The sequence below is a fragment of the Lygodium microphyllum genome, chromosome 7 (genome assembly GCF_053477565.2).
Source record: "Lygodium microphyllum isolate KBCC chromosome 7, Lygodium_microphyllum_v1.1.10, whole genome shotgun sequence".
NCBI lineage: Eukaryota > Viridiplantae > Streptophyta > Polypodiopsida > Schizaeales > Lygodiaceae > Lygodium > Lygodium microphyllum.
The window spans coordinates 149,378,710-149,522,888 of NC_141141.1; the positions used below are offsets into that span (position 1 = coordinate 149,378,710).

At 40.4% G+C, this 144,179-nt stretch overlaps 2 protein-coding genes and 1 pseudogene across 5 annotated transcripts in view; 2 read left to right on the forward strand and 1 right to left on the reverse strand.

Annotated features, from left to right (window-relative positions):
- Nucleotides 1-12,346: 12,346 nt before the first annotated feature.
- LOC148034077 (pachytene checkpoint-like protein) lies at nt 12,347-101,270 on the forward strand. Of its 4 annotated transcripts, none has more exons than XR_015691424.1 (15): nt 12,349-12,776; nt 12,862-12,925; nt 34,567-34,676; nt 34,767-34,852; nt 42,526-42,629; nt 42,721-42,825; nt 53,412-53,501; nt 53,821-53,896; nt 79,138-79,207; nt 98,801-98,871; nt 99,028-99,118; nt 99,211-99,338; nt 99,447-99,578; nt 99,860-100,776; nt 101,028-101,265. XR_015691424.1 is itself a non-coding variant. In XM_087682073.1 (14 exons), exons 1-14 carry the CDS (start codon nt 12,503-12,505, stop codon nt 101,088-101,090), a joined length of 1,464 nt encoding a protein of 487 aa, XP_087538199.1. In that variant the 5' UTR covers nt 12,347-12,502; the 3' UTR covers nt 101,091-101,270. The 4 variants fall into 4 exon arrangements, 2 of the variants coding, with proteins under 2 accessions (XP_087538199.1, XP_087538198.1); XR_015691423.1 differs by having other exon boundaries at nt 99,860-100,772; XM_087682073.1 differs by lacking the exon at nt 99,860-100,776 and having other exon boundaries at nt 12,347-12,776; nt 101,028-101,270.
- On the forward strand, nt 66,401-71,327 carry LOC148034078 (uncharacterized; annotated as a pseudogene).
- Nucleotides 101,271-142,892: 41,622 nt separating the features above from the next.
- The window catches only part of LOC148034079 (putative glycosyltransferase At3g07620), a 2,835-nt gene continuing 1,548 nt past the window's right edge, over nt 142,893-144,179 (reverse strand). Inside the window, exon 2 of the mRNA XM_087681013.1 lies at nt 142,893-143,857. Coding sequence (XP_087537139.1) covers nt 143,368-143,857 — 490 coding nt within the window. The 3' untranslated portion in view covers nt 142,893-143,367. The remainder of the gene's footprint in view (nt 143,858-144,179) is intronic.

Sequence of the window (144,179 nt, forward strand, 5' to 3'; positions counted from 1 at the left end):
ATTCAACAGACGGACAGGCTTGCAACATGGAGAGTTGATGTAAAGAAAGCTGACAAATGTGGAGAAGGTTGCACCCAGTGTGAAAAAGATCCCTTCAAAGATAACATTAAGGCTTGTCTTATCATGCAGTAGTGCTGATGCAAGAGGATTGTATATATGAGATAGAAGAAGAAGTGCTAGATGTAATCTCTATTGGTTGAACACGTCTAAAGCTTGCACTTGGCAATGGATTTGCGAAGCCTTGGAATCTGGGTCTGTGTATCGATGTTCCACTGCAACTCCATGCAAATCCATGACATATAAAGCTCTCTTGTGACCAAACTTGGAATTTCTCTTGAGAATTGATTCATTGAACTTCTTCTATTCTATCCCTTGTGTGTAGCAATCAAGAAATCTATGTATGAGAACATATCGAGAAGATTGAAATCTTTGTATTCTCACATATAAAATTGTTCGAATGAAAATCCTAACCATTCTTTCACTCCTTGTATTTATTTTGACTTGAGTACCCTTCTTAAGCTTTTTACTCCCATCTTGCTAAGCGTCCCTGCGGCGAGTGACTTTCATGAACCCCCGCGTGAATTTCGTGCGACAACGTGTTCGCATATGGGATCATGTCGCGCCCGTGCCACATTTTTTTTCGTGTCATGCTTGTGTTCATGCACGCCCTCATTCGTGCAGATCATGTTGGCACGTCTCGTGTGTTTTCTTTGGTGGTCATTCGTGCACTCAAGGAAGTTACTATATATATATCCTCTACATCAGTATTCAAGGTCTATTTATAAATATTCTTATTTGTGAATTTGTCCTGTATAAAAGTGGTATTTTAAAAATACCTTATTTTGAACCCACATGATGCACACATATTCATGAGTAACTTACCCGAGTTCATGCACGGCTTTTCTTGGTTCATGTGTGCGTGCTATCTAAGCGACGTTCACATGCAAGGATGCATGTGCGGTCTTCCCTAAGCAGTGGATTTACTGTAGTTCATATGCCATGTCACCGGTATCTGCCTTTTATTGCATCATTGTTTATTATTTAAAATTTTTTAAAAGACCCAAAAAACACATAAAAATTCATACAAAATTCAAATTAAATGAAAAAATTTACAAAAATTTATACAACAAATTAGAAAGATTTTAGAAATTGGTACGATCTATTTCAAGTGAGAATTTACATTAAAATTTTCCAAAAATTTTTGGAAATCGGTATTTGCCTTTTATTGCATCATTGTTTGTTTTAAAAAATTTAAAATACCCAAAAAACACATAAAAATTCATACAAAATTCAAATTAAATGAAAAATTTTGCAAAAATTTATACAACAAATTAGAAAGATTTTAAAAATTGATACGATCTATTTCGAGTGAGAATTTACATTAAAATTTTTCAGAAAATTTTGGAAAACTTTAATTAAAATTGATTAAATTTATGAAAGTCTCTAAAAATTCACGAAAATAACTAAAAATCTTTCAAAATTTCTCAACACACTCCCCTATCTAAATTCCACCCTTTTTTAATTGAATATTTCTTTCTACCCAACATGACATCATCATGGAAAAAATAAAATAAATACCAATAAAAATATAAAATCTAAAATTATAAAAAATATTTAAAAACACAAACCAAAAAATAAAAACCCAATAAAACATAAGCCACCTCGCATACAATTTACATAAATAAATTCTATCAAAAGAAGCAACCATATCCTTTACAAAAAAAACACAAATAAAAATGAAACTTAAAAAAAAACATGAACATAGTTACAAATGAGAAAAAAAACAATAAACGCCATAAAAATGAAAAACATGATGAAAAAACAAAACAAAACCATAACTCACAAACTAAACGAGACCCTGTCATTGTTTTTTTTGTATGATAGGTATTACCCATCAAGTTTTTCTATTTTATCATTGTCCAGAGGGTCGACTCTCTGTTGATCAACTTTTTGCGCTCTTGTTATGGATTTTTTCTAGACATGGGGGTCGTGTTGGTTCTTTCCCATTGTGCCATCCAACTTTGAGAGTGTTATATACACATTACTAGGTTCTATTTTCTTTTTCCTTTTTCAGGTGCACCATAACACACATTTAATTTGTAAATAGAAATTGCTTGATTGTTGCACCCACAAAATTAATAGAATGTACCCCACAAAAATTTTAGATTAAAATCAACCTATCCTTAATTTATGAGAGAAACCCTCGCCATTGCACGAGCACATGGCATAATAATCCACACAATTTTGCAAATTAAAATTCACTCCTAATGTTCATAGTGCACACATGCTGTAGACACATTTAACTTGTAAATAAAATGCACGCCCCATTGCCACTCATGCATGTGCTTTGCACCAAACATCATCTAATTTATAACAAGGAAGTGCATTAGTAGAGACCAAAGTTCAGTCTAAGTTTGAGTGGGGTTGGGTTACGTAATTCATTTCACTATGGATTAATGGGTAATTTAATAATAAACTACAAAGTAAAATTTTCACCCATAAAAGGAATTTGTGTAGTTCACACCCGCCCACATCACCGCACCTTAGGTTGATGACATGTGTTTATGGGATTGGGGTTTATCAGTCCAATGGTAGTTTGGTCAAGTCCTATCTATTGTTAGTAGTTTTGTCACGAGTCTGATATGAATTCTTTGCTTAAGTATGAGTCAGGGATACAGTGTGACTTGATTATATTTTATTTGGATTGCTTGATTATGGGGGATTAGGGTGCATGTTTGTCTGCATAGCATGAAGCTTTTGGTCACACATATGCGTAGGTCATATCGAAATTTTTCCATAGGTTGTGGATTGCCTAGGGTTGTCTAGTTTAGTCTTGTCAATCTTGTTTTTTTCCTTAAGTTTTTCTATCTCAATTACGGTCTATGTATTTTTTTTGTAGGAATTCCCTATTTTGTTTTCTTGGTTCTATGTGTTTTTGCTTGAATAGTTTGAATGGCACCTTTTGAACCTCCTACACTTGTGATTTAGTATCTTCCTCTTTTGATCCATGATAATTCCCTCATGTTGGATGCTAATTGCATTCGTAAAGCTGATCTTCATATTTTTGTGGCACTTGAAGTTCCTTCCAGTAGATGCAAAGCTTTGTTACTCCTTTTCTGAGCTTTTAGGCTTGGTTTATGGCCATCGTTTCTAATTATCCCTTGCCATTGTCAATGAGGCCGATGGATTCTAAGAAGAATATGAAGAATGCGATCAATGTTGTTAAAGATAAAGCCATGGGAGATTCTTTCTATAATGCCGCATGAAGATTTCTTGTGCTTGGTGCTCTTTTTCCTATTGTGGTTATATAAAGGATGAAAACAAGCTTGTTGATGAATACAAGATAGATTTTCTTGCAGTAGGATCCCTATTTCAATAGGGTTGCCATTGTAGCTCTAATGATGGTAACTCAAGGAGATGGATAATGAAATAGAACTATTATTCTCTCCACTAAAATATGGAAATGAATATTAAATTTTATAATTTAAATTTTTTTGAAGAGGATATGCATGACCTTTTCTATTGATGACTATAAAGAACAATTCTTACTACTCCACGAGTATGCTCCTAAAGTGATTGCAGATGAAAGGGATGCAGGAGACGCGGGAGAGAAAAGCACACTCAATGTAGGTGTTGTCAACAACGTTATTACAGCCTTATTGCACTTTCATATATATATATATATATATATATATATATATATATATATATATATATATATATATATATGAATAAAGAATATGGGCAGTCACTGTACACGAGCAGGCCCAAGGGCCTTTTACCCCAATAACCTCTCACTAAAAGGCCAATGGGCCAGTGAGTGAAAAAACAAAACAAAAGAAAAGAGACAAGGTGAGGAATCATGACATCTCACCCAACACCCAATCAGAAAGTGAGCTGTGCAATAAGTGTCGTGAATCTTCGAGTCCAAGACATCTAGGAGGCAAGTGATCCCGTAGCTCCATACAACAAAGTAATCCAGCACAACTCATGAGTGCAAGGCTGTACATCATCATCATCAGAGTAGCGCATAGCATCAATGTGGCGCATATAAGACATCAGAGAGCATCCAAACTCTCCAGATTCAATCACTGAAATAGGGCCAGCATCTCGGACACAAGTCAGACGGGGTCTCAAGACAGTATGTGGCCTCAATGAAGCGGAAGACTGACATACAACTGCAGAATCAGCCATAAAGCGCACTGAACGTGCATCAAGAGGCCTAAGAGGTGTCTGCGTCTTATAAAAGATAGCATGATGATTGCGTAGAACCTGTTGGGCATCTAAATCCCAAAACCTGTAAGCTGTAAAGTCACCATCTCCATAACCAAGGAGTATGCATCTGCATGACATAGGCTCATGTGGCATACTGACAGATGCCTAGTAGCCAAACATTCTCAAGTGATCATAGGAGGGTCTCATACCACTCCATGCCTCATGCAAGTGTAATACCGTCCAAAGTCAAGCACGACGTCCTATTAACCAAGTAGACTACTGTCATAAGGGCCTCAGCCCAAAAGCCATAAGATAACCTAGTTGTGGTAAGCATAGAAGCAACCTTTGCCTGTAAAGTCAAGCACATGCCATGAGCAATCCCATAAGACCATGGGCATAAGAAATCAATGCCATATTGCTGACAAGAGATCTGTAAGCTGGAAGAGATAGCATGACTCTCATAATCCATCTGCAAGCATCTAGGCCTGCTACCAGCAGAATCCATAAACCTGTCAAGCATAGTAACAGCATCCTCAATCCGTACCAAAGGGTAAGCCCAAGCATGGTGGGTAGAATGATTCATGAAGGTCACAAAATACGACACTCCCCCAAGTGACTGGGAAGGCATAGATCCATATACTGCAACATGGACTAGATCTAGAGGAGCATGCCTCACACGATCGCCGTAAGCCAAAGAGGCTCTGCACGGACCATGAGTACAATGAGGGCAAGTAGCATGGGGAAGAGCAGGCAATAAGCCCATATCACATAAAGCATCCATCTCAGTGTGTCGTACATGGCCTAGGCGACAATGCCATAACAATGCATGTGGTATCTACATAACTGCAACCATAGAATCTCCAACATGAGAGACATGCACTACATAATCATTGCCATATCTAGCACCTCTGGCCAATACCAAGCAACCACGACGGATTTTCCATGAAGTATCCCCAAGAGAGACATAATATCTTGCACCATGCAACTGACTGACAGAGATCAGGCTCTTACTGAGCGTAGGTATATGCAAGACATCATGGAGCATAAGAGAAGACCCATTTGGCAAAGCCAAGTGTATATCCCATGTACCAATAACATGACAATCCTGCTCAAGGCCCAAAGAAATACATCCGTCAACCTCCCTGTCAGAAGAGAACCAAGCCTATGCGGAGTAACATGACAAGATGCCATACTATTTAAAAGCCAATCAAAGGCATAGGCCATATCATTGAGCAAGTAATCTACAGGGTAACACGATGCTAGGAGTCTAGGCTCAGTTGCATCATCATGGGTAACTACATGCACCATACCACTATCAACAATGGTCTTACCTACTGTATCACTAACTTTGTTCTCATGTCTAGTGCGGCGCAATCTTTTCTGCTCTCTAATCCACTTGAAGCATTTACTCTTCACATGCCCTATCTTTCCACAATGAAAGCAAACAGAACTTGTAAAACTTGTAGAAGAGGACAACTGCTCTGTAATAGCATAAGTAGGGCTATCCAATACATCCAAGGAGCTCAATGAATCAGGGAAACTCTCATCAGAGAGAATAGGCTCATCAAGAGGACTGTCTGCATGACTAGAAGAGCTGGAAGTCGTCATAGCATACTGCAAAGGGGACTCATCCAAACCAGAAGGGGAAAACACAAAGGCATCAACCACGGATGCAAAAGCTCCCACACACGGACAAGCCTAGCAGACAAAAGCATGACATATCCAACCACTGTAGCTCGTAGCCATAAAAGCATAAGCATCCCCAAAACATAGGAGTATACAAAACTTTGCAATGTCTCATACCATGTACTGACATACATGTCCAACCAAGAATGACAGGTGGCAAATAAACCTACAAGAAACAATGAGTAAGAAGATTGGGACTATGCTCCCATTGTGGGGAGTAAGGCTATCATAACAAATTTTACAAAATTTAGGGAAGGGAGAGAGATTGAAAATCCTTAATTATTTCAACCACAAAACTTCTAAGTGGAATTAGACAAGAGTGTGAGACCTTCTTAGTTTTTGCTAAAGAGTTGAAGCTAGAGGAGTCAAAAAGGAATCCTGAATACATAGAGAAATCGCTAGATGACTATGATGATGTTTTTCTTGATGCTCTACCAGGTATGCCTCCTCCTAGATCAGTTGACCATGCTATAGAGTTGTATCCAAGAATAGAACCCTATTGTAGAGTACCCTACAAGTTCAATATAGAAGAGCTAAAATAGTTAAAATTACAACTTGATGATCTCTTGAAGGAGGAATTTATTAGACCAAGTGTTTCTTCTTGGGGCATTCCTGTATTGTTCCAAAAGAAGAAGGATGGGACATGTAGACTCTATATTGATTGTAGAGGCCTCAATAAGCAAACCATATGGAATAATATATCCCTTTCCACATATCGATGATCTATTGAGCCAAGTGAGTGGTGCAAATGTGTTTTTGAAGATAGAATTATGATCCCATTACCATCAAATCCGTATAAAGTTTGAGGATATTCCAAATACCATTTTGTGGACTAGATATGGTCATTACAAATTTACAATTCTAGCCATTGGATTAATCAATGCACCAGCCACATTCATTTATTTGATAAAAAACATTTTTCATCCACATCAAAATCTTGATAAATTCATTTTTGTATTCTTGGATGATATCTTTGTATATTCTAAAGATCATCAATAACATGAGATACATCTTAAGAAAACCCTTCCAATTTTGGGGGAACATAAACTCTATGAATGGAGTAAACTTTTCTTTACAAAAGATAATATTGTTTATCTAAGAAGAGTTGTCTCTACATAGAGACTCCACATAGAGAGTTCATATAGACCCTAAGAAGGTAAAGGCTGTTGTTGATTAGCCTATACCAAAGTGTATGAAGATGTGAGAAGCTTCTTAGTATTAGCTTAGTATGAAAGAATCCATATTTGAGACTTTTCTAAGATAGTTGTCCTTTGACTATATTGAGTAAGAAAACAAAACGTTTTGTTTGAACACATGTATGTCAGAAAGCCTTTGAAACATTGAAACAAAAAGTACCTGAAATTTTTAATTTACGAATTCCTGAGATGATAAAACCTTTTGTATTGTCTTTTGATGCCACTCAATAGAAATTGAGATGTGTGTTGACATAAAAGGGATGAGTAGTGGCTTAAGAATCCTAAAAATTAAGAAGGAATGATCTAAACTATATATACATAGCGTAGAACTTGTTGTTGTAGTTTATGATCTAAAACATTGGAGACATTTGTTACTCGAGTGAAATGTGAGCTAAGAATTGATCATCAAAATCTAAAATACACTTTTACTCAACCATTGTTAAATAATCAACAAAAGAAATGGCTGTAATTGTTATATAAATATGACATTGATATCAAAAATGTCTTTAAAAATGTAAACAAAGTTGCTAATGCTTTAAGTCGTAGATCTGTGTAATAATTTATTGATTATACAAATTGACTTAATTGATAACGTGCAACTTGAAGTGTAGGATGACCCCATGTATTTTAAAAACTTGGTGATCCTAAATGAAAAATTGAAAAAAAAAATATACAAGGAAAATTTTCATATGCTTAAGGAGAATCTATATTATTTGAATCATTTGTGTATTCTTGCTACCTCAAAATTTAAGAAATAAATTCTTAAGAAATTTCATAGTTTTCCTTTCTCTACTCATCCTAGATTTTCAATGACTTACAACAAATTGAAGAACTCATTCTTTCTCTACTCATCCTAGATTTTCAATTACTTACAACAAATTGAAGAACTCGTTCTTTTGGCCAGGTATGAAGAAGGACATATGAAATATGTGAGGAAATGTTTGGAGTGTCAACAAGTCAAAATTAAACAGAATACCATGGTGCCTAGTTAAATGCAACCATTGGATATACCTAACCAAAAGTGGGAATTCGTATCATAACTTTTCTTATTTGCTAGGGGAGGATATTACACTATTTTTGTGGTGGTGGATAGACTCACAAAAAAGAGTCATTCTTTAAATAATAATAAAAACTCACACCGCTTTAATCATAGCCAAATTATTTGAAAAAGAAATATTTGATTTCCATAATATACCTAAAAGTATTGTTTTGGATAGAGATTCAAAATTTATATCTAACTTTTGGTAAACCATATTTAAGGGCATTAGAATTGAAGTAAGAATGAGTAAAGCATTTCATCCACAAATTGATGGAGAGGTAAAGAGAATAAACCTAATTCTAGAGTGTAGGATGTATGTTAATGAAAAACAAAACATTGGATTGAATATTTGACATTTATCAAAATTGCACACAAGAGTTCATGGCATGCATCAATTAAAATGACTCCATTTGAAGCAATGTATGGTTACAATTTTGTGTTTCGATCATTTTTTTAATGCTTCAAATAGAGTAAATATTTCAAAACAAATGCTTGAAATAATAGATGAGGTAAATTTTTATCTACTTGACATAGGGGAGAGAGAGGTAGTAATTGAGGTGGATTAGTTAACCAAAAATCATACCTTGATTGATTGTGAAGAGAAAGCTTTAATTTTCAAAGGAAAAACAAATTCCACAAAAATCTAGGGAGGGGAGAGAGATTGCAAATCCTTAATCATTTTAGCCACAAACCTTCTAAGGGAAATCAAATAAGGATATGAGACCTGCATAATCTTTGCTAGAGAGTTGAAGTGAGAGGATACAGAAATAAATTTTGAATACATAGAGCAACTACTTGATGACTACAATTATGGTTTTCTTGATGACCTACCATGTATGCTTCCTCCTAGGTCAGTTGCCCATGCTATAGAGCCATGTTAAGCAAATAACCATTAGGGGAGTTTCGAGGTCTCAAAAATACATCGTGAGAGATCTTAGAGAGAGAAAATATTTTAATAAATAAGAATATTTTGGATTTTTTAAATTTATATTTCGATCAATAAACATATCTAAATTTGTTAAAAGGTAATTATCATAATATTCTTGTGGCTTGCATCAAATCTAGAAATGTAGGCCGCCGTAAAGATGATGATGACTAATTTAATAAGGATCCTACCTTGTCTTGATATAACTTCTTCTTCTTCTTCTTCTTCTTCTTCTTCTTCTTAGTTACCTACTCATTCTTCGACTTTTTTGAATTCACACAATATTCTTATTCAGAGTTGCAAATCACACCTTTAGCTATGGATCGATCACCAAAGATCCTTGTAATACTAGTAAAAGAGCTCTATCACATTCATGTTGAGCTAGAACATGAGTATGAACCAATTAGAGAAAGAACAAAACAAAACATTGTTTTAGAGTCCATGAAACATGTGTTTCGATTTGAAGGGAAAAAAATCTTGATCTTTGATTAAATGGAAGATTATACCCCAAAGATCCTATCAAATATAGTACTTTTCCTTTTTATAATAGCTAGTTACTAATGTGGTTTATTAGTGATGGTTATAATGGATTTTTGGGCTATACGTTTAATCTTATTATAGAGAAAGATGTTCTTAAATTAGAGAATCACTTGCTAACAAAACATAGAGATGAGTGGTTACAAAAAATATAATATTGTCAATAGAAGAATCAGTCATTGGAGAGACACATCAAAGCATACCAACGAGAACAATCTAGTTTAGGCCTTTGAAATTGACAAAGATCTGTCAAGAATATTGAGCATCTCAAATAAGAAGGAGGTGGTTGCAATTTAAAAATCCAAGTAGCAAGGTATGTCTTTTTACTTAAGAAATGCTAAATATAGCTTTGCTTCTTATAGAATGTGAGTTATGATGTTGATCTTTTTTAGGTCTCTTTTTCAACCAAATTTAAGTGAGAGAGATGCTTCAAAGGCACCTGAGTCTTACGATCATCTCTTGCCCTCAACAATGCCAATGGATATTCTTGAGAAGAATAAGTTCAAAAAAGTAAGGAGACAATGCTTGGATTCTTTTATTAAGCATAATTCTTTGGATTGTGAGTTGGTGTAGAAGACTTTGGATAGTATTAGTATTAGTCGGGATGCATATATACAAATTTTCTAGCTAATGCAATCAAGCCACTTATTACAGGTCTTGTAGATAATCTTCAACAGTTGGAATTATGACCTTTGGTCCTTCAACTATTTACCAATGTGATAGGTGCTAAAGAGTATATTAAAGAGGTTGGAGCACTCATTGTTATCAAAGTTGATAGTCTAGCTACTATGGGAAAAGGCGTGATTGTTGTAATGGCTACGGAAGATGCATTTAATGCTATAGATACAATGCTTGTGGATAAGGCTTTTGGATCAGTAGGAGGTTTAGTGATTGTAGAAGTTTGCAAAATGGTTGCATAGATGCAGCACCAGAGTGGATGTATTGAGGAGGCTTTAGAAGTGTTGAAAAAACTGATAGATGAGCACCCTACAGAAGCTAATCTTACTATTGTTAATTTGCTAGTAGACTTATATATGAAGAAGAATAACTTTGCTTCTACTATTCCTTCAATTGAGCATGCACAAAGATTCTATTGCTCAATAACTTTGCTTCTGCTATTCCTTCAATTGAGCATGCACAAAGATTCTATTGCTCAGGCCATGGGCTCCCTAATGATCTTAGTAAAACTTGGGATATGCCATGCTCATCTTCGAAATCATGTTGGTGCTAAAGTTTATTTTGAGGCCTTGGGAAACAAGCTAGCATAGGAGTTTCCTGAATTGGCAATGCAAGTTGCTCATATACACATGGAGTACAAACTGCTCTACAATATTATACTATGTTAGATGGAATTTTGTAATGCTAACCATAGCTAAAGATCAAGGATGCTTCACTTTAAATTAATAATATAAAAATACCTATATTATAACACAAGTTAATAACACATACAATAATAAAATAATAATAATATATAATATGTGTGTGTATGTGTGTATATATACATGTACGTATATATGTATGTATATATGTATATGTATATATTCCTTTTTAAAATCTCCCTCATCTTGTTTTATATCTCTCTCTCTCTCTCTCTTTCTCTCTCTCAGCTTTACTATAGAAGGATACATGAATTTTTGAAATCAAAGCTCAATGAGCAATGGATACGGACGAGCTTCATAAGAGAATGCACATTGTATATGAGCACACATCATTAGCAACTTTCACAAAAATCCTAAAGAGCACAAATGAAATGTGGTATTAAGAGGGTGCCATGCCTTCAACACAACAATGGTTATTTGATAATACAATATCATAGTGTGAAGATTTTGGCTACATGCACTAATACTATGAGAATTTCAAGTAGATGGAGGCATTGATAGAAGGGTAGATATCTATGATACGCTGGATGGACGTGACTTACACATGCACTACTACAATGGGAATTTCAAGTACATAGAGGAACTAGTAGAAGGGGAGATGCCTTTGGTCCACTAGATGGATCGAGTCATAGTCATCTTTGTTTACTATTGATTAGTGATATGATCATTCTTAGAGTTTGCTTGCTCTCATAATCTTTTAAAAGGTTGTTCAAATTTATTTTAATTTTGCGGTCTTCATTTTGACCTTATGGGTGACTTTTTTAAATGTCCTTTATTAATGATATGCACGCTTGGTAACATGAAAACATTCATAGTCCATTTGTCTCTTCCATTCATCACATAGGGGCTTTATTTTGATTTTGTATGTAAAGTGCATATACATAGTAGTTTGTACACTATAACTTGACCATTCTATTTGTCAAGCTAAACATGTATTAGCACATAATTGTTGACTGGGTAATTATGTTCAATATCCCACATGCTTGCAAATTCAACAAAATTCTTGCAATCATAAAATTGAGATAAAAATTTCACACACACACACACACACATTTTCTCTCTCTATCTTGCTTGTAAAAGTTCTTTTAGTGCTTTAGACCTTGCAATTTCGCTATGCATATTTTGCTTCTATTTTTTGTACAAATTAGCCCTATCCTTTATCATTATGACTAAAAGATTTTGGGATGGGTGCATTAGCATATCACGCTTCAAAAGAAACCCCTCTTTATTCTTTGAATTCCAAAACTTTCTTTCTATTTGAGAGAGAGAGAGAGAGAGAGAGAGAGAGAGAGAGAGAGAGAGTCACACAAGTTTTCAAAGAGTCACCTCTTTCCTTTTCAGTATTATATCACTCTACTTTAGGACTCATGACAGAGCGCACCGTCCCAATCGATGAAAATTGCTAGACTTGAGTATAGTGACGACTGCCCGAAACGAAGCCGCATGCCACAAAGCATCCTTAAAGCAAGGGGCGACAGCAAGCGAAGAACTTTTATGAAACTTCCCGCCATCTCTATTGTTTGCGATGCAAGAGGAAGGAGGTGGCTTGGAGATCTGCATTCCAATCATGGAGGTAAGCGCGATGGAGTTATGTCCCCCCGCTCAGAACGAAGTACCATCAATTCCCTTCGGAGAGCGTGCGGTGAATGATCACGTTCGCGATGGCGAGGAGGAAGACGGACAACGCAATGGCTATCACTGCCACGACCAGGAGAACAAACCAGAGGACGTTTCCGCACTTGCGACTCCGCAGCCTCAGCCTTTCCTTCTATCCCCTGCCGAAAGAGTAGCCATTTCCGGTATGCATGCATCTCATACGCACAGCCGAGGGCGAGCTGTTTCTGCTTATTGAAATGTGCCCTTACATTCGATGAATACGGATAGTGGAGGTGTGTTTGAAGCGTACGAGTGCTGCACGCCATGATCAAGTCCAAGCTGCGGTGACGAGGTAATTCACAAGAGCCCTGGAAAACCTTTGCTTTGGTCCACTGTTGTCATAGATTTTGAATACCTTGAGCTGTCCAAGTTTGAAGCAGTATAAGAAGCAATAATGTCCATTTCAGCACACATTTAAGTCCGAATATGTCGGAACATAGTGATTATGGCTTGACTTTGCAGTTCAATCTAACTCATCCGTCAAATGGTCATTAAGAAGCTATAAAAGGGTCAAGCTGCTGTTGTCCACGCATTTTCACAAGATACTAGGATGACTTGGTTCTACTTGAAGAGGATATCTGCTCCATTTTGTCAACCACGACTATGATTGTCATGAAATGAGTTTCTTTGGACGTGCCAATGAGGACCATGAGTGTCAACAAGTCATTTTCTATGTGGGAGCATATTAACAAGCTGAGGCAACTTCAAATGCAGGAAAGGTGATCACTTTTGAAGATATGGCGATAACTCTTCTTTCACAGTTACCACCCTGTTTCAATGGCTTTTATCCACCTTGATTGCTTTAGGGCGGTCTGAGACTCTTTGGTGGGATGAGTAGGTTCCTATGTTCTTGGACCGAGAAGAGTAGTTGAAAGGGACCAATGCTTCTAAATCTAAGGCCTTAGTTGGTCAATCCTCTCAGAAGGAGAAGGATCAAAAGAAAAAGGAGGACAAATCAAAGAAGGATAAGGAAAAGGGGTCCGCTTCTCACATCTGTGGCAAGACAGGTCAGTGGAAGAAGGATTGTTGTAACTAGTCTTCCTTCTCGGATAGGGTGGTAAATAACTTGATTAAGTACTATTTACAGCAATTGACAAGTTCATAAAACTGAAATACACACTTTACTATATAATCTTGGATATTGGATATCCTGTTGGTCTTAAAACTGGCGCCTCTTTTCGGTATTTATTTAACTTAATTAAAGAAGAAGTTGATGTAGAATGGGATTCTTTCAATCCCTTTCGGTATTTAAATATCCCTTGCTGTTGAAAATGACTAGCAAGTCTTCAATTTGATTTGCCCCTTGATTTGGGCAGTCAATTGGTCTTCACTCGCTTTGATGGAGATGGAAAATGCTCCAAATTCATTGATTTGCTGATCCCTCCACTTCAATTTGACTAAAAACTTTAGCCCTACTGAATCCAAGTCTTGGAGCTTCCAATTTTTGGCACGCTTTCAGAGGTTGCTACTAAACCCTAACTTTTATTGCGGATTAGGGTTTATAGGAGAGAAATTTGAAACTTCTTAGCCTTTGGTGATCTCAATGCTGTAATCTTCGGAGCAAGGTAGTAGAAAGTCTGGGAGACGAGAGAGACTACTGAGAAGAGTGAAAATTTAGACTTTCTTCACGAAGAATTGAAGAAAATCTGTCATTTATCGCTGCCGCACTATCTTAACAGCTTGTAGATGCAAAGAATTGAAAAAATCAATCATTTATTGCTATTGTCCTATCTCAATAGCTTATAGATACTGTCACCTGCTGCTGTTGATTGGTCTTCTCGTCCCTGGCTATCTCAGAAGCTCCTCCAATGGTTGCAAATCAGACTAGCAGCATATCATTCCTTTTCTTTTGCTGACTGAATGCACTAAAAATGCCTCTCTCCAAACTCTAAAGACGTTTTTCAGTCTTGTATAGACATTTTTGACAAGTGATAACCTTTCCAAATGGTTTTTTCAGCATTATTCATAATTAAATATTAATTTTAATCTTTAAATATTGAAAATTAATCCAATAATTATTTTGGTGTCTTAGAAAATAATTTGACTGGCCAATAATTAAATTGACTATTCAACTTTCATTTCCGAGTATCTGTACGTCATCTTTGATCATCAGATTGGCGTTAGATACCATTAAACGCCACTTCTCTAGTGTCACCAAACTGACACTTATGGCCAAATGAATGACCTAGGTCAACGATTGGCACTTATAGCAACTTTTGCCTTTGACATCCTGTGAATTTCTCGGGCTCCGAGCTCATAGATTTACTCTAACCCCAGTTACACCTCACATGTGCAACATTTACTTAACCATGTGATTAAAAAGTAATCCATATGTTAAGTGAGGTTTCAAAAATATATGTTCTCATGACAGCCCTTCCCCTTAAAATCCTTGCAATCGTCCTTAACTGCATTGTGAGATGTATCAAAAGTCAAATAGTAGATTGAAATTTCCACAAGCCATCACAGTTAATACAACATTGCGCATTGTTGCTCAACCATTCCATACGTCCGACACATGCTGAAAATCACCAACCAATCATAACATAACCTAAGACTCACAAAGAATCTTAAAAACATTACCAGATTATCATGTGACATGTCTATTTCTCATGAGCTTAACTCATTTGGCAAAACCAAACCATAGCATAGCATAACGAAGCATAAACCATGGCTAAAACATCAATGACGTGATAATATATGCTGTTATCCATGGAACCAGATGTAAATCATTGAAAACTAAGCATAATCTAATCATAAATTGATCACTTGCTGATTTGAGAATTGATCACAAACTCATTGCAAAAAATTCACCAGCAATCAACACAAAAATTGATGCAAAACTAATCTTAAAAGTGACCATAAACGGTTCTCAGGCTGATCAAAAACTGAGCTGAAAGTGATCAAATTTTTTGTCTCAAAATTGAGGCGAAATTCATGCCAAATTGATCATAAGTTGATACAAAAGCATAGCTCCAGTGCTCAGGTGAAACTCATACTCATTTGTATACATCTCACAGTGACTAGTACACTAAGTAGTGACCTCATGGCAAACATATTGCGAGCGCAGTACCTTGGATGCATGTTGAATACATCTGAGATTCACTACATATGAGAGCTGTTCATAACTAGAGGAGTGGAAGTGCTACCTTCCCCTTGAGCACTAGGCAATACTACGGACCCTTGCTCTGTTGAACCTGATAGAGCTCGAACTAAAGTCGTCGGCCCTAACTAAAGGGCATCTAGGTAAAGTTGCAACAACTGAGGATAGTTTGCTAAGTCATTCTCTTTCATCCATTTGGCATCCATTGGTGAATAATTTTGAAATTTCACCAAGTATCTCCTGGAAACTTTACCTTTGATCTTTCTTTTCTTATGTGTCAAAATCAGCTCGGATACCAAAATCTCATCCAGCTCCTCAACCTCAAGCTGAATTTCAGCAAACATATCCTCTAATACATCACTATGAAAAGGCCTCAACAAACTGACGTGAAAGACATTGTGTATCTGCCAATATGGAGGTAATTTCAGCCGATATGTCACATCACTGATCTTTTCCAACACCTGGAAGGGCCCATAGTATCTCATACTCAACTTCGGATACAATCTTTCTCTTTTTTTCATCTTTTTCAACCTTGCCTTTTCAAAACGTAGCAATACATAATCATCCTCTGCAAATGGCAAAGCACGTCTGTGGCAATCAGCTGCCCTCTTTTGCTTTTCTTGCGATCTATGAAGTGCACATTTTATCTTTGCATAGGCTACATCCAAGTTTTCCACATAACGATCAACCTCAAATATCTTATCCTTAGTTTGCAGAATAGGTGGTGTCTTCTTGCCACCCTCAACCACCTCAAATGGAGCTTTGTCTATAGAACTATGCACTGTGTTGTTGTAATAAGCAAACTCAACCAAGGGCAAATACTACTCCCATTGTGTCTTGTGGTCTGAAACATAGCATGCCAAAAGATCTAACATAGTGAAATTCGCTTCTTTAGACTAACCATCTGTTGAGGATGCATCTCAAGAGAAGAAACAAAAAGGAAAGAAAAGAGGCAAGCAACCTGGTTATAGGTTACAAGTGATATTATCCAAGCATAATGCAAGTATAATTGAATGAGAATGAATGATCAAATGAGTGTGGGGATGAGTGTCTTTTGTTGCTGTTCTCATCCGATTCTTGAACTGGTCATCAAATTTCTTTTCACTTTGTTGGTCATCAGTCTCCTTATGCCTTGAAGGCTGTGCATCTTACCCAATAGTAACATTTTCAGTTTGGTATCCATGGTTTGAGCCTTGTTCAAGGAAGGTCAAGCATTGTATTTTCTTCATTTCCATGTGAATGTTCATATTGAGAGGTATCATCATTGCTTGAGTCCATCTCACTGTATGAAGACATGTTGCTCTAATTTCTCAGCTGAGAGTAAAAATCAGCACTATCACAAAGCTTTGGCTTGCAATCAGGTGCCTCGGGCCCACCAAATCAAGGGATTGAGTGGTAATTCCGGCGATGGAACCATGTAACTAGCCTTCCTCCTCGGATAGGGTGGTAAATAACCTGATTAAGTACTCTTTAGCAGCAATTAACAAATTCACAAAACTGAAATACACACTTTACTATATAATCTTGGACATTGGACACCCCGTTGGCCCCAAAACTGGTGCCCCTTTCGGTATTTATTTAACTTAATTAAAGAAGAAGTTGATGTACGATGGGATTCTTCCAATCCCTTTCGATATTCCAACTTCCCCTGCTGTCCAAAATGACCAGTAAGTCTTCAATCTGATTTTCCCTTGATTCAGGCAATCAATTGGCCTTCACTTGCTTAGATGGAGATGGAAAATGCCCCAAATTCATTGATTTGCTGATCCCTCCACTTGAATTTGACTTAAAAGAACTTCAACCATGTTGAATCCAAGTCTCGGAGCTTCCAATTTTTGGCAGGCTTCCCGAGGTTGTTGCTAAATCCTAATTTTTGCTGTAGATTAGGGTTTACAGGAGAGAAATCTGAAATTTCTCAGCCTTTGGTGATCTCAATGTTGTAATCTTCGGAGAAAGGTAGTAGAAAGGCTAGGAGACGAGACTGACTACTGAGAAGAGTGAAAATTCAGACTTTCTTCGTGAAGAACTTAAGAAAGTCTGTCATTTATTGCTGTTGCACTATCTCAACAGCTTGTAGATGCAAATAATTGAAGAAATCAATCATTTACTGCTGTTGCCTTGTCTCAATGGCTTATAGATGCTGTCACCTACTATTGATTGGTTTTCTCTTAGCCCTAGCTATCTCAAAAGGTCCTCCAATGGCTGCAAATCAGACCAATAGCATCTCCTTCCTTTCTCTTGCAGGTTGAATGTACTAAAAATGCCTCTCTTTAGTCTTTAAAGACGTTTTTCAGTCTTGTATGGGCATTTTTGACAAGTGGTAGCCTTCTCAAATGGTCTTTCTGGTATTATTCATAATTAAATATTAATTTTCAATCTTTAAATATTAGAAATTAATCTAATGATTATTTTGGTGGCTTGAAAAATAATTCGATTGGCCAATAATTAAATTGGCTAGGCAACTTTCATTCCCAAGTGTCTCTATATTATCTTTGACCATCAAATTGGCATTAGGTACCATTAAACGCCACTTCTCTAGTGCCACCAACTGACACTTATGGCCAAATGAATGACCTAGGCTAACAACTAATACTAGATACCACCAAGTATCTGTGCGGCATAACTTGTAGCAACTCTTGCCTTTGACATCACGTGATTTCCTCGGGTCTCGAGCTTGTAGATTTACTCTAACTCCCTGTTACACTTCATATGTGCAACATTTACTTAACCATGTGATTAAAAATTAATCCACATGCTAAGTGAGGTTTCAAAAATACATGTCCTCATGACAATTGCCCTGATAAGGAGAAGAAGAAAAAGGAGAAGGAGAAAGCTTCAAAGGATTCCAGAGCAGCGGCTACTCTCTCATTGATTGCTTTCCTCACACTTGGAGGTGGTTGAGGACTTGACCTTGAAGGCCTCTGATGTTGCGTTGATGACGGCCCCATACACTCAGGAGTGGATTGTTGACAGTGGTGCCTCACGGTACATGACTCTTCCTTTAGCAAGTGTTGCTCATTTTTGCCCTTTGCATGGCTAGATTCTCATTCGTGATCGTTCTTCTATTCCTATTGAGGGATGTTGAGGGATGGGGCGACATGCATCTTATTCCATACAGACGAGGTGGTCCCCATACATCCGAGGTGCTTTATGTGTCGGTCTTGGGATACCATCTACTTTCGGTGCACAAGATTTGTATCCTTGGCCTCTCGGTCGAATTTGATATGGATTCTTGATCGTGGATCAAGATAGGTTTTTTTTTTAGGTTATGAGGAGAATGGAGTCTATAAGTTGTAGTCTTCTTCTGCCTTGACTTCTCTTTTTCTTACCTCTCAAACTCAGTTCGAGGTTTGGCATGCTCGGTTTGGCCACCTCAACTATGATTACCTTCGGAAGGTGTCTAAGGGACAGCTTATGTTGTGGGCTAGCAGCCTTGTGTATCCTATATCCATGGGAAGCAAACTCGTGATGCTATTCCTAGCAAGGCTTCGAGGTGGTCTTTAGCACCCTTTCTATCGATCTTTGTGGATCGATGAGGACGGAGTTCCTTAGAGGGAGCTTGTATTTCATGCTAATTGTGGATGATTACAGTAGGATAACATGGGCTTATTTCTTGAAGGTGAAGTGGGAGGCTTTCTCTCACTTTACAGATTGGTTGCTCTTTGAGGAGGACCGATTGGGCCGGAAATTGAAGACCTCATGATCGGATAAGAGTAGCGAATTTGTTTCTAATGAGCTTGCTGATTTTTGTGTAGATGGTGGTATCCACCAAGAGTTTGCCAATACAAACACCCCTCAGGAGAATGGTATATTGGAGCGGAAGAATTGCAATGTGATCAAGATGGCCTGTACTACGATGGAGCATCATCAGACACCTCAGTGTCTATGGGCTGAGGTTGTGGCTACTATATTTCACATTTTTAAGCGATCCTCTACTTTTGTTGTTGTTGGTATGACCCCTTATGAGGCGTACTTTGGGTCTAAGCCAGATATTTCTTATTTTTGAGTTTTTGGGTGTGATGCCTATATTTATATCCGGAAAGCACAGTGACAAATTTGAAGCGGCTTCCAGAAGACAGGTGTTTGTGGGGTATAGCTCACAGTCTCAAGGCTATTGATTGTATGATCGTGTCAAGCGGGATGTCTACACGAACCGTGATGTTCGGTTTGTGAAAGTTCCAGCCTCAAAGGGGGGTGAGGAATACCTTGTTCTTGGAGATCCCAGTGATAGCTAGGTGCATGTGGCTATTCCTCTGGAGCTTGTGCCTTTTGAAGACCCTTCTTCGGATTAGGAGCTTAGTTCTCAGCCACCAGACTCACCGCTTGTGCCCTAGTCGTTGGTGGACCTTCCAAAAGCTTTAGTAGACGGAGAGCGATGAGGCGAGATTTGGCTTGCTCCTCGTTGGGCTTGTAACACTCTTCGTGATGCAGGGATTGAGGGGGTTCCTGAGGAGTGGCAGTTGCAAGATGGCCCATGGTGTTCTTGGAGGAACCAAGCACACCACACCAAGCTTGTGTACACTAAATATTGTTTGATGACTCGTGTCATGTAGGATCGGGAGCCCACCTTCTTGAAGGAGGATTTACAACATGATCATTGGCAAAGAGCGATGAAGCAGGAGTTGGAGTCGATTGAGAGGAATGGCACTTGGTACCTTGTGCCGAAGCCTCCTCATAAGAAGACAATTGGATTCAAATGGGACTTCAAGACCAAGTATCGTAGTGATGGCATGCTAGACAAGCACAAGGCCCACCTTGTTGCTAAAGGATTTGCATAGTGCCTAGGCATTGATTTTCATGATACTTTTGCCCCTACAACCCAGATGGCTACTATTCGCGCTATTCTTGCCTTGGCTAGCCATAGGAGATGGCTGGTATATCAGCTGGATATGAAGTTTGTCTTCTTAAATGGGGAGTTGAACGAGGAGATCTATGTTTAGCAAGTTCTTGGCTTTGGTTCTTTTGATGGTAAGGTGTACAAGTTGAGGAAGGCTCTCTATGGCCTTAAGTAGGCTCCCTATTCTTCAGTGCGACAATGAGAGTTGCATTGCCTTGGCTAGGAACCCTTTGTTTCATGTCCGGACAAAGTATATTGAGATATAGTACCATTTCATTCGGGAGAAGATTCTGGATGAGACTATTGCCCTGGTCTACTACAAGACAGAGAACAATCTTGGAGACTTGTTTATGAAGGCACTTCCTCAAGCTTTACTTCGGACAATACTCCAAATCCCTTAGCCTTCTGCCGTGGCCAAGATTTGAGAGGGGGTGCTAGAGATTGGGATTCCTTGGATAGGCAGGTGCAGATTTGAGTAAGGAAGGGGTTACCCGTCTACCTGATCAACCTAAACAAACCCGATCAGGCAAAGACACTAATGAAGAACCATCATGGCTAAAAGAATATGTGGATGTGTTTCCAGAGAAACTGATTGAATTACCACGGCCTAGGGAAGTGGATCATGAGATTAAACTACTCCCAGGAGCTGCTCCAGTTGCAAAAAGGCCCTACAAGATGTTCATTCCTGAGGCCATTGAGTTAAAGGAACAACTCAAACAACTACTGGACCAAGGGTACATACGCCCTAATAGTTCTCCTTGGGGAGCTTCAGTCTTGTTCCAAAAGAAGAAGGATGGTACACTTTGTCTTTGCATTGATTATAGAGGCCTGAACCAAGTAACCATAAAAAATAAATACCCCATTCCAAGGATAGATGAGTTACTCGATCGACTGCAGGGAGCAAAAATCTTCTCCAAGATTGATTTAAGGTCAGGGTATTATCAGATTCGCGTCAAGGATGAGGATATTCCAAAGACTGTATTCAATACCAGATATGGTCATTTCGAATTCACAGTAATGTCTTTTGGATTGACTTGCCCCCGCCACCTTTAGCAGGCTAGACCACATCTCGATGATTTCGTACTTGTCTTCTTTGATGACACCTTGGTATATTCCAAGAAGGAGGCAGATCATGAGTCCCAAGTTCGCATCGTCCTTGAGACCATGAGGACTCACAAGCTCTATGCTAAGAAGAAAAAGTGTGCATTCTTAAAAAGGCAGATTGAGTATCTCGGATTTATTGTGTCAAATGAAGGGATCTCTGTAGACCCTACCAAGGTTAAGGATGTCCAAGAGTGGTCTCCACTAACTACTATCAAAGAAGTGCGTAGCTTTCTTGGATTAACAGGGTGGTACAGGATCTTCATTAAGGACTATGCTTTAATCGCCGCACCCCTTACAAATTTGCTGAAAAAACAAGTTGCCATAATGTGGACGCCCTCTGAACAAACAAGTTTTGATCAACTCAAGCATAGATTGGTGACAGCACTAATTCTGAAGCTCCCTGACTTAAGCAAGGAATTTGAAGTTGTCACGGATGCTAGCACACTTGCGCTGGGCTATGTACTAATGCAAGAAGGTCATCCTGTAGCTTACTCCTCGCGGAAGCTAAAAACCCATGAGAGGAATTATGCCACCCATGACCTGGAACTGCTAGCAGTGATCCACGCCCTCAAACTTTGGCGACATTACTTTCTTGGTAATAAGTTTTCTTTGATCATGGACCATAAGAGCCTTAAATGGATCTTCACCTAGACCGACCTCAACATGAGGCAATGTCGTTGGATAGAAGTTCTACAGGGTATGATTTTGAGATTAGGTATCAACCCGGCAAAGAGAATGTGGTCGCTGACACTCTAAGTCGCAAGGCATTCCTCAACTCTCTTATCATGGAGGAACCCTCGATGGCCGAATCTTTGGCAACTATGGTGTCAATGCTTAGCAACTCTATCCTTGAACTAGCCAAGGAAGAAGCTAGCCATGATCCAGAATATCTGGTGATGATAGAGGAAATTTTGGGGAAGGACCAAAACCCGAAACTTAAGGTTAAATATCAAGAATTCTCCGTCAATGAGGCACTTGTCTATTTTAGGACAAGATTATGCATACCCTCCAGCAGGAAACTCAAACAGAGAATACTTTGGGAAGCACATGACTCCCCCTTTTCAAGCCATCCCGGATATGTCAAAACTCTCAATACGGTCAGAAAAGCTACCATTGGGGAAGGATTAAGGGAGATGTGTTTAAATACATCACGGAATGTTTGTCTTGTTAGCGCATCAAGACGGAATATGTCAAGATGCCTGGGAAGTTGCAACCTCTCGTCTTCCCCCATATGAAGTGGGAATTTATCAGTATGGATTTTGTTGTTGGGTTACCCTCAGTCCAAGGGGGCTACAACTCAATTATGGTTATAGTAGATATACTCACCAAGGTAGCACACCTCATTTCAGTCAAGACAAATTACAAAGCTTTAAATATTGCCAGATTGTTCATCAAGGAGATATTCAGGCTCCATGGGTTGCCTAGAAGGATTGTTAGTGACCGCGACTCCCTCTTCATGTCTCACTTCTGGAGAGGGATATTTGGGGCCGTTGGGACTCAACTCTGTTTCAACACAGCCTATCACCCTCAAACTGATGGCCAAACAGAGAGGGTCAATCAAGTCATTGAAGATATCCTTAGAGCTTATTGTTGTCGCGAACCCAAGAAATGGATTCAATATCTACCATTAGTAGAGTTCGCCTATAATGCTTCCTACCAACAAAACATCCAAATGACACCTTTTCAAACATTGTATAGGCATGATTGCCGTTCCCCGTTGAACTTTTCAGATTCTACTTTAAGAGTAGAAGCTTCTAAGGAAATGCTCAAGGAGATGGATGAGCATGTTAAGACCATCAGACAAGACATTAGAGCCGCCAAGGATAGGCAGAAAGCCTATGCAGATCTAAATAGACAAGAGCGACTCTTCAATGAGGGAGACATGGTTTTTATTTGTGTACGGCCCAAGAGGAGTTCCCTGTAATTGGGAGAACTTAAAAAACTGAGTCCAAGGTATTGCGGACCCTACAGGATCCTCAAATGTCTAGGGCCCAATGCCTACAAACTTCAACTCCTTGAGAACGTAAAAGTTCACAATGTATTTCATGTTAGCCTACTAAAAAAATATGTACCAAATCCTAGCCATATACTCGATGATCAACAAGTTGTAATGCCAAGCCAAGGAGTCCTTGACCTCTGGCCAATTAGAATCCTGGACATTCAAGAAAAGAGATTGAGGAGTAGAATCCTCAAGGAGTACCACATCCAGTGGAAGGACTTTCCAGAAGAAGATGCCACATGGATTGATGAGAGTACTCTCAACCAACAATACTTCCAATTCCTTCCGAGATGAGGACATCTCGATCCCCTTAAGGGGGGAAGAATGTAACAGTCCCGTCGTAATTTTCCCTCCTCCCCTAATAAAATCATTTAAAAAAAAATTAAAAAAGAGGATAAATTCCCTCTCTCCCCCTACTCACACCGCCAATTGGCGGGGGGAGGGGGGGAGGTTGTTGTGATAAGGCAGGGGGGCTGCCACGTGCCGTAGAAAGGCAGGGGGGGCTATCGTGACGTCCACGGGAGGGGGGGTGCTACCACGGCCATGGAGTGGGGGGGGGGGGGGGGCTACTGCCGCGTGCCCTGGAGGTGGCACGGGTGGCTGCCATTACTCATATCCCCCCTCGCGACCCTATAAAAAGACGTAAGCGTGGGGAGATGAGGAGGCTGGACGTTGGGTAAAGAGGTGAAGAAGAAGAAAGTGGAAGGGAGAGAGAGAGAGAGAGAGAGAGAGAGAGAGAGAGAGAGAGAGAGAGAGAGAGAGAGAGAGAGAGAGAGAGAGAGAGAGAGAGAGAGAGAGAGAGAGAGAGAGAGAGATTTACGAAAAAAAAGAGAGAGAGAGAGAGTCTTTTCAAGTGGAATTGTTGGCAGCCTTGCGATTACTTTCTTGGGAAGGCAAACATGAGCTCAGACCAAAATTTAACCGCATGGTACGTTTGGGCTTGACTTCAGTTGCAGATGCCACCCTTGCCAGTCGCAATGTGTTGATATTGTTTCGTACAGCCAGGAGGCTTTTCAGGATCCCTCGTGGATACCGTGATTTATGGGAATAGCTTTTGCTGGTGCTCCAGAGCAGACAACCCTTTCCTGCCCTTGCTTTGATCGTCCCTGGCAGGACCGGGACCTTGCAGGTCGGCTGAATTTGGAAAAGGCCTCAGCTAACCAGGTGTATCATCTTCTGATTAAAGATCATCAATGGCTGGTTACTAAAGCTAATATTGTATGGGGATTGCGTAAATCTCAGTCATGGTTGAAGGAAACTGTGATGGAGGGCTGGTTGAACAAGACACCTTTCAAATGCAAGGTCTTTCTTTGGAGGGTGATGATTGGTGGTCTTCCTCTTGCTTCAGTCCTTTCCAAGCGTGGAATCTCCAATGGCAATTGTTTCTTTTGCACCACCAGTGTGGAATCAGCCTGTCATTGATTTATTTCTTGCCCTCTCGCTAAGAAAATCTGGTCACTCTTGTCAGCGGTTGGGCGAGCGGTGGTTGGCTTCTCGCTAAGCCCTTTTGATTGGGTTTCTGTACGGCCCAAATACCCCACACTGGCACAATCGCATATGAAGATCTTGTTTCACTTTCTTAGATACTGGGGCTGCTGGCACAATTGGACCATTCGGAATGCTTTTCTTTTTGATTCAGCCTCTAATGTTCAGGGACATATTGCGAGGCTTAAAGGCCTCTTGCATTGGCAGATAGATCTCATTCGGCACTCTGACTTACTCCCTCGGGAGGACTTACTTCCCTGGCATATGGCAATTTCCTTTGCGTCTTTGCCATGACTTTTGTAACATGACTTTTGTAACTCTTTTGATGTTTAGTACTTTATAAATATAACATTCATTACGGAGAGAGAGAGAGAGAGAGAGAGAGAGAGAGAGAGAGAGAGAGAGAGAGAGAGAGAGAGAGAGAGAGAGAGAGAGAGAGAGAGAGAGAGAGAGAGAGAGAGAGAGAGAGAGAGAGAGAGAGAGAGAAGGAAACTGTTTTTCTTTCCTCGTTGAAGAACTCGGAGCTCGCCGTCTCTCTTTCTTCCCTCCCCCCTCTTGGAGAAGATCCTCGCAAACTAGTCCTTTCCGCGAGGAGCCATCTCTCTCACAATCTGAGTGTAGCCGCGAAGCAAAAGCCAAATCATACGATGTCTCCCAAACAAAGTAAGGTCCAACTGAGCACGAATCCCGCCTCAACTGATGGGGCCGTGGGGCAAGGAACCACGTCACTTGGTAATCAGGTGCGTTCCATACACCCTACCCTGATGGGGAGTCTTAAGGACATAGGTCCGACTTCCTTGGGAAGGAAAAACTATTCGGCGAAAGTCTATCATAACTAACCACCATTTAGTTTACATCATTTTATCATATTGGAAATTGTGCTTACTTGCAATCTGGTATGTTTTTGAATGAGTAAATCGCACGGGAAATTTTGCATTCATGTACGCAAAAAGAAAAAGCCAGGACCTTATTGATTATGCTCGTAATACTTTAGATTATGCACTAACATTAGCATGCTTAAAAATTGGGTTGCTAAAACATTTATGCATAATATTCATCGATCAACAGAAATCGTACTTTTTTCTGTGCATCACAAAACTTGTGAAATTGGAAAGGTAGAAGTAACGGTTGAATCAAGTACATGAAATTCTTGAATTGCTACGATGACGTTTAAGTATATCTAGGACATTGCAAGGCCCCTATAATCCTTCAGAGGGGAGTGTTCACTTTTGCCTTAGGACTGATAACTTCACGTCCTCCACCAAAAAGAAAGAAAGAAAGAAAGAAAGCAAGAATACACACACACACACACACACACACACACACATACAAGTCTCTATTTGTGTTTTACATAAGTGTGTCGAAATGAATTTCCAAAAGCAAAGGCCTGCATTGCAGCATTGTATTGTCTAGGAAAGATACGCCTTCAAATTGCGTGGCATCATGATCAGTTTTAGTTACGCTGCTAGGGATTCATCTTAAATATAACTATAAACCACACTTAACGAAATACAAAAATTTGTTCAAGAGCCGTTCAATAAAAATAAGCCCTATACACCCAAGGATAGGGCTCAACTCAACTTATTTAGGGTTTTGAAGAAACTAAGCTAATCTATGGTTACTTCATAGGGGGACGGAATGAAGAAATTCTCTACCCTTCGAAGGATATTGGAATTTACCGCTAAGGCAAGAAGGACAAATGCTAAGGTCAAGAGAGGGACCCCATCTTAGCAGATGTCTCGAGCACTCACCTGCACCTTTGTTTGTGCTTGTAAATTTAGGAACGCTGCTTCTAAATTAAAAAAAAAAAAGAGAGATTGTGTAACCCCAAACTCATAAATGAGTTAGTGAATCAGATTGAACTTTTGGAGAGCGCGCCAAACCACCCCCAGCTGGCCGCCAACCGTAGCCAAGGGGGTTTTAAATAGCCGTGACGGGAACATGGACCGAAACCGCCACGAGAGGTCTCTCCACGGATTGGTTTGAACGTAGGAGGATGCTTGGATGCCAAGGGGGCTCTGGCTGTAAATTCCCTGCCTTTGGGCCCTACTCAAACGATTAGCGTGACTCGAAATAGATTTTCGAGAGCCCTTCTTACTAGTGCAAGGCGGAAACTTGGTGGAAATAAAGTGCATCCTTACGGATTGCGAATATTGCCCTTTTTTGAACAAGACTTGTAACTCTAATAATTTGCTAATATTAAGTACTTCCAGGGAAACTGTTCGAATTTGTTTTCGTGTCAATGCCATAAGATTACGTGAACGAACCCTGTTCTCTAAAAAGGTTAATTAAGGAAGCTGTTTTTACATGTCGCACTTAAAAGTGATAGGGCTACTTAGACAACTAAAGTACGCTAAGTGAGGGAAGCAGGAGGGCGGGACCCTTGATGGGTTTGTCCTACAGCAGGGTGGTCCCAGAGAACTGGGAGGCTTCTCACAAGGTTTTACTGACGACCGATGCTTAGAAATCGTTAGGCTAGAATCCCGACTCATGCCGTTTTAGGGGACCGGAATGGGACTATGCCCTATGGACAGAGAGGTGGAGCGTCGCATCCCTCTTGTTTCCCATTCTCTTTGAACCAAGTGCGGCATGGGTCTGCTTCGGCTTGGTTACCTCTGCGCAAAGTAGGATGTCCAAAATCGACGCTAGAAAGCTGTCAGGAGACCTTGACCATTAGGGACTCAAGTTCAGGTCGATCCTAGTGGGTTTGGCCGTAAACATTCCGTTGCGAGGCGGAGTCGAGAAACCCTAGGCGACAAACCCCGTGACCTTCCAAGAGAGTGCCGGGCGGCGTCGCTTAGACTCGTCTCTCGACGGACTGCTAAAAATGTGCTTGGACAGTCGATAGGCAGCACGTTACATACTCACACTTCTGAGGTGTTGCATGTGCTAGGTTGGGGATATCATTTGCTTTCGGTCCATAAGATTTTTTCTCTTGGCCTCTTAGTGGAGTTTGACAGTGATGCTGTTTGAGTTCTTGATCATGGATTGACGAAGGTTCTCTCTTTAGGGAATGAATAGAATGGCATTTACAAATTGAAGTCTTTTACAGCTCTTACCTCTCTTCTTCTTACCTCTCACACATAGTCCGAGCTATGGCATGCCCGGTTTGGCCACCTGAACTATGAGTACCTTCGGAAGGTGTCGCGAGGATCGTTTGTCCAAGGTTTGCCAGACATAGTGGTGAGCCACCAGCCATGTGTCTCCTACATTCGTGGGAAACTGCATCGGGATGCAATTCCCAACAAAGCTTCGCGGCAGTCTACTTTACCTATGGAGCTTGTATCTACGGATCTTTGTGGCCCGATGAGAACCAAGTCCCTGAAGGGAAGCTTGTGTTTCATGTTGATCGTAGATGACTATAGCAGGAAGACATGGGTCTATTTCTTGACATTGAAGTCAGAGGCTTTCTCCCACTTCAAGGATTGGCTTCTCTTTGAGGAGAACCGATCTGGCCGGAGATTGAAGACCTTGCACTTAGACAAGGGTGGTGAATTTGTGTCTAATGAGTTTGCTCGTTTTTGTGCAGATAGGGGCATTCACCAGGAGTTTGCTAACACCAATACTCCTCAAGAGAATTGCATTTTGGAGCGGAAGAACCGAAGTGTGATCGAGATGGTGCGCACCATGATAGAACACCGATAGACACCTCATTTTTTGTGGGCCGAGGCAGTGGCTACCGCAGTTCACTTCCTCAATCGATCTCCCACTTCGGCCGTTGACAGGATGATACCCTTTGAGGCTTACTTTGGGACTAAGCATGATGTCTCTTATTTCAGGATCTTTGGATGTGACGCCTATGTGCACATCCTGAAGCTGCAGTGTGACAAGTTTGAGGTGGCTTTCCGACGACAGGTTTTTGTTGGCTACAACTCCTAGTCCCAAGGTTATCGTTTGTTTGATCCCGTCAAGTGGGATGTTTGCACGAGCCGAGATGTGCGGTTCGTGGAAGTTCTGGCCACGGAGGATGTGAGGAGCACCCCGTCCTTGGAGATCCAGGGGAGAGTTGGGCTCCCGAGATAGTTCCTTTGGAGCCAGAGCCTCTTGATGGAGATTCTTCTTCTGATTTCGAGTCTTCCCTTCCATCAGCCACCCCAGTGGAGCTTCTACCGGTGGATGTATACGAGTCTTCAGCAGATGGAGAGCGATGGGGAGAGATCCGGCCTTCTTGTTGGGCCTGTTACACACTCCGAGATTCAGGGATAGAGGGGGTCCCTGAGGAGTGGGAATTGCAGGATGGACCGCGGAGGTCACAGAGGAATCAAGCACATTCTACGGAGCTTGTTTGCTCTAACTATTGTTTGATGACCCGTGTTATGCAGGATCAAGAGCCCACTTCAGTGAAGGAGGCTTTGCAGTCTGACCATTTGCGGAAAGCTATGGAAGCTGAGTTAGGCTATTGAGAGGAATGGCACTTGGTCTCTTGTGTCTCGTTCCTCTCACAAGAAGGTGATTGGTGTCAAGTGGGTCTTCAAGACCAAGTACCTTAGTGATGGTTCTTTGGACAAGCATAAAGCTCGCCTTGTCGCTAAAGGTTTTGCTCAGCGCCCAGGCATTGACTTCCATGATACTTTTGCTCCCACTGCTCGTATGGCGACTATTTGAGTTGTTCTTGCCTTGGTTGGCCATAGGAGATGGCCTGTCTATCAGTTGGATGTGAAGTCGGCCTTTCTCAATGGTGACTTGCAGGAGGAGATCTATGTAGAGCAGCCTCCTGGCTTTGGATCCTCGGATGGGAAAGTTTACAGGTTGAAGAAGGCCTTGTATGGCCTCAAGCAGGCTCCACATGCATGGAACGAGAAAATTAACTCGTTTCTTGAGTCAAAGTTGGGGTATTGGCGCTCCAAGGTCGATCCGCAGCTTTATGTGCATACTTCCGAGGCTGGTCGTGTGTTGTTTGTGTTGTATGTTGATTATTTGATTCTTACAGGTGACCATGCACAGAAGGTCCAAGAGACCAAGATAGCTTTACATCAAACGTTCGAGATGACGGATTTGGGGCTCCTTCATTTCTTCTTGGGTCACGAGATTGGGACCATTGATATGGAGTACTGCAAGACGGAGGATAATCTTGCAGATTTGTTCACGAAGGTGCTTCCCTAGGCTCTTCTTCGGAGACATGCTAGATCCCTCGGTCTTTTGACCTGTCCAGGATCTGAGAGGGGGTGTTAGAGATGTCATTTCCTGGACAGCAGTGTTGTAGAGCAGTACGGTCAGTGCCATGTCAGCAGTCGGTGGACCAGTTGCCACGTGGCAGGTGCACAGCAGCAGTCGGCTGCATTAAATGCAGCTAACTTGATTCTGGCTATTTTTCGTGGTATTTTTCTGCTATTTATAGCAGTCCTCGAGCACACTTTGTTTACTTGCATTTGGCAGAGACAACTTGCTAGTGATAGACATCACGCAAGCTGAAGGAGATCGAGGTCCTCAAGGCAGAGACATACGCAGATATTCTCTCTGCACCTGTGTATATTTCTGCATTCCTATACAACATTCTACATTGTAGATTTTCTGCATTTCACTGTCTTCTCTCTCTCTCTCTCTCTTCTCTTTGTGTTCACTCTCTCTCAGTCTTGGTCCCATGCTTCCGCACCACTGCACTCTGACACTTTCATGCTTGAAATTGTCTAGAGATGTCTGTAAAGTCTATTAGCTGGGAAAACAGTACTGCACTCCATTCCCTTTGAAGTCTACACATAGAGCTAATTTGCCCCTTAGATTGATCCATGTTGTTTTTTGTGGGCCAACATCCACGGTTGCCTTAAACGGCATGTTGCACTTCTTTTTGATATTGGATGATTTCTCTAGGTATATATGGGTGTATTTATTAAAAGCATAAATCTTATGTGTTCATCTCTCCCATGAGTTAATTGAGTTTCTACAGGAGCATGGCCTTTCTTGCTAGCTCATCTCTACCAACTTTCCTTCTCAGAATGGAGTAGAGCGTAAGAATTGGATAGTCATGAACATGACTTGCTCTATGTTGTTCGTAGTAGAGCTCCTTGAGTGCCTTTGAGTTGAGGCTATTAACACTTCGGTGTACATCCTCAACTAGTACTCTACTGCTACGGTCTCGTAGATGGCAAAAGCCTATCGTTTGTTCGATCCTCGTGCAAACAAGGTGATCGTACAAAGAGATGTTTTTGATGAGAGAAACATTGGGCAGTCCTTTGCACCGAACTTCGAGTTGGTTCCTCTGAATACACCATCGGAGATAGTGTCTTCTGAGCTGGGTCTACTACTCATTGATGACTTTCTCGTAGATTCTTTAGCACCCAAGTCCCCTCTGCGATACCCCTTACCTTGTTGGTACTAGCAAACCATGTGGGATTTAGGGATTCTTCCATCAGATTCAACTTTGGAGGGCCCTATAAGATCTGTCCGGCTTGCCTCTCAAGCTTCATTTGCACCGCTATTTACATTAGACTATATAGTGCATTTCAAGCCAAAAAGTTGGTAGAAGGCTCTTCAACACTCCCAATGGTGAGAAGCCATGGAAAAGAAGCTAGAGAGTATTGACTAAAATGAGACTTGGACCTTGTTGGATTGTTTGAGTCCAATTGCCATTTTGTTTGATACTCTCTGGTTCTTGTTCCATGGCTGCAAGGCTGTCAGGATCTTTGAGAGCCTCCTTCTACATCTTAGGCTCATCGTGTGTGAGATAAATTGGCATCTGCCATAAGACTGATTCTTTCAACTGTATTTGAGCAAGCCTTGTGGAGTGTCTAGGACCATCCTGCCTAAAAATAGGTTGCTTGCACTTGGAGGATGATGTGGCAGCAAGGCGGTGCTTGGGCGGTAGTAGGGCGGCATGTTGATCAGCATATGTAGTTGTTTATAGGTCATGATAGTTGTTGGTGCGGTTCTAATCAGGTGAACAGCAAGGGTGATGGGCAGCAGCTGTAGAATGAGGTTTTGGGGTGTGCAAAGTGGTTGGATAGATCCCTGTTCATAGACACATGAGCCAACCAACAATCTAGGGTGGTGTTTGAACATTTTGGGTGCATTAAATGTGTGTGCTTGGACACTTTAAAGACACTTAATATTTGAGTTTTGGGGATGACTAATGAGCTTGAAAAAAGGGGATCTAATTGAATTAACCCTTTGTTGATTCACATGTCCCTTTGCCACCACAAATATGAAGGTCCTATTCCATTGAATCACACACCTCAAAGCTCTACCAATTTGGGCTATGTGAGGCAAGAGGTACTCATCGAGGTTAGGAAAGTGGACTGGTTGTTGTGCCATCTCTGAGTGTGGAATAATCTTTGCCCTCAATCCATCTATCAAGGAAGGCAATTGCAGTCCAAACATCTGATAGTCTTGTGGCAAGTGTTACTGCAAATTGGTCCGACATGCTAAAGCTAACATTGAAGGATCCGTTTCCTAGTAGGGTTACTTTCGTAATCCTCAATGGAGTGCTTGTACTCGGATCTGTCATATAATATTGGCTGAGGGAGTTATGGGGGTTGCATTGGAGTCCCTTGTGGAAGAGCATGGATTGACTACTACCTCACCAACAAAGTTTTCTCTTTCTAGCTGCTATACAAATTCTTGTGTTGCTGAGTTTCCCGTGCTTTGCGGTCACTTGCCGTTTCTTGCGGGGAAGGGAGAATCAAATGTGATAGTGCTGACATTGCCCAAAAAAGCATTACCGGTGTTGGAGAAGGTGGTTCATGGCAGGTATGCAAGTAGGGCAGAGTGATTGGGGTGGGCAGGAGTGATGCTGGTGGGAGGAGCTGAAGCGAGAAGGGGGCTGGTGGGAAGAATAGGAGGGAGGAGAGGCTAGGAGGTGAAGTAGGAAGAGCAGGCTGCTAAGAGGCTGCTGGTGATGCTGGTGGGAGGAGCTGAAGCCAGAAGGGGGCTGGTGGGAAGAGTAGGAGGGAGGAGAGGCTAGGAGGTGAAGTAGGAAGAGCAGGCTGCTAAGAGGCTGTTGGTTGGATGCAAGCAAAGCCAGGGGAGGGCAGCAGTAGAGCAAGCAGGTGGAGTTGGAGGAGAGATGGTGAAATAGATAGATCGGCTGGCAGAAGCAGCTGATAGTGCAGTATGGGAAAGGGGAAAGGGTGGTGGTTGGAGTGGTGGCAGAGCTTAGTAACCAAAAAACATGTTTTGTCTTGGGGAAGTGCGAAATGTTTTGGTTTTTTTTCTGTGAAATGGGGTTGTGAAAAGAAAAGTTTTTCACAAAACAAATTTTCAAAAAGGGTTTATTTTAATTTAAAAACATGTGGGTTGTTTTTCTTTTACGACTCACGTTTTTTTCCACACCTTTCTTGCACACATAATCATCTTCTCCATGTTTTCCTATTTAGTTTCATTTTGTGAAATGTGGCCGTGAAATGAGAAAGTTATTTAGAGGGTTTATTCTAATTAAAAAACATGGGTTGTTTGTCTTCTACAACCCATCTTTTTCTTCTTGCATGTCCATCTCTTCCTCCTTGTGCATCTCCTCCTCCTCCTCCTCCACACTCTCCTTGTCCTCTTGCACCTCTTCCACATGCTCCTCCACATCCTCTACCTTGGGCCTCCACCTTCTCAAGCAAAAAATGCCTCCTCACAAGGATCTCACTCATGAACATTAGTTTTACTATTAATTTATGTTATGTATTATGATTTGTGATTTGTGAATACCTATTTATAAATGAGTAGTTGAAATGAATGTTTTTGTTTAGGCTGTAGACTTTTGACTCTACGATCTTAGTGGAATGAACATTTTCATTATATGCATCTATTTTCTTCCTCTAATATTACTATATTTGGATCTATTTTTCTTCCTCTAATATTACTATTTTTCTTCCTCTAATTACCAATATATAGTAATTTTAGTTATTATAAAAAATATTTTTTGAAACCTTGAAACCTCAAAGAAGCTAATGAAACAAAACGTGAAATGAAACCTCGAAGCCTTGAAACTACACGGAACAAGACGAAATGTTTTTGGTGACTATGTGGCAAAGAAAGCTGGCAAGTGGTGGCAGTGGGGGATGAAGGTTGATGGGTGGTGGCAGGGAGGGCTGAAGGCTGATAGGCGGAAGCTGGAGGAGGGGCTGCACAGCTGGAGGGGCAGAGCAGAGAGGGTGGCAGCCAGCAAGGCATCAGTGGCAGCAACCTGGGCCGTCAACAGCAGCAGTGGCAGGGTTAGTCAGCACAAGAAGCGCCAACTCTTGGAGTATCAAGTTGCAATGCAGGATGGAAATATCGAGAGGGGTAACAGATGAGTCTGTGTATAAGAAAGGAAGAGAAGTGCCGGAAGGGTAAATATATCAGGAATTATTGGCATGAGAATCCAAAATGTTAGAGCAGTTGAAAAGAGAATTTCATTTATCAGGCAGTAGTAGCATTGGACTGGTAGAAGTGTCAAGTATAACCCTGTGCTTGCTCCTAATTCCTAGACTTTTTCTGTCTATGTAGGATGCTGGAAGAGAGGAGCTTGAAGTACATGGATTGTCCAATTCTATTGACGGAATCAGATGATCCTTTCCTACTTGAAAATATTCAAAGCATTTGCATCTGTGATACAGGTGCTCGGAATCGAAGCTTTTTGACCATTTTAATTTATATCAATTCTGTTTGGTGGTTCTGCAATCATGATACAATTGGTTTGCAAGCAGAGAACCTGGGTACTGTCGATGGCCAAAGTACCAGCAAGAATGTTCTCCTATTTTGGCAAGTTAACCTGAATGTATACGTATACCAGGTTTGTTAGCAATTCAGATAAAGTAAGTCTCTTGAAAGATTTGTCTGAGACAAAGCCTTCATAAGTTTCTGATCATCTCTCATACATCAGTTGAGATGCTAGTATAGAATTTTTTTTATAAAAGTTGCTCACCATATGGAACGAAAATAGCAATAACTTTGCACACTAAGAATTTCTGTGCTGGAAATGGCAATTTACTTCCTGTGGTAAAGCTCCTTGCATTTTGTGAAAAATACTACTTTATAATGTCCTGTAGATCATGACGATTCCATCTGTTTTGGACAAATAAGCTACTGGTGGATGTGATTGTTAAGTACAAACCTTTATTACTACTGTTGGATGTGATTGTTAAGTACAAACCTTTATTAAGCATTGGGGAGCTAGGTGGGTGTTGATTTTTAACAAAAGATAGCTCTGGTACTGTTTGAAGGTATGAATGTTATGAACCAAACAGATTTTCAGATAGCTCAGTGAGCTCCACAGGGTCTCACTAATGGCTATATGTATTACCAAAGAGCAATCATGTCTAGTTGCCTTAATTTGGCCTCAATAGTGGCATACATACTAGCAAAAGAGGTAGAGCCTGAGCCTGGACAACTGGATGATGACACGTTCACAATGTCTAGTTGCCCCTTCTTCACGTGAGAAATGCTTTTACAAGGTAGTAATTGGCTATGTTGTATTGCTTCTTTTATTGAGTAATACAATAGTATACCTTGCTCTCACATATCGTATTACCTTTTTATGCCGTGTTGAGTGATTGACTGTAGGTGCATTATACATCCCCCATTTCTCCCCCCCCAAAGGTTGCACTCCCTTTGAGTTAGTCACTGGGAAAAAAGTCATTACACCATCACCCTTAGTCTCAAGAGTTGCCAAAGCCAAAGATTAGGATGCAGAAGGCTTCTTAAGAAAATGGAGAGAGAGAAATATAGTAGCCAAGTCGAGTTTGGAAAAGAGCAAAATCACCATGATTGAGCAAGCCAACAAAAAGCGCAAAACAGTTCTACTAAGGGAGACACGGTCTTTGTTAGCTCCAAGCATATGTCCTTGCCAAAGAATATGGACCATATCGCATTATCTAAGTTTAGGTCACCTACAAGTTGGACTCTCCAGAGAGCATCTGTGTACACAATGTCTTTCATGTATGCCTTTTGTGCAGATTCTACCCAAATACCCAATAGCGGCGGCATGTTCCATTGTTTCATTCCAATGGCCCTTTTGAAGTAGAGGCAATCCTTCAGTGTTGAGAGCACAAGGGTTACCTTGAGTATCTTGCCAAGTGGAAAGGGCGCCCTCTCAAAGAAGCCACTTGGATTTTAGAAGTAGAGGCTTGCAAACGCGGCAAAGAGGCCTTCACTACCTAGCTCAAGGAGAACCTCAACAATACTTTCGATGTACCACATTGACTAGCTCGATAGGAAAGACTATGTTAAGACCCTGCTAATGAGTCCAGTCCTAGACCTTAGTTCTAGACCGGTAGATACTAATCAACTCAATAGAATGAGTTGTGCAAAGACCCTGTAATAAGTTAATAAATATCATCCTTAGATTGCTGAGTATAGCAATCCATTGGGCGGGGGTGAGTGTAAGGGATTTATAGGTATACCATGGCATTGCGCACAAAAATATGTATATAGTGAGTAGTAGTGACTCTGAGCCTTGCTTGGTTTTCACTCTACGTGTGATTCTCTATACCCAGTTGTGAATCCTCACATGTGCGGTATCACAAGGGTATATACATGGGACGTACCTACGTTGTATTGTTTCTTTTATTGAATAATACAAGAGTATACCTTGCTCTCACATATTGTATTACCTTTTTATGCCGTGTTGAGTGATTGATTGTAGGTGCATTATACATCCCTCCCCTCCCCCCCCCCCCCCCCCCCAAAAAAAAAAAACACACACACCCCCAATCCACCATCAACCCCTCCTCTTCCTTAATTATCCATTAGTATCCCTTCTTCATTTGTGACTTCTCCCCTTCCTCTATATCATCTCCCTTTTCTTCTCCCCTTCAATCCTTGAGGGCTTCTTCTTTTTCTATCTTGTCATCGAGTGTTTCTACCCCTTCCCCATCTCCTTAGGTTTCTTGTGGGGGGATTGAACCGTCAGAGGGGGAGCCTTCTTCCTCGGATACAGGGGATTCGCCTTTCCTTAGTGAGGGGTGTCCCTTTCAAAGACAGGTGCATTATAGGTATCTTAGGCTTCTCGGTCTCCTTCGCAGTAGGATGAACCTATGACCATCCCTAGGTGATATTAGAAGCTCATTGCAAGAGTCAAGTATTACTTAGTTCCCTGAGATACCTCTTGGCCCACATAGATCAACTAGGATTTGGGCCTAGCGGGATAGTTCACTTTGTGCAAACTATGCCCTTATGCCACAGATTCTTTAGGACCATGAATCTACTACAGTTGATGAGGCTCTTGCACAAGAGGTTTGGCATAGTGCTATGTAGGCTAAGCTCGACTCTATCGAGTGGCACCAGACTTGGGAGTTGGTTCCCCGTTCGAAGAAGCAGAAGGTGATTGGTGTAAAGTGGGTCTATAAGACCAAGTATCTTGTAGATGGATCCTTGGACAAGCATAAGGCTCGGCTTGTTGCGAAGGGATTTTCTCAATGGGCAAGATTGGATTACTTTGAGACCTTTGTACCTACAGCTCAAATATCCACTATTCAAGCTCTCTCGGCTCTTGCCACTCATCACCGTTGGTTAGTTTATCAGATGGACGTTGTTATGCGAGCGGTGATCGAGAGCAAGCCTCACTCACAACTTGATAACGAGACGTTAAGGAGTGCCGATTGGAAGAATTGACTTTGTCCGATGCACAACACAACACAAAAAATTTAAATTTTTCGACAACCACCACACGAACCACATACGAAACCAAACACCACACAATGCCTCTTGTAACTCAAACAACTAAAATCCAAATTCGGGTAAAGCATCACTCAAACACAAATTTCGAAAATACCAACTCTTCGCACAAAAATCAAAACAAACTTTGAAGACAAATCCAACATTATGGAAACTTCATACCTTGATAACCTTGGGCCGTCACGCGGCACTTCGACATCCAAATTCTCCGACTTCACAAGTTAGCACATCAAAAGCATACTCTCGCATGCGACCCTCCTTTCTCCTCTCTCACAAGATACAATTGGAAAATGAGGGGGAAGGCTCCTAAGACTCCTCTCACATCTGCTTATATAGTTTCTTATTCACTCTCACATACATTAGGCTTTTTGCTTTTAGCTTTTGGCTTTTGCTTTTCTACTACTTTTCACTTTTTTTTTTTTTTTTGCCCTATATATGTTTGCAACTTGTTTGGATCATAACTTCGTCATATTAACTTCGAATATAGTCGTCCGGGTACTCAAAACGATTGGAATGCATCTGGTTGACAACCCTACACGGGAAGAATTGTAAAAATTCATAAAAAATAGACAAACTATCGATTTTTGTAAATTGCATCATTTTTCTCAATCTTCTATCTTGGACGACTTATTCCCTTCCTTGGCCTTTTGTTCTTGTAATTGCATACACTTTCAGCACACATGTCCTCTTTTTCTTCAAAAAATACTCGTTGACAATGTAAAACTTACAACATTTTCCTTTGATCCTTGAGTCTTCAAAATAAACATTCTTTGGATATGAAACTATTTTTTATGTAGTGTACCCTAGCAACAAAATATGCTTTAAAATAGAACTCCATGCTCATCCACTCTTGATTTGAGGAAACATACAATTGATCGAATCCATGATATGCTACCATTCAAACAATGCTCACACGAAAAATATGGATGCACTGGAGGAATTATGCCTAGCCTATCTACATGTGCTCGTGTGTCATGCAAAGTGCAAACGAAGTTTAAGAATTAATCCTTAGCCTCACCTCTCAACTCTCAACAAGAAAATATGTCATGCTCTGCTCCACCCATGCAAAATCTCACAATCACTCAAGAAATGATGGTCCTCAAGATATTGACTAGATAAGAACAACCCATCTCACAATTGGCGGTGTTCTTTATGACCCTCTAACTCACCCAACCACCTTACACACTCAACTAGAGATTCCTAACTTTGTGATGAATATCCCAAATATCGTGCGTGCAAGAAATGTGCGTGCTCAATAACAAGTGCTCTCTCAAGTGCGTGCAACTAGGATTTACTGCATATAGCTGTAGCGGGCCTCATGCCGTGCAAGTGCTCAACGATGGTGTAAAATGTGCATAAATCCAACCCATGGCATGGAAGTATTTGATAAAAATAGGAGACGATCCCCGAGTGCAGTGCATCAACAAGTGCAACGTGAAGTACTCGTTAACGTGTCCAAAAAAATACCAAGCTTGACCAAGGCTATCAAGTTTCACACTCAACAAATCAAACAAAATGATAGAAACAAATCCTAAGCTAGACAAACACAAGAAATCCAATTACGAAACGACCAAACAAACAAACACGCAAACAACTAAACTAACAAAAGACAAACCTAACTACAGTTTGACTAGGGGTTTTCATTTTCAAAAAAAGGCTTGACAATATGAAGTCGGCCTTTTTGAATGGTATCTTAGAGAAGGAGATTTATGTCTCATAGTTTCTTGGTTTTCTTGTGCAGGGGAAGGAGAACCATGTTTATAGGTTGCAGAAGATCCTCTATGGCCTAAAGCAAGCTCCTCGAGCTTGGTACCAAAGGATTGATCGCTTTCTCTTACAGAGTGGCTTCCACAAATTGGATCATGACTCCAATCTTTATTATAAGGTTCCAGGTGATAGGTGCGTCTTGGTCATTTCGTATATTGATGGCCTTATTATCATAGGGAGCGACTTATAGGAGGTTGATTAAACTTGGGAGATATTGTAATAGGAGTTCAACATGATGGATCTTGGGATCCTCCACTTCTTCCTTGGTTTGGAGGTTCATCAGATGGCATAGGGCATCTTCATTTCCCAGCACAGGTACATCTCCAAGTTACTTTTGGAGTTTGGCATGGCTGTGTGTCGATCTATTTCTTGCCCCATGGACCTAGAGTCCAAGTTATTGGTCGCTGGTGATCCCCTTCCAGATGCTACTTGGTACATGTGCCTTGTTGACTCATTGATCTAGCTTATTCACACTCGGCCGGATGTTTTTTTTGTGGTGGCGATGTCTTCTTCTTTCATGAAGACTCTTACTCAGCTGCTTCGAGCGTTCTATGCTATTTATAGGGGACTTGATCCTGCAAGATCATGTATGGAGAGGGGGCCACTCTTTTTGGATGAAGTTACTCCGATTGAGTAAGTGATGTGTATTTGAGACGGTCCACTATAGGTTTTACTTTTTCCCTTGGCTCAGGAGCTATCTCGTGGAGCAGTAAGAAGAAGCCTATTGTGGCATTTTCTTCTACAGAGGTAGAGTACTGTGCCCTTTGTTCGATTGCTATGGAGACAGTGTGGCTTTGTTGTATGTTGGCGGAGATTGGCTTTCCAGAGAGATAGGACTCACTCAGCTATGCATGGACAACTAGAGTGCTCTAGCTTTGGCAAAGAACCTAGTGTTTCATGCTCGCATGAAGCACATTGAGGTTTAGTACCATTATGTTTGAGAGTGGATTGTGGATTTTGATTTGTTAGTGGGCTATTGTTGCACGGAGGAGAATGCAGTGGATCTCTTCATGAAGCCTTTGCCCAATGCTTCCATGCTTCATCACATGAGTTTGTTGGGTCTTTAGACACTCCTAGATGTGAGAAGGGGTCTTAGCTTACCTATTTTAAGGTTTGTTAGTTTGTCATCTCTTGGTTTTGAGCTCTTGTTAGAGTCTAACAGAAACATTGGAGCTCTATCAGTTTAGTGTGCATTTCCATGCATTTCTTCTATTTGTGCACAGTTACTTTGCATTTCTTGTGCTTTTTCTGTATTTCCCAGCCTGTCTCCATCTGATAGACATTGTCTAGCCACCTTGGCATTTTCGCCACATCAGCAGCCTATTGTTGCAGCATTTATTGCAGTTGGCCAGACCCAATTGGGCAGGTCGACCAGATTTGGCTGTCTTCAGCTATTTATAGCTAACTGGAGGACTGGGTCAGATTCATTGTCTTTTGCAGGTTCTGGTGCACACTCTGTCTCCAGCATACTCCTTTGTCCTCAGTGTTGCCATCATCATTCTCAGCCTGATCCAATGCCCTCACTGACACCTCGGGTTGCATGTAGGGACTGGTCAGCCTACTCTTTTGTATTCAGCATTCATCTTCAGTCAGCGCAGATTTCTTTCTCTCTCTATGTCCATGGTTCTCTTCTGTTTGCGCACTCTCCCAAAATCATCTAGCAACATGCCTTCCAAAATATACTTTCAGAGCAAAGGACAAACCAATCAAAGCATGCAAAATATGACTCACTTTCACACCCATTGAAAAGACATTACAATGATACTAAGTAAACTCAATTGAAACTGAAATCAACAAATCATGGCTTTGGCATACAAAACCATATGTGATTATGCCTCATGGAAAGCGTACTCAGGACATTGAAACAAGTTGGTTAGGATTAGGAGGTGCCAAGAGTGCTTTCTATATCACAATAATCAATTCAAGTACGTACATGCAAAAAGGTCTATTGCGCACTCCTTGAACATTTTTTTGCAATGAAGATGTTTTGGCTTAGATGACGCCTTGGGGGAGAGTATTCGTGCCATGGAGAATCATCAATTGTTGTGCTCAAACATAAACTTAATTATGTTTGTTTTGTTGCTTTTTTTGGTGCATTTTTGGGAAATTTTCCCTTGGAACAGGCCTTTATGTTGCACCATGCTTTGAGCTAAAAAGCTGCCCAAAAATGTCATTTCTCCTCATCCAGAGTTCGATTTTGGCAATCCAGAAGTTGTAACAGGATGGTTGTCAATGTCAGCAGCAGCAACCCCCCCGCCATCACCATCATGCCGCCCGTCCCATCCAAAAACGTTGTTTCTCCTCATCCGGAGTTCGATTTTGGCAATTCAGAAGTTGTAATGGGATAGTTGTTGCACAACCCGCACTCTCCGGAGTAGTGTGAGGAATTTTGGGGTGCCAAAAGTCCAAAATATCTTCATTGATGATGATGAGTATGACTCTTATGTTGTAAATGATGAGTATGACTCCTCATTGACGATGCAGTATGGATTTGATGAATTGAGCCCTTGTTATTGCTTTGTGTCTCCATTCAACACTGAAAACTAAATAAAAATCTGGTTTCATGCACTTGAATTGTGTATGTGGTTTAGTCACTACAATCTTTCAAAGATTGTAGAGTTGCATGCCATCTTTTGCAGTATTTACTTGGTTTTTTCTTTTCTTGAGAACTCTCCCTCATAGTAGTAGTGCACTCACAAGTTGTTTCTTTACTAGTTATAGAAATGCCAACATGATAATTTTCATAGTCTTCCTTGTGAATCATGGTTCTTTTTGAATATTAAAAAAGAAGCCTTCCATATATCTGATGAAGAGGGCAAGCTGAATCCGAACAATTAGTGTTCATATTCGAGTGCTAATTATATTTTGAATTGCTTACACTTTTGAGTAACCTTCTGTTAAGGTTTTTTGTGAATCACAGCTTAGTGCTGTTTAGTGATCATTTCAGCACTATCTTCTTTCCGTGACTAATTGATCTGGCCAAAAGCAAATTGGAATTCTCTCTTGGCTCTTTTTTGTTTTTAGCTGAATGATGAAGGAGCTGGTGAACAAGTAGATGAGGGTGAGGAAATTGCCAGCTTTCAAGACTGGAATCTACCTGCAAAAGAATTTCATGGCCTCTGGGATAGGTTGGCAATGCTGTGATTGGACTGTAGTCTCAATTTATAGCTCAAATTGAAGCCCTTTGAAGAGAGATTTGTGGTTGGATTTTCTGTGCAGCTTAATATTTGACACAGGCTTGAAACAACGGTTACTGCACTATGCGGAGGCTGCTTTGCTATTTTCTGATAGAGGTGTCAATCCCCATTTGATATCTTGGAACGGGTAAGGGTCATCCATCTTTTGTTTTTTGTGTGATGATAATTCTCATTGCGTCATTGCTAAGGGACAGCTTCAGATCAGATTTAGCTGTTCTTCTGTTGTGCTCATGCTCATACTGGCATCATCCTTCTGCCCTACTAGCCATTGTCATCCTCCTTTTCTTATAGGCTTGCTCTCTTCTCTGTGTTGCTGGTGCAAAAGCTGCAGTATTATGCCCTTGCCCCTTCTCCATCGTCCCCTCTTTTTTCTCCATGAATACTTTTTTGCATTATTCATATCACCCAAACGTTTTAAAAGATATTATGAAAATTAAACTGTTGATAAGGAAACTTTGAAAAAAAACATGTTAAGATTCAAGAAATAGTCTATACAACAGTTCAATTTGCCTGCATTGATAGCTCAATTTGGTAGTCTTTCGTACTCAGGTATAGTTAGAGGTCTGAACCTTGTTGGGTGGTCTAATTGCATGGGATAATGTACTTGGCCATCCACTCTACAGAAATCATTAGGTCTTATGGAAGACAATGGTATTTTCATATGTTTGTTGAAATGCTGATCTAGTGCGAGTCAGTAGCCTTTTTTATGGCAAGTCATGTTGACAGCAAGCATATTCCTTGCCTATGCAAAATGCTGCTTTTGGTACCCCAGTGAAACAAAAATAAAAAAAAACCTTAATACACAAACTGGGAGTTGTGCAGACCAAGTCCTTTCAAACTAATTTGGTGGAAACCTCTCTGTCTATTTTGACAAGAACTTGTGTACACCAATCGCCTTGTCACTATTTGCAAGGTCATATGCACTCTTCCAAATTGAGTCCAAGTACAATATCTCTTGCAAATCAGCTCAGTTGGGGGGATTTTTTTGCATCAAGCAGATACACCAGTAGGTTGAAATTACCACTACAGTATATGCAAGGTTTGAAGCTTGGAGAACCTCAGATGAAAAAAATGGATTTTGAACAATATTGGCTTGATAGGAGAGGCATGGTGCCTGTGCTGCAAACTAGAATTTAGATGTGTGCACACCGTATCATGTCGTATGAGTATTAGCACTGTTATTGAAAAGCAAAAGCATTAGCCTCATAGTGGCCAAAGAATATCTCACTTTAAGACGTGATTGAAGAGATCCTCCAAAGGCAATATAACAGAAACCTCCTTCCCTTTGGTTGAAGATTCTTTTCTGAGATGAAGATGGGGATCTTTTGTTAGAAATAAGGACACAATCTTTGTGCAAACTGGCTAAACTTCATCTCCTCCTCCTCCTCTCTTTTCTTCTCTTATCTTCTTCTTTCAAGACAAAATGCTCTTGTAGCGAATACCTTGGTGATCGCAACCACATAACCATTGGACACCTTAGAATCTTGAGTTTCTTGCTCCAAACAGCATTGTAACAAGCTCCTCCCAAGTCAGACCATCACAAAGAGAGAATTTAGAAACAAACATAAATCAAATAGGTCATGGAGGAGGAGGGAAGGTTAGGGGAGGAGGATGGGAGGGGGAAGTAAACTAGATAGAAACCATTATGGGTGGAAAGGGAGAGGTAAAGAAAATATCAATATTTGCAAGAGGCCAATGTGGTTATGCGACCAAAGCAAGTAGTATGCACTATGAATGAATAATGCTTTATCATGCACCTTCTAAAAGATGAACCAAAATGTAAAATTGAAATCTAACCATCTCAATGGGATCCTCTTTCCATTATGTACCCTAAAAGTGGAGCAAGTGTGTCATGAGCACATGAAAATGGCTTAGATACTAAGCTTTCTTGTTCCTAGCCTTTTCGTATCTTCAACCTATGAGTGTATCATAAGCACGTGAAAATTGCTTAGGTACTAAGCCATCTTGTTCCTAGCCTTTTTTTATCTTCAATATATGAGGTTCATCCAGGACCATTTGATGTGTAAAGAGGGTGCTATCTCAGCTGGTGCAGTGTTAGGAGGATGTATGTGGCTGTCTTGGTATATCATGTAGATCTTTGGCATAGGCATTGCATGACTCTGGTTCTATGATCGGGGAAGATGGACATGCCTCTTGGAACATAAACCATACCCTTTTGCTATGTTATCCCAATAATAACTGTTGGATCTATCACTTGAGCTTGGGAATACAGCCACACTTATTTTGCACTAGGTGTGAGAAGAGGTCACTTGTTTGTGCATAACAGTATTGATTGTAAGTTCCAAATGTTGGGGTGCTCATGTGTTGTGGTACTTATCATCATGCAACCTATTCTAAGGGGCTATATTGTACCACGTGAGGATGTCTTGGTGGCCTTTGCTATTTGGGAAAGCATATACTGCTGAGCTAGTGATATATATGCCAAACCCCTCATGAGCTCCTTCAATAGAATGTGTGGGTTGAGAGTAAACAAACTATCTTAAACTGCATTGCCATAGATCTTGGAGGTCTCTTGAGTGAAGTGTCATGTTGGTAACTAGAATAGGTAGGTGTTGTACTTCTTGTGCATTCACAAGTCATAGAGAATGCCAAGTGTACATGGACTACTCCTATCCAAATGGGTTTACTTGAGATAGAGAAGTTCCATATATCATGCATTATGGCATGCAGGCCCATCAACTAATCTATTGTACTAGCTTCTCCTTTACTGTTCTGTCATGTGAGACATGATCTTGAGCTGATGAGAGAAACCACTGTAGGTAATCGGCCCATGTGCAGTTCCCAAATCAAGGATGCCCAGTGATAAACCCTTTGTCTTGTTAGAGGTCATTAATACGCCGCATGTGTGTCCACCTCAAGAGGACCTGATGGCCACTCTTTTGGGCCACTTCTGTTGCTTGCATGGTGCATTCGTACTGGATCCATGTATATGTGCCCATTCCCGGTTGTGGAATCACTTTACTTTTCTGTGCCATTTCTTCTATCTTCTAGCATGACATCCTTGCAATTGAATACATAGAGAGGTTGCTTTGTTCTTACTCCTTGCTATGGTCATGGTTGTTGTACTTGCTTTGGTTGCACACTAGTGGATTCAGTTCCATTGCTCTCCTTTGTTCTTTTTGCTTCTGTGTGTTGTGTATTTCATCTCTATGCCCTTTGATCTTGCTTTTCCCTTTTACATTTTGTCATTCTAGCAAGCTATGAGACACTTTTGGTATGCTGGTTCTTTCGAGTATTGAGTGTTGAAATTGTCGACTATTTTCACTAACCCATGTTTGCTGTGGTTGTGTCAGGTTTTTAGTGCTTGTGATTTCTTTTGCATTGTGGCTGTAGCTTGTGTTGTCTCGTTGACGTTCTTGATGATGTTGCCCATTGCCCTTGTTTCCCATGGCATCTTGGTGTGTGTAGCTTAACACATGCTGTTTGTGCCAATCCTACTTGCACTATTTAGTGCCTGCTTGCACTCTTGTCCTTTCTTGCATTTCTTGCATGGCCTTTGCGCTAGTCTTGCTGGTTTAATGACTCTTTCTTGTCTCTAACACAAGTTCATGCGCACTTGAGTGCTGTGTTATTTGAATGTCATTTTTGTACGGCCTTTCCTTTGCTTGGGCATATGATCTTTGCTTGAGGTGATGTCAATGTTTGTATGGTTACATTTTCATTGGATTCTTCATTCTATATCTAGCCAATCTCTTGGAGATCTAGCTGGATACTATGGTGCTTAACCCTAGCTTATGGAAGGCTGCCTCTTTTGCTTCACATGTTGAGGGTTGTAGGCTTTGGAGACTTGTTCCAGCCTTCTCTGTTCATTGGCTCATGGAGGATTCTATGCTATATCGACAATCATAGACATTTCTTGATAAGTAGGGAATCAACCTTGAAGAAACCCTCTCTTTAAGTAGAAATACGAAGTGCAGAGAGGTAACACGAGATCAAAGCGCATGGAGAGGAAACACAAAAGACACGAAAGCATGTGTAACAAATGGTTGCAATAGAATTGAATCTACTAGTGTGCAACTAAAGCAAGTACAACAATAGGGAGAAGGAAGTGGAAATAGAGCAACCTCTCTCTTTGTTTAGGAGAAAGGATCTCATGCCCAAAGGCAACTACAATTGAACACAGAACTGAAAGTGTCTCTCAAAGGGAAAAGGGCAGATATATACATATATGTGTATATACATGTGTATTTGTGTGTGTGTGTGCGTCTCTCTCTCTCTCTCTCTCTCTCTCTACATATGTGTGCGTGTGTGTACATATCTGTACACACACACACACACACACACACACACACACACACAAAACCCAAGTATAAACGTCCCATAAGAGGAACACTAGTGGCCCAAAAAATAAGTGCACTATGGTCACTCTAGCATACAGCTTTGCTAGATACACCTCAGAGGAGCACAATGAGCTTGAAGCACCACCGATAGCCCAAGCAAAGGATGAAGATGCATATGCCATCACATATCAAAGTTACATGAGCTATCAAGAAAGCTCACCACATAACAAAGGGGAAAACCCTCTTATGAGCATGATTATGCTCGATGATTCCCTTGTATACATGAATACACAAAGCATAAACTACAAGCATTCATGAACTTGGAGGTAATATATCATCCAAGATTTCTCTCATGAATCCTCTTTGCAATAGAGGTCCAAAGAACCACTAAATTTAGATAGTGGACTCAAGAATATATATGAGATCCACAATCCTATAATAATCATGATAAGGTGGAGCCAAAAAGGAAGGATCCTCTCACTATGATGAGAGCATCATTATGCCCTCTCTACATCTCCAATTATGCCCTCTTTGCTTGTGATATGTCCTAATAAAGCCATAATGAACTTTTTGTAACATGTATAAATAGTGTTTAGCAGTAGTTTTTAGGTCGTTTTGAGAGCGTGGATAAATTTTGGTAATTGCAGATTTTTGATTAAATTTCTTTTTGACATATATGAACATGTATTGTCTTTAAGCTTAAATTGTGGTTAAATAGAGCGGAATTTGGTCGAAGGCCATCTCATGGAGTTTGAAGAGGGCATTGAGGAGAACATTTTGTTCTCTCACAAGTTGTCGAATTGCTCATCATTTTGGTTGAAGGCCATCTCACAGAGTTTGAAGAGAGCATGGAGGAGAACCTTTTGTTTTGAAGATAGAGTCTTTGAAAATGAAATATATATTTTTTTGACACTAAAAACACAAGAATGCGTTGTCACGTTGCTTTTGCATTTCTTTTGTTATTTTTGGTAGGTTTTGCATGGGTATTCCAATCTTGGAGGATCATATCCATTGTTTTCTTAGAAAACACGTCCTTTGAAAAGAGCTTCTTTCAAGCATGTAAAGCCGTTCAAAAGACAAGTGATTGAGACATGTCATCATCTTCATTTATGAATAATGAGATTGAGATTGTGAATAAAAATGAGATTATGAGTGTGATTGAGAGTGAGATTGTGATTATGATTGAGATTCTTTTCATGTACATGAATATAGTTTGAGGATGGTCAGGTGGATCGAGCTCCATACTGGAGTGCATGTTTTGAATGTATTGTTGGTTGCTGCTCTAGTGATACCAGTCTAGATCCTTTATGTAGACTTCTTACTTTTGTCTTGGTAACCCTAGCTCTATTAGTATCTCTGGAGGTAGTTGAGAATTCTTGAATAAAAGCTTTGAAATCTTAAAGTAGAGGAGATTTCTTCTCAAATAAGGGTGCGAATCAAGAGAGGGTTGTACCTAAGAGAAGTGTGCTGACCTACTTGAGAAGCATCATCAAGATAGTGCTCAGGTTGCATGTAGATGAGCAACCTCACATGTTGCAAGGAACCTCTAAATTTTGATCTTATTCCATCAAACTTTTCAGACAGGCTAATCTTTGGCTCCTTTCTTTACCTAGGAGGGTAGGCACAATATGTCAAGAGGTCTTCTTGATGTAGGCTTGCCTCTTGGAGTTCTTCGAGTTGATATGGAAGGTCTTGGATGACTAATTCCAAAGCTTGGGGTTTTTCTGCTTGTAATTATGTATTAGTCTCACGAAGTTCTTGACTTTGTTTTTGAATATTTTGTAAAGTGGCAATGACACTTTCCATTATCATATCTATCACAACTAGGCAAGATTAAGTATGGAGTCTTGTCAAACTGTTTTGAGGGAGACAAGAACTTGGCAAGGACAAGGATTGTTGCTTCGCAACTTGCAAGAGAATAAGTTGAAGAAGAAGAATAACTTGTTTCTTTATTACAAAAGAATGAAGTACAACAATACATTTCTTGGTATAAGATTGATACAAGACAAGACCTCGATACAAGACTAGATGAAAGACAAGACAAGAACTAGAGATATATAGCTTGAATTGGAACTAGAGAGGACTTACCTCGTAGGAGCCTCACAACTACTGTTGATAGGATTGAAGGGCTTGTAGCCCAAGACCCCTTTTTATATTGCAGTTGAGGAGGTCAAGAAGAAGTTTCTAGATGATGATATCATTGATGACATTAGTATTGTTGACTCAAGTGATGACATAAGCAATAGTGATGTAAGCATTAATGCAATTACTTTTCTAGAATTTTCAAAAGGATCTTCAAGAACCTTCTTAGAATCCCGTAGAACTTTCTCGAATCTTCTTGAAGTTTCTAGAAGATACTAGGTTTACCCATGACAATAGGTGGTCTCTACGCAGGCCATATAGGCTGACGATCTCCCATGAAAGATGTGTTTTTGGAGCTACACATGATGAGGCTCTCACTCTTCTTTTCATTTCCTTCCAATTCTTTGGACTTGGGTGAGATGCTAGTTGATAGCTGGTAGCTAGAGCATCCCTATCTCTTTCATCTTTTATGCTTGATTGGATTTTGATATATTTGGAGGATAAGAGATGCCTTTGTATTTGATTCAACTCTTATGTATCCATGGCACATGCCTATGTTAGTCATGTACAGGGTGGTTGTTGTGGTAGGTGGCTTCTATAGTTTTTTTTGGTATTGTGTCCAAGAGGACATGACTTCGTGCATTGTTTACTCCTTCATGAATGATGATGCATTTGCTTTCTACTAGTAGAACTTTTCAAGGCTATATTTAAACTATAAAAATAGAGCTGCATTATTTGCAAATAACACCATGGTATGCTAGTAGACTTGTTTTCCACCTTGGTTTTGCCTTGAAAGCTCATAGTGGATTGTTTGCATTACTCAAGCCGACATTTTTACTTTCGTTATCCATACTTGCTTCGGTTTGTAGATTGTTTTTGGCTAACCCTTTGGCTGATTTGTAGGCCAAAAAGTAACACTCCAAGAAATAGGGGACACTTGGCTGATCCAAGAAGTCAAAATTAAGAATCTTGATAAAGAAAAGAAAAAAACAAAACCAATTAGTCAAGAAATCAACGCAAATATATGTATGCTAGCCAGATGCCATCCCCTTTTGAGGTGAAAAACACAAGTTCGATGAACTAGAAGGAGATTTTTGTTGCTGATGCAGGCACCTTGGATGAGTGTCAGAATAGAAAATGCAGGTGCTGCAGCAAGATGGAGCTCTGAATGATGATGAGGATGCATAGAGACATGGAGCTAGTGGCTTCTCTCTTGAGATGGAGTTTTGGGCAACATGAGCACACCATGTCTACTATTCTTCCTCATAGGTTTTCTTTCAAGTGGAATTCTTGGTTTACAAGTTATCTTCATCATTGACTACCTTTTCCATAATCTTCTTTGGAGGCTCCTAATGTGTTTTTTCACTTTTCGTACATTTACAAGCTGTACAGGGAGGAGAATGTCTCTCACTCGTCCTAGGTCACCTTTTTGGGTATGAGGAGTGGTGTTGAGATACCAAAGTCATTAACTGTATCGTATCACATTGATTCTTGTTTTCTTCTCCATTTACAGCCCCAAAAATGCTTTATTTGTATACTCTATTAGTGTTTGAGCAACACCCAAGACAAGCTGGGAGCCACTCAAGATAGTTTAGTGACTCATGTGCCTATCGATAGGGCATGTGCATTATTGATTATACATCCATCCTCATACCATCTTTTTCATTTCTTATCAAGTTATTCAATCACACTTTCAGCCTCAGCCCTCTACCCCTATCTTGGAGGATGTGTTAGTACATGGTGCTGTCTAGCTGATCATGACACCATACCAGCATGTGATATCATTCTAGAGGTCTTCTTCACATTGCCATCAGCTCCACACTCTAGACTGTTGTGGTTTGAGTCCACACAACCTGTGACCTGTTCTTCATCATTTCCATTGTTGCTTTTGCTAGTTTCACTCCTCCTTGGACTAGAAAAACACATCATCTTCGTCTTCATTATGTGTTTCCAGCTCTTGCTGCCCACCCAACACCTAAGTGACGATTCCCAGCCATCAGTCACCTTCTAGAGGCTGCATTTACAACAGTTTTAGGCCGTATGGCTACACCAGGATACACTTTCTTTATCAGCCCTACATCAGTTACTTGTGTTTCTCCATTTTCTCCTCTGTTGAACGGCTACCTAGCAGTTGCTTGTCTGTAGCAGCTTACACAGGGAAATCTTCACTGAGGTTCTTGCATTTTCTTCTCTTGTTGGCTGGCCAACAGTCATTTTGACAACATCCATTATCCCGAAGCATATCCTTCTTCTCCAACAGCCCTTGAGGACTACATTTTGGTTCCTCCATTGTTGTCTATCATCTTTTAGTGTCTACTCTGATGCCTTCGCTCGAAGGACCATGCTTCACTCCTTCACAATGCAAATCCCTTCCAAGTGCTGTTGCGTGATTAGTTAGGATAGTGTAGTCATCTTGAAGCTCAAGTTCATTGTATCAGCATGATTTAAGGTTCATCATTCTTCATCCTTCTTATCATGATGTGTTTTTGAGTTTTCGTTGTCATAGTGTTTGTTGTATGCTCTATGTTTCTCCTGGCAAACCCTAGTGCTTCTCAACATCACATAGTTTCCTATGACGTGTCTACTATGCAGACTTATTATGGTACTAATGTTCACAAAAATTTATTGTATAAAATATGATGTGTTGTGTAATCACCTTAAAATACATAAGCAATCAGTAGTTAGCCCATTAAGTATAACCTTTTGTAAGAGCGTAGTGAATGCGGAAGTGTATGGACAAGATTGAAAGACAATGAACATGAGAGAAGAAGGAGAGAGAAAAGAGACAAAGATCACTTAAATTTGCAAGAAGGCGGCCAATGAAGGAGCGACCACCCTTTGACTTGGGAGTGTTCTAACCTTTGAGTTATGCCTCTTGGTTCAAGACAATCAGAACTAACTCTTCCCATTTAAGGGTATCTATTTGCCTTGAAGCAATCAAGCGGAATAGAATGCATTGGATCGGGGTAGTAACTGTGAAAGAAGAGTTATCACTATGTTCTTTGAGGTAATCACTTTCCTTGCGTTCTAGACTTGCATTTGCAATTGTTGAAGCTTATTGACATGCTCCCATATAGAAGAAGCCTTGTTGGGACTCAAAGTCTACATTTGAACCTTTAGAGACACCCGCTTCATAACGATCATCTGATTGTACATTTGATCCAACTCCGATTTTGACACTTCACAACAAGGTTACCCACTAAATGTTTCACCCTTGAAACATTTCACCTTTGGGCAAGTCCTTAATGAAATGCCAATTGAGACAGTTGAATAATACATATGAGATAATCTTTTTAATAAACAATGTGCTCAAAATTACACATTTATACCATGGAGATCCTTTTAGGTCAACAAATGATGTCTTTTTTTTTTGGATACACAAGATCAATAAAGATGGTATCCTGTATACAAAGTGTGCCAAAACCCACAAAAAAGCAAGAAAACCTGGATTTTTTCGATCTAAAATTTAAAAATCATGTTTCAGTCAGCCATTTCACTTGGGGCGTTTCACGTTTTAGTGAAACATTTTAGCCGTTTAATGCCTTTCATGTTTCAGTGCCAGTGAAACTTTCACGGTTACTATACTTCTCACACAATTAGCTTGGACAAATTGTAGATACATTGTTGAAGGATAGTGGCATCGAATGAGAGGACATCTGATTGTCAAGCAGATGGAGTTGTGTTTTCCATTTCAATTGGTGACTTAACCCTTTCTTCTTAGAAAGTCAGGATGGTATTCATTAGGTGTCATCCTCCATTGCGGTGGTTCTGCCCTTTCTTGCATACTAGCAGCATGTATGCGATGGTTAAGCTTCGGGGCTTTGCTGATGCTGAGTGGGATGGAAATCTTACACTCTTAGACAGTGCCTGCTTTTCCTGGCCCACCTGGCTTTCAGGAGCATCACACAGAAGCACAGGATCACATGCAGTAAAGTGCCTAGCTTTTCCCTCTATTTCAATGTTTTGCTTTCTTGGACTAATGTAGGTAGATGCAATGGTGTTTTGTTGATTTGAGCATTAAAAACAGCATAGGCTACATGTTATTGGGTGTGAGAAAGCATCAGGAGCAGCGTGGGTTACATGTTACTGTGAATGAGATTGGCTTATGGATCTCACAGCAGAAAATAGGATTTGAGGGTTGCGAGTCATAGCTGTATGTCTGATCTATCAAGGCTCCCTGTACTGAACTCATCTTTAGAGCGATTTGGTAAATTTTTATGAAATGGTTATGATGTTAAGTTTAGACCTACTTGCTGCATTTGTTTGCAAATTATTGGCGTCTCTGAAGGTGTACAATGTTAACGATATGTGATTGATAACATCTTATCAGGGTTGTTCTTTTGCATGGACCACCTGGGACTGGGAAGACATCATTGTGCAGGGCGCTTGCTCAGAAGCTCTCAATTCGGTCAAAGAGCAGGTTGATCTTATTTATGCTCGTTTTCCTTCAGGAATAATTTTAGATGCTGAAGTCTAGAATATGTGTTAAAAGGTGATGCCTAGTAATTCTATCTTCTTCTTTCTGTCTGTGTGTTCATATTGAAAAAATTGCTTGCATGTTGCACAATTTTAACAATGTTCTTCATCACAATCTTCCGAGGCCTTTGTGAGTTTTGCTTCTGTCCTTGTAATGATAGTAGTTTGTGTTTTTGGATCTTCAAGAACTGAGTATAATGTTTCACTTCTTTTGACAAGGCTCACTCACAATTGCACTCATGCTACATGTGTCTTGACATCAGATTTCCTGAGTCGCAGCTGGTGGAAATTAATGCACATTCACTCTTCAGCAAGTGGTTTTCTGAGAGTGGAAAGCTGGTAATATGCTTGGCTTTTCAGAGTTCTTAGCCATTTGAAACTTAATCTTCAGAATATACTGGTCTGGTGAGCATTTGAGATGTCGATTCAAAGGACTGAGAGCTTTCTCTTCACAACTCTTACACCACATGTGATTGTGTGTATCATGAACAAGAATGAGGCTTAAGATGTAAGTACATAGATAAGCTTAATTATCTGCCCGGGGGATCATTGAATGCATTATGCAATGCATGGCTGAAGATCATGATCAATCAACATTGCAAACTCTAGAAAAGTGATAAAAACCAGCATAGGATACATCAGAATGCAAAATGACCAGATTGACCAGCCAAAGTATGCTGATAATGTTCTTGAAGGCAAACAATATGTTCTTCCTAGTATGTACATAATGTCAGATTAGCCTTGGATCACAAATGCCTCGCATATTCTAGTTGACCCATTTGATTGGGGCATTAGACATTAAAGGTACAGATGATGAGAGTTGTTTATGTACAAGAAACTCATGCATCAGATGTGCATATACACTTGTGTGCACACTTTTTTTGTAAGATCACTGTTTGTTATCTCATAATTGTACAATCAGGAATATTTCACTACAAAGTCTTTCCTGAAAAATTAAAACAGTGGTAATGCACATTCACATTAGTAAAATTTAAATCATCCATATGATAGCAATCATATAAGATTGCTGCAGTGAGTGACCAGAGTAGCTGTAGATCTGAAACGATTGAACACTCATGAAGGTACTATTCCTTTGAGTCCAGAGAGTCCACAAAGCCCAAAATCTGACCTAGTTGAAGATCATGGAATTTTTGGAAAGTCGAGGCAAAAGCCTGCAAAATGACCATAAGAATTTTCCAAATCTGTGTGCATGAACTTTGGCACCCAATTGTTGAGAAAGTATCAAAAGAATCTCTAGTGGATGGGCAATGCTAGTAAATGGTCTTAGCATGTCACACAATGGAGATATGCAATGTAGTGTGTTGCTAATTTTTTGCCCCATCAATAACACTTGCATCATACATCTCCAAATGGAACAACCTTGGTTTCAATGGCAATTTATTATTCCAAAGTTCAGAAAATATGTTTTCCACCATTTGAGGGATTTATCCGAATGCCAAAGTGTGTTGCCATGCTTGTTTACCAAGATGGAGGCAAAAAATGACTATAGATGTGATTTTTGGTAGGGAATGAACATGTCATGGAGTGTCATTCTTGATGGTCCAATCCGAAAGTTTGTCAACTTCATTTTATGGAGGCATAGGCTGAACAATTTTTATAAACAATGAGTTATAAACAACTTACACATATTATATCATGCAAATTCTTTCATGTTGACAAATGATGCCTTTTTTTTTGATGCATGTTTGTGTGCACCCACATTTGGACATTCAAACAGAGTAGAGACCAAGTATAAGCACAAAGCATTAGACTAAAAGTTTCTTGGAGTTGAAACACAATTGATTTTTTCGATCTTAAATTTTTTTCGCAATATATTTGGTACGGTAAGGTTTGGCTTTTATCTTTAACTTATCTCAAAGGTTCTAGTTTAGCTTATAGCATATCATCATCGATGATGGTTTAACAAGGTTTCAATACAAGGCAATAGTCTATCCTCCTAAATTAGAGTCTAGAAAAAGAATTACAATTTTACATTTAAGAATTTTGTTTCAAGCTTGTGTGAGAAGCTTACATGCTACTAAGACCGGGGCTTTGAACCTTCATATCATAGCCTGTGCACAAAGGACCTCATGGATGAGGTTAAATGCATTCACTGTGACTTGCTTGACATTAGGGAGACGTGAAAGAGACATGGATGCAACATTGTTTGTGATGGATGGTTGGATGCAAAGCACATGCCCGTCATAAATGTTATGGCTACATCCATTTATTGTTCAACCTTTTTAAAAGCTATTGGCATAAGTGCTTAGTGAAGAGTACAAGTTCGGGAGTTCATCTTTGGTATCTTGAAAAATGTGTTTTTTGATATTGGGATAGATTATGTAGTGCAGGTATGTATGGATAATGCATCTAAATGTGTGAGGGCTAGTGATTTGATTGAGCAAGAGTGGCCCAACATCTTTTTCACTAGATGTATGTGGCATTGCTTAGATATTCTTTTATAAGATATTGGAAAGTTTCCATGGATTGTCCTTGTGCTAGCTAAGCAAACAAAGTCATCACATTCGTTACACACAAGCATTTAATATTGTCATTGCATTGCCAATTCGGCCAGAAAGAATTATTGAAGCCGTCAACTATGTGCTTTGCTTACATGTGTATCATGTTGGTGTATGTGCTCGATGAGAGATGCTACAATGGCTTGCATTGCATGGTTGTTAGTGAAGCTTGGGTAAGAAAAAAAGGTTCGTGTACAGTGAAGGGAATGGAAGTGGTTGATATTGTTTTGGGAGCAAGCTTTGGAATGATGCCAAGATGATTGTAAGGATTTGTGTATCCATTCTTAAAATCCTTCATCTTGCTGATAGAGAAGGGTGGATTTCTTGCTAGGAGTGGGAGATATTAGGTTGCAAGAGATTAAAGAGCTTTGTGTGGATAGATGGGATATGATGCATTCACATTTACATTCTATTATCTTTGTGTTGCATCCTATTTGGAGAGTAAAGAAGCTTGATAGTGGCAAAGAGGTGCATGAAGGGTGGATGATAGCGATAGACGGAGAAGATAAACAAAATATGATGTGGATATGCAAGGTATATTATGTGATGAGCTGACATTTATAAGTCAAAATCATGTATATTTGCTTGGTCAATTGTGAGATGAGAAAAAAATGCATCTAGGTGTTAAATGATTTGGAGACATTTGGGGCATGTGCACCCAAATATCAGCAATAGGGTATAAGAATACTTTCAGATGGGTCTTGTGCATTCTCTTGTGAGAGAAATCGAAGCATGGTTTCACTTATTCAAACAAAAAGGAGGAATAAGTTACTTCTAAGTTGTACATAGTAGCTTATATACATTGATACAAATCTTTGTCTCATGAACAAGATTAAGGAACAAGTCTATGAAAAGATGGAGGTTATGTTGCACATGCTCAATAAGGAGAAGGATGACGATAGATTGCAGCAGACAAGAGAGGAGAAAGAGGACATTGTAACCTTACCATCACACAAGGGTGCCTCCATCAACAAGGAGAAGGATGATGACAGATTGCAGCAGACATGAGAGGAGGAAGGGGACATTGTAACCTTACCATCACATAGGGGTGCAAGCACTAGTGATGTTCCTAGGTCTCTTAGTCTGCATCAGAGGGATGATCATGATGATGATGAGGAGGAGAACGAGAAGGAAGACTTTACTTTCGAGAACAATGAAGATGATGAGTAGATCATTGACTAGTTGTTAGTCAATAATGTCTAGTACCCATAGATTGTGTAGACTTTAGAAAGCCTATAGCCTTGTTATAAACTACATTTTGCTTTTGAATGTTTCTTTTGAGTTTTCAGTCATCACTTTTGAGTACCAAGTATCTACTATCTAGTTGGCATGCCTCTAATATCTATGATTGTCTTTTTATATTGACACAGACTTCAATATCTAGTTGGCATGCCTATAATATCTATGATTGTCTTAAACTTGATGTCAGCTATTTTTATATTGGTACAGACTTCAATATTCTAATTTAATTTTGTGCATTATGCTCTTCTATTCTTTGGAGTCTGGACACATTTTTATTTTGAAACTGACACATGATATCTATTATAATTTATCTCAAAGTTGTTTTGAAGATGATTGTAAGTTTAGTACTTTTCTCATAAATCGTTAAAATATGTTAAAAAATTAGGTCACGTGTATGATTCAGTTCCAAGGTCTGAATCATACTTTCATATATGTTTGCATTTGACGTTTGATTCACGTATGAAAAAACTATGGTTTTAAGTTTGTAATGCACCCTTTTAGATTAACATACTACTACTCCGAGAGTTGGTAGCACATGCGAAAGACCTCTATTATGCTCAAGGTAAACTCCCAATATCGCTCCCCATAGTAGTCACACCAACTACATGCACTTTTTCACATACAACATGGTTTTAGATTCCATTGCGAGATTGCAAACAAGAAGGCTCAATATCAAGATGGTCTAGTAGTTGAGCATTTCTCACATGCCCACAATACACTGTTTCCGCTCTTGGTTCACATCTATAATAGAGTCGTTTGTGAAGGCTTCCCAAGCAGCTTGATTTACAACATTATTGTATCACCATTCAAGAATCAAGACCCTATGAACTCTAGTAGGCCCTGTTGCAAAACAGATTTGGAGTTTTGTTTTCCGTGTCTGGTCCTCGTTGACTCGGCACTGGATTTCAGCTTGTTTGTGGATTTTGGGGAAGATGATCTCCATGACCTCTTTGAGTTCGGATTATTCCTGCCTTTTCCATTTCCTCAGATGGACAGCCTTGTGGCATATTTGGCATACTCGGAATGCCTTCATTTTTGATTCAGTATCTGGGATTCATGGTCATGTGGCCCGAATCTGGGGTTTAGTGTTGTGGCAAATCACCTCTATGGTGTCTGCTGACCTGGTTCTTCCTGATATTGCTACTCCCTGGCTGGACACTGTTCGCTCCACACCAGCTGTGCTTTCAGTGTGATATTTCTGTGTTAGAGTCAGTGTAGATTTTCCTTCGTGACTGTTATTTTCCGCTTTTTTCTAAGCCAACCTGATGGTCTGATGTAAAATATTTACTACTTGATTCAATTATCTTCACGAAAAAAAAAAGAGGGTTGGCCACTTTTGCCTATAGTTGTGCATACCCGAGTCACAAAAGAAAGTTCTTTTTGGACTATATACAAATGAGGTGGCTGATTACATAGGCAGGATTGGAGTGCTTGATGCAACATTGGGTGGGTGTTGATTCTCATCTCACTCTTATGCTGATAACATAGTCCTCATCTTAGACTCATAGTAAGGTCTACAACAACACCTTAATGCATTGTAAAATTTTCGTCATGATAGAGATGTCTCAGTAAATCTAGGGAAAACCAAAGTGATGGTGTTTAACCCAGGGCAAGGTTGGCTGAGTAGATAACAGCATCAATTTCCCTTTTGGTGGAGAGATCATTGAGACGATCAAATCGTATGTATACCTTGGTATGATCATTTGGAGGCCCAAAAATTTCTGAGAATGGAGTGCTAGATGCTAAAGTAATATGAGGATTCGCAGCCTTGAGTGCATTACAATGCTAGTTTGCATACATACAGCTCCATGAACCTCAAACTAAGCTATGGCTATTTGACATTTCTCTACGTAGACACAGTGACAATCATTTTTGGACTTGAGGATTAGGGGAATTGTAGCTTTTTTTGTCTCCACATGCCATTTTGTGTCCCATGTGATTGTGTTTCTTTTTAGTGCTAAGATTTGGGGACCTAGCCTCTTATCACACTGCTTGAGTGGTTGAAAGCGACAAGTGTAAATCTATTGGAAACTCTCCTTCTCAAGTGCAAATCCTACATCTCCTAATAAGTTTTGAACCTTTTCTTTATTCTTAAATATTTGTCTTGCATTTAATGGGTGTTGGGATAGCCCCAAGCACTAGATAAGATTTGAATGCTTAAGTATCCATGGCTGAATGGTCAAAGCATCCAAGGAGAGAGCCACTTGTGGGACATTAAGGACTAGACTTTAGAGAGAGAGTACCACGAATGATGGTAGGATATAGAGAGACCATTGGTGACGATGATAGCCTGGATGGCTTATGAGATCACTAGAGCAAAGCTAGGTTGAGCAACCATGGTCATAGAGGCTCTCTCTCAGGTGGTCATGTTCCTTCGTAGATTGTGGGATCTCTTGCACCAAAGGTATCTATGTTTGCCACTTATATCCTCCCAACAATTATTTGCAAAGGGCAATACTCATTGGTATGCTAAAACGTGTACATGGCCGAGCTTACATGGGGTAATATAGATGCTTTACCGTCTTTCAACTACAATCTTGATTTCCCCAACTTTCACTCAATTGCTCAAAGGGAAACCATGTGATTAGAATGGACCATTTACGTGTAGACATTGAGAAGACTTGAGTGAACCTAGTGTAGCCACTTGGTAGAATGGTGCTACATTATTAAGCACATTTTTTTCACCTCTTTAATGATGGTTTTATTAGGTGACCAGCATGCATGGACATCCATCTTTCACACACCCTTAGATGCACCAAACGTCATCTCTGCACCTCATTACACTAGTTGGGAAATAGAGACATGGAGATGTGAGAATATAGCCCTAGAAGATTGCATATGCGTTAGCAGTCATGTGTATCTTGTGTGGTCATCTCCTACTTGTGAGTCAAGTGAGGACATTAGGAGCTCTGACATTGTATTTGTATGTCATTTTATGTGTTTTAGACACTTTAGATGGAGGGCACATTAGTGCATTTCGTTTTGTGCACTTTTGGTTACGTTTTAGGAGTTTGACCATATATAGGTTATTGCCACCTTTTTGCCTATATATAGATAGCTTGCCCTTCCACTCTTATTATCCATCATTGATCCTTCATAATCAGCCAACCCTTCTCATTCTCTCATCCCCTTGCTACCGTTTGGTGCCCACATTGATGCGTAGAGTTGCATGTTGGGGCTAACTGTTGCAGCCTTGTATCTTCAACCATTGCAATCACATTGTTTCTTCTCTCTCTTGCATTCTCTCTTTGTCTCCTTCTCTTCGTGTTCACTTTTCTCTTTTCGTTGCGCACTCTCACATGGTATTAGAGCCATGCGTGGGAGCTGGACATCTTGAAGAGAAGCGTGCTATCCGTGAGAAAACTTGCAAGGCGTCATCCCCATGTGGTGTGTCATGAGGATGTGAAAATTTGATGCTTTGCTTATGTTTAATTGACATTTGATCAAAGGATTAATCAAATGTGCAATTAAAAGATGCACATGTGTTGCACATGTGGGGTGCAAGCTACTTTTTCACAGTTGAAGGCCGAAGGACCCTGTGAAAAAGATGGGTGTCAAGGGCAAAAGTTGTAACAAGTTACACTTGTTAGATTCTAGGTGAATTTTGGTGTCAGTTTGCCCCTAGGACCATTAATTGGCCATTAAGTGTGAGTGGTGACACTAGGGACTAGGCATTAATTAATGGATTAATGCTTGTCCAAGGGTCAATTAATGCATGGGACCACTTTGGGTTGCAAATGGCCTAGCCAATTAATTTTTGGATAGGCAAGGACAATTTTCTGGGCATGGATTAAGGGTTGAATTAATTTTCAGAATTAATTAATTCTGAAAATTAATTAAATGACTGGATATTGCTGAAAATGGATTAAAAAAGCTGCCACTTGGCAAAACTTTCCCATGCAAGTGGGGGAAAGGCTAAATAGGGCTGAAGGGAAAGGGAAATCTCGTTTTTTCATTTTGGAGCTGTTGGAAAGAGGTGTTGTACTGTTCCTGCCAGCTTTTGGGGCCATTTCCCAGCCATTGGAGACCATTTTGGTGATGGAGATTGCATATTCTTGACCTTGGGAAGCTGGCTATTGTTGCTGATGCACTTTCTCCTGAAGATCATAGTCTCTGATGCTCCTATTGTTGTTGGTGCATCCGTTTGGGGCTGGTACAGCGGAGCAGCTACTGAATTTGATCAGTTCTTCGCGACAAATCTCAGAATTTTCTCTCTCTATAGCATTCTCTCATCTCCTTCAGCCTATGTTCAGCCATTCTCAGCAATTCTCAGCCATTCGGAGGAGATCTCAGCCATTTTTGGTGGGCTGATCTGTACCCTAATTTATAGTAGAAATCAGGGTTTAGCAGCCACCTTGGGATCTGTGCTAGAGATTGAAGGCTCAAGGGACTGAAATCAACAGCTGATAATTGAAGATTATCAAGGGATTTCAGGAGCCAGCTCATCCCAAATTGATTTGGGGCAGCATTTGGCCAGCCAAGGGTCAAATTGGAGAAGAAGTCCTGGGTGAATCAAGGGGCAAATGACCCAAAAGGCTTGCTGGTCATTTATGACAGCAAGAGCAATTGGTTAGCAAGAGGAGATTGAAGAATCTTGAGTTGTACTCCTTCCAATTGAATGAAAGCTAAAGAAATACTGCAAGGGGCGTCAATTTTGGGGCCAACAGGGTGTCTACTGTCCAAGAATGTTATGGTAAAGTGTGTATTTCATTTTGTGTACATTTATTTATTGCTGTAAATAACTCTTAAGTCAGGTTATCACCACCCATTCCAAGAAGGAAGGCTGGTTTCATGGTGTTTTTGACCAGGGTGTCTTCTTTTTGGTGCTGGGCGGACTTTTTTTGAAGTCAATAGTAGGGCAAATTTGTGTTTATTGCAGGTATACCAATTCCGAGCACTCTTGTTACATTACTAGCCCTTGGATTGGCTGCAATTATAGGTTGAAGACCTGCTTTATTTTGCTTAATTGTTTCCCCTTTCTACCCAGAATTGAGCATTCCTTCCGATATCGGATACTCCCCGTCTACCTTGTCTCAGTTAGTCTTCTTCTGTACCGTGGCCCGACATACCCTTATTCTCTTGAGAACACCTCTTATTGGTCACTTTCATTCCAATGGCAACATCTTCTTTGTTTCGTTGCAGGTACTTATTGAAGGACATCTATGGCCGATGTGTATGATTTGGGAGATTGTGTGATTTGGGATGATTCAAACCGACAACCATCCAATCTCTCTTTCTCGCTATATTCTTCCAAGGTTTCTAGTCCCCAGTTGGCATTGATGGCATCTCCTAAGTAGATGCTAGTTTTACCCTCTCTCTTTGCATGTGACCAGTTGGATGGGATGAACTATCCTATATGGTCGTGCTGCATAGTGTCTCCTCTCAACAACTGTGACCTTTGGGATTTTATTATTGTCTCTATGCCCTGACCTACTGTGGATCCTCATGATAGTATGATTGTGGATTTGGGAGCTTTATGGGATCGGTTGAATGCCAAAGCCTGCTCTTTTATTCTTTTGATTTGTACAAATTTTTTGCTCGTGTATGTTAGACGTATTTGCACTGTCGCAGAGGTTTGGAGGAGACTCGCATCTCTTTTGGATCCAGACATTTGGGTATCGATTATCTCTTGAGTTGAAGCTGCAATATCTCTCTGTTGCAAATTCCCCTACGATGAGGGATCATATCCACAAGATGGAGGAGATTTGGGATGAGCTTATAACCCTTGGTATGAACATTTCTTCAGAGGACCTAGCTGTGACCCTTCTCTCACGTCTTCTGTTACCAATATTTGATGTGTTCTAAACCAGTCTTTTCACTTCTTGTAGCTAGGAAACTCTTACTTAGGAGGAGCGAGTCTCATTGGTGCTTGAGCAGGATGGGTATCACTCTGAGATAGATTCTTGCAAAGCTTGTGCACATGGTCGTGCTTATGTAGTTTTATCTTTAGATGTAGGACAATCGAAGCAGAAGAAGTTGGAGTCATCTTCCAACTTTAATATAGATTTTGTGGGAAAGTGTCGAGGATATCCCACGTGTTCTCATTGTGGGAAGACCTCGTACCTCGAGGAGAAGTGTTTGGAGGAAATATGCTCACCTTCGTCTGGGAGCAAAGGATGGATCTATATCGGAGCCTCTACTTCGTCACCCGCTATTACCACTGAGTCGGTGTTTCTACACATTTATTAGATGCATGAGCCTTCTTAGACTATCTCGTCTTTTGAGATGTATTGGCTCTTTGTGTAACAAACCTATTGTACATCAATTGTTATGAAGATATATTGGCTTGATGATTCCAAACTAATTTGATGCTCATGTACTTTGAAAGGCGATCTGTATTATTTAAGTATTTCATAATATGATTAAATATTCATCTTTTTATTCAAGGGTTACCAATGGTCAAAATGCCCTATAATTATACTTGGGTTCTCATTGATAAGATGCCCAAGAGAAATTAAGAGTTTAGTTGGGTGGTCAGGTTGACCACAAAGCATAGATGACTAAGACTTGTACACTTAGATAATCACATTGACTAGAAGCCCATATAATGAGTGGTTTTAGAAAGTGAAACCAAATGCTCATGATCGAAGAAACAAACTATGAACCGGTGAACCTATATAATGAGCTCTCTAGAAGCTAAATTTGGTGACTCCTAAAATTTAGGATGTTACTAGCAAGGCCTACCTCTGGAAGAAGCCTCTTGGCACTCGACAACCATTGTTAATGAATTTCCCTACCTCCAAGAGGCCCAACGGACTGAAGACTAGCTGGTTATGCCCCATTCGACCACCCTTTACCTGTAGACTGCACCCTGTTTAAGAATAGTTTTGTATTTATTCCAATCTCAGGTATGTGCATCCTACATAGGTTGCAAGTACTTGTCATAAGCTCTGTTTCAACATGTGGCACGTCCGTTTGGAGCCTATCAAAAGCTATGATCCGTTTACCTCAGCAGGCCGGTCCTCAGCATGCTGTCCCTAATCTTTACCCACCCATTTTCCCTTGTAAAAGGGCTCAGAGTAGTACTCTGTAACCCTCTTTTAGCCTACCTATCACTCCCCTCCAGTTCTCTTCGTTTTTGAGGGCAAAAACCTTCAGAGTGGGGATGGATTGTAACAAGCAGGATATATACAAACTAGGGATTAGACACCGAGTCACACTGACCGGGTTATATAAGGTGTAAGAGTCTCAGATTAGGGCAACCAGTTATTATCAAGAACATACTCTTCACCTTCATCACCAGCTTGAATGGCGAGTCTGACGGGCGAGCGTGTCTGACGGGCGAACGTGTCTGACGGGCGAGCGTCTGACGGGCGTCTGACGGGCGTGCTGACGGGCGTCTGCTGACGGGCGTGTGACGGGCGTGGACGAATACTGACAGCGAGCGTCTGACGGGCGTGGACGAGCGTCTGACAGCGAGCGTCTGACGGGCGTCTGACGGGCGGGACTGTCGTGAGTGCCGCCACCAGGGAGCTGCTCTGCAAGGTCACGTCTCTGCACAGGGAGACAGCCACTGTCCTGCAGGACACGAATGTACTTAGAATGACATGAATGCTGGCTTGTCTGCTGTGTCCTGGGTGAATGTACTGTGGCAGCAGTGACGAATGCAGACACTCTCAGATTGCACTTACTCTCTCAGACTGACATAAATGCAGGCACTGTGAATGTACTGTGGCAGCAGTGACGAATGCAGACACTTTCTCAGATTGCAGACACTCTCTCAGACTGACATGAATGCAAACTGACATGAATGCAGACACTGTGAATGTATCGTGGCAGCAGTGACGTATGCATACACTCTCCCAGATTGCAGACACTCTCTTAGACTGATATGAATGCAGACGCTGTGAATGCACTGAGATTGCAGATATACTCAGACTGATGTGAACCTTGCATGCTGTGTGGACTGGAAACCTACGGGATCTCAGACTGACGCACATTAACATTTCATGTTACAGTCATATCTTATGATGCAGTCACATTGACAGTCTATGATATACTGTCTCTAGTTCATGCTAGAGTGATAGTTTATGTCACTGGTTTACTACTCTACCCAGATTGTAAACAGTTTTATGCTATAGCGCATACTATAATTACGATGGAAGAAACTGACAATGAAGGAATCACAAAACCAGCCATGGAGACAATGTTTCATACACCGCCAAAGAACACTAGATACAAAACCTATGGGCGTAAAACCCGAGATTGGAATGTCTCTCCAGGGTCGAGTAGATATGGGAAGACATCCCGCAAAATTAATGAAACACTATATGAGGAGATGTTGACCATACTCCGTGCTGAAATACGTACCATGAGGAAGGAAATGGAAAAGGACATACAAGAGCAGGTTCGAGCTGAAATGATGGAAGAACTAAAAAAGGAGATGCAACAAACTTTGGATGCATGCATGGCAGAGAAAGACTCATTGATCTCTAATCTACAAGAAGAACTAGATGAATGCAAAAAGAAACTGGACACACAAAAGGAACCACAAACCACACCGGAACTACAAAAAGAAATGGATGTTTTAAAAAAGGACATGCACACCTATGCAAGTGTGGTGGAAGGCACCCAAAAGAAAATGGAGAATGTTGAGAATACCGTCAAAGAAAATGCAGAATGGATAGATGTGGCAAAAAAGAACAAAGGAATGCATGGCAACAAAGTGGAAGTCATGAATGCCACCTTGGAAGAAGAGGCAAAAAGGCGGGTACGCGCACTCCACGTAAGAGTGGTTGGACTAGACGAGAAAAACTCCCCAATTGAAGATGCTACAGCTCTTGCCACCAAAATTGGAGCTACAAATGTACCCATCATTGGGGCTTGGCGAGTCGGGAAGGCTGACACAAAAACAAAAGTCCTCATCTTGAAGTTTGGAGACCTGGAAAAGAAGAGAGCCTTCCTCTCTAAGAGGATCGCTCTCAAAGGAGAAAAGATCTACCTAGATGAAGACCTCACCCCAGCCCAGTTAGCCCACAGGAGGGAAAATATGCCACGTGTTCTAGAGGCACGGAAAGCAGGTAAATGGGCTGTATACAGAGATGGAAGAGTCATCATCACAGAGAAAAGGACGGCATGACGGTGCGCGGCCTATGAGACCCTGAAGTTCACACTGTGGAATTGCAATGGCTCCCTTAAGACAGATGTAGGTTATTTTGAGGATACTTTCAAAGGTATAGACATTGCTATGTATACTGAGACACATCAATGTAAAGACAGCCGTTTACCTGATGTATATGGATATAGATGGGAAAGTGTATATCGCCCTCAGCCTAGACGGCTTGGAGGGACGAGGGGATCAGGAGGTGTGGCAATTCTATTTAGAGAAGAGCTCCGAGATACAGTCCAAGTGGTACATAGAGATGTAGAGGCAAGGTACATGTGGATCAGGTTATGTACAAGCAGAACTCGCGACATGTATATTGCCATATGCTATTTTCCCCCTGCATACTCTAAGTTTGCCCCTAAAGAGGCATCCTCGTATACACCACTATATGAGGACATAATGGGATACATGAGAATTGGGGATGTTCTACTAGCAGGAGACTTTAATGCACGCACATGAAACAACCAATCTGCTTTCTTTGACACTAGTGATGAGATGTTCAGAGATATTGCATTAGATGAAGTGGGATTAGTTAGATCAGCCCAAGATAGAGAGATAACAGAATATGGAACACACCTACTGGCACTAGGAAGTGCACATGGTTTGGCCATCCTTAACGGGCTACCACAGTGGCCAAGATCTAATGGCTTCACATGTTGGAATAACAAGAAGGGGTCAAGCACAGTGGACTATTTGATTGGATCACCCAACTTGCTACCTGACATAAAAAGTTTTGAAATCTCGGACAGACCAATTGGATTAGTAGCAGACCATGCTATTCTAGTTTTCACAATGCAATATGGGCATATACATGAAGCACAGTCACATATACCAAAATTACCACGCTATGATTTTGTGGAAGCGACCTCACACATATACAGCATTACTGTGCGAGATGCATTGAGGGAGCTAGACACACAGGCCTCTCTGGATGAGTTTACAGGACAGTTGGCCGAGATAATACACACTTCAGCAGCATACGCTTTCCCACACACTACACCGTCAGATAAACCTCCACGAGGTAATGCTCCACAGAATGGCTGGTATGATGATGAGTGCAGAGAGACACGAGCATGTTTTCAGCGAGAGCTGGCACTTGGTATATGCACCCATAAGCATGCTCGAACACTCTTCAGACGGTTGGTACGCAAAAAGAAGCAGGAATACTTGAGCAGACTAGAAACAGAAATGTATTCCATGTTCTTGGGGCAGGACAGCAAGAGAGCGTGGAAAAAGATGCATGAGAGCCAGCCACCCCTACAAATTACTAGACCGGATGATTGGCATGGATATGCTTGCACACTCTATGATATCCCTGGCCAAGAGCCTATGCCACTCCCCTCAACCTCAAGACCAGCAAATTGCAGATTTTTCACAGAAAAAAAAGTGAGGAATGCCATATGGAAGCTGAAAAATGGAAGAGCCCAAGACCATGAGGGTTTAGTGGCTGAACACTTCACGCATGCCTGTGATATTCTGGCACCAACGCTGGCTCACATCTTTAATAGGGCAGTTTGTGAGGGATTTCCAACCTGTTGGTCAGACCATATTATTGTGCCGCTCTTTAAGAGTGGAGACCCCGCGCTACCTAGTAACTACCGAACTATCATGATTGGACACATGCTGGCCAAGATATATGGCTCTATCGTGGAACAAGCGTTGAGTGAATGGGCCGAGATGCATGGCCTGAGGTCAAAAGGCCAGGCTGGCTTCAGGAGGGGACATACAACTCTAGACCATATCTTTACGTTGAGGGCAATCATTGAAGAAGGCAAGGCATTCAAGAAAAAGATCTATTGCTGTTTTGTGGACTTTCGCAAGGCCTTTGACACAGTGCCACGTGCTAGACTCATGAAAAGAATGCAAAACATTGATGTGCCCGTAGAGATACAGTGGAGTATCTATGCCCTATATGAGACAGTGACAGGCAGAGTATGAACACCTGAGGGCATCTCAGATACAGTCAATAGCACCATTGGGGTGAAACAAGGCTGTCCACTTTCACCGACACTTTTTGGGCTGTATATAGATGAAATTTCAGAATATGTGGATAGGACAGGTGGGGCCGGAGCCAGCCTAGCTGGAGTGCTGATACCATTACTGCTTTATGCCGATGATATTGTACTTATATCTGACTCACCTGAGGGACTAAATAGACACTTGGATGCATTATCAGCTTTTTGCAGAGATAGAGATCTTAAGGTGAACCTTGGGAAAACTAAAGTTATGGTATTTAACACTTCAGCTGCTTGGGTGACAAGAGCTGAGCACCAGTTTACTTTTGACGGAGAGCCAGTGGAGATGGTTAGGCAGTATGTTTATTTGGGGGTCGCATTGAAGGGACCACAGTTCTCTTGGAGAGAGACATCAGAGGCTCGTTTGGCAAAAGCATATGCAGCCTTAGGGGCATTGGAGAGGCAATGTGCTCACATACAATTTCATGAGCCGCGCACCAAACTGTGGCTTTTTGACACCTTGGTTACACCCACACTCCTATATGGGGCAGCTATTTGGGGTCCGAGTCTGTTTCACACGAGGAGACAGCCTTTGGGAGACCAGGATGGACCAGAGAAGGAATACTATGATGGATGGGAGCATATGGAAAGACCACTGGTCATGATGATCTCACGCATGATACGAGCGAAGAGCTCGACCCCACATGAGATTATCAGAGATGAGTTGGGGGCATCACCCATGGTGGCTGAGGCCTTGGTTCAGGCAGTGACTTTCATACATAGACTATGGGAGCTTCCCCAAGATAGATACCCACGGCTAGCCCTGGCCTCTTCTAGACAACTAGCAGCAGACGGTGACAGACACTGTTGGTATGCTCAGATGAGTACATGGATGCGTCTACATGGTCTGCAGATTGACAGACTACCCCCCTTTGACTATAGCCTGGATTGCCCTACACTTGACCTAAGCCGATCAGAGCTAAACCATGTGATCAGAGCAGACATACTGAAGTTAGATACGGAGAAGACCTGGATCCGACCCCCCTCGCCCCATGGCACGAGGATGGCACACTACCAGACCCACTTCCTCCAGGTATCTGAGGATGGTTTCATCACCCGACCCAATTACATGGACACACAGCTGCCTCATGGACTACGCACAGCTATTGGTCAGATCCGCACCTCATCCCACCACCTGAGGATTGAGACAGGCAGATGGGAGGGTATACAGACAGAAGAACGCATATGCCCACTATGCGACAGAGAGCTAGAGACAGAGGAACACTACATCTGCCGATGCACTGTATATTACGACATACGAGGTAGATACCACTGTCTGTTTCGAGAGGGTTTTGGACCCCTGAGACGGATCATGCAGTATGAGGATCAGAGATGCTTGGGATTTTTCCTCTTGGAGCTCCAGAGGCGCAGAGCAACAATTCTACGGAGTAGGAGGCCCCCACAGCTCGGCTCACATAGACAGAGAGCAGTCACTGACTTTTTCATGGATACACGACAGAGTATGGCAGATATCACTACTAGTGCCACACAGCCTACAGGAGTACATCATCATTGGACCTCATCTTCTGTAGGTGTCCCTTTGGATAGAGCAGTGGCACTTAGCCGGTCTAGGCGCCCACGTCCACCCGGACGAAGGCCTAGACATCCACACCACAGACAAATTAAAGCCATCATTGAGCGCCACAGGAGACAGATGCCAAGACGCCTTAGCTATGCAGAGATACACTTTCCTAGAGAACAGACATATCATTGATGGAGAGTTTTCCTTTCTCTACTCTCACTTTCAGATCACTGACATGTTTCCCTTTTATGGGACACTATTTCATTTCATTTCATTTCCTTTTCAATCTTATAGGCATGTTTTCATCTTTCTTCTCGTTCTAGATGAGAAACACACCATCATCATTGTATGTACTGTTTTGGTCTCATAGGCCACATTGGCCTTTTAGAGACGTCAATATATCTCTCTCTCTCTCTCTCTCTCTCTCTCCTCTTCTAGTCATCTTTTTCCTTCTTCTTGCTCTCCTTCTCTCTCTTCAGTTCTTCTCCTTTCTCCTCTTTAACTTCATTCATTATAGCTTTTTGCTAGCAGATAGTCAGCCAAGGCCGTCACCTTTTGTATGAGGCCGGGATGCAAGACATGATTTTTATCATTGAAGCTGGGTCTTGCGTAGTGATCGGCTTGGAGGCTTTACCCAGTCGCCAAGTATTAGAGCTATCATGAGGAATCACATGATTAAGTAAATGATGCACATGTGAGGTGCAACTGGGGTTAAAGTAAATTTACGAGCTCGGGACCCAAAGAAATCACGTGATGTCAACGGCAAAAGTTGCTATAAGTTATGCCGCACAGGTACTTTGTGGTATCTGGTGCCAGTTATTGGCCTAGGCCACCCATTTGGCCATAAGTGTTAGTTGGTGACATTAGAGAAGTGGCATTTAATGGTACCTAACGCCAATTTGATGGTCAAAGATGGTGCCGAGACACTCAGGAATGAAAGTTGCCCAACCAATTCAATTATTGGCAAGTCAAATTATTTTTCAAGGCATCAAAATAATTTTTAGATTAAATTTCAGTATTTTAAGGCTGAAAATAAATATTTAATTATGAAAAATGTTGGGAAAACCATTTGGGAAGGCTGTCACTTGTAAAAAATGCCCATGCAAGATTGAAAAACGTCTTTAGAGGTTGGAAAGAGGCATTTCTATAAATTCAGCCTGCAAGAGAGAGGGAGGGGAGGTTGCTGGTTTGATTTGCAGCCATTAGAGGATCTTCTGAGATAGCCAGGGGCAAAAGAAGACCAATCAACAACAAGAGACAGCATCTATAGGCTGTTGAGGCAAGGCAACAACAGTAAATGATTGATTTTCTTCAGTTCTTTGTATCTACATGTTGTTGTGGCAGGGCAAGAGCTGCACTTGATTGATTTTCAGTCATTCTTCGCGACAAAAGTGTGAATTTTCTCTCTATAGTTTTCCCTCTCATCTGTCAGCCATTTCATAGCCTTGCTCCGAAGATCTCAGCATTTGGACCCTTGGAGGTTGGGAAATTGCAAATTTATATGCTGTAAACCCTAATTTACAACAAAAATTAGAGTTTAGCAGCAGCCTTGGGAAGCACGCTAGAAATTGGAAGCTCCAAGACTTGGATTCAACAAGATTGAATGTGAATTTCAGTTGAATTTAGGTGGAGGACTAGCCAGCCATTGAATTCAGTATGAACATTCACATGGGAATGAAGGAAATGCAATGCTTGACCTTGGACAAGGCTCAGACCATGGAGAACAAGCTGACAATGTTATTGTTGGGCAAGATGCACGGCCTTCAGGGCATAAGGAGGCTGATGATCAGCAAAGTGAAGAGGAATTTGATGACCAGTTTAAGAATCAGATGAGGACAGCAGCAAATCTCTTTACTGAATTGGCAAAGAATCCTCAATTTACCCGAGTTTTGAATGCTCCAAGGAAGGGCAGCAAAGGCATGAAGAAGAAGACGTCCTCTACACCTTCGGGACAGCAAGATGCACCGAAGAGAATGCCAAACCCTTCCATTAATGCTCCTAAAGATGCTAATGAAATAAAACAGTTGGTACCTACTGGGCAAGGAATGCAAATGCAAGGCTATCACGGAAGTGCCAATCCAATGGATCTTGGACAGCCGGGCGTGTATGCTATGATGGGGCAGCTAGGGTATTTTGGTGGAAGCACGATTTTTCATGCTATGCTTGGACAAGGACCGCATATGGGAATGTATGGCACAAATCCCTATGGTATGCAGCAACCAATGCATGGAGTGCAAGGCCCAATGTATTCGGGTATGGTTGGAAATATGCAAAACCCTATGTATGGCAGCAATGGCTTGATGCTTGGGGCACAAAGTAGCATGTTTGGTACTGCATCTGCACCCCCGAATGCTTATGGGGATCAAGGAATGAATGTTGGTCATTGAAATGCTCCGTTTCACATTGGTTTTGATGTGAATTCAGCAAATGCACCCTTTTTGCAGCAGTCAGTGTATGATAACTTGACACCCAAAGGAGCAGCAAAAGACTATGATGAGGGTGGAAAAGGAGTGAAGTTTGAGTCCTTCCGCGATGTACAAGATAGGCTGAAAGCTTTGACTTTCATTCAGCAGTTTGATGCAGCCTATTCAGGGGAGAACTTCATGGAGTCCTCAAAGATTCGAAAGGCAGCCACTTTCTTGAAAGGGAATGCATTACAGTGGTGGTCCATACTTTTGATGCAAGGTAGAGCACCATCAACGTGGGTACAATTCAAGCAAATGTTTGCATTGAATTGGTTGACAAGTACCTTTGAGGTGGACATCATGACAGCTTGGAATAAGCTGGATGCTAAGGAATGTAAGAATTTGGAGCAATATAATAAGAAGTTTTGGGATGCATTGCTGCCTATTACTTCTTATCGCCACGTACCTCTTCATGAACAAGTGGAAAATTATATTTGTGGGCTGCCCAAAGGAATGAGGGATGTTTGTATTAAATCCACCATGTCTAGCATGTCTTAGCTTATAGAGATTGCTGCTATAGCCGATGCTTTGTTGCGTGGGAAGGATTCGGGCCTCCTAGAGAGTGGGGAGAAGCCAAATAAAAAGTCGTTTAAGGTTGAGAAAAGGGGCAGATTTGAATATCAGTCTGAGAAAAGGCCAAAACAACAAAGAAAGGGTTTGAAAACATTGGCACAATGTAGGGAATTGATGGCTGCAAATAAATGTTTTATTTGTGAACAAGAGGGTCACATTGCAAGGGACTGTCCTAATAGGCAGCAAGCTGGAAAATTAGAAAATCGGGGAGATTCTAAAGGAAAGAAGCCTAAAACATCAGTGGGATTGGTGTGTGATGTTGTTAATGATCAGCCCAATGATGATGCTACTGAGTTGTGCAAAGCATGGGGCAAAATTAGGGATCATGCATTGATTTTCTTTGATAATGGTGCATGAGCCAACTTCATCTCTGTTGACATGGCCGCCCGTCTAGGCATCCGAGAGGATGAGATGGGACCCATGGGGGAAGTTGGAATGGCATGCAAAGGCCATGCAGAGCCTATCATACTGCTAATTGGAAAGCTTCGGTTGCACATACAAGGATATGTGGACAGTGAAGAGTTCTACATTGCTCCACTTGAGGGTTGTGATGTATTGTTTGGTATGCCGTGGTGTCACCGTATGCATGCAGTGATTTATTCTTGTGTAAAAAAGATCACTATTCAGCATAAGGGAAAGGTACTCACACTTGATGTAAAGTTGAAAGATGAATCTGTCCCTGTTGTATCTGCAGCTGCCATTTCTAAAGTAATGAAAAATTATCTTTCAGCATACTTAGTTTTTACTAAGGATAAAGATGATAGTGAGAATGTTGGGAACGTATCTAAGTTAGAGAAGGATCGCATGCCATTTTTGAAAATGTATGTTGATTGCTTCTCTCAGTCACTTCCAGGGCAGCAGTAGCCCACTTAATAAGCCACCCTATAGAGTTAGTGCAGCCCAACAAGAGGAGATTATGACTCAGGTAAATGAGTTGTTAGAAAAAGGGTTGATTCAGCCCAGCTCATCTCCTTTTTGTTCTCCAGTGCTTTTGGTGCAGAAAAAGGATGGTTCATGGCGTATGCGCATTGATTATCGTGCTTTGAACAAGATCACAATAAAGAATCACTTTTCGATTCCTCGGATCGATGATGTTATGGATAGATTGCAAGGGGCAACCATATTTAGCCGTATAGATTTGAAAAGTGGGTATCATCAGATACGCATTAGACGAGAAGATGTGCCTAAGACAGCTTTTAGGATATCTTTTGGATTGTATGAGTTTCTTGTTATGCCTTTTGGACTTACGAATGCTCCTTTTTGGGGCATATTGTATCGGCTGATGGTATTCGCATAGACCATGCAAAGGTTGAAGCAATACGATCATGGCCACCTTGGAGGAATGTGCATGAGATCCGTAGCTTCTTGGGTTTATGTTCTTCCTACAGGAAGTATGTATGCGGGTTTGCTAAAATTACATCTTCATTGCATGCCTTGCAGAAGAAGTATGTGCCATTTAGATGGGCAGTAGTGAAAATTTCAGCATTTGAAAAGTTGAAGGAAAAGATGACTTCAGATCCTGTGCTTGTATTGCCCGATCTAAGGAAGTCATTCATAGTTCAATGTGATGCATGTGGTAATAGCATTGGGGCTGTTTTTATGCAAGACGGCCGAGTTGTGGCTTATGAGAGCCGAATTCTCTAGGGTGTAGAAAAGAATTTGCAGGCCTATAAGAAAGAGCTCTTGGCTGTAATTCATGCAGTGTCTATGTGGAAACATTATTTGTTGGGGGCTGATTTTACAGTGTGGATAGACCATCAAACTTTTGAGGTACTTTCTGACGCAGACAAAGTTGTCAGAGAAGCAGGCTGATGCACTGTCACGTAAGCCACAAATAGCTTTGCAATGGCCAAAGGGATGAGCATTTTATGCTAAGAGATGGATTTTTGATGATGCATGGACAACTATGTGTCACAAAGCAGTTAAGGCGTAGGGTTATCACTGAAAGTCATGTTTCTCCGTATGCAGTACTCAGAGGTATGATGCCACGGTCAAGGCAGTGGAGCATTTATTTTATTAGCTAGCTTTGAGACATGATGTAGAACAGTTTGTTAAGACATGCATCGTATGCCGGAAGTTAAAGCAAGATAGGCAAAAGTTGCCAGGTTTATGCCCTTGCCTATTCCAGATCGGCCTTGGCAGAGCATTGCAATGGACTTTATTTTTAAGCTTCCTAAGACACCTACAGGGAATGATGGGATATGGATTATCATTTGCATGTTTAGCAAACAAGCCCATTTTATTCCGGTGAGGAAGAAAATAAATGTTGATCATATGGTACGATTGTTTTTGCAGCACATCTTTAAATATCATGGTATGCCAGAGTCAATCGTTAGTGATCGAGAATCCCGGATGACTAGTTTATTTTGGAAGGGCTTGTTTGAGAATATGGGTACCACGTTGAAATTCTCATCATCCTTCCATCCACAGACAGATGGTGAGTTTGAGGAAGCAAATTCCACAGTGTTAGATCTTTTAAGGTGGTGTGTTTCAAACCACAAGACACAGTGGGAGTAGTACTTGCCCTTGGTTGAGTTTGCTTACAACAACACAGTGCATAGTTTTACAGGCAAAGCTCCATTTGAGGTGGTTGAGGGTAGCAAAATGTACCACCTATTCTGCAAACTAAGGATAGGATCTTTGAGGTTGATCGTTATGTGGAAAACTTGGATGTAGCCTATGCAAAGATAAAATATGCACTTCAGAGATCACAAGAAAAGCAAAAGAGGGCAGCTGATTGACATAGACATGCTTTGCAGTTTGCAGAGGGTTATTATGTATTGTTGCATTTTGAAAAGGCAAGACTGAAAAAGATGAAAGAAAGAGAAAGATTATACCCGAAGTGGAGTATGAGATACTATGGGCCCTTCCAGGTGTTGGAGAAGAGCAACAATGTGGTATATTGGCTGAAATTACCTCCATATTGGCAGATACATAATGCTTTTCACGTCAGTTTTTTGAGGCCTTTTCATGGTGATGTGCTAGAGGATATGTTAAATTCAGCTTGAGGTTGAGGAGCTAGATGAGATTTTGGTACCTGAGCAAATTTTGACACATAAGAAAAGAAAGATTAAAGGTAAAGTTTCCAGGAGGTACTTGGTGAAATTTCAGAATTATTCACCAATGGATGCCAAATGGATGGAAGAGGATGACTTAGCAGTCCATCCTCAGTTGTTGCAGCTTTACCTAGATGCCTTTCAGTTAGAGCCGACTTTAGTTCAAGCTCTGTCAGGTTTAGCGGAGCAAGGGTTCGGAGTATTGCCTGATGCTCAAGGCCCAAGGGGGAGGTAGCACTTCCCCTCCTCCAGTTATGGACAACTCTCATATGTAATGGATCTCGGATGTATTCAGTATGCATCCAAGGTACTGCGTTGACATTATGTTTGCCATGAGATCACTACTTAGTGTACTAGTCAATGTGAGATGTATGTAGATGAGTATGAGTTTCACCCGGGCACTGGAACTATACTTTTGCATCGGCTTATGAACAATTTAGCATGAACTTTGCCTCAATTTTGAGACAAATTCTGATCAGTTTCAGCTCAGTTTTTGATCAGCTTGAGAACTATTTATGGTCACTTTTTGGATTAGTTGTGCATCAGTATTTGCACAGATTGTTGGTCAGTTTTTGCAATGAGTTTGAGATCAGTCTGGGGTCAAATTTGCAATAGTTTGTGATCGGTTCTCAAATCAGCAAGTGATCAGTTTATGATCAGATTATGCTCAGTTTTCAATGTTTTACATCTAGTTCCATGGACAACATCATATGTTATGATGCCATTGATGTTTTAGCCATGGTTTATGCTTGGTTATGCTATGCTATGGTTTGGTTTTGCTAGATGAGTTGAGCTCATGAGAAATAGACATGCCACATGATAATCTAGCAATGTTTTTGAGATTCTTTGTGAGTCTTATGTTATGTTATGTTGGCTGGTAATTTTCAGCATATGTTGGGCATATAGAATGATTGAACAACAGTGCGCAATGTTGTGTTGACTAGGATGCCCTATGGAAATTCCAATGTAGTACTTTGCTTTTGATGCATTTTGCAGTGCAATCGAGGATGATTGCAAGGATTTTAAGGGGGAGGGCTGTCATGTGGACATGTATTTTTGAAACCTTACTTAACATGTGGATTAATTTTTAATCACATGATTAAGTAAATGATGCACATGTGAGGTGCAATTGGGATTTAAGTAAATTTACGAGCTCAGGACCGGAAGAAATCACGGGATGTCAAAGGCAAAAGTTGCTATAAGTTATGCCGCACAGGTACTTCGTGGTATCTGGTGCCAATTGTTGGCCTCGTCATCCATTTGGCCGTAAGTATCAATTGGTAACATTAGAGAAGTGGCGTTTAATGGTACCTAACGCCAATCTGATGGTCAAAAGTGGTGCAGAGACACTCGGGAATGGAAGTTGCCTAGCCAATTTAATTATTGGCCAATCAGATTATTTTTTAGGGCACCGAAATAATTATTAGATTAAATTTCAGTATTTTAAGACTGAAAATTAATATTTAATTATGGAAAATACCGAGAAAACCATTTGGGAAGGCTGCCACTTGTGAAAAATGCCCATGCAAGACTAAAAAACGTCTTTAGAGGCTGGAGAGAGAAATTTCTATAAATTCAATCCGCAAGAGAGAGGGAGGGGGGGCTGCTGGTCTGATTTGCAGCCATTGGAGGACCTTCTGAGGCAGTCAGGGGCAAAAGAAGACCAATCAATAGCAGGAGACAGCAGCTACAGACGGTTGAGGCAGGGCAGGAGCTGCACTTGACTGACTTTCAGTCATTCTTCGCGACAAAATTGTGAATTTTCTCTCTCTACAGTTTTCCCTCTCATCTCCAGCCATTTCACAGCCTTGCTCCAAAGATTTCAGCATATGGAGCCTTGGAGGCTGAGAAATTGCAAATTTCTCTACTGTAAACCCTAATTTACAACAGAATTTAGGTTTTAGTAGCAGCCTTGGGAAGCATGCTAGAAATTGGAAGCTCCAAGACTTGGATTCAACAGGGCTGAAGGTGAATTTCAGCTGAATTCAGGTGGAGGACTAGCCAGCCATTGAATTTGGGGCATTTTCATCGTCTATGAAGTGGGTGAAGGTCAATTGAGTGCCCGAATCAAGGGGAAAAATAGATTGAAGACTTGCTGGTCACTTTGGACAGGAAGGGGAGTTGAAATACCGATAGAGATTGGGAGAATCCCATTGTAAGTCAATGTTTTCTTCAATAAAGCTAAAGAAATACCGAAAGGCGCGCCAATTTTGGGGCCAATCGGGTGTGCATTGTCCAAGATCAGTAGGTCAATTTTTATTTTCAGATTTGCATTTATTGTTTGCTGCTGTAATTAAGTTGTAGTCAGGGATTTACCACCCTATCAGAGAAGGAAGGCTGGTTTTCATAGACTTGAAGGGCTTAGTTTTATTGGCAATTCCTAGAAGAGAGTGGTCGCCCGGCTGAGAGAGAGTCCTGCGGGTAGCCACCAACTGATGGAGAGTAAAAGAGAAGAACCTGATCTGAACAAAAAATAAGAATGGGGGTGTAATGAATGCCCATAACATACCCTTTATAGGGGATTTTGGTGCATTTTATCTGCCACGTAAAAGAAGCCAATAAACACAAATTAAGCCCTTTTGGGGCTGTTAATGAAGAGCAAAATTAGGCATTAAACTACTCTTAATTTTTAATGCATGCCATGATTTTGGTTGCTCATAAAGAATCATTTTGTTAAGCACGTAAAATGTACCACCTATCCAGTAAGCCCTTTTGGGGCTGTTAATGAAGAGCAAAATTAGGCATTAAACTACTCTTAATTTTTAATGCATGCCATGATTTTGGTTGCTCATAAAGAATCATTTTGTTAAGCACGTAAAATGTACCACCTATCCAGTAACCCAATAGTTATTGAAACTGAGATAGGGAAAGAGGGAGGCATGACATGTACATTTATTTAATTTGCAACTTATTTGCCTCCACGAGAGCCTTGTCACTACAACACTCATCTCACCTTCTAGGCATCTCTTTCATGTACTTAGCAACAACCATACCAGACATTGCCTTCCTTTACAATAGTTACAGTCCACTTACTAGAACTTTTTGTTAGAGCATGATTGTTTTGGTGCTTTTGTGATGTTAGGTTTCCAAGCTTTTTCAGAAAATCCAGTTCTTTGTGGAGGAAAGCGATACATTAGTCTTTCTTTTAATAGGTGAGTTCTCTTTCCCTACTATTTGGTGGTTTTCTTGTCATAGTTTCTTTGCTTGCTTTTGTTTTTGGTGTTCTTTGGCATGTGGAGACTTATCTTAATTATTTCAGGGCAGAACTTAATAAAAGGACACAAGCTTCATGGTGGTGTTTTTGCAGGGTGATATGGATCGAGAATGTGATTTTCTCTAGAAAAGCATACATTTTATCATCTTAGTTATACTCCAATGTATGTGGGGTTTGTTTAGGGAGCTGTTTATTCAGAATCTTTATCTTCTATTGCTTTGATGGGTATTGTTGATACTTTATGTAGTGGATTGTACATGTGGATGTACATCTAGTGGGAAATTCTTTATGGGGACTTAGCAAGAGTAGACCTTCATCGAAATCTATAGTGATGGTGGGATTGCTCAATACAACCCCTTTTAGATGCACAATCTTCATTCGCCATTACGGTCTCATAGGTCATTTTAGCCTTTTGTAGAAATTCATTATCACATCATTTCAACTCTCTCTCTCGCTGTCTCTCTCTCCATAATGGGCAATTATATTATTAATCACATGAGAAGTACAAGAGTCAAGGTAGTGTAGCAGAAGAGACTACTGTATACCAAGGGAAGAGATTCTCCTTAGGGAGAAAACTAGTGTGTTGAATGAGATCCAGCTGCCAATGAAGACCTTTTAGCTATTATGCCACAAAGCACCAAATGAGCATTACAAGCATTCCTTCAACATCTCGAACTCTTCATACATGTCTGATGGCATCATCGCATTATGGAATGATTTAATCCACCTAATCTAAAGGATTTGACCCACCACGAGACTCCCTAATTCATTCTGTGTTGGGATGGAATGATTTGGGAAGAAACCATTATGCCACAAAGCATCAAATGAGTATTACAAGCATTCCTTCAATATTGCGAATTCTTCATACATGTTTGATGGCATCATTGCATTACAGAATGATTTAATCCACCTTTATGCTTTGAAATAATATTTTCATATGTGGTTGTGTCGGAGTAGGATATTTTGCCTTGTCAAAGATCCAATCTGATGGACGGAGGGAAGGATCCACCCTCTCCAAATGTCAAACAACATGGACCAATCTTCTTCGCCAATGGGCAAGAGATGAATCTATGGCAAGAAGGTTCCACACTAGTACAAAAGTAGTGACCATTTTAAATATGGTGCCTTGAGAGGGCAGAGATGAGGGGCATACCACCTGTCAACATTCTCCAAGGAAAGACTTTGCATTTGAACAGGGTCTTATTAAGCCACCCTTCCATAAGAGTTGATTTCCACCATGCCCTACTTTTATGTAAGCCCCAAACACCATAGACCTTGGCCACCAGCCAATAACGATCTCTAATCAAGGGATGATAGATTTGATTGATTGAAGCACAATCTAGATGCAATTGATCCGCAAGGCTCCAATCTTGCCAAGGGTGGTCCGAATCAAAGCCTTAGTATGGTGGTTGCAATGTACTTTGCCTCAATAGTAGATAAGGCCTTGCATTTCTATACTCTAAACATCCAAGAAACAATGTGTCTTTCATAGTTAGAGTTAGTATAACCCATGATTGTAGTATCCTGGCCACCATAGCATATGCATGTGTCTATACTATCTTTTAGGTACCATATAATATCCTTCATGGTATCCCAATGTTGCCAGCCAAGTGTAGCTATATAGTGTGCCATAACTCCCATGACAAATGCTATGTCATGGTGAGTAGCTATCACGGCATACATCAAACTACCCGTGACGAATGCATAAGGGATCTTGGCCATCTTGGCCTTTTGATCATCTGAAAATTAGCATGATTGACCTTCACATGGGAAGGCAAAGAACATCCAATAGGCTTAACATCTTGCATATTGAATCACTCAAGCACCTTCTATATGTACGCCTGTTGTGACAGCTAAAGGAACTCTTAGAGCGATCGTGTGTGGTGGACATGCAAGAATATGTGAGGCCTAACACACGTCCTTAATCTCAAAACTCTTTTTGAGTTGAGTCTTCAAAGTATCCAGCTTATCAATAGCTCTCCCAATTTCCGAGCAATCATTATACTCACGAGTCATATCCATTTCATGAACTTGATTTCAAGAATTTTCTTATTAAATTCACTTGAATTTTTTTGAACAAGCATTGTCCATGTCCCCTTCCCTTTAATAGGTTAAAACCTTGTGCACATGTGTTGCAATAAAGGATTGTGATCTTGTCCAAACTCATGACATACAAATGAGGATTGCGTTTACTCAAGTACCTTTCATAAGCTAAGGGGCTATATTTAAAGCTCATTCAAAAGCTTATAGGTGAGGTATTTTGACATCATAACATACAACATAAATGTAACACCAAAATTTAGTGTCCAAAAAGACCTTGTTGAGAAAAATTGTTAGGTGGTGTGGAAAGACATGACTACACTACGAGTTGATAGGGTTGCATCTACAATAGAAACTAGGCCCTGACGTGCCATTTGATTGAACTTGGAATAGTCCTATTTCCCTTCCTATGAGAGTAAGTGAGACAATCAATAATTCCATTTGCAAGGAATTAGTGTGCACTCTATCCTCTGGTGGATGCCAATTCACCTTCTAAAGGATTGTCTTCCATAAGCATACCAAATGATTCAAGTAAAATAAAAGATGAAAATAAAAGCGGGGAGTCATTACTGAGTATGTGACACCGTGAAACTTGAAAAATAGAATTACCATGCACAACTTCCCAGTCTTAAAAAAAAAGCGAGGAATAGAGACTCAAAGCTGATGACATGCACATATGGCTTGAAATAGTGACCAATGGAGAGCAACCATGTGTCTCTCTTACCTCCAAGACAGCCCCTCCACCCATACTCTTTGGAGTACAGACATGGCTCTAGGAAATCCAAGAAATACCAGCATGCATCGAATCTTTTTTCCGTAGCATGAAATGGATATGCTTGGTAAGGATGTACAGGCTACACTCTTGGGATGAGGTAAAAGAGGCAAATAATAAGTAAGCATGGGTAGCATAATAGCGTGTGCCACTTTAAGGCGGACATGAAAAGGGCAGGCTTGAGATTTCCAATAAAGAAACTTGGCATCCAACTTTTGAGAGATCCATTGCAGCAGTTGTTTAGGTTCTACATCAACATTGAAAGAGTAGCCCAAATGTTGGGCAATATGACCATGTGGAATTACTTCATCTTGCCCTCACAGTGCCTTTAAATTGGATTTGGTGCAATTGATGAGTGATGACTTTGTGGCATTAATATGAAGACCTGAAGATGGCCAAAACTTCCCAATGATTTATGGAAGTTGTCCCTTTCATTTTCAATATCATAAACATGTCATCAACGAGTGCCTACCCAATAAAATGTTGATTGAAAGGAAGGGACAAACCAACCAACTGCCTAGTCTCAACAAGATGGAACAACATAGTGACAATTAGATGGGTAGCAAGGGAAAAAAATACGAGGGCTGAGAGGACAACCTTGTCAGAATGACCTTGCTAGAGTAAGGGGCTGAGTAACGCTACCATTTAGCATGACATGTAAAGAGACATCACTGCTAATAGTGCATATCAGCTGAGACATATGTGGCCCAAAACCCATGGTTTGAATAAGTTCTACAAGAAAAGACCATTCCAAGTAATCAAAGGCCTTCTGCATGCAAATCTAACTAGACAAGAACAACCTCTTGGTTGGAGTGTTGCACATACTTGATGCCCATTCACACATTTAGTATATTATGCAAAATATTCTTGCCCTTAATGAACCCATATTGATGGGGATGTACAATAGAAGGGAGGTGCTTATGAAGGCGATTAGCCAGGACCTTTGAAAATATCTTGTACATAGTACCCATCAAGGGAATCGGTTGCCAATGTTTGAGCATTGAAGAGAAAGGGACTTTGGAGGTCAACTTGATAACCCCTTCTTTTTGGAATACAGGCATTAGTTTAGTAGCCATTCCAATTGGGACTTTTATCCTTGGGTAAGTTTAATAAAATATCCATAATCTCATCCTTGTGAATATCAGCCTCTAAAACATCATGAATGTTTGGGTTGACGTGATCCTTAGTCAATGCATAAAATACTGAACAAGCGTGAGTAGTTTGATCAGAACATGCCTATCTCGAACCAAGGAGATCTTCCTAATATTGTCTACACATATGAACAATAGAGTGAGCCAATCGCAAAAATAAGGAAGCCAAGGAATCATCTGGAGACTCAAGCAACAAAGAATGAACTAAGACCAACAATTCCTCCACAGCATACACATGTTGCTTGTTGCAAAGAGAAACTTGGTGAATCCCATATTGCATGGCAAACCTCTGCACATTTTGTATCAGCCACTCAAAAGAGGCACTGTCCACACTTGGAAATTCGAGCTAAAATCTTGTGAGTAGCTGTCCCATATAGCCACCGAAGATTGCATGACTCAAAAGGACGAAATGAAATTCAAAGGGAGTCTATCTAGAAACTCTGCAAGGGGAGCAATGGATTGGCTAAGCATCTCAAGCTGCATACTATTGTATTACTCTTATCTCGAGAATCTCTGGCAATAAAGCATCATCTTGCATAACATACATGCAATCCAAGTGATTCCATGTCACTGTATGTTGCTCTAAATGAAAGGTAAATCTTGAAGCAATTGGGCAAAGCCAAGACCAAAGATCGTGTTTAACGATGGCTCATGCAAAATCATCCAAAGCACTACGTTCTGGTGCATCCATTACTAAGTGCTTAGAGGTAGATAGTGAAGAAGCAACACAGATTAAAGTTACCCATCATCAAGTCCAATCTACCAATGGACAGGTGTGCTTTCAAATGAGCCCATAAATCAAGATCACTCATGAACAATCATGAGGACATGAGAATAGTGGATGGAAGTATTCCCAGAATAAAACAATTGAAATCCATGCGACAAATTTTCCAGCATCACCATGACTCTTGTGTTCAATAGCATATAAGGCATCCCATGACTCTTGTGTTCAATAGCATATAAGGCATCCCATTTATTCTCATGCAAAACACACATGTCATGCTATTTGCTGTGAGAGCAAATTCCACGAACATTCCAAGTGGCAATCTTCATGTACTAACAAAGCAAGATGAAAATTATGTTCAAGGTTGATCTTGCCTTGATTTGACTTTTTCAGCCAACTTTTCAATCTTCCAAAAAATCAACCAGTATTGCAAAAGCATTCTGCCTTGGACGGCCAAACTTGGAAGAAGAGGGCTTATTGTCATTTTGAACTTGAGCAGTGATATATACGATTCCATGGGGGGATTACCTTAACCTATCTATCAAGCTAGGCTGTTGCAAATGTGCGTGTGGCTTTGAACTACAAGGGGCCATAACTGACACATTCAACACATTGGAAGGTTTAGCTTTTCTACGTACATATGTATGGAAAGAAATCTTGGATGCTTTTCAATGGATCCATGGGGTATTGGACCTCAACCATTTTAGCTTTTTTATGTTGAACTAATCTATCTTGATTCATCACGATTTGATGATAGTACAGGTTGACTTGTCTTGAACCGATTCTTTTTGCATTGTTGGTTCACTAGTGAGACTGACTGGTGCATTAACCATCATACCAGTATCCATATTATGAGTAGCAATAGCATCCTTTGTTCTCAGGCACCATAGTTGCCTCCATACGTGGTACGGAACGGTTCGTACGGTACGGTACGATTTCATATGATAAAACTGGCCTCTTTCAACCACCTGGCCTGCGCATGCTCTTTCCGCGTTTCCTACGCCCCTGCATCCCGCGTTTTGCGCTTTTCCTGCACTGTTGCGCTTTTTGGGGGGTGGGAAGTCTTGGATATCTCACCCCACCCACCTTTTCCAAATTCTAGCCATCATCCATGTAAAACTTAATGCTCCTCTTTGGATTCCTTCCAGGCTCCAGCTTGCAGACCTATCTTTGGATTCCTTCTCTCTTTAGACTTTGGCTGTTTGAACTTTGAACTTTGACCCTTCTCTCATCTACAAAAGGTGCTCCTCTCCTCCATGCTTCCACACCAATTCAGCAAGCACTTACAAGTTACTATTCTCATCTTTCTCTTTCCCGCACCCTATCGAAGCATTTGCCATTCTCAAAGAGTCAAATCTCATCTCCCATCCCCTCTATCCCGCACCCTATCAAAGCATTTGTCATTCTCATCTCCCATTCCCTCTCTCTCACTCTTGCTCTTTCAACTTTAGCCCACAACTTTACTCCAACCCTCAAGCCTCTCGAATCTCCCTCCCTTTCAACTTTCAAGACTCAAGTTTCAAGAGTCGAGAGTCGAGACTCAAGCATCTCTCTCTCTCTTTCTCTCTCTCTCTTTGGCCTCTTTATTCTTCATTGGCACCATGACTCGTGAGAAGCACGAGGTCTTCAATTTGCATGCGATCCATGTGGAGGAACACAAAGAAGTCCAACTCCCATCATTGGACATGCAAGAATTGCGGGAAGCGCTATACAAGTGGTGCAACTCGGCTTCTCCAACATCTTTCCAAGACCCGGGGGGGGGGGGCGGGGCAAGTTGCTCCATGCAAGGAGATCCCTCCAGATATTGCGGAGGAGATTCTCGCCAAGATGAGATGGGGATCCAGAAGAGGAGGAGGAAGTGGCTTATCGGCACCAACTCCTATGCCTACTAACGAGGAAGCATCCAATGTGGGCATATCTTCAACCGATACGGGAGAGGCCTCTACCATTGGTGGTAGGGGCTCCACATCTGCATCCGGCTCCGGTAAAAGACAAAGAGTGGATGCTCATGCGGTGCCGGAGAGACAATCATCTCTCTCTTAAGCACCCGGTCATGTGCTTGGATCGATTGCCTTTCTTAGAGAAAGGCAACGACTTGCGGACATTGAAATTGCATGCACGGTGATTGAGTGCAATCTTGCATTCAATGTCCTAAAGCAAGAGCAATGGAAGAAGATGGTAAAAGCCATTGCCAATGTGGGTCCATGTGAAGGATGGACTGGTGTCACAAACAACGACATGAGGATGAGAAAGATTGATAAAGAGAAGGAGAGGATTGATAGAGCCCTTGATCCTATTCGGGCCGCATGGATAAAATACGGTTGCTCCATTCTCACCGATGGATGGAGTGATCGTAAGAAACGGGGCATCATCAACATACTCATCTCATGTCTACTCGGCACTTACTTTTTGCGGGCCGTAGATACCGGCAAGAGGGGGAGAAAAACGACGGGCGCATTCATCTACCGCCACATTTGACAAGCTATCATTGAGGTATACATTGCAATTTGCGTTGTAAATTTCTTTTACTTTCTTTCATTATGATAATATCATGATTCATAATTAAAATTTGATTTATACATAACTTGTAATTTGTAAATTGTGGACCATGGTTATAGGTGGGCCTCTCAAATGTAGTGTAAGTTGTTACCGACAATGCATCGAATTGTCAGCACATGGACTGTTTGCTTGAGGCCGAGTTCTCTACGACTGTGTGGACTCCATGTGGAAGTCATTGTTTCGACTTGCTCATGGAGGACATTGGGAAGCTCAAGTGGGTGAAGAGGGTGGTCCGCAAAGCTACATTAATTGTCATATTCTTCACGCTAAAGGTAAAGGTGCTTGCGATGTATCATGAGCATAGCACAATGGAGTTGAAGAAGCTTTCATCAACTCGCTTTGCTTACACGTGGTTATTGCTAGAGCGCCTTTATGAGGTGCGGTCCGCCTTGCGCCAGACAGTGGTGTCCAGTCTATGGAATGAGTGGGATGAGCATGAGAGAGAGGAGACCAAAGCCATACAGTGCTTGTGCCTCTGTACCGTTGTCATTGTTGTGACTCCCTTTTATAGGGTGTTACGTATGAGTGATTGTGAGGGGTCCACCATGGGCCTTCTCGTTCACTTCTTTAGAGTGGCATTGGCGGAGGCACGTGCTTGTACAGTGATCACAGAGACATAGCGTGCACATGTTTTAGAGATAGCAGAGAGGAGATGGGCGTGGATGCATAAGGCCATCCATGGTTTTGCCGCATTGGTACATCCAGCCTACAAGTCATCGGCAGTCATGGATGATAGAGAGTTCCGTTCAGACCAACTTGCTTATTTGACTTGTGTGGTCCCTGTTGATGAGCACAATGCAGTGCTAGAGGAGCTAGGATGCTATGGAGATCAGAGAGGGTATGTGGCTTTTGCTTCTTCCACTTGTTGGAGGAGAGAGTCACTTGTGAAGCCTTTATTTTGGTGGCAACACTTTGGATATGCACTGGAGACCCTTTAGCCCTCAGCCATGAGGGTCTTTGCCCAAGATTGCTCTTCGGGTGCATGTGAGAGAAACTAGAGTACCTATTCTCTCATTCACACAAAGATTTGCAATCGGCTTAGCACACAACAGTTAGAGCGGCTAGTGTATTGCTGCACTAACTTACGCATGACGAGGGCTATGATGAGCATGGGTAGTTCAAAGCAAATAAAGTTTAAACACTTAACCATAACATTTAAAATTTGTTGTTTTAACTTTTAAACTTTAAACTTTATACTTTAGAATTTAGACTTTAGCATTTACAATGATCAATCTTATGTGCATCACTGCATCGTGTAGATGAACGTTGATACATTCAAGATGACAAGCGACACTCTTCCGAGTATACATAAGGAGGTGGATGAGGAGGAGATGATTTTTGCAAAGCTCTATAGAGAGCTTATAGCAGCAGATACTCGTGACACTCGCAGTCAGCGTGCTCGTGGGCGAGGAGTTCGAGTAGGTGGTAGCAGGGGCATGGTCATTCGACGCCCTCCATCATCGAGGAGGGGTGGTTCGAGTGGCTTGTAGACATATGCAAGGCGGGGATTTAGTAGCTCACATCCTGTGCCTCATGATGACATCCTCCCCTTGCCTACACAGGCGCCATCTAGGGAGCCATCATTTGATGATGATGGTAACCTCATCAGTGAGGATGAGTATGAGTCTGTCTCATCATCGGATGCCGAGGAGTCATCTTGAGACTCTCTTGATGAGCACTCAGATGGTTCTGATGATGATGATGATAGTGATGCCTCATCATAGATTCATCATTCATATGACATAGATCTCTCTTTTTTTTTGTATTAGATATACTAGACTGTAGTTGTATGATGTATAGCATGTTTTGCGTAGCCCATGTGAGTCGCGACCGCGATGGTCACCCTTATGTATTCATCTTATCTGTAATGAAATGGCTATTTCCACTTTAAACATGTATCCTATGATCTATCATTTAATGATTTATTGTTTTTGTTATTTAAAAAATCATCTTAATTTTTTTTCATACTAATATCGTACCGTACCTCATAAAATCATAAGGTACTAGTTAGTACCATATTTTATCGTACCGTACCGTACCGTATCGTACCTTTCGTACTTGACAACTATGTCAAGCACTCAGCCATGAAACCGAGCTTGCCATAAGAGTAGTAGTGGGCAGCAAAGGTGTCCCATGTAAGTCTAAACCATAATGGATGCATAGCGATGCAATTGAGATGCCAATTGGGTCTTTTCCTTGTAGTATCCCACAACATGTTTGGAGGCACAATTGATTCCTGTTGCCCGCCCTCATACTTGGAGGCACTAAAACAGTATGAATGGTTGCCATTGCATCCCTTAACAGAGGCCGATAAACTACAGGGTGGTTTTCCACCTAAATCCACATTGGATATTCTTGTTTAAGCAAGTGTTGGAAATCAGCCTCCGTGGACCATATGAACCAGCTGTCTATTGATGAAGAGGGGCAGCTTGCCCAAAAGGTCATCTTGATTCTTGACCGATGTAGGCATGACCTCATAGAAGCCCTTGGGGCCCACCAAAATCTCTTCTACACAATCACTGTAAAATGGAAGTGAACAACTGATGGATCCAAGGTGGCATCGGAATCTTGGCCGTGAAAAAAAGGATGCTCCACACTCGTAAAAGCAGAGAAAGAGCGAAGCACTTTGTGTGTGTTAACACGAGTATTTACAATGTCCTCTTCATCACAATTTGGAATATTGCTATGATTATGTTGAACATATTCATCCAACAAAGAGTTAACAAATTCTTACAGATTGTCCCAATCCAACTCTTGGGATTCATCAGAGTGGTTAGCAGCCTATGCATACAAGGGCAAGCAGAGACAGAATGACAAAATGTGAGCTATTCTCTTTCTTTTTCTTCCTCCGTCTTGCTTTCTCTTTTTCATTGACTGTTGCTAGATAGGTATGTAGGCATGCAGTCTTGTTTCTCAGAGCTGATCACACAGGTCTGGTGGCTGTCTCTGGACTCAGAGCTGATGACACAGGTATGCAGGCAACTTCTCTGTCAGGAGTTGTAGTCTGACTAGCTGCAGTTTCACCCTCACAAGAGGGTCAACAACTCATTGCAGGTCTGACAGGTCCACTCGTACTCAGGTTCCATGCTCACAGGGTGCACCAGGTTTGCCAGAGGTTGTGTCAGGGTTGTTGACTCTCTTGCCAGGCCAGCCAGGTTGTGCCAGGTCTGCCAGGTCTGCCAGGTCTGCCAGGTCTGTTGCTAGGTCAATAGGTTGCCGCGAGGCTACTCTGCCAAGTCGCCTGCCAGGCTATTGGTCTTCTACTAGGTTGCATCAGGACCCACCAGGTCAGAGGGCCTACCACCTCTCTCTCTCTCTCTCTCTCTCTCTCTCTCTCTCTCTCTCTCTCTCTCTCTTTGTGGCACGTTGTCAGTACAACAGGTCATGTTAGTGCAACCAATCTTTTTTGCTTTTCGTAATAGGTAATTAAGTATGAGAAAAGTACAAGATTACAAGATGCGGGATGGCTCTAGGCCATCGTACATAAACTCTCTTCTATAGAAGGTCAGATGATTAAATGAGTTCAAAAGTCATGACAAAGAAGCAGTAGAGATTGCCGTATGCTACTGGATCAAGTCCTCCTTGGAAAGGAGATCAGTGTGCTGAATAAGGTCCAGTTGCCAATGTAGGAGACCTTTCACTTGGCAAAGTGTGTTTGCACCCTAGACATAGAATAAAAAACAAAGCATTCTGCAAGATGACTGTAGGCCATTGTGCATAAACTCTCTTCTACAGGTCAGATGACTAAAAGAGTACAAAGGTCATGACAAAGAAGCACCGGAGATTGCCGTATGCCAAGGGTCAAGTACTCCCTAGAAAGGAGATCAGTGTGCTGAATAAGGTCTAGTTGCCAATGTAGGAGACCTTTCAACTTGGCAGGTGTGTTTGCACCCTAGATGTGGAATAACAAATGAAACCATTTCAAGTTGTCCAATTGTGCCAACAGCCCCAAAAACAGAGGAATGGAAATATAATCTTTATATATGGTTGTGCCGGGGTAGGGTTTTGGCCGACGAGCAAAGACCCAATCAAAGGGGTGTAGTGACGTGCCAACCACATCCCTCTGAAAAACAGACAACAGGGACTGAGTTTCCGTGTGAAAGTGCATGAAAGAAAATGGTAGCAAGATGTAGAAAAAAGGTGCAGCCACACACACACACACACACACACACACACACTCTCTCTCTCTCTCTCTCTCTCTCTCGTCTTGCAGCCCAAAACAACAAAATGGCATCTTCTTTAAAAAAGCAAGTCTCAGTTGGTCTATATGAGACTCGCCCAAGGATTGTGTGCACCCCACATATGGTTGAGGAGCACATAGATGTGTAGCGAGTGATGCGCAATGGCGATGCAATGTCCGGCGATGGAAATGTTAGGTAGAGAGAAAAACGTGAGCAAGAGTAGCGAGTGAGTGAGAGCCAGAGATAGAGATGCACGATGTTCTTGGGTACAATGATGAGTGTACCTCTTTAGGTTTTAGATAGATATATATGAAAGTACAAATATGCTAAGGGTATGTTCACACCCGTGCACATATAAAAGGCACGATGGCCCTTTATTCCCAACAACCTCCCACCTAAAGGCAATGTGCCTTCAGAGGATAAAAAATCAGCTAAGTCTAGGTATGTACAAAGTTGAAATACATATACCTATCCAACTCCCATCATCTGTCAGCAATGAGCAAACCGCTCTGTTGGAAGACCCTTCGTGAGGAGTTTTGCAAGATTATCATCTGTATGCACTTGACAAGCTCAATGTGTGAGATAGAGATAGAATCGAAGCTCAGCACAGAAATCAGTAGATAGTGTGAGAGTGAAGCACAATGCCCAATATAATAGACTGAAAGAGTGTAAATTGAAAGTACAAGGTATAACCCTTAAACCTTAGGGTTGTAGGGGGTGTTTACACCCGAACACGATAAGTGCTCGTAAGTGTGACATAAGCATATACGAAATAAGACCATAAGTCTGGGGGAAAAAAACCTCTCATACCGAGAGTAAAAAGTGCCCCAGTGTCCTACTGATCATCAACACTTCTATGTGAGCGTAGGCGTAAGTGAGGTGTAAGTGAAATACCCAACAAACCCCTCTGGAGTGAAGAGCGATCAAGAGTACAAGGATCATCTGCTACCAAAGGATATCAAATTTAAAGCATTCCGAAATGCTTCAAATTACGGGCAGCCTAATATGTGTCTAAACCAGCAAGGGACAATTTTGATTTTTCATCAAATAGTACATCCCTACTGACAAACATCTTTTTAGAGACAGGATCATATAGTTTGTAGCCTTTGCTTTCACTACTATATTCCAAAAAAATGCATTTGACAGCCTTGTTATCCAACTTTTTTATGAGTACCTGTGGAATGTGTGCATATGCAAGACACCCAAAGGTACAAAAGTGTCCAACAGAAGGTTTTTGGCTGTTCCAAGCCTTAAAAGGTATAATTTTCTTTAACGCTTTGGTGGGGCATCTGTTCAAAACATGGCAAGCACACATGACGGCTTCCATCCAAAAATTGTGTGGCAACTCTTTGCTTTCAGCATCTGGCCATCTCCATGAGTGACCGATTCTTCCTCTATGCAACCCCATTTTGCTGTGGAGTATAAGCAGTAGTGTGCTGATGGACAATGCCCTTTTGCTTCAAAAATGAATTTAGCATAGAGGACATGTATTTCCCCCCTCAGTTCGAATGAAGAGTCTTAAGTTTACAACCAGATTGATTCTCAACAAGTGCAACAGAAGCGAAGAATGTATCATACACTTTTGACTTTTTGACCAAAGAGTAGAGTCAACAAAATCGAGTAAAGTCATCAATAAAAGTCACAGAATAGTAACATCCTCCCAATGACTTTGTTTGATAGGCCCACATACATCTGAATGCACTAACTCCAACCTGGCTGTTGCTCTAAAAGCAACATCACGGGGAAACAAAAAACGATGCATTTTTCCCAAAATACATCCTTCGTACAAGTGCTTAGGAGGTCTCTCCAATAGAGGTAATCCATCTAGCATCTGTGCATGTTGTAAGAGCATCAAGCTACCAAAATTCACATGCCTCATCCTAGCATGTCATAACTCTGCCTGTATCATAGCAGAAGTAAGAGTGGATGCCAAGTATGTTGACTGATCAACTGAAAGAGCATCCAACTTGTATAACCCATGACATAAAGTGCTTATCAAAACCAAAGTCATGTGTTCTTTGTCTCTCACCATGCATCTGTCATCATCAAATGTGACCTGCAATCCACAATGTGCCAAAGAAGAAATAGAGAGCAGATTCTTCTTTATGCCTGGCACAAACAAAGCATCCTGTAAGTGGAGAATAGAGCCATCAATGGCTGTGAGCACAATCTCCCCAATACCTCTAACAGGGTATAATGCATTGTTGGCACACTGTATAGACTTGCCAACTAGAGCTGCACCAACAGAAGCAAATAAATCTTTGCAAGATGTAATATGCCTAGAAGCACCACTGTCAAAAAACAAGTGCCTGCATCCTTAGTAGAGCTAAATGCTCGATCAGCCCAAGAAGTGCTAGAACTGCATGTGTAAAAGCAATAGTCCCTGTCTGCAACAAAGGACGCGGACTCAGTAGCAGTGGAAGGAGCATCAGAAACAAACCTTTTTGACTCCTCCTTGGTGATGCGCTTTTTGCACTCAGTGATGTAGTGGCTTGGCTTATTGCAATAATGGCATTTGTCCTTTTTGGCTTGCGTGCCCCCTTGTTTTTTACTTGCCTGTGATGTGCCAGAAGTCCCAAAGCTCTGCAGAGCATTCTTTACTTGGTCGTCTTTGCCCTTTTGTCTAGCCATAAAAGCTTGCTTAGAGGTTATGGCATCCACACCACTATTTCTTCTTGTTTGCTAGTCTTCTAGAAGCAAACTGACTAATTGAGGAAAAGTGATTAGCTGTGCGGCAATCCTCATCGTGAGATTTAAGACCGTATGAAAGACCAAGTATGAAGGAGGTAATGAATTCAATGTAGTAGATATCATTTGTGCATCCGAATAGTACTCATCAACATTCATGAGTTGCTGATGCAAGTCTTGAAATTTGTTGAAGTGATCCTGAACAGAATCACCCTCATCCATTTTCAATGTCTCTAGCTCTTTCTTTAAGAAAGAGATGCGAGTCTCATTCTTTCCTGCAAACATCTGCTACAAAGTTAGCCAAGCTTCTCGTGAAGAAGCTGCTGAACAAATATGGGGGATGATGGACCGCTGAATTGCCAATGCAATCAGCGACAAAGTCTGTGCATCCCGTGTAGAAGAGACAAAGAGTACATCATTCCCACTGTCACTGTCATGAGTGACTACATTCACCTCTTCAATATCAACATTGCTCTTCTTATGCTGACTCTCTTTCTTCTCTTTCTTGCTAGCATTTGTCTTCTTGTCCTTTCCTTTCTCTTTCTTCCATTTCTAGCAGTCACGTTTAAAGTGACTCTTCTTACCACAATGATGGCATTCAACATTCTTACCATGCAATTTACTGTGTCCCTTGCTATCAAATTTTCATTTCTACTGTGATCCGCTCCTAGTATGCAAAGCACTGGAAGACTTAGTGGATGTATTGTTCTGCCGATTCATTTCTTCCATGAGTAGAGCACTGTCTATATCAGCATACAAAATGATCACATTAGAATTGCGCATGGCAGTCCTGAATGTATCCCAACTCTCTGGCAGAGTGCACGGTTAAAAGCCCCAAAAATTTTGTGCTCAAAGCATCAACCATACATTTGCACTATCTGTGACATGCATAGAATAGGCCAATTTTGCCAAAATAGAGCAATTTCGGCAAAACCCCCAAATTTTTCCAAGTGCTAGATGTCCAAATGTTATGGAATTAAACCTGTATGTACATAAAATGACCCAATGGCACACAAATTTTGCCCAAACAGCAAAAGCCCCAAATTGCACATGGTCCAATGTGCATCAATGTCGAGAAATTGGGTAAATTTCAGCCCAAATATTGCATGTATATGAAAAGCCCCAAATGTTCGGAGGCAAAATGTCACAAATTCTTGCAATTTCTGAGACAAATATCACTTTGTGTCTTGCTCGCATCAAATCTGGACAAATCCCCAAATTTCCAGCACAAGTCTTCCCAAAATTTTGAACTGTGCTTACATGCACCAACGCCTGTTGGTGAGCAAAGGGCTTGCTTGCAGGGAACATTTGAAAAAATTAAAAATGTTGCAAAGGAAAAATGACGAATCTGCCCCGTTTACAGCTGCCAGCCCGTCACCTGCTCGCGTGACCTGCGTCTGACCAGAAATGACGTTTTTGACCTGCACCTGCAATCATGTGACTGCGTCTGACCAGGAAATGACGTTATTGAGACCAGGAAATGACGTTTTGACCTGCGCCTGCAACCACATGACTGTTTTGACCTGCGCTTGCAACTTGGAACTGTCGCTTGATTGAAACTTGACCTGTTGACCTGCGTTTGACTGCATGAGCTGTCGCGTGACTGAAACGTGAAAGAACAATGACGAGCTGACCTGCACGGACTCTGAGAAGCGCAAACACCTTAGCCGCAGCTCTGATACCAGTTTGAAGTGAGCGATGCGCAATGGCGATGCAATGTCTGGCGATGGAAATGTCAGGTAGAGAGCAAAACGTGAGCAAGAGTAGCGAGCAAGTGAGAGTCAGAGATAGAGATTCACGATGTTCTTGGGTACAATGAGGAGTGTACCTCTTTAGGTTTTAGATAGATATATATGAAAGTACAAATGTGCTAAGGGTATGTTCACACCCGTGCACATATAAAAGGCATGATGGCCCTTTATTCCTAACAAGATGGTGGTGCAAGCTATGCAATCATGAGTGTTTGAGTAGGTTGACAAGGTGTCTTTAGGAGGAGATTGGCAAAGAGCTGAGGTTTTTCACACTTCTTGAAGCTTGAGACATGTTGTGGACCATGATTTCTTGGCTTAAGTCACCATTGATTTCCTCTTTGTGGTTAGGACAATCACAACCACATCCTTATCGCTCCATGGCCAGAGCATATTTGAGATGGGTGTGCTGTGATGGTTGAGGATAGGCGAGAGCTTTAGGCATGTGCTGTGGATCAAGATGGTTTGAAATCAATCAAGGAGACATGTGGCCCTTAATCCTTCCATACGTATTCCATGGCCACCGTCGATTGCATTAGGGTCAAGATCAGGCACAACTACATGCTCAAAATTTCATGTCTAGCGTACTTGGGATGGATGCACCATCACCTCCTCTACTCACATGTGACAACAACGTACCCTTGAGGCATTATGGGATCCAAAGGAGACTGACGTGGATGTGACTTGCTTCATTTGCCATGGTTTCATAGCTTTTTTGCTGTGATGCAAAAGTATTAATGAATTATTTCTATTCATGAATCAATGAGGATTTGATATCTCTATTTAAATCCCAATCTTATTCCATGGTTGTGCAACAATGTGTACTATTAAGTCATAGTATTCCAGGGAAATGGTGAAGAAAATTGGGGAATATGGCCCTATATACAGCACCATCATCAGAGACTTGACGCACTACATTGTTGTTGGAGACACTGATTGCAAATGTTTGGAGCGACATATATAGGAGATGTGTCCACATACTTGTAGCATACTCTCATGGTTGTAATATGCTTTTGTTTCATCACTTAATGGTCGGGCATAGGCACACGTGTCGATGGACCTGTCCAAAAGTGGATAGATAGCATTGAGATAGTTGTGGCAAAGAATGTTGTCACTTTTGTGGCAGATGGTGAGCCAACAAATAGAGCCGTTGGTGCTATACTTAGTATTACCTTCACATTACAATGTCTTCTTGCATTCCTCACTGCTTGAATATTTGGAAGCTTTCATGAGTAGAGCCAATTATTGCCAAAGCTAGTGATAATGAGATTGTCACTTTTGTGGTCAACCATTAATATTGTGTGCCATGACTCCACAAAAAAGTTTGAAAAGCTTCTCAAGTACTTTGACTCTTGATTTTCTTTAAACTTCTTGATATTAGGTCACTCAAGGAAGTATGGTAGTGTAGTGAGGTAGGTCTTCACCAATGATGAGTCCAAGACTTCTCCTTGTATTCTACTCTTGCTAGGTAGGATGCATGGACACTTGGCCTTTTAGGATGAGGTAAAGTGGGATTGATGCCATGGTTCAATTCATGGTACATGTTCTATGCCTTGTAGCCACTATGCAGCCATGTGTTGACACGATCTATGAAGATATGGATAGGATGATTGATAAGCTATATGAGCTGGTGCTAGATGAGGATCAATATAATGAGATCTGTAACTTATGTGTGACATGGCAGGATGCCTATGGTGCTCCTTTGCATTAGTTTATTGATGTTGGACTCAAAGTTTCACAATCATGGGTAGGATAATAACAAGGTCAATAATCTTAGTGGTGCTCTTGGAGCACATGGTGCATGATGCTGCCATGAGATGCATGGTGAGGGATTGCTTGTAGCTATATGTTCTTTCATGGTTCATTTGGTTGTGTTGATGCACAAAATAATAGGTTCACTAGGGGGACTGCTTTGTGGTGGGAAGATTTTGGATTTACATTTTGAGCTAGTTTGTTAGCGCCTTTTATTTGGAGCAATTGTGGACCTCTTATAGTCATATCACCTCCAAGAAGAGGAGACTAGAAGGCTAGTGATCTTGTCTTCGTTAGTGCAAGTTTGCAGCTTGCAAGAGTGTGACTGCAAAGGTTGATCCCTTTACTCAATAGGAGATGGAACAGGTGAAACAGGTAGGAGGGCATGTCTGAGAGCCCAAGGAGGGAGTTGAGGAGGCAATCTAGGAGCCATAGATGAGGTGGGAGATGAGGATGCTATGGTGGACATCTTGGAGGAACCCAACAGCCCTTCAGTTTTGATAGATGCACCTTGCTGTCTCCAATATGTTTTGATTCATGTTCTTGATCCTATGATTTTAGGGTTATAGTGACGAGCAGTTATGACATTGACACTTGGCATTGGTCCTCTTCTCATATGTCCTTTGGGCATTGAAGTTTGCTTACATGTATGGCTTAAGCCTTACTTTGTTCAGCTCGTTCTTATGTAGTTTGTACTTGTTTTGCAGCATTGAGTAGTCTTAAAACATGGTGCACTGTTCGTTTTGTTTTGGATAGTGCAATATGATATTTAGAATGGTGCTTTCAAGCATCTTTGAATACTTGGTGAAGTATTTATCTCAGAATAATGGCAATCTAATTTTACCTATTTTTAAAGTTCGGTTCCCTACCCTTCCATTCCTATCGTATTCCTAGTCCCATGTTGCTATGATGGCATACCTTCCAAAAGATGTCTTGTTCCAAGGCTGTGGATTAGTCCTCAGAAATGGCCATTTTTAGCTAAGGGTATAAATAGCCAACGTTTCAACAGGCTTCTCAGCAAGAGTTTCTAGTATGACTGTACAAGGAAGACTGAAAAGAAAGCCAGTCTGGTGGTCTACAATGTCGAACAATTGCTAAGAAGGCATGCTACCTTCTCCTAGAGTCTGAAACTTCCTGTAGTCTCTTCCGTTAGTGTTTGAGAGTATGTATGAGCTCTGTCTGAATGTGAGTAGAGTCTGAGGTGGACGTCTGCTGCTGATCACTAACCTTGGTGAATCTTGCTCTCCAGATGTATCACACACAATACTAAAACAAGCTCATGCCCAAGGCAGTGTTCTGGAATCCACCCCTTTTGGGTGAGGTCTCAAGTATGAGAAAGGGTGATGTCTGGAGTCAATGATCGTCTGATGGCTTAAATAGGGAGGGAAATACTCCCCTCAAAATCTTCATATCACCAAGCTTGGTTGTCTATGGTCCAAGCGACTGCTTCCCCAAGTTCCTGGCTTTCTTCTTTCACCTTATTCAATCAAGCTAATCAGCTATTCCAGAACATGAAAGGGGAGGATGAATAAGCCATGCTTGGCTTAAAACGGCTATCTATGGTGGACATTGTTTTGATGACTGCGAGAATGTGCATCTTCATTGACAAGCCGTGACCCTAAGAAACATCACGGGAGTCGAGCGTTTTTACCAGATATGCTCGTTAAAAATTGTCATAATTGAACACGTTCACAGCAGAATAATTAATCAGTGAAGCAGATGATGATACAAACTAAAAGAAAGGATATTATTTGTCTCAAAAATAATAGCATGCAAACTCGATATCCCCTAGCTTATGCAAATCATATAAGAGTGCGTTTGTCCTGTATGATGATGTATTAGTTCATTTTTGCACTTCACGGAATTCCATTCAAAGATGTATCATGTCAGGCCTACCCACTTTGTTTTTTGACTAGATGAGGTTGAGAGCTTGGCATCTGCAAGACAGGCTGCTCTTTCTGGATCAGAGCCATCCGATGCCATCAGGGTTTGTGATTCTGTGCCACTCTGAACTTATTTATCTGTATCTGGGCAGAGCAATTGTCTGCAACAAGAGCTAACCTGTCATTACAAACGGCACTTGTTTTTGCAAACCCGGAGATGCCTCGCCTTGGTTTATTCTCACATCTAGTTTTCCTGGCAGGTGGTTAATGCGCTTCTGACACAACTGGATAGATTGAAGTCCTGGCCTAATGTCATTGTATTGACTACTTCAAACATTACCGGTGCTATTGGTACGATGTTAATTGAATTACAATATTGCATGACCTACTATTTCTAAATTATTGTTATCCTTCTCTTAGTGGATAGCCTTAATTATGCGCAGACATTGCATTCGTAGACCGGGCAGATATCAAAGCTTACGTAGGCACACCCTCACTAAGGGCACGGTATGAGATCTTGCGATCCTGTATCATGGAGCTGTGCAGAGTGGGGATTTTGGCTTCCGCAACTGTAAGGAGAATATGCTGGAGTCTCCAGAGTCAATGGTTAACGCCTGTCTCTTCCTTAAGTATTAGAAAGTGTACTGTGTTTGAGAGACGAGTTGTGGGCTTTTTGCAGAACTGGGAGGAATCCATAATGGAGTATGCTGCATTGCAACCCTGGTTGAACAATAATTTGATAGTTCCAGCAGAGCTCTCCTGCCACGTGGAATACTCAAGATGTCTCTTGTTGACAGCAGAAATCTCCCAGGTGCTTTTCTCCTCAAGGCTGTTCAACGCCCTTTTGCAAAAATGCAGAGCATTTCTGAGGGTCTAATAATCTCCAGTGGAGGACCTTTACACGTTTGCATGTCTGAATGTGCCTTCGTGGTAGCGTTGTTTGTTGGGGCATTGTTCTAACCTACAATCAAAGGCAGGCAAACACACGAAGGGCACCTCCAGGTGTAAAGGTCCTCCGGCACTTTCTAAGCTATATATCTGAGTCTTTTCTTAGGTCAACCGATGTTTTCCCCTTCTCTGTGTGTGTGACAGGGCTTCAGTGGTAGAGCGTTGCGGAAATTGCCGTTCTTAGCATACTCCGCCACGCCCAATGCTCCACCCATTCAGTTGTCCCGATTCCTGTACTTTCTAGAAGCCGCTGCAAACAGAGAATTGGATGAGAGGCTTACCATGAAGTGAACACCACGATCTGCTGACAGACAAAGGCAGTGGGAGTTTCATGCTCATTAATTTTGCAAGGTTTTCTGTTACCGCAGAGAAAGACCCCGCAAAAGCCAATCCCACAGGTGACACAAGCATTGTACACCAGCCAGTTGAAGAATATTGTTCAGGATTAGGCAACCATAAACGAGCGTTTGCCACCCAAGAAAGGAACACAATTTGGCTGAGTTCTGGATTCTGCAACCAATGTTTTGTAGCGCAAGCATTAGACTCAGTGGCAACATCATGGGTATTTCCCTTTTGCCATCACGAGTGTTGCCCTAAAAAGTGTTCGAGTTCAGTGCAGTGCCCATACAACTACTGTAACTTTAGGAGCTTAGGCGGTTCTACTAACGACAACTTCACTGATTTGAGATTCACGTCCAAGAGCTTTTTAAGGGTTGGGCCACGCCTAGGTAGAATGACTGTACTAGGCGTGGCGCAGACTGTCCAGGAAATGCTCCCCTCCGGCGCCTCAGCCGCAGGCTGCAGCTCTGCTTGTGGTCCACCAAACAAGTCAGTACCCTTGGTTATCTTTACCGCTTGCCGCCTCTCTCGCTCTCTCTCACATCGCCTTTTTGGTGAATTGTCCGCCCTTGATTTCTCCACGTGGAGGTGAACTGGCCTGAGCAAATGGAACTTGCTCTAATTTTGGACGTACTACCCGACCGAGCCAAGTTCCGAAATTTCCGTAATCACCACGGCCCCCTCCATTAACTTCGACTCCATTGACTGTGGCCTCTTTGTAGGTGATCATTCTAATTCTAATGGGACTTAAAAGTGATTGTTTTAATGCAACTTTCAGTTCTCCACATTCATATCTAACAAGTATTTATTTCCGCTATTACCTCCTTTTAGTTATTATTAGTTTGGTTGCGGGCATTTTAACCCCCCAGTAGGTCTTGTTAGATACACATTGCCAAAACTTTGTGATTTACATCAGCACATTTGATTGATTCGACACCATATATTAATTGGAACTTATTTGTAACAACTGTAGATGGACATCATGTGCCTAAAAATTGAGCGAGAAACGCAAAAAGTGTCAATAATTGGACGTTGAACAATCCTTCAAACAACATTTATTTACTTTCAAGGCAAGAAAGGGAGCCACAACATGTCTTGACAATTTTCTAGCTATAAACATTTGTTATAAATTATATATGCTTGAAGACCATGTACAAATGAATCACGTGTCTATATGTATAACATGCTTGAAGACTATGTACAAATAGATCACGTGTCTATATTAAGTCGTATGTATGCATATCTAGTATTTTGGTATAAGTTCAAGTTTGGATGCAAGTTTAACTTTTGTAAGTATGCTTGGGTATATGAACATTATTTATTTACAAATACTCATATGTAAGTCAAGGTAGATGAAAGTTTAAATCTTTTGAGTATAAGTTAGTATGTAGTTATAAAGTGTAAATGGGTGTGTAGACTTTCCTTTAATATAGGTACATTAGAGATTGGCATGTAAGAACTTATGCATAGATATAAGCTAAAAATGTCCGTATAATGATTTGAAAGGATAAGTTAGTGGACAAATATAACTAGGTAGATCTCCCTTCTAGGTCAAGTATGACATGCTTTTAGGAATCAATTTGTAAGGCAAGTTGCAATATGTAACAAAAGATGTGTTTACAACAATTAAACAAAGCTACCATTCAATATGTCCATGTATTTTGGGTATCAATGCATGAATACTATGCATGCATGTAGATAGGATATTAAAATTAAAAGTAAAATAAGACTTCGAGTTGATGTCATATTATGGGCATCATTGTGTAGCACCTTAGTCATGCATCTAGACAAAGTATCAAAGTAACAAAAGTAACATTGCCAATATGATATCCAAATATGGATATACAAAATGTTGTGTATTCCCATAACAAAACACTTGTATCTCAAATCGATTGTCTTATATTACACATGGCTTTGTGTATTTTGGAAAGAAAAGTATGTTACATAAAACATCAATATTGGAGTTCTAAAAAATCATAAGAGTAATAGCGCATTCATATGAAACCAACATTGATTATCCAAGTATTGAGTGGACTAACATTGAGAAGTTGAGATGTTTGAAAAATAGATTTTGCCCAAATAGTATACCCATCAAACACCAAATCTTGGGCTTTAATTTTGCAATAGTTTTGTTTTGGATTGAGAAAATAATAGTTCCATTAACTTAGAAAGCATCTAGAGCCAACATATCATACAAACAAAATGCAATATGATAATTCATGCCCTAAACCATATTGGGACATTATGTAAAGCGCACAATTTATATTTGACATATATCCCAAGGTCATTGTTTTTGTTGGCTCTTCATCTCATTTCTCTTTGCCAATTATCAACACAACAATTGCATCACCTAATTGTATGATACATTACAATCATATAACATTTGTTGCAACCTCTTAGGTTTGAGTTGCTGGAGCTCCTCTCCTTCAACTGGTCGTCTACTCAAATGGCTTCTTCGAACACCCTACCTAGTGCATTTTGCTATAAGCTCGAGTTGCTTGCCAAGGCTTCATAAAGCTCCTCATCTCATATTCCACTGAATATTGTCAACACTGCTCTTTCGGTTGGTTATTCACCCATCAGGATTCTCTTGAAGAGACTTCTCACATGGGTCACATAATTGCGGATGTCCTCTTTTTCTTTCTGCTTAACATTCATAAGTCGTACTAGCAGGTTGTCAGAGTATCCAGGCTCGAAAATCTCTTAATGAAGAGATTTTTAAGGCCATTGAATTTTGCTCACTTTGCGACATCTAGACTCGTGTACCAAGTTTGACCCTTGTCGTCTAAGCAAAGCTTGAATGCTTGAGAGCGCTGAGTCAAGTCGGTGAGACCGTTGGCCTCGCAAACCTGCTTGAACTGCTTTATGAAGCTATTATTAGAATATCAAGCTCCCATTACTCTATCTATATGTGTGTAATCGACATTAGCTGGATACAGCTATAGAAGTGTGTGACATTCAATAAGTCGGTGTAGTCAGTGACTTAACCACTGTTAGTCTTGGTTTGTCATATCTATGTGTGTAAGTCTCTTTCAATTAGTATGATGGAATAATAATGGAATAAGAACAATAATGAGCTGAAGCTCATCTTTCGCTTCACTCTGTCTCTCTCACTCTCTTTCAACATGGTATCAGAGCTTGAACGCCTGAAGCCTGAAGGCTTGGCAATGGCCATCTGATATCAAGACATCATATTTGAAGAAAACGTTATCAAAGGAGACTGTCTGTAGCCCATTTTTTTTGCAGAAGCTATATCTTGCTACATAAATGGTTTTTGGAGAGACGGCTCGAGACTCCCAACCATTTCAATGTGATCTATAACTTTGCAGAAGATTTTTTTTTCAAATTCCTTACAGATTTTGAGATATTTAGTACAAACCTGTGCAGACTGGCTGTTTACTACTAGTAAACAACATGTGATTCCAAGGCACTGGTAGCTTTCATCCTAACAATGTATATGCCATTATTATCATGCATTTGAGCATGATATTGGAGTGTTAAATGCTCGGTTTTGGAGCTTATTTATAGGTTGGAAACAGTGAATTGGTTGCTATCCTGAATTTGGAAACAATATATCTACAGGGTTGAAGTATCTACGATGCTTATTTGCTACTGACAAATGTTTGGATCATACCTCTTGAGTGGTAGGTACCTTTTGGGATATTGTGAGTGCTGAAAGTCCAAAGTTTGGACTGATTTGTTGCTGGTTATACTAGGGTATTGACTGGTTATTGTTTGTAGCAAGGATACCTATAATCTTCACTTGACATACATGCAATATATTCTGATCGGTTGGACATATATTAACTCCTGCATAGAGTGGGAACTGAATGAGATGTTTTGGGGCTGTTTTGAGGTCTGAATACTCTTGTTTTAACAGAGAAAATACCACTAGTTATAGCAGTGGGTTGACTGTATTCGGTACTGCTACTTGCATATAGTACAAACATTGATACTTGTATGGACGTAGTTTGTTGCTGGGATGTTTTGCCACTATCATAGAATGTTTTGAACTGATTTGAGCTTGGTTTATGCTTATTTGACTGTGTTTTTTCATTGTTGAAATACAGTTTACAATAAGCTGGTTGTTAGGAAAACTGTCATGAATTGCAAGAAACTATCATGAATCAAGGAGACACTCGAAACACTTGTGGACAGCATGAATAGAATGCTTGGCATGTCACAAATACACAGGGCCAGTGTGGATTTGGTGGCTATAGAGGCAGAGTGAGATCACCTCATGGTAGAGGTGGTGGATCTGATTCATGGTAGTCAAATGATCACTCAAATAGAGATAAGGATTGTCATTACTGTAGCAAATATGGACACATTGCAAAGCATTGTTACAAGAAGTAAGGAGATATGAAGGCAAAGGGAAAACAACATGGGCACTGCATCTTCTAGCGATACTCATGATGAGCACGTTGACAGATTGTTTGCCATGCAACATGTGTCTAAGAATGCATCTAGATAGAACACAAATGAGAGATGGTACATTGATTCACGGGCTTCAAATCATGACACCCCATGGAGAATGGTTTGATGAGATGGTTGTAGGTTCACATGGTTATGTGTGTACTAGGGATGATACCCAACATGACATTCAGTACACAAAAAAAGTTTCGTTGATACCTGATGGTAAGAAAAAGAGCCTGCATGATATACTATATGTACCTACAATAACCAAGAATATTTTGTTAGTTAGACAGATGGCAGAGCAGAATCTGCAGGTGAGATTTAATAGAGATGAATGCTTTGTTGAAGAATATGGTAATGGCTGCAAATTGATTGCTAGAGGTTGAAGAGATGGCAGAATGTTTACTCTTGATGCGTCGATTCCAGAATTGAAAGCGGCCATGTTTGCATATGATGGTGGTGCTATACGTGATGTTGAGATATGACATAAGTGGATTGGCCATGTGAATGTACAAAAGCTGAAATCTATGCAGTAGAAGGAGATTGTGCTTGGACTGTCTAAGTTTAAGCATCATGACTTTAGACATGTATATGATGCATGTCAATTTGGAAAGAAAGCACGGTTTCCATTTATGAGACATGTATAGAATAGCTCATGACCCTTGCAGTTGGTACATTCAGATGTATGGGGTCTGTCTCATAATGCTTCGTTTGGTGGTGCTCATTACTATGTATCCTTCATTGATGATTTCAGTAGGTATACCTGGCTTTATATATTGAAACATAAGAATGATGTGCTTGATGCATTCAAGGACTTCAAGAAGCATGCTGAAAATGAGTTGAGTTGTAAAATTTCATATCTTAGATCAGATGGAGGTGGAGAATATGTCTCTAGTTACTTTGACATGTACCTTGCTAAACATGGGATCAGAAGACAATTAACTTGTAGCTATACACTGCAGCAAAATGGTGTAACAGAAAGGAAAAATAGGGTATTGATGGAATCGGCAAGAGCTATGCTGAATGAGAAGAGTTTGCCAAATGGTTATTGGGCTGAAGCAGTAGTGATTGCTGTCTATGTGCTGAATAGAACCCCTACAGCAGGCATTTATGATGTAACTCTATATGAGAGATATGGTCATAAGCCTAACATTTCACACTTGAAGGTATTTGGGAGCATTGTATATGTGCATGTTCCTGATGAAAAGAGGAAGAAATTGATCCTAAAGCTATAAAGAGTGTGTTTCTTGGTTATGCACAAGACCGGAAAGCTTACAAGTGTTATGTACCGTCTACACATGAGACATTGATTAGTAAAGATGTTGTTTTTGATGAGCACGGATCGTGGTATGGTAATCCTGTTGCAGTGGCTATTGATGGATTAGCCAGCACTAGTAATGCTGAAAATACACCGATAGTGAGTACATCTATGAGTGGTCCTATAGGTGATGGGTCACCTACAGTAAGTCCTTGGTCAGGATGCTTGCGGAGTCGTACTCTTACGTCCACTGACACGGATATGTTAGTGAGATAGAGATTGGATAAGGGAAAATAAAAGATGCTTGAGGATGTGAGAGGTCCACTTACAGCAGGTTATGAGTCATTTAACAGCGACAGTTTGGATAGTGAGTTGGGCATTCCATCTATTATGACTCATGGAGCAAGGTAGAGTTGTTATGTACTGTCTCATGAGAGGCAAGCTTAGAGTGAGCCACAATTACGGAGATCTGAGACAGTCAGAAAACCAGTTGATAAGTTTACATACACTCATTATTCAGCCAGCCATTATGTATATATGGTCAGTGTGATAATTTACAAAGAACCTACAAAGTTTGATGATGCAGTTACAGATAATAACTGGTGTGCTGCCATGGATGAGGAGCATGCAACCCTGACTGAAAATGAGACATGAAAATTGGTTGAGTTACGTGAAGGCAAAGTCCCCATTGGTTACAAATGGGTGTACAAGTTTAAGTGTAAGTTAGATGGTTTGTTAGAATACTATAAGGCTAGGCTGGTTGCAAAAGGGTATGCGCAACAGTATGGCCTTGATTTTGAGGAGACTTTCAGTCCGGTGGCTAAAATGGCAATAGTTAGAATTGTCATTGCTTTGGCAGCATGCAAAGGCTGGAAATTATGGCAAATGAACGTCAAGAATGCTTTCTTGAACGGTGATTTGGTTGAGAAAGTATATATGGAGTAGCCTGAAGACTATGTTCATCCCAACTTTCCTACACATGTATGTAAGTTGAAAAAGGCTTTATATGGATTGAAATAAGCACCTAGAGCATGGAATGCTCGGATCAACATTTATTTACAGCAACATGGATTTAGATTGGGTGATGCAAATTACAGTCTGTTCATGAAGAAGACTGAACATGGGCATGTGTTTCTAATGGTTTATGTAGATTATCTTATCATCACGGGAGATAATGAAGAGAACATTGCTGAAATTAAATAATGTTTACAGGCTAAATTCAGAGTCAAAGACCTTGGTGAGCTGAAGTATTTTCTTGGAATTGAGGTAGTCTCTACACCTCAAGGTATGAAGCAATATGCTCATGACATGTTACAGAAGTATGGTATGATTGAATGCAAGCCTATAGAGACACCTCTTGATCAGAATGTCAAGCTGCAGATTGATGTTGGGAATGACATAGAGAATGTGACCATGTATCGACAGATGGTGGGTAGCTTGATATAGTTGACTATTACCTATCTTGACTTATGTTATGCACTGGGGTTGATTAGTTAGTTTATGTAGAAGCCTTGCAAACCACATTTAGATGCAGTCAGAAGGATCATGAGATGTATAAAGGGTACTATAGATTATGGGTTGTTTTATGCATATGAAAAATCCCTTGACTTGACAGGGTTTACCGATGCTGATTGGGCTGGTTGTGCCTATGACAGGAGGTCAACCAGTGCTTATGCATTTGGATTAGGTAGTAGTATGATTAGTTGGCAGAGTAAGAAACAACCTATTGTTGCATTGTCTAGTACAGAAGCTGAGTACAGAGGAGCTGCCTTAGCGGTTTGCGAAGCAGTTTGGTTGATGAAACTGCTGAAAGACTTGGGAATACAGCTGGAAAGCAGAGTGAGATTGCATTGTGATAACCTCAGCAGTGTTATGTTGGCTAGCAATCCTGTCTACCATGCTAGGTCCAAACATATTGAGGTTCACTACCATTTCATCAGAGAAATGGTTCTTATAAGGCAGACTGACTTGATTCATGTGAAGAATGAAGACCACGTAGCAAACATATTTACCAAGTCTCTTGGTAAAGAAAAGTTCATATACTTTAGACAGCTACTTGGAGTTTATCAGATGGTTTGAGCTTGAGGGGGGAGTGTTAGAATATCAAGCTCCCGTTACTCTTCAATCAGTCTATCTTTATGTGTGTGACCGACATTAGTTGGATACAATTGTACACATGTGTGACATTCAATAAGTCGGTGTAGTCAGTGGCTTAACCACAATTAGTCTTGGTTAGTTATACCTATGTGTGTAAGTCTCTTATGATGGAAGAATAATGGAAGAAGAACAACAAAGAGCTGAGACTCATCTTCTGCTCCACTTTGTCTTTCTCCCTCGTCCAACAGTTATATGGATCGTCATGGGGCTAGTACTTATCAAGCTGCTTAGCGACAACTAGTATGTTAGACTGGCTCTTGGAGCCTTGGTTTACCCCTAACCTTGCTAGTGGTGACGTCGCTAATGCTACACCGCTTTGCTCTGCTGTTGTGTTGTTGAGCAATCGCTTCATGAGAAGCTCACTCAGCGTCAAGTCTCCTTCTAGCGCTCTCTCATGGTCAATTCGATTCTTGCCTGCTCGGCTCAGTTGTTGCTGTATCTCTCGCATCTCTACGTTCTGTATCAGGCTCCTAGTGTGTTGGTGTCGGTTGTATTCCATTATGCCTTGCAGTGCTTTGTGGGCTAGCTTTCTTTCCTTCTCTAGGTGAGCTATAATGGCTTTTGTCGTTCTACCGCGGTGCTCATACCGCGTCTGGGAGAACTTCTAAGTCGAGTTCCTCGTTCTGGTTGCGGTCTGAGCTTTCTTCTGACATGGTTGTGTTCTCGTGCTCCACCAAGCTATCGATAAGGTTAAGCAGGTCGGGTAGATCCATGTCTCTATCGTTGTTCGCTCGGTTCTACTCTAGGCTCCGATTGCGCGTCTATGTCTTGGGATCTTTTTCTATTGGTGGGTTTGTTCAAGTTCTTTTATATGAGTGAGTTCCTTAATTATTGCATACAATCCTCAAATTACCTCCACTCAGTGTGTGTGTGTGTGTTCTTTTCCGTGCACGTGCTCAATCAGGCTTTCGACTGTTCTTAGGTGTACTTCAAGTGCTGGAAATCAAGGTGAGTGTGAAGAACAAGTGTCTAAGTGGCTTACACACTCTCATTTTGTCTTAGGCCTGATAGGCTTGTTCGATCAATTTTTGACCCGTCTTGATAGGTTTTAGGGTCTCTTGTTGCGCTGTCTTACTCGTTTTAGGTTCGTTTCGGGGTCTATGAGTCCATTGGCTACCGTTAAGGCACTGACTCTCTCAACAACCTACTCAAGCTGCTAAGTGGCTGCGTCTTGCGAATTCACCTATTCCTTGTGCCAGAATCAAGTTCTAGGCATTGGGATGGCTCACAAAGATTTTGCGAGGTTGAGATCTAGATGGGTCTGGTGCAAATTTCCAAAAAATTTGTAAAAATTTGACTCAATCCAACTCGTTCGAATTGTAGGGAATGAGTGGTGGATTCGAATAGGTTGAGAGTCGAATATGAACCATGGCCGAATTTGCAGCTTGTACGGTTGAATGGACGTGGTCGAGTCAAAAAGGGCCAAGTTAAAATGGCCGAGTTGGTTTGGGCCGAATCAAGTTGGTGAATCTAAACATGGCCGAATGGTACATTTGGACGGGCGGAGGCGCGAGGGACAAGGGCCGAATTTAAAGATGTTGGCCGAGTTGTCCGTTCGGATGGGCCGAATTAGCAAAATGTAAGAGGGCCAAGGGCCGATTCTAGGACCTGGCCCAGTACCAAGCCACTCGGACGGGCCAGGTTGCACGTGACGACGGCAATGTTGAGGATGATTTTGTTAAGTCCAGCGATCCAGGCAATCACAAGGCACATAAACTTCCAGATCACAACAAGGACATAGGAGGAAGGATTTAATATACTTGACGCGTTGTCAAGTGTTTTTCTGAAAACTGAAAAGCCCTAGTCAAACTGTAGTTAGGTTTGATTTTTGCTAGCTTAGTTGTTTGCATGACAATTTGTTTTGTTGTTTCATGATTGGATTTCTTGTGTTTGTTTAGTTTAGGATTTGTTTTTGTCATTTTGTTTGATTTGTTGAGTGTGAAACTTGATAGCCTTGGTCGAGCTTGGCATTTTTTTGAACAGGATGAAGCTTGTGTTTGTCAATAGCTACTGAACATTGAGGAGCTAGGTATGTTTTCTTGTCGAGACTTTTGCACATCACGGGGATAATGGATTCACGAGCACTTCACGTTACACTAGTTGATGCAGTGCTCTTGAGGGTCGTCTCCTGTTCTTATCAAATACTTCCATGCCATGGGTTGGGATTATGCACGTTTTGCACCATCATTGAGTACTAGCACGGCATGAGATCCACTGCAGCTATATGCAGTAACTTTTAGATGCATGCACACATGAGAGAGCACCTGTCATTGAGCACGCACAATTCTTGCACATACCATTTGGGATGTTCATCATAAATTTAGGAACCTCTGGTTGAGTGTGTAAGGAGGTTGGGTGAGTTAGAGGGTCGTGAAGGACGCCATCAATTGTGAGAAGGGTTGTTCATATTTGGTCAACATCTTGAGGACCATCATTTTCTAGAGTGATTGTGAGATTTTAAATGGGTGGAGAGGAGTATATCATATCTTTTTTATGAGAGTTGAGAGGTGAGGATAAGGAATTTTAAATTAATCAAGAAATTTTGTTTGCATTTTGTAAGACGCACGATCACATGTAGATAGACTAGGCACAATTTCTTCAATGCATACATTATTTTTGTGTGTAGCATCGATTGATTGGTTGCATATCATGGATGCAACATTGCATATTTTTCCAAATCATGAATGATTGGGTACAGAGTTCATTTCAAAAAACCATATTCCTGCTAGGACACACTGCATAAAAAAACAGGTTCATATCCAGAGAATATTTATTTTGAAGACTCAAGGATCAAAGGAAAAGATCGTATGTTTTACATCGTCAGCGAGTATTTCTTGAAGAAAAAGAGAACATGTGTACTGAAAGTATATGCAATTACAAGAACAATAGGCCAAGGAAGGGAATAAGTTGTCCAAGATAAAAGTTGGAGAAAAATGATGCGATTTACGAAAATCAATATTTTTTTCCATTTTTGATAGATTTTTGTAATTCTGCCCACGCATGCTTGTCGATTAGATGCATTCCGATCGTTTTGAGTACCAAAAAACTATATTCAGAGTTCAAATGACGAAGTTATGATCCAAACAAGTTGCTAACATGCATAGGGCAGAAAAAACGAAAATAGTGAAAAGCAGTAGAAAAGCAAAAGCCAAAAGCTGAAAGCAAAAAGCCTAATGTGTGTGAGTGGATAGAAAACTATATAAGGAGATGAGAATGGAGAGTTAAGGGCCTTCCCCCTCTTGTACAATTGTATTTTGTGAGAGAGGAGAGAGGAGGGTCGCATGCTAGAGTGAGCTCTTGTCATGCTAATTTGAAAGTTGGAGCCTTTGGATGTCAAAGCGCCGAGCGTCGGATCATGGTTGTTAAGATACGAGAATATTTTTCACTTGGTTTGTTTTCAAATTGTTAGATTTTTTTTGTTGAGTTGTGGTTGTGTGATGCTCTACCCGAATTAGGGTTTTAGTTGTTTGAGCTACAAGAGGCTGTTCTTTATTGTTTTGTTTTTCGTGGTGTATTGTCAAATATTTAAATTTTCAAGTTATGTTGTGCATCCAACAAAGTCAATTATCCCAACCGGCACTCCTTAACGTCTCGTTATCAGGTTGTGAGTGAGGCTTGCTCTCGATCACCGCTCGCGTAACATCTCTTTTTTGGTGCCCCCACTGAGGAGTGCCGAAATTGACATTGTTGTAATTTTGAATGTGAGTTTATTTTGATTTCTTGTGATTGTTGAAAATGGTTGATAATTTTCATGAGTTCCATGGTAATCATACTGAAGATCTCGAAAGTTTTTTAGAAAAAATAGAGCTGTGTTGTTTGATAGAGAGAGTGACTAATCTTGAGGATAAACTCCAGATTTTTAGATATCAATTGCAGGGAGAAGCACGAAATTGGTTGCTTGACTTTGAGATAAGCTTAAAATTTAGGAGAAAAAATTTGAACTATGAGACCATTAAAAATGCATTTTTATCTAGGTTTAAAAAAAGAGAAAGTCAATGTGAGATATGGGCAAAAATAGAAACTTGTGTTCAAAAAGATGATCAATGTGTTGAGGATTTTGCTAGGGAGTTTGAAAGATTGTGGAATCGATGGATTTTAACATTGTTAGAAGGTGAGGTAGCCCCAGTTATGTTGAAGATAATGTATTTTGTAAATGGATTAAAATTAGAAGATTGGAGAGTGAAATTAGAGGTAAAAAACCCTAAGACTTTTGAGAAAGCGATGAAGATAGCTCAATATCAAGAGAGGAAAACTAAAAGAAAAAAAGAGTTAAGGTTTGATGAACCAAGGGAAAGGTTAAGTTCAAGGTGAGTTGAAAGAAAAGTTTTTGAGGAGAAGAGAGTTAGTTATGCCTATCCTGAGAGAGGTATACTAAATTCTCTATTTAGGAGAGATGAGTTGACTTGTGAGAAATCAATTGAAGTCTGCGAGGAGAAACTCCCTAGGGTAGTTGAGGAGAAAAATACTTGTTTGATTGATTGGAGTGAAGAGTCTAGGAGTGTGAATTCATACCCATTGACCACGGATACTTCTAGTTCAGTGATTAGTGATTTAACTAAAGAAGAGGGATCGACTGATGATACTTTGGAGCTTGAGGACTATAGAGATGAGCTAGAGATGGATCTGAGTTGTAAAGAAGAAAATGAGAGACCATATTGTTTTAAGGACCAAGAGTTTTCATGTTCCTTGGGAGAGGATGAGAGTCAAGAAAGTTTCGATATTTCTGATGAGGGAAGGTGTGATGAAAGTTTTTATAGTCATGGCAGTGTTGAAGAGAGTAAAGACAATTTAGAGAATGAGCTTGTTTGCCTTGGTGAAAGTATAGATGGATCTGATTGCTTGAAAGATGAAGAGAGAATAGAGAATGATTTTTTGAGTCTTTTGGAAAACTATGAGGGGGAGGGCTTAGAAACTGTAAGTTTTCAAGATGAAGTTAAGGGTTTGAATTTGTTGCCTGATGAGTTTGTTGAGATTTGTTGTGAGTTTGATGATCAAGAGAGTATTGAGGTTTTAGGATCTGACTCTTGTTGTGATTTTGGTATTGCTGTTGTTGACTCTGATGAGTCTTGTGAGTTGGTTGTTGATGGTTTGAGTAGCATAGCACATGTTGATTTTGTGCAAAATTTTGTTTATACATGCAACTTTTGTATCAAATGTAGCTAATGGCAATGGTTGGCAACTATGGCTAGTAATAATAACGTATACAATATGTTGGTTATTGAGGATAAGTTAGATGGAATAAATTGTCCATTGCAAGGTGCTATGTTTCATGCATGGGTTGAAAAATGGCTTTGGAATATTATGCACAGAATTGAAGTACATCCTACCCAGTATAGTTTTGAAAGATGCAAGTATAGTAGAAATAGATTTTTGTTAATGTAGATTCTTATTCTCCTTTAGTTAATGCTAGCGTACCACCACCACCACCTACTCCTAACAAATTGGTTGGGATGATAGAGATGTGGAGACTCATGCCTTGATTGCATTATTTGTTAAGCGTACCATGATCCCATACATTTACTCCTGTGACAATTAAAGATGCTTAGGATATGCTTGCACATTTGTATAAAGAAAGAAATGAGATCCGTGTTGCTTACCAGTGTAATCAATTAGAGTGAAAATGTGAAGGTGATTCTATGGATATTTTGATGATAAAGATCAAAGATCTTAAGGAGTAGTTGATTGTTGTATGTGTGATTTTACTGCTCTTCTTGATTCTTATTAGATTTTTGTATCTACTCATTGTTTGATGAATGAAAGGTAATCTAAATACTTTATCATTTGATGATTTGGTTTTTGTTTTGATGCAAGAAGAACAATCTTGGTATAACAAGTCAGTTACGCATGCATTGAGAAAAGTAAAGAGAAATATACATTTTCTACTCGTAATAAAAAATATAAAATGCTATTAAAATAAATAAAGTTGATAAGAATGAGAAGAAAAATGTACATTAAAATGTGTTTCAAATATTGTAAGGCAAAAGATCATGTTATTAATGACTTTCTTAAATTGGTTACAAAAGAGGCTAGTATTGTTATTGCAAATACCTCTCCTAATTCAAAATTTTACAAGTGTTATGCAAGTTACATAGTAGGTATTTAGTTCCTTCTTGGGCTTATACATTCTGTGGCATAGTGAAGCATATCTAATAATTGTGCCACCACATGAGAGATCATGAACAATAGATCTATCATTCACAAATATGACAATCAAGCCAATCTTGGGAAGTACAAAAGTTAATGCCGAATTCATCTTTATCTCTGCATATTAGAAATCATTTGTAAATACGAAAGAACTACAAATAGCAACAATCAACACAGTTTTGCCAACTTTTTTAAAAGGATGAGAGGAGCTATTAGCATATATGATGTTATTTCCTTTGGGAGTGGATTCAAGTTGAGAATTAATTTGCCTACGGAGTTATCGTCAATGTATTGCATATCATAATCCATAACACGCATGCAAGAATCATGTAAAGAAGGGTCATGATTACATTACAACATGTGAGAGATATAATGTGTGCAATTACAAACTTGCAGGCCATTTTAGATGCAAAATTTTGACATTCATACTTCAGTTAGTGTCATATAGATGTGAAAACCATAACCTCTTGTGAGCATAGAAATTAGGAAAAGCTTGTTTAACCTGCTATCCACTTGAGATAAAATCTTGTTTTGACACCATGTTGATATCTTTAGGTTGTTGTATAAACTATTCATTTAGTTTGACCTTAGTGAGTCCATATACACTAATCACCCCTCCTTTAACCCTGCCAATCCATTGCCTACTATTGGAATTGTGATTGAGCTTTCTTATTGACCATGTGTGCTCAAGAACCTCATTTCAATATTACCAATGTTATACGCATGTGGACACCATTGACTTTCGTAAGTATGTGAAAAATCTTGGCCAACCTCCTATCCACTCAATCTAGTAAACTTTTTTAGCACCATGTTGTCAACTTTAGGTAGATAAATGGGCTCTATATTAGATTGACCTTAGTGTGAGTCCATTTACATTGATCGCACATCCTTTTACCCTTTGGTTCATATATCCTTGTTCTTATCTCTTGACATCTTTTTTCTAACATAAGCTATTCCTTGACTTGTTAGCCCTATGAATACCTTAGTATGCCAGCTAGTTGTCACTCTTAGCATTATAGTCAATCTTTTCTATGGATTGTGTTTTCTCGAGATCCTTGTCTTGAGATAGCTTCCTTGTTTTGAAAGAGTTTTTCTCCTTAAAAACAATAGTGTGAAACATCTTTTTGAGTACAGTAATGTTTTCCCAAGTAGAAACTAATTTAGATCTATCCTTCCACTCGACCAAAACTTGTTCACATGATGTTTGTGAAAAGAAAAGATCTATTCTAGCTCATGAGGTTGGACTCATGGTTTGATAATATTTCCTAACACTCCTTGGTCTAATGAACTATCATCATTATCAAGTTGCTTTCACAATTGACTAACATGAAAGACTAGATGGACTCTACTTGAGGATGGTAGATCTAATTTGTAGCAACATCATTAGCATGTTTGGAATGTGAATGGGCTACAATACCTTGGAGACAACTTAGGAACCAGTCTAGACTTCATTACTTTTTGAATGTTTTGGAATTCATAAGTAGAATTAATTATCTCTTCAAAGGTGATGATACATCTATATCCATCTACATAATTCTTATAATAGTCTTGAGCTTGTTTAACATTCAAGCATACTACTTTTAGTGTATCAAAATGATCTTGAAGGAAATCATTCACATGTTGGATTTTCACATTGGCCAATCTCACCATGATTGGTGATCAAGGTTGAAATCCATATGTAAGTAGGAATGGACTAAACCTTGTAGCCATGTGCTTATAACTATTGTAAGAGAACTCTAAAATGGGTAGATAATCTTCCCAATTAGTTTACTTTTTCCTTACATATGCTCGTAGCATATCTTCTAAAACTTGGTTTACCCACTCAAATTTGACATTTTTGAATACATATATCAGAAAAAGGCTATTAAGTTTTTGATTGCAATTGCTTATGATATTCGCTAGCCACCCACATAGTTGATAAATGTTCTCCATAAATAGTTGTCCTTATTTGGAATTTTTAACGATTGTCTTTGTTAGAAAATCTACGTATTTGAGTTTTTCTAGTAGTATCCAAACGGTCCACAACTAGTAGTAGATAGTCCAGTAATAAAGTCCATAGAGATACTTTTGCACTTTAGAAATGTTTAAGGGATGCAAAAGCCTACATGCCTTCAGATGCTCAATCCTATTCACTTGACATTTATGGCATTGAAGAATATCTTTTTCTATTTCTTATGCATTCTAGAATAATAAAAATATCAACCTATATTTGCATAGGTCTTTCTTGTCCTTGGATGACCTACATTAAGACTATGATGAAACTCATAAAGAATTTGCAAGTGTGTCTTAGACCTAGGTACACATATTTGATCCTTGTGAAGCTAATACTTATCACTGATGATAAAAATTCTTCCATTGATTGAGCTTATCACTTGCAAGAGGTGAGATGTATGTGGAATTCACATCTTGTGCATACATTGGTGAGAGGACTCACTTATTTTAACCACATTTCACACCTTTTCATAAGAGTGGTTATACTTACATTTATCTCATAGAGATCCTAATGGATCAATCTTTAACACTATAAATGAGAGAGACTCAACCTCATGTACTTTATTTAGAGTATTAGCTACAACATTGCATTGACACTTGTGATAGTGTAGTATGCACGTGTTAAACTCTTAAAGTAATTTAGCCTATCTAGCCTTTCTTCCCTTCAAATCCTTTTGGAAGTAAACCACTTGATATCTTGATCGAATACTACCTCAAATGTAGTACCATAATATTATAATACTAATTCGTCAAAGTATAGACAATTGTATAAATCTCACATTCATAAGCATAATAAGTCTATTGAGTTGTATTTAGATTTTTCCTTTCAAAGGCCATAGAATGATCCCCTTGAAGTAGTACAACTCCAATGGCTATGGCACTAACATGAATCTTTATGCGTATCCACTATAGCTAGCGTGGATATAGTAGTGATAACTACTTTGAGTTTTTGAAAACTGCATTGTTATTCCTTATCCCAAGAGAAGGTGCAACTTTAAGCTTTCAATTGGTTTGTCATAGAACATCTATCTTAGCATAATCTTTAACAAATTCACCAAGGTTCTCTCGATAAAGAGAGGGTTGATGCATGCCATGGGCTAGGCTCATTTGGAGGAGATTGATAAATCCAAAAAGCAACGAATCATGCTTGACTCAAAAAATTTCTTTATTAACAACATCGAAGGCATGGGAATGAAATTAAGGTGTGAAATATTTGATATGTTTCTGCATCCTAGAGTGGTAGGATTATGAGATCATTTGTCTAGAGAGGAGTAGGAAATGCAAGTAGTTGGACGATGTGCACAATACATGGGCCATTATGAAGTAGCCAATAAAGGGTGAATAGTTGTTCCTAAGAATAGTGCACTGGTTGTGTCGGTGAACTCATCTGAAGTAATATCCATTCATAAGGTGGAAAGGGTCTCATGTAGATGACTATTAACTAGCATGCAATTTCATGTTAGCTACCACATAGATGTTTGTTAAGTGACAGGCATGCATAGGTGAGATTCTTAACTAGTATTCAAGTTAATGTTGACTAGCATATGTGTATGAACTAGCTAGCATTTTCTTTATTGTTAACTAATCCTGCATGCTACTAGTATCATAAATAGTCTACCCGTACACTGTCTACTAGTTAACAGTCGTGTGCTAGTTAGGAGTTACCACAATCATTTGTATGCTAGTTAACATACATTCATATAAGTGTTCACTAGTGTAAATGTGTTTGCTAGCATAGTGTCTGGTAGAGTTAGCAGATCTGTGTGCTAGTTAGTCATTAAAGTCTATCATATGCTATTTAGCAGTGACCAAAATCACTGTATGCTAATTAACAATAACCACAACCATCTTTTTGGTAGTTAACATACATTATATAAGTGTGTTGTGATTGGCACACATGCATTTGCTAGTACACTATTTGCTAGTTGATAGTCACGTGTGCTAGTTCATAGTCACTTTAGTCTCCTATATGCTATTCAAGAGTCACCATAATCAAATTGTATGCTAGCTAGCAATTACCATCATGATCAATATGCTAGTTAGCATGCATTCATGTGTTGACTATTAAACAAATATACAATGTACTACTTGGTAGTACAGGATGGCTTGTTAACTAGCATACATATGGTGGACTATTAACTAGTATTGATGACTGGGAACTAGCACATATATTATTGATGCATACTTGGCATTAATTAGCTAGCATTGGTATGATAACTAGCATACATGTATGACTAGCTTGCATATATAGGGAGTTGTTACCTCTTTTCAATCACCATACTTATTTGGTGTTTCATTTGCAAATTTAATTGTTTCACATATTCAAAGCACTCCATCCAAAACGGAAAATTCAATTGCATTGTTTTGAGTCATTGGATGCTTTCTTTGTTCTTAAAGTAAATGATAGATATACATGCTACTTTGAATATCATGTTCAAATGTCATTCTTGAAGGATGCATTGAATCACATGCACTCTCAAAGATGTGGTGTCCATGTATTTTGATGTCCATGCAAGATATGTGGGGAAAGTGGCACCCATAGAACATGCTTATCTCCAAGGTATACCTTGAGTGATGTTACACAATTGTGTGAGTTCGTATTCTGTTCAAACATAGAAGACAAGGCTTTATATGAGAGAAAGTGCTTGATGGGAGAATGCAACAAGTATGGTGTGAAGACATTGCATGCGGCTCTCTTTGGAGAGTAGAAATATCTTTTGAACAAAGAGATGTAGAGCTGGGAGTTCCCTACCGTGCTAAAATCAAAACTCAAGTCCTTAATTGCTCACAATTACATTGCTAAATAACAAGCCCATGAATTGTTACCTCATCAAATGTATAATAGAGAAGGAACAAACTGAATATGATTACATGAATGAATGGCATACCAATATTTCTAAAGGAACATATGACATAAATTATTCATATTACAAGAGGTAGATGTGTATTTCTATATATCAAGTTACCCATGGAGTGTACCTATCCAAAATAAGGGTAATCTATATCAATCTAGAAACATATGAATCTATGTATGTCTGCATCCAAAGAAGTCATAAAAAAGAAGCACCGAGTGGCTCTCCAAAGTTTTATTTGTCACATGGTGCTAAATATATTAGACTTGTGTGGAAGGATAAGACACGATGTATCCATCAAGGATCCCAATAATCATGAAATATCAAATACCCAAGCACCATGGTACATTAACCATAAGCTATGAGCACATCTCTACACATTAATAGCTACTCCACATGCCATCTTACAATGAACTTGTCTCAATTGATAATGATCCTATCAACCTAACATAAATATCCACAAGATTATCTTGATTATATCAAGCTTCTTAGTTCCCAATAATTATGATATTCATCCCCTATTTTTCAAAAGACAAAAAAAGAGAAAAACTTAAGAGTATAACATTATACAAAAGATCACACCTTCAGTATTAAGGGACCATTGAGAATTGTGACTCAGACTTGCATTAAAAAAATATATTAGTCATCACGAGGCATCAAACATAGAGGCATAGATATAAAAGCATCTAAGACATTAATCATTATGAAAATTTCTACATTCAACTTGCATGACGAAAGAGCATCTAGTAACCAAAAAGATTATGACATACACCATAGTAGGTTCATAGCACTATGACTCCATAGTCAAATAACCAAGAGTTAACTTGTCCATAGTGAAGCAAACAATACCACATAAGTCATCTCTTTATATTTATATGAACCATCATTGAATTAAACAATTTGGAGCTTGCCAGATTTGGTTCTTTTTAGGCTAGGCTAGCTAGCATTGTTTGGATCAAATAATGGTTTGTATACATATAACATGTTTTTATTCTAGGTTTTAACAAATAATGCCTTTATGTTTACACATGGTATAAATACTATGAGCTTCAACCAAAAAAGTATGTATGCATCAGCCATGTCAAGATGGACTAGAACAAGATAGAAATCCCTAGATTGACTCAAGTTTCAAAAGGGTTGGACTTAACATCGCAACTTTAAGTATAACTTATTGAAGCAATCACTTATAATCACAAAAAATGTCACTACTATGGGCACTTCTGTGTTGAATAGTTTGTGGCCTTCTAATCCTAATCTTACATTGCATCTCTTTGAATTTGTTTGCATAACTAAGAGAGGAGATATGAGGTTGGGGATCTAGCAACAAATGGTTTACTAAGAGTAATAATTTCGTGTTTAATGCTTCAAACTATAGAAATACACTAGATTACCATATAGCTCATGGTAGCAAAGGACAATTGTAGCCACTCAACAAAAATCATTGTAATCCTATATTGTATATGAATGGCTACTAGTTAAATAGAGAGGCTCATTTCACTTCTTCTTGCAAAGAGCATTTTCAAAACAATGCATCTTGGTTTTTTGATGGCAGGTTATATGCAAGAGGATGTGGATGCAATGTTCGATTGATATTTAGAAGTGTTATACTAAAATAGAGTATGCATTTCCACATTTGATGGAGGTACTATGCAATCTACATCATTAGCCTCAAAAACTATCTTGATGGATATCTTTATGATGGACATGATGCTCTTGTTGGCCACTGAGAATCACTCCACTTTTGATTTTTAATGTAGGGAAATAATATAGTCATAAAATATAAAATGGATCCAAACACGATCAATTGGATACCCAAGGAGAGGGGTATAGAGTTATGAAAGAAGGATAATCTCAAGAAAGGGTTATGATATCCTTTTGTACTTTAAACATATCATTGACTATTGGGACAATGTGATCAAAGAGATGAGATATGTCTTACTCAAATGAAGTAAGATTTGACACTGTATATAGACTTTTGGCCAAGGAAAAGTCAAATATATGATTTTAATATATTGAGTCAAAAAATGGAAAGATAAAAAGGAAAGAATAGCTAGGATTTGAGAAATGGAATGAACATTATTATGGGCCATATTCCTTGAGACTTAAGGAGAAATTCAAGCTATGTATTGATGTACAACACGAAGAATTTCACTTATTGCTTCCAAATGACACCACCATCTATCCCATTTGACTCACTATTGCTCAATGAAATGTTGAAGTAACATTAGGGGAAAAAAGAATTCTCGTAAGGGATTTGATCCTTTCGTTTACCTCTATAATTTCTTCTCCATGTAGGTGTAGATTTTGGGCAAAGCATGGGTCTCTCTCTCTCTCTCTCTCTCTCTCTCTTTGTGTTTTCTTTTTTCCACTATTCTTCTAATAGGGTTTGATGTTGGTTCTAATGCTTTTTGTTGCTTTCTTGCAAAGATCATTTTGGGCAAGAGGCATAGGTGCTTCTCTCTCTCTCTCTCTCTCTCTCTCTCTCTCTCTCTCTCTCTCTCTCTCTCTCTCTCTCTCTCTCTCTCTCTCTCTCTCTCTCTATCTCTCTCTCTCTCTCTCTCTCTCTCTCTCTCTCTCTCTCTCTCTCTTTGTGTTTTCTTTGTTCTACTATTTAGAGTTTAGAGCTTGGTGTTGGTTCTAACTCTCAATACTTTTATATTCTTACACAGATCATTTTGGGCATGAGGCATAGGTGCTTATATATACATATAATATATAGTTTCTATTCTGTATTGTTTAGGGTTTAGAGCTTAATATTAGTTTTAACTCTTTCTATTATCTTCAAGAGACATAGGTGCTCATCTCTCTCTTTCTCCCTTTGTGGTCTCTTTTCTAACGTTTACGATTTAGATCTTGATGTTGTTTCCAACTCTTTCTATTATCTTCTTGTTATTGTTGAGATGATTTTGGGTAAAATTGTTTAGGTTCTCATCTCTCTCTCTCTCTCTCTCTCTCTCTCTCCCTCTCTCTCTTTGTTTTTTTCCCTTTTATTACTTTTTGGTTGAGTCGCACATGGATTTTAGCATTATATTGTAGAGATCAATTTGGGAAAGATTGCATGGGTGCTCATATATATATTTGTGTCTGTTTTCGCATTTTGATATTTTAGAATAGGGTTTGATGTCAGTTATAAATTTAGAACTGACTTTCTTGTAGCGAAAATCAATATGGGTAGAGTAGATATTCCATATTTTATCATGCAAATTAGCTTATAGATAAAATTTTCCTCTTTTGAGTTGCTAAAATTCAAATGATTGATTAGTTATTTTTGGATGATGGATTGATGTTTTCTTATATCTATAATTTTTGATAGGTTTTGATGATCATAACTTTACAATCTAGTGTTCTTGTAGTAGTTACTTAAGGGCAGGGCAAAGATCCCATCTTATCTTCTACAAATAAGCTTCTACCCATGTACCTTTTGTGTCATATTATCTATACATCACAAAATGTATTGAACCATAGAACATATTAGGTATCAATCAAACTTATCCGTTCAGATCTGCATACCATTTGATTGCATCTTGTAACTATTATCTAAATATCACTATTGTATTCATTGAGTCAAATTAGTCTTTGTTCAATATAGTTATTTTTAAAATAAAATTATCTTTTCGAGTAAGTATATGATATTTGTTCGTATAAACATTATAATCATTGTGATAGTTTCAAAATTCAATTTGCATCTACATCAATATACATATGTATATGCGTTTTGATTTTGATGTTTATGTCTAATTATAAAAGGGCGAATGCATCTTGATGCCATAGTTGATGTGTGCTATGTATTTTTGATTACTCATGGATCTTAGAATGCATATGATTTAGGGTTTAATATACAATTTTTTGCATGTGTTGCCTAGGTCATAATACTAGAGAGAAAAATGAGCATGCTTTCAATAGAACTATACAATAGGAAATATGAGGAAGGGACTTGAATCATCGATACATATCATTGTTCATCCTAGGTTTCCATTCGTCCAAGTATAAAGAGAACTTTGAAGGTGAAGGCATTTGCAATTGGAGATGTATTGAAGTATATAAAGGAATGTGGATTCTCACCTTGTTATGATAGAGACATTATTGTAACATGGATTCACTCACAAATAAGTACTTGTCGCATCCACAATAAGCATTCAACAAAACATTGCAAATAGTAACTCTTGATGAACATTGAGAATGAGAAAATTGATGATATCTATGTGACTTATTTTCTTGGATTTAAATTAGTGTACCCTTGGGATTATTGTGGTGAAGTAGCAAATTATTGAGAGCTTTACAAGTGCTTCCAAGTACTACCACATCAAAATTGGTTGATTGCTTTTTAAGGGGGTGCATGCTCAAGAAGCTTGTAGAGGATCTTATTTAAAAAATATATTCTAGGTACATACTACCCAAGCATGGTTGAAAATGTGGAAACTTCGAGTATATACATGTACTAGATTTAAATAGTGTGGGATGACCATTGTTCTATGATAAGATTTTTCACATGTGCAACACAAAAATCTCAATAGACATATTGAACTCTATGAAATTAAGCAGTAGCTCAAAGAATATGCACCTAAGTTAGTTAATATCAATTGCAATTTTTGCAAATATGTTCAAGGAATGGGAGGGTTTGAGATACACCTAGAGTGCGTATGCAATAAAAAGTGCATCAAAATGATTATTTAATGAGAATTCTAGGAAAAACTTTTATGTAGAAAATCACTCACATTCGTGACACGGTAGAGTATCTAATCACAATAAGGGACATGGCTATCAAGTAGAATTCTACCATTTAAACTAAATACATTCTCATTTTTTGGTTGCTTAGCTATTTCCTTTTCCCAAACATAGGTAGTTTAGTACGTGACAAACTTTATGCTTTGTATTTAAGTATCATAGGTGGAGGATGGTCAAGGGAAAATGGTTATACCTTAACCAAGATAAGTAGTTTAGTAAGTGACAAACTTTATGCTTTGTATTTAAGTATCATTGGTGGAGGATGCTCAAGGGAAAATGGTTATACCTTAACCAAGATACACATGATAGTATAGTTGTGGATGTTGGTGTTATTTATGAAGGTCATGAGTCATCCCAAGTGTTATAGATGGAGGATTATTAGCCATTGAGTATAATTATGTATCAAGAAATTACAATATTAGTGGAAAATATGGAAAATATGTGTGCTAATTTTTATTTTAAATTAGATAGCAGGGAGATTCAAAGCCAAATTGAGAGTATAATTACTAGTGGAAAGTGTGTGGCTCTACACATATAAGAAATTGTGGAGCTTAGAAATCCTAACTCCACAAGTTGGTTATTAGAATACAATTATATGCTTGCAATCTTCTAGTTTTTTGAACTTATGATATGCTCATTTTAAGTTTTAGAAAACACACACACACACACACACACACACACACACACACACACACACACACACACACACACACACACACACACACACACACACACACACACACACACACACACACACACACACACACACACACACACACACACACACACACACACACACACACACACACACACACACACACACACACACACACACACACACACACACACACACACACACACACACACACACACACACACACACACACACACACACACACACACACACACACACACACACACAGAGCTACCTTAAAGTATTAGTTGATATAGTAGGTAATTGCCACATTCGCCCATTTATACATGCATCTTAAATTTAAAAAAACATTAGTCTAAAAGTTAATATCATGTGTGAATAGTCCATTAATGGTTTAAAAGTTAGAGTTTTAAAAATATTTTTTAAAAATTTTTGCTTCATTGTTTCGTTTCACAAACTTTCTTTTCATCTCTTCACATTAAACATATCTCTCTTACTTGTTGCAATGGGTACTTGCATATGCTTTGACATGTGGATCCACGACACATGGTTCTACTAGTGGGATGAGATCTTTAAGGTATTCTTGAAATTCTTCAACCTAGTGTATAGTCTCTCGATGCTAGATCTTGATCTCCAAGTCATGTAAGACTTTTGTGAGTAGCTTTGCCACTTAGTCGTATTCCATTGATGGATCTGATATGGTGACAAAACAATGGTTGTCTCCCATATTATCATTAGCTTCACAAGTGTCAATCTTGGACAAACCCAATCTCACCTCCTTGATACCTATAGAGATAAAGGGCATATAACATGTGGCATTGTCTGATGTACTCGACTACTTTGTGATAAACAAGAAAGAGAGAGATTTGATGGATGATATCATTGTATACAATTATATGGAGGTGCATCCAACAATGGTAGAGGCCAGAAGGAGCCTATCGACCTCGAAGAGGAGAACTAGATGGTGACAAGGAAAGGGTTGGCTCTCATAGTACAATCATCTTCACAAGAGCCAATCTTGGACAACACCAATCTCATCTCCTTGACACCTATAGAGATAGGGTGCATATAATACATGCTATTGTTTGATGTACGGACTACTTGGAGATAAAAGGAGGAAGAGAGATGTTCAATTGATGACATTGTTGGCTACAATTAGGTGGAGGTGCATCAAGCGGTGGTAGAGGCCAGAAGGTATGATGGCACAAGCTTGGACACAATGAATATGATATTTCTTGTCATTACAAGAATCATATCCTAGAGTGAGGGTTCTAAACAAGTAAGTCCTCATTAGTCATAATAATAAATGACTCAAATATGATACTTATTTAATACTATATTTACATGATCTGAGTGGTGACTTGGTTGGCAAGAGAAACCCAGATTCTCAGCATGTTGATGTGGCTGACTAGAGACTTTCTCACCTATTTGGTCATTGGGTGTGGTTATCATACCATAGATACACGTGTATCCAAGTGCAATAGGCATGGTCAACTCTAACATATCTAATTGAGCCAAATCAACACCATTATTTTACCACAATGAGTCCAACTCCATTATATTATATATTGCTTCATGTATTGACATGAAATTGGTATCATTATCTTTGTCTAGCTTCATATGGAGATCTACATTTGCTATTTTAAGTGTTTTTTGCATAGAGAGATCCTCTAGTATTGGAGGTGCCATTTTGACTAGAACAAATTCACTAAAGTGATAGTTAGTTTGATATTTCTAGATCCCATAATCCTTATTATTAATCTCACAAATAAATTCCTTAATTGTCATCATGGGTTGATTACCATGAGTATAAGAACATTGTAGTAATAGAAAGGAAAAAAAAAAGGCAATCATGACAAAAAGATAATTTATTTGTAATGGAGGACAAGATAATGTATTTGGAAGAGATGAGAATAGCATACTAGAGAATGATCCTAAAACATAGTGACATATCTTTTACAAATCCATGAAAGTCTCAAATATGAATTTGAAGAGGCGAAAGTGTTAGTTTCAAAAATTTGACTTGAACACACTACCTCTCCCCGCCATTGGGGCACCTAACTCACCAATAGCTCGTAGCCTACTAGTAGGTAGTAGTTGATATAAGTCAATTGAGCGAGTAATACAATGAGTTATATTAAACTAATAAATCTTACCCTATTGTATCGAAACAAAAATGTGAAGAAATTATTTTCATTAATCTACATGGCCATTCAAGTAGAGGAGAAGAGAACCCCAAATGAAAACTTATTTTTATTAATCTACACTTGGCCATTTATGTGGAGGAGAAGAGAACCCCAAAAGAAAACAAACTTGAAAAAGAAGGGGAATAAAATGATATATTAAAATTGATGAGAAATCCACCACAACATTTTGGTCATCTTTAAGTTATCCTATCACATCCCAAAACATAATTATGAACACCAATGGTGGCCTAAGGAAAAACAAGTTTTTAATAAAAAAGATATAATCTCATAGTAAGGATTCTCTAATGTATGAAGGGAATTGAAAAAACAAGTGACAATTGTACAATGTTGGTTATACATAAATTTGTATACAAAATCATTGAGAGGAGGATTGATGTTACGAAAACCATGTTATAGCCTTTGCCAAAATTCAGGAAGCATCTACATCAAAATAACATTGTTTACACTAATTAACAATGGCTGTGAGTTTTATTCACCTAGGCCAACCAAGAACAAAATGAACAAACTTAAAGAGAGAGGATAGATTGATGAATTAACATATCTCGATAATCTTAGGTATACTTAATAAAGATGCTTGTAGCAAGGCAAAAATTAGAGCAAACATGAAGTACATAAGAGAAGACTTGTTGATGCTTGCGGATGCATGAAGAAGGATAGATTTGTGTATCTCTAGACTAGTGTGGAGTAATTTGAGCAAAGTAAACATGCTACTTAGTGCTGGTTCATAGCTTGCACAGGGAGTTCTATCTTGGATTGGGCACAATCTATTGCTCTTGGATGTCTCGATTGGAGGCATATTGTGGTCATATTTGAGGTTTACATATAGTACTGCTATAGTAAATCAAAACAAGGATTTTAGGCTAAGAAAAGACTTTTATTGAAGCTTTAGGATAGGGAATTTTGATGGATGTGGGCCGTTTGGTATCGGGCATATTCTTTGCATGGTCACGGCTTGATTTTGAGCCACTAAAAGATAGCTTTATGCTTGATATCTTGTATAGTAAACACCAAATATTTTGAGCTAAATTAAAATGTGATTTCTCTAAGACATAGCCTTAGATCTATAGTTTATAAGTGAATTTATATGATGTACAAGGTTTGAGCTGCTCAAATGTAGTAAATAAAATCTATGTGATGAAATATGAAACCTGATTCAATGAACATGAAAATGTCATGCATTATTTTGTCAATGCCATAGCAAGATAGTAATGTCAAACTTAACACTTGCTTCTATCCCAAATTCTTGCTCCAATTGTATGAGGATGTCTTGATCTCTATATTTTATTGCAATGGCATATACGACATTAGCATAAGCATCAAATACATGTTATAAACAAACTTGGATTTATACTTACACCCATGCCAAATGAACATTGGCAAATAAAGGTTGACAATGTTGCACATTTGTTGAGAAAAAATCAAGCCTCCTCCAAGTGCAATGATGTTGTCATCCTCTCAAGATCACATGTGACACCTTATGTCCTTGTGTGTGTGGTCTAACTTGTATGAAATACCTTGGAGGGCGCAGAGGCTCTTGCTCATGGGATAGAGATAGAAGCTCTTGCTCAGGGTAGAGATAGAGGCTCCTACTTGGGGCAAAGATAGAGGTTCATTCTCCTAGGGATAGCCTTCATAATAACTCATGCTACCAAAGACTCAAAAGTTTCACTCCTCCATTTATGAACTAGATGCTCACTACTACACATAGACAAGAGACGAATCAATTTCAAGAGCACTCATAAGTCCGAATTCCAATTTAGCTTGTAAAGTCCAATATGAGTTGGTTTATCCATATGTCAATCCCTCTGCTTGAGTGATATGACCCAAATCCTATGTGGCTTGAGTTGATGGAAACAAGGCCCTAACATAGATAAGAATCATGAAAATTCATTTTAACATACTATAAGGTCAATTTTCATTGTGATTAAAAAAAAAACTATCTTATAACTGTGGGGTAGTCCCTTGAGGTGCCCTCTCTTTGATGGTGGGGTCCAATCAAGACAATCAACCTCTTGATGGCCACCTCTAATGCATTGTCAAAGAGCATCATGTAGCTCTCTATATCCTTGTCGATCTCTCCTCATGTATCAAGCCCTACCTATGCACAGTGGTTGCGTAACACTATCAACAACCCATCTTTAGAGATGGATGACATGCCATTAGTTTATAAAATGCTTTACAAATAGAGTTTACACATTAGGTTGACATAGATATCCTCCCTATATTATTTTCATCATACTACTACTCATGAAGTTAAAGATAAAGTTTGTAAATGTGACTATAACATTCAGTAAATGGCACACATATCAAATTCACATATCAATGTATATGTATCTGTATGGCTAATGGTAGATAGCATCTCATTGAGGTACATGCTAACATACACACACAAATCCTATGTAGATATCTACTTCCTTTATTCAACAATCTTCATTGTAGATTTATGTATTACTATCTCCTCTCTCTCTTCTTCCCATGTTCCTATCAATCTTTTAGTCCAATCATATGCTTCCACATTTTCCGCACTCTAATATGGTATCAAAGCAGGATTGAAGGGTTGATATTATCACTCCTTGAGTCACCCAAACTATTGAGAATAGCTTGACAGATGGTACTGCACCAAAGGGGGGGAATGGCTACCCCAAATTATCGAGATGATGGTGGACTTCTCCTGCATCATTTTAGACCATGTAGCACTAATGCTTTATCTAAGGTCATTATTTGCAAATAATAAAGATGCAACACGAATGGTTGGCCATCAATGCCCAATAATTTAGAGAGACCACACTATAAGAAATTGGAGGTGTTCATGACGGGCCCCATAAAACTAGTAGCATCTCTTATGCTATGCATATTAAAAATGTTGCACACATGGGATGCCAAATAGTGCCTTATGAATTATGCTTATGCAACTTTTTTTGCGACAAGGTTAGCAATCTTTGTACAAAACAAGAAGTATTGAATAGTATCTTTAGGCTCAAACTTAATCTACTAGAGATGACCATAGAGGGTCATTGCATGCATGGTGAAAAGAGTCTTGTACAACATCTACATCAGAATAGAGTTGAGCATGCATGAGCATTGTCTGACTCCCAAGTTGTAAGCACAACTTCCTCGTAATTGACATGATTCCAATCTTTTGGAATAGGATCATGAATGTGGGGATGAAAAATAGCTCCAAACCATGTACCATAATTGCTTCTACACAAACCATGCTTTCCTGTGATAACACTCCATGTGAGATTGTCAAATCCATGAAGTTTATCATCAATAGAGCAACATGGAGATGCTGTGAAGTTTATCATCAATATAATAACAATGGACACCACCATGCCTATTTGGAATCTATTGCATATCACCTTCACTTTTGATCGGCACTGAAGAGCTATCACCTATGAGTATTTTCCTATGTTAAGGTCAAATATGGCCAAATGTGATATTTCTTCCCCTCGATTTTTCGATCTTGTAGAAGAGCATATAACTTTGGGATCTTCCAATCCATAATAGCTTGAAATTCTATGTTGGCCTTGGAAGATATCTTGACCTTTAAAACATGCATAAAAACAAGGGTAGCCCCCTTTGACTCCCAAAATGTAGCTTGTAGGACTTCCTCCACTTGTCTTGCACCTTTTGCAACTAACTAGAGGAGATGAAAAAAAAATATGCACCAAAAGGATAAGAATGTAGCTTTTCTCCTTCATAAACAACAAAAACCTACAAAAAATGAACACCTTTGCTCCTTTCTTGTTCTTCTCTACTCACCTCATCCTTTTTCCATGCGCAACCCTCCAAATCGCCCTCAAAACTAAAAATGCAGCATGTGTGTCATGTTGACATCTTGTCTTTAGGTCTAACCCTATAGTAATAGACCTTCCTCCAATTGTAAGTACTTTTTGATGTCAACTAGGCCATGCTTTTCCACCACTGGTTCTCAAGCCTTAGATTCTTCATTGCTACTCCTTGGAGACTGCATTGAAGAATATTCTTCTTTCATTACCATGTCAGAATCTCCTACCACAAGAACTTTTCTTAAATTCCTTTTAGTGTGCTGATTCCATTGGCTTCTCCTATGGATAGCATCATTATAGCCATATATGTTGTCCAACTTCATCAACTTCCCTTTCAAAACCATTTGAATGATGAACATTCTCCACTCCACTATGTTGTAAATTATCTTTGGTTACCATCTCTCCTTAACTTTTCTTACAACTTGATAGGTTCCCTTCCTATCTAGCAAGGAAGTAGAGATGTAACTCTATGATGGGATACCTCTCTACTCTTGGGCTGAAGCTTGTGTTCTTGCAAACAAACAATATCAAGGTTATTGGATAAAATCCATCTCTAAAGTATGCTATACTTGGCATCACCATTGATGCCCTTAACATTTAGAGTTTGTAGCTTAATGTTGCATAGCTCCTCCATTATTGTCTGCTTTTTTCTGGTTATCTTTTTTCAATCCTTTATCACATCTCTCTAGTACTTCTTGATTAGTGATCTAGCTCCTTTCGTTGTGCTTGTTTCTTGTGAGGGTGTGTAATAGAAAAGGAACATGAACACAAAAAGAAAAGGAGAAGAGAGGAGATAGCGGGAATGAAAGAGAAATCTACACTAGATCTAGAAAGAATGTTGAATACAATAATTATGGTTTGATTAGTCCCTACATGAAGCATTGGAGATAGTTGGTGATAGTGACAGAGATGGAGTATGCAGCCAATAGGTGCTATGCATGATGAAGAATGCCAAAATGCAAGTATGAAACTATAAAGGAGGAAAAATGAATGATCTCCCTAAACTTGGACCACTTATATATAATTGAAATGTCCCTAAACTGGTAGATAAGAAACTTGGGTCACTAAACTTGGCAGTTGACCAACACTAGTAGTAATAAATGCTAAAAAATGCTAGCATACTTAGGGAAAAATGTCGATAGGAGTAGAAAACATAAATCTCATCCTATAAGGATGGTAGAGAATGATAGATGCTTGTTAAAGCCAAGAAATCCATGCTCTAAAATAGAGTTGCCTCCTTTGTGAAGGCACATGATAGACACATGAGAGATCCCAATGTCCTCTGTGGCTCTAATTGAGGCTCACAAGCAAAATATGTTAGTGCATGACAAACATGACTATCACCCCCCTCTAGGATCCTAAATGTGGCTAAAAGCTAAAAAAGGTGCAAATCCAAGGGTGACAAGAGAGTGCCAATCACAATGAAGTCGTGCCCATGAAGAAGCTCCTCATAATCTTGGGAATCCCCCTTTGAAACACTACAAGCCAAGAATTCCATAGCTACATCATTGATGCCATCTCTCTTTTTGAAAGAGGAGGAAGATACAAATACCACTAATAGGAACCAAAATAATTTATCAATAGTGACAAGACCCTTAGATGGATGAATATGATGTAGCAAATCTCCTTATGGAGTCATATGACTCAAAGCAATGCTATCAATAAACCAAGGCCTCTAAAAGACAAAGCATCAACTGAAGAAGGCTCCTCCAACAATAGATATGAAGGAACATAGACTCATGGGTAACAACTAGTGTAGAGGTAGAGGAAGGCTCAAATGATTTAGCTCCATCCTTTGCTCTTGAATGAAGGTGAGGGTACTTCTTCCAACATTTCTTTTTGAGGCGTGTCCCCTTTCCAGACTTGGAATCTCGAATTCTTTGAATTTGTGTCCAAGCCTAAAGAACTCCTGTTCCTCCTTCTTGTGCTTGGACTTTGATTTCTCCTTCTTCTTCTTGCCCCCTCATGTACTTACTATGAAAGCCTTTGTGGAGCTAGATCCATCATTGGTTCCTACCTCTCTAAGTTGCTCGTCATGCTCTAAGACAAGTAGGGCTAGCTCCGCCCATAGAAGAATCCCTTAGGCCCTCAATGTAAGAAGCCTAGTGTAGGAGATGTCGTAATTTGGAGATGACATTTGAGTCAAGAGAATCATTGGCATATCCTCTAAAGATATCATCTTGCCAAGGGATGCAAGCTCATCCCTCATATCCTCCAACTTGTCAATGTGAGCCATAATGGAAGGAGAGTCATCAATACTAAGCGTTTGAAGTTCCTTCTCCAAGGTAACTTGGTGGGAAAATGTATTTTGATGATACAAAGAATTAAGTTTTATCCACATATCTACCATTTCCTATAAGCACCATACATGCACTAGGATAGAATCTTGTAGGGTCATGAAGGGGAAGGATCAAGCTCTAGCGTTGATCTAATCCCATAGGGTTGAACGATCCATCATCGATCCCATGCATGGATCCTCTATAGGATATAGAATAGGGTGGCTAATGAACTCCCAAAGTTTGAAGGTGCCAATAATACACTCCACCTTAGCATGAACAAAGCAAATAAATTAATCCATCTAGCTAGCCTTCTTTGGGCAAAGAAGGGAGAACGAACGCTTTCATTGATGGTCATCATTGTATCTATCGTTGTTTGTAAGCTCCATACATGTAGTAGGATAGAATCATGTAATATGCTCATAAAGTGGAAGGATCAAGCTCTAGAGTTGATCTAATCCCATAGGGTTGAATGATCCATCATTGATCCCATGGAGGTATCCTCCACAAGACAAAGAATAGGGTGACTAACAAACTCCCAAATATTGAAGGTGTCAAGAATACACTCCACCTTGCAAGAACAAAGCAAATAAATTAATCCATCTAGGTAACCTTATTTGGGCAAATAAGGGAGAACAAACACTTTTACTGATGGTGCCATTGTAGGCATCCTAGGGCCAAAAGGAGGGGCTCTTTTGGAGACATGAAGAGAAGGGAGAGGAGATGGCTATTTGAATTTGTGTGACCTAGCAAGAGAGTGTTGGGGGTAAAGGCGCCTCCGCCGTGCCGCCCCGTGTATTACTACACTGACAGTACCCGCCACTGCACACTGCAGGTGGCGGGCGCCCGTCACGTCACTTTATTCTTTATTCTTTTAGTGACAGTTTGAATAAAGGAAGGCCCGGTCACACATTGTGACTGTTGGAGTTCCCATTTCTTGTCTCTCTCTTTCTTGCTCTTGCTCTCCCGCCATAGCTCGCGTGCAAGCTTCGATCCTTCTCACCTTTCAACTGGTATCAGAGCTTGGCATTCTCTTGCTCGAGCTCGACTCGGTGCTTCCCGACCTTCGCATCGACTCGCTTCACGCATTGGGTCTCCATCCCGGCAGCCATAGCCGACCTCTTGAGCTCCCGACTCTCCCCGGCTTCCCGAGCTCCATCCTGGCCTTCTTGAGCTTCATCAGGGCCTTGCCCTTGAGGTATTGCTTCAGCATTTGCAGGCATTTGAGTGTATTCTCAGATTGAAACAGGGCAGGAACAAAGGGCAGCCACTCTTCTTGAGCTCCATAGCTCATATCTTCCCTCCCCTTTGCATTGGGCCTTCATGGCTTGGTATGTGCCTACCTTGGGCCATCATTGAGCCCCCCATTACCCCCTTTTCAGCCCATGTGGAGCAACAGCAAGTTCAGCACCAACAGGGCAGATTGCATCATTTTTTTCCAGGCTGTGAGCACTCATCTACTTCAGCTCCACACTTGGCCATTGCTTCTTGCTCTCTACCTTGATCAAGAGGGCTATAGACTTCATGTTTGATGTCATTCAAGCTTTGGGTATTGGTCTTGATCTTTCGGGGCTGATTTCTTCAGATTTCAGACTGTCATAAACTGTCATAACAGGCTGAAAACAGGGCAGCACCATTGGCATTAGCATTTGTTGCTTATACTCCATTCCGGTTGTGCTATTTGATGCCCGTATGCGGTCTACATGATGCCTAGTGCCTTGGGAATGTATGCACATGATTATGCCATGATTTTGGCTTGAAATATTGGCTGATTTGGGACTGTTATTTACTATTATACAGTGCTGGAAACAGGGCAGCCACACTTGGCATTGGCATTTAATGCTTATACTCTACTCCGGTTACCTTGTTTGATGCCCGTATGCGGTCTACTTCCTACCCGGATGTATTGGGGATGTATGCATTTGGTTTGACCATGATTTTGGCTTGAATTTGGGGCTGAAATCTACTGTTTAGAACAGTAAATACATGCTGGAATAACAGTGGGCTGAAGGTACTTTACATGCTTTGGCACTTACCTACCGATACCGGATGTATGCTTTGAGCTTTGGCATGATATCTCTGACATTTGGGGACGACTTGGAGCATATGTATGAGATTATGGGATGCTTTTGAGCTTCGCATTAGCTCCGTCTTCACTGGCATTTGGACCGACTCGGCATGCTCGTGGACCGCCTATGCCTCATGTCTCTGCTTGACAGTTAGGCTTTTGCATTACATGCTTTGGTTCGTGACATATGCTATTTGGTTCGTGTATGCCATACCGACATTTGGAGCTTGGATTTGGATGTATTTGAGCATTCCCGGCTTACTTGATCACTGATCTTGGTTGCTATTTGGATGTCATTGAGTTGACCGAGAGCTTATTTGGGCTTATGTATTGCTTCATGGTTAATACGACCGGTGCTTCATGTATGTCATGCTCTCTCGGATGCGCTTGATGCATTGACATGGTCACTTATCACTGGTGCTTTCTCTTGGGTTGTTTGAGCTTTTGAGCTCGCTTTGTACGCCTTTTGTGCCAGTGGGAGCATTTTACATGCTTTCTTGACCTTTGACAGTTGCATGCTATTGGAGCACTTACATGTATTTGAAGCAGTTTATGTCTTGAGCAGCTACATACACATTGAGACTTTGGGATCATACTCCGATCTTTATGGATATGCATTGATGTACTCTTGGTTCACAGGATGCTTATGAGCTGAGTCTCATATTTGGATCTTTCTCTTTGAGCAGATACCTATTTGTGTTAGGTTTTGGCAGTTACAGGAACACTTTGCCTAGAGTGTCTGGGGGTGTGCCTTTCACTGGCAGATGTTATTTTGACATGCTTGGTGTTGAGCTCATGTTCTTTTCACTGTCATTGGCCTTGCTTATGTCCGTTTCATGCCGGCTTTGGACCTAGCATTGTTTGCTTGACATTGGATCCTATTTTGGGACAGTTTGCTCTCTAGACTGCATACCTGCAATTTATTACAGCAAGCAGTTATTGGTGGACTGAGGTGTACTTTTCATGCTGAAATATCCTGATTTGGTGTACCGCACCTAGTACTAAGTGGGCAGCAACTTTTGGCACACTTTGCTCACCCTTTGGACCCCGTTTTGGTCATTTTTGGGCAGTTTCTGCAGTAAAACAGCAAGCAGTTTTGGACTGTTTGGGCATTTCCAGCCTGCATAATGGCGTCATCTTCGCATGATAGTGCCATCTTTAACATTACAAAGTTGGATGGTACCAACTACTCTTACTGGAAGAGTCAAATATGGCAGGTTTTGGTGCAGAAATCTCAGATTAAGCCACTTCGGTTGAGTGGGGAGCAGCCTGAAACTATGGACATTGACGACTGGCTTGAACTTGATGAGCTATGCAAGTCCACGATTGTATTGTCTCTCACTGAACAGGTACATTATAATGTATTTGAGGAAGCACAGAGTGCATGGGATCTATGGAATAAGATCAAGAATCTTTATGATAAGAAAAGCCCGGCGAGTTAGATGTACTGGTTGAAGCAGCTTATGGATCTGCGCATGAAGGATAATGCGACTATGTCTGCTCACTTGAGCCAGTTCCATGCTATACTGAAGAACCTGACTTCGCAGGATATCACCTTTGGAGAGGAAGTAACTCCTCTTTTCTTGCTTGGAACTCTGAATGAGTCATGGGATGTATTCCGCACTGCTCTTTGTGCCTCTAGTGCTACTCTAAAATTGGCAGATGTTGAGAGTGCTCTTCTTCAGGAAGAGGTGAATCGCAAAAACTTGGATGCCTCTCGTGGTAGTCATGCTTTGACAGTTAGAGGCAGGAATGACAGGTATGACCGTGGTAATGGCCGAGGCCGTGACTCGCAGAAGGGTCGGTCTAAATCTTGTGGTGGCAAGTCGCGTAGTAAGTCGCGTGGACGCAATGCAAATGTCACTTGTCATCATTGTGGGAAAAAGGGCCATATTAGACCACAGTGTCATGAGTTGCGCAATGAGAAGCGCAAGGATAAGGGGAAAGATAAAGTGCAGGAGAAGTCCTCTGATCGCAGCATAGTACCTGCGAAGTCCAACGTCAAGATTGAGGAAATTAATGTCACGCAGACTGAAGAGTCCGATGGTGGTGATGAGTTTATACTTGCAGCTAGTTCTTCTGATGCTTCACACTTGACTGAGACACCTAGTATGTATGCACAGTGCTGGTTATTGGATTCAGGTGCGTCCTTCCATGTGACGCCTTACCGTGAGTGGTTTCACTCTTACCGTACTGTATCTGGATCAGTCAAACTTGGAGATGACAGGTCTCTTGATATTGTGGGCTGTGGAGATATTCAGTTGCAGTTTTCCACTGGCAGTTCCTTTTTGCTCAGGGATGTACGTCATGTACCTGCGCTTACGCGTAGTCTTATGTCTGCAGGACAGTTGGATGATGCAGGATTTCATGTCTGTTTTGGGGATTCTACCTGGAAGATTACCAAAGGCAGACTTGTGCTTGCTAGAGGCGCCAAGGCTGGCAGCCTCTATCCTCTTGTTGTATCTGGGTCTTCTGTAGACCATGTTTTGGCAGTGGGCTCTATCCCACATGTATCACTTTGGCATGCCCGTTTGGGACATATGTCTTTGAAAGGAATGAAAATGTTATCTGGTTTGCAGTATCTTCCGCCTTTGGATTATGCATGTTTTGACTCGTGTGATCATTGTCTTTATGGTAAGCAGAATAGGTCTACGCATAAGAAATCGGGTAGGCCACGCATGAGTGAGCCCTTGGCATTGGTGCATTCCGATGTTTGTGGGCCTATGCCTTGCATGTCTATGGGTGGCGCGAAGTACTTCGTTACCTTCATTGATGATTTTTCTAGGAAAGTGTGGGCTTATCCCATAAAGCAGAAGTCCGATGTCTTGGCAGTTTTTCAGAGATGGCTTGCTCTTGTTGAGAACCAGACTGGGTATAGGCTGAAATGCCTTAGGACAGATAATGGGGGAGAATATGTCTCGCATGCTTTTGAGCAGTTTTGTGATGACAGGGGTATTAAGCGTCAGTTGACCGCCCCTTACACCCCACCCTAGAATGGTTTGGCTGAGCGCATGAACAGGACTATTCAGGAGCGTGTGCGCTCTATGCTTAGCCATGCAGGCCTACCCCCGAGTTTTTGGGCTGAGGCATTTAGTACGTCAGTGCATGTCATAAACCGATCGCCTTCCAGTGGATTGGATTTCCAGGTTGCAGAGGAACTTTGGGCTGGTAAGCCACCCTCTTATGCGCATCTCCGTGTCTTTGGATGTGAGGCATTCTGCCATGTGCCCAAGGACAAGAGGAGTAAATTGGATCCAAAGAGCATTAAATGCATATTCCTTGGCTATGGTGAGTCAGGAGAGATGGGCTATCGCCTATGGGATCCGCAGGCGCGGAAAATAGTACGCAGCCATGATGTCGTCTTCCATGAAGACAAGATGCACAGGCAGCCTGAGAAGGTGGTTGAGATCCGCAGAGTGATCTTTCAGGAGGAGCCTAAAGCTCCAGCACAGCCAGTAGTACAGCCTGCAGCAGTTCCTCCACAGGGCCAGGATGTTGGACAGGTAGTTAGACAGGCAGCAGAGCCTGCGGTGAGACGGTCTGCTAGAGATAGACGTCCACCTGACAGATTTCAGCCCTCTATGCATTATGTTTTGGTTACAGATGCAGGAGAGCCTTTCACTTATGATGAGGCTATGCGCAGGGGTGACAGTCACTCCTGGGAGAGGGCTATGCAGTCTGAGATAGACTCCCTGCATAAGAATGAGACTTGGGATTTGGTTGCCTTGCCTAAGGGCAAGAAGGCTTTGCCATGCAAGTGGGTGTACAAGCTGAAAAGTACCCCTGGACACCCCAAGCCGGCATACAAGGCTAGACTGGTAGCAAAGGGTTTTAAGCAGGAACATGGTGTGGACTTTGATGAGGTCTTCTCTCCTGTGGTTAAGATGACCACCCTGCGCTTAGTCTTGGCTTTGGTTGCACAGCTTGACTTAGATCTATATCAGATGGATGTCAAGACGGCTTTTCTACATGGGGACTTGCATGATGAGATCTATATGGATCAGCCTAAGGGCTTTGCAGAACCTGGCAGGGAGCACCTAGTGTGCAAGTTGAAGAAGAGCTTGTATGGCTTGAAGCAGGCACCTAGGGAATGGTATCATAAGTTTGATGCCTTTATGCAGTCACAGGGCTACAGCAGGAGTGCTATGGATCCGTGTCTTTACACGAAGAAAGCCCGTGATGGCAGTTTGCTTATCTTGGTACTCTATGTTGATGATATGCTGATAGTAGGGAAAGCTCATGATGAGCTAGATGCTCTTAAATCTCAGCTAAAGAAGAGCTTTGAGATGAAGGATTTGGGACATGCCTCACATATACTTGGGATGCGCATTAAGCGCGATAGGCATCAGGGACTTTTGTATCTCTCACAGCGGGAGTACATTCATAAAGTCCTTGAGCGCTTCCGCATGCAGGACGTAAAGCCTATTGGCTGTCCATTACCTTCTTATGTGAAGGTATCACAGGCCGATTGTCCGCAGACGGATGAGCAGAGGGCCGAGATGGCCAAGATCCCTTATGCATCAGCCGTGGGCAGTTTGATGTATGCCATGATAGCCACTCGTCCAGATATTGCACATGCAGTTGGTGTTGTGGCACGCTATATGGCTACACCTGGCAGCAGACATTGGGATGCCGTGAAGGGTATCATGAGGTACCTGAAGGGCACAGCAGATATGTGTATTTGCTATGGCAGCCAGGATACAGGGGTCGTGGGGTACACTGACTCCGATTATGCAGGACATGCAGATAGTAGGAAGTCCACTTCTGGCTATGTATTCACCTATGCTGGAGGGGCTATCTCTTGGATGTCCAGGGTTCAGAAGTGTACGGCTTTGTCTACCACTGAGGCCGAGTATGTTGCAGCCACTGAGGCTTGCAAGGAGGCCATATGGTTAGGCCGTCTAGTTGCTGACCTTGGGATTGATGCTACACCTACACTGCATTCGGATTCTATGAGTGCCATTCAGTTGGCTAAGAATCCGGTCTTCCATGCGAAGACGAAACACATTGAGGTGAGGTATCACTTCATACGTGGTGTCGTGGAGGACAGGTCTGTTGACCTTGTCAAGATCTCCACTGACGAGAATCCTGCAGATTTGCTCACGAAGAGCCTCACTACTGAGCGCTTTGCCTTCCTCAGGAGGTTGATGGGCGTTGGATGAGATGTCACCTTTCCTCACCTATGTACATTTGTACTGTCTTTTCTTTTTCTTTTCTCTCTCACTAGGGCAGATTCGCCTTTAAGTGGGAGGTTGTTGGGGGTAAAGGCGCCTCCGCCGTGCCGCCCCGTGTATTACTACACTGACAGTACCCGCCACTGCACACTGCAGGTGGCGGGCGCCTGTCACGTCACTTTATTCTTTATTCTTTTAGTGACAGTTTGAATAAAGGAAGGCCCGGTCACACATTGTGACTGTTGGAGTTCCCATTTCTTGTCTCTCTCTTTCTTGCTCTTGCTCTCCCGCCATAGCTCGCGTGCAAGCTTCGATCCTTCTCACCTTTCAGAGAGGGTTCCCATTTAGAAAGGGGCTTTGACATCTGATCTTCGTGATGAACATACTGCCTCTTAGAGGAAGTATGAATAGACAACTCATATAAGTTATGAAAGCATTAGAACCAGTGATAATTCATATTTTTACACTTGGTAACACACTAAATCTGCTACAATTGGCTGTAGAAGAGCCCAAACAGAGATAATAATTAGCTATACGTGCACGAAAACAATTGTAGATGTCCTGCCTTTATCGAAAGTTTTCAATAGCAAGGTGGTCTTTTCTGAAAGAAACCTTAGTGTCATCACTTAACCTCTAATACCATGTGAAAGTGCGCAATGAAAGAGAGATACAAACATCATAGAAAAGGAGAAGAGAAGAAAGAGAAATTTGCACTGAATTTGGAAAGAATGTTGAAAAATGACTAATCAATCTCTTTACGCAACCCAAAGCATCAATGAGGGCATTAGATCAAGATGGAAAATGATGACATCACTTGAGACGATGCTGAAGATGGTCATGGAGGCAAAGTGTGTAACCAACATCACCTTGTGAATGACAGAGATACTGAGAGAGATAGAGTATGCAACTAGCAGCCCCTTGCAAATGACCAAGAACACCAAACTTCAAGTGTGCCGAGAAGTGTGCACCTACAAAAAAGGAGAAATAATGAATGATGTGTCCCATAGTGAGACCACCTATATGTAGCTAAAATGTCCCTAAACTAGTAGTTTGACAAGGTGGGCCATTAAATGTGGCAATTGGTTAGTTAAATTTGACTAACCAATAGTAGTAAATGCCAAAAATGCTAACGTGGATGAGAAAAAAATACTAACAAGGGTAAATAGGGTATGTTCCATCCCATAATTGCTGTAGAGGCTGAAATTGCTTGGCAAAACAAAGAAATGCACACTAATTTGACCAAGAAAAGAAATGCATGCACTAAATAGAGCTATCTTCTCCATCAAAGCACATGTTAGACATGTGAGAGCTCCTAATTAATATCTTGGTCAATAAGGGTCACATGTAGGAGATGACAGTGCATGACAAACATGACAGCTAATAGTTCTGGTGGAAGCCCTCCCCACTTGTACGAGCGATGAGCTAATCCAACTGTCCCATCCTATGGGCTAAAAAATAGGTAATTTGGAATTTGACATTGATTTGTGGATGTTCTTGATCAAACTATCCTATCCTACAAGCTAAAAAGTAGGTGATTTGGAATTTGATATTGATTTGTGGATATTCTTGATCAAGTTGCTCAATCAAGTTTGTTAATGCTCATGAAGGCATTATCTCTTCCTTTGCTATGATTTGGAATAGTGAATTTATTCTAGAAATTACAAATGGGTGGCAGATGAGCCCTATTGCTATTTGGGACTTCACTCCTTTGCTTGGGACTATTGTTTCTAATTTTCTTAACGATGTTCTGCCATCCATATTCTTCTATTTATTGGCACTTACCATTATCAATTGGATCCCCTTCAATGCTTTTGGGATTCTTGATCACTTGGGCCCATGTTTTCCTCCCTTCTTGTGGCCCATTCTACTCCATTTCTTCCTTGGTACCAGAAATAGAGCCCCCACTTGTTGCAATTGAAGCACAACCCTACAAACTTACTCTAATTGAGATTGAATTGGAGCTCTCTAGCTATAGGAACCTCCATTACCAATGCATATGGTTTCTCCACCTTTGTATTCCACAAAAGGCAGATTCCATTATGAAATGAACTCGCCAAAGGTCGGATGTATAGCAAGCAGAGCCCCTTTGGGAGATCGGGTAGTGAGTTCTAGAGGTGTACCAAGAGGTTTGGGATTTTCATCTAGACTAGGTTTTCTTTTTTTAGATTCTCTCTCCCTAGTTCCATAGGCTCCCATGGCATTGCATACACAAGATCCATCCCCTAGAAGTATATGCCTTATGCTAATATTTTTTACACTACTTCCTTCTTGTTGAAAGCCACCCTCAAAGAAGCCTCTTCCATCATAGTAGATCTAATTCACATTGCCTTCTCCCTGTAGGATTATGTTGAACCAAGAGGTTGCCTCCATGGGGTTAGGCAATTTGCCTACAAAGAACACGAGGGCTGCTTTTGAGTTGAAGCTAAGCACATTTGCATTGACCTTCTCTACATCCAAAATAGAGATCAAAGAAAGAGCTCAAAAGTTAGCTCACACAAGATTGAGGTTCTATTTATTTTACATGTTATACACATAAGGTTTCCTTGTTGGGTAGCCCTAAACCTCGATCCCTCTCATGTCTAGTCATCTTGTTGTTAGATGCCCATAGCCTTCCAAATTTGACATAATGGATGGATAGAGTTACCTATGGATCTTCATGCTTTGTAGGCCTTTTTTTAAAAATACAGATAAGAAGTTTTTAACTCTAGTTACATAGTGCAAAACCTTGTCTAACTCATGATATTTACAAAGCAATGCAATCATGTTCACATAAACATAAATATTGTGAGAAAGAAATGTAAAATTATACGATGCAATACTTCAATACACATTTAGATCCAAATAATGTAGTCAATGCAAGAAGTAATAAGTTTATGTCATAGAAATTGTGGTATCTTTTGATGGAGTAACATTATGGCCTTGAACTATGCACCATTATAACATATACTACAAACCTTGAACTGTGTACCTAAATAAGGCTATTACACTCGTATCGCTCCATTTGTAAAGAGATTGCAAGTTTAACAACAATCAATACACATTTAGCCCATATATTCTTGACCCTTCATATTGACCTCCTTCCAAGAAGGCATCAACATCAACAACTATGTTTGCATTCACCGAAGATAGAAAGAGGCTAAGGATTAGATCTTGAGCTCATGAATTTAGGTAACACTTTATAATTTCTTTAGTACAAGCTTTTCCCTCTATTTTGGCTCCTACGCAAAGTTCGGGCTTGTTTAGTCTTGAATAGAGAGCCTAATGAATGTGATAGCTTACATAATGGATGCACCAATCATGAGAGTATATATAGTGTGTTAATGGAATCCCTAGGCCTACTAACGCCATGAACAGGTTGCCACGGGGCACCCAACACCCTTAGATTTTAATACCCAGCTGATCAACGTCATTGATCCCGTTCATAAGGTTTTAAAAGTGTTGCGAAGTTGGATTAAACCCCGAGGCCTAGCCTTAGCTTCAATATTACTATATTGGACAACACACGCTGGCTTCCACTCGAGCTAGCTAGCTGCAGTTTGTGTCGATGCAATCAATCTTGTTGTGTATACACCACTCAAACGGCAAAATGTAACTGGCTCACTCAGATCGGAAAAGGGCGTGCAACTCCTCTTCTCAACCAAAGTTGGTACATGGTCATCAAGAATGCATCATACCCAGATGGTTGTGCCTGCCATTGGAAATGTTCCCTTACCTTGCAAACATTCTCATGTAATTCAGCGTATTGTTTGTGTGTGACCGATAATAGGATCTGTTTAAGGGAAGCAATATCAGCGTGACCGATGATGACAGCTATCTTCTTCCAGTTCAGAACATTTGCAAAAGGAAGATCGTAATGGTCAGAGATGATCACGGGAACGCATCCAAAATGGATAGCGTCGGCGATACGAGCTGTATTCACCTCGTAACCTTTGACATGAAGGCAGAACTTACTCCGCTGGAAGGCTTCTTCATAGGAGCCACGGACATTTCCGCCATGGATGTCCATATCGGAGTCATTTCCCCAAAGCTTTACCAGGCGCTCACGCACGCGAGAGTTCTGAGCCCTTCCTGCAAAGAACGCGAGCCTACTCCTGCAGCACGTTGCAAAACACCAGCAGTCCATCACGATCACGTGTCAATATTGTAATGCGGCCGAATCAACAATAACCTGATTAGTAATACCTAATATCACCGGGAAGAATTTAGAGAATATTTGAGACTCGAGCAAATACTATAACCCATCAAAGCTACCAGTCAATATACTCCACAATCAGTTTTGTAACGACCATACAAGCTGAATAAATGGTAGATGGACTAAGACAGATAACCCCTGAATGTCTGCCTAATTATCCACTCAGATCACAACCTTATTCAGCTCCTATTATCACTTCTAGATCTGTGCATGTGCATAAA

What these genes read in the sequence shown, in the direction of transcription:
- LOC148034077 (XM_087682072.1), top strand. Translation starts at nt 12,503, where the DNA reads ATGCAAGAGGAAGGAGGTGGCTTGGAGATCTGCATTCCAATCATGGAG. An exon ending in TTTCATGGCCTCTGGGATAG is followed by an intron (nt 42,630 to 42,720) that starts GTTGGCAATGCT and finishes TTTTCTGTGCAG; the next exon opens with CTTAATATTTGACACAGGCT. An exon ending in TCAATTCGGTCAAAGAGCAG is followed by an intron (nt 53,502 to 53,820) that starts GTTGATCTTATT and finishes TCTTGACATCAG; the next exon opens with ATTTCCTGAGTCGCAGCTGG.